Source organism: Etheostoma spectabile, chromosome 11 (genome assembly GCF_008692095.1).
Source record: "Etheostoma spectabile isolate EspeVRDwgs_2016 chromosome 11, UIUC_Espe_1.0, whole genome shotgun sequence".
NCBI classification, from domain to species: domain Eukaryota; kingdom Metazoa; phylum Chordata; class Actinopteri; order Perciformes; family Percidae; genus Etheostoma; species Etheostoma spectabile.
Genome location: NC_045743.1, coordinates 12,284,268 through 12,406,163, shown reverse-complemented (window position 1 = coordinate 12,406,163; position 121,896 = coordinate 12,284,268). Strand labels below are relative to the sequence as shown.

Here is a 121,896-nt window from a genome sequence, read left to right as displayed (position 1 = left end):
AAAAGAAAGGAGAACGTGAACATTTTCTTCAAAAAGGCTATTTGAAGTTTCAAGTCAGCCTTATAATGGTGGCAGTGCTCAAACTGATCACAAAAAACGTTGGCTAAACAAAATATGGTTAACTAACATATACATATACAGTTTGAGAGATTAACATCTGGTACATCAGGAGTTTAACTTTTTTTTTCTAAACTACTATCATGCGTGTTTCGATATTTTAAAACACCATCCCAGGTTAAAAAGGAGGCGTTTTACTGGAGACCAATCTAAACGCTGTGCGGTTCTTGAGTTGAGAAAAACAACCCAACGACGGCCAATCCCGATCAATTTTTCAAGCTCTCATTCGCGTGTAATGCACACGAGGAGCAACAGCCCAAAACTCACCCATTCCACTGTCATTTACACGCAAGACACAATTGTGCAATTTGCAGGACAGTGTAAATATTGAATCTTTTTTTATATCGAGAAACTTTTCATTCACGTCTGTGCTACTTTACCAAAACAGTAATTTAGGCTAATATGACAAAAATCCTGCTAGCTCACAGCGTTGTTAAATCTCTGAGACAAGGATGCGTGGTTGGCAGAAGAGTAGGAAACAGGTCGTCATGGCTGCGATTTCAAACTATGAAACTGTTTAGTTTGAAGGTAAGAGAACGGATGTATGAGTGAATGCTCTTGTTGTCAGTTGTAAATGCACGAAACAAACTTTTTAATCAGAAGTGCTGTCAATGGACCGCTAGGCCGAATCCCGCAGGAAACTCCATAAAGTCTGCGAGCTCGCCTTTACACACATGTACACATATTTTAAAAGTTGTTACCGCCTTTTTTCAAAAACAGCAGGAGCTACTCTCATATTCGGCATAGTTCCAGCACAACAAAAAAGTTCTTATTTTAACATAATTCAAACTTAAGCTAGTTGACCATTTACGACAGAACTCCACGCTCGTTCATTAGAAATTAGCTACGTTACAGCATGGTGGGAGGCAGGCACTAGCACACAGCTGAACAAAGTTGGAACCGAATTGAATTAAGTTCATGTCCGGTGGACTTTCATTACGCCGAATTTACTGGTTGCATATTGTGATTCAGTAAAACAAAGTAATTTACTTGTCTGACGCAAGTGCAAATGCCATTAAGAAATACTGTCGTAAATTCTCTGATTTCGAATGCAGTTTGGGGCGGTCACAGACAATTGAAACCCACTTTGTGTTAACTCACAGAAAAGTAGAAAACAATATAATGTTGCACTGTTGAGAGGTGATGAGATTGCCACACTGCTGTCACAGATGATATGTAGCATGCAGATGCTGGACGCTGTGCATCATGTGTGTTAATAGCATGGAGAATTGCATCATGTTAGGTGCGCTCATGATTGCGACAACTGATTTTCTCTTCACCTCACTTCCACAGAATATAACATTTATAAAACAATATATCAGCATTGTATCTATCTGTGATGTATTGGAGGATATGAATCTTTAGTAAGAGAGAAAAACAGTTCTAACGCTAATTGATCAAGGCTCTTGTGATGGACACGCACACGCACGCACGCACGCACGCACGCACACTCAAAGAACAGATTTGTCTTTCTCAGCATTCATAGCACAATTCACATTGTCCTGCAGTTTCAGCATGAAGTCCGCTGCCATCACTCCTGAACATTAAAAGTCTACAACACATTTGTTTCAAACTTACCTTTGGTCTTTCCAAACTTTCTTCATATAAAGGGAATGCATTATGCTTGGGTGAGATTTGTCTTGTCATCCGCTTGCTCTCTTTCAACTTCCAGGCCCAGACGGCCCACCTGGTCTTGGAGGATGGTACCAGAATGAAAGGATTTTCCTTTGGGCATGATGCCTCTGTAGCCGGAGAACTCGTCTTCAATACCGGCCTGGTGGGGTAAGAAGACATGCTGACATAAGTCAAATCACATTGGATTTAAGACAAAATTGTTGTCTTGAACAAGTACTATCAAATACTGAAATATCAACTTTGCTTTGAGCTTGACAACCTTGCATCTTAAGTGTATTCATTTTACATTTTCACAAATAAATTCCCAAGACAAACCTTGAGTGGATGACATGACTATGTGCTTCATCATTTACACAAGACACTATCCTGCTGTTTCCCTTTTTTAGGTATCCTGAGGCCCTGACTGATCCCAGCTACAGAGGTCAGATCCTTACCCTGACCTACCCTATTGTGGGGAACTACGGGGTACCCAACAGCCAGGAGCTGGACGAGCTGGGCCTTAGAAAACATTTGGAGTCAGAGCGTATCCAGGTTGGAAACTCAGCGATGGTTTGGGGTGTCAGGTTTTGTGGAGGTCTCAGCACTGCAATTTATTTATTAAAAAATTCTACTTTGATCCTGTCTGTCAGACGGTCAGTGCTCAACGTTGGTCCAGATTGAAATATCTCAAGAATTGAAATTTATTGCCATGACGTTTTACAGACAGTCATGATCCCTAGAGGAGGAATCCCACTGTCTTTTGTGATGCCCTTGCTTTTTTATCTAGTGGCTCCATGAGGTTGACATTTGTGGGTTTTAGGTGAAATGTCTCAACAAATATTGATTGGATTGCCATGAAATGTAGACTCTTTGTCTTCTTATGATCGATTTTGTAGGCAAAAACGCTAAAACTTCACTGGTTTCAGCTTTGCAGTTATACACATTTGCTTGTTTTTCATATATATTCCATATTCAGACGTGGACAAGCATTATGTAGTGGAAGCACACGTGGTTCTGTTTATACTTAACTGGGTGTCTTCTTACAATGACGTGTTTACAACTGTTTAATGGTGCAAACTGAATGCTCACCATCACAGACTTGGATGCCGAGAGTATAAATTATATCTTAGTTTCATATACTACTAAACTCAATACCTTTTGGGTTTTTTACAATTTTTGATCTGATTGTAGTTCTAAAATAATTTTAATAATATCAAATAATTTAATTAATCAGTTACAAAAACAATTGTTAATTGTAGTCCTACACATAATAACAGTGCAGTAGAACAACAGTTCAGTATTACCACACATGTATTGACATTTTGTGATGTAAGAACAGGTTTCTCTATGTTTATTCTCCCATGATCGGGATATTCTTGCATTCCCTAATGCCCACACAAATTTTAGGATTTTATATTTATTTATTTATCTATATTTACAGGGCAGCTCTTGACACCATAAACATGTTAGGGATATGAGCTTCAGTAGCCTAACACAAAAGTTTGTTCTGGGCCTGTTCATTTGAAAGACTGACTTGACCTTGTTTTTAAGGTTTGGTGCTTTTGTATTTCTAGGTATCTGGTCTTCTTGTTCAAGACTACAGTCACGAGTACAGCCACTGGAACTCTGTCAAGTCTTTGGGCCAATGGCTACAAGAAGAGAAGGTTTGGATTAAAATGACCACATATATGAGAGTAGGACTCTGCTGCTAGTGAATTTACAAATGTTACTTTTCCCTCTTTTAAAGGTTCCTGCACTGTTTGGAATAGACACCAGAATGCTAACCAAGATCATCAGAGACAAGGTACTGTAAATTCAAAGGTCTGAAGAACTTCTACATCTTTTTTTTTTTTTTTTTAAACAAATGGATTGGTTGATGAACTGTTAGTTTGCTTGTGATTTCTCCTCAGGGCACAGCTTTGGGGAAAATTGAATTTGATGGGCAGCCTGTTGAGATTTCTGACCCTAACCAGAGAAACTTGGTAGCAGAGGTCTCAACCAAGGTAACTGCAGCTAACTATTATATTGAACATCCCAAAGCAGTTGTTCTTCTCATTACACCATGTAGTCCTGGTACAATACACCAAAGTCTCAGATCATAGATATGTCTACAAATGGTGTTGATTAGCGCTAACCTCTCTTCTCTCTCTTTCTGTGTCCTCCCACTCACTAGGAAACCAAAGTTTTTGGAAAAGGAAACCCAATAAAAGTGGTGGCTGTTGATTGTGGTATTAAACATAACATCATTCGCCTGCTGGTTAAGGTGAGAAAGAATATAAGAAAGATTGAAAAAAAAAACATTTGTTGTTGAGTGTGCATCCGCATTAGTTCACACACCTAGAAATAATGCTTTTATGATGTAGCCCCAAATGACCTTTTCTGCACAAATATAGAAAAGATGTCAACACCCGTTAACATTTCTGCATCTGATCAAGAAAATATGAGGTGGTTATGTTAGGTCTAACAAGCTACAGAAAAGAAATCCTGTATCCGTTTGTTTCATCAACCTGTAAGAGATAGTGGGCGTTTTCTTTTTTTATGCATCATTTCATGGTTTGTCATGTATTGTGTTAATATTAGCTTGTAGTTGATTGTAATAGTGAGGCATGAAAACCAGCCTGTAGACTTGGTAATATAAATCATAGCATTAGAAATTGTACGTTTTCACTTTGGTGGTTATGTTGCTTTTTCATGGTGGCTGAAGAGTTAGGAGGACAATATAAGGAAATCATTTTTGTTTCACCCTTATTGTATTATAAATATAATTACTAATATTGTCGTTGTTGGAGAACTTTGGAGTCTTTAGAATGTGGCAAACATTTGTCATATTTAGTGAATGTATGAAGATTTTTGCTAGACAGAAGGAGGTGCTTCTGTACTAATTGGAGCATTCATTAAGACATAGGTTTATTTGGCGGCATTTATAATAAAAACACATCTGCTGAATCTGCTTTTACATACATTAAGGTTTGTGTACTGATGTCACAGTGTTGAAAAATCCTGCAGTTCTTAACAGAAGCAGAATTATCTTTATTTGCCAGGTATGAGGACACATACAAGGAATTTTTCTTTGGAGCATCGTTGCTCACAATGTGCTTACACATACAAAACAACCAAAACAATATATACACATACATTATATATTATATATATATATATATATATATATATATACACATACTCTAAACAGAAACAATATAGAGGCATGAGTGCAATGAAGAGTTCAATAAAAAGTATTTAAATGTGGAGCATAGTGCAAAGGATACTGGGATAAATATTATTATGTTATATTAAAATTTGAACATTATGAACAGTTGTGAAATAGAAAATGACAATGATGAATAATTAACAAATAATAAGTGAGATATGAGAATGGGAACAATGAGTAAATAATAAATAAGTGAGATATGAGAATTATGAATAATACTAAATAAGTGGATTAATAAGTGGAACCAGTAAACAGGTGCTGTAGAGACAGTGTTACTGGGTTATTGTCCAGAATTGAACCTGCTGCGGCTGCAATGGCTCACGGCAAAAATACAGACAAAAGTGTTAAAAACAACGACCAAGATCCAACTGCTGAACAGCAAAGCGAGAGGAGGTGTATGACCGGCGTGATCTACTGTTACTGCTCACAGTCGGTAAAGTAGGAATTATTGATCATAACGCTGCAGACTCACTCAAGACGCTTGGACGGCTATGTTCTCCGTGAGAGGCCTGCACAACACCGACTCTTTGCTCCAGCGCTACCCGCCATCAGAGGAAGCGGAGGTGGTAGCAGAAGAGAGGCAAGCGCGGAGGAGCTAGTGCTCAGAGCTAACCCATGCAGAACGCCTTTACCATCGATCCTGCTGGCTAACATCCGCACATTGGAGAACAAATTGGACAATATCAGACTTGACTTAACAACAAAATGGGATTTGAGCGATTGTTGTGCTCTGAGTTTCACTGAGACCTGGTTAAATGACAAAGTCACAGAGAACGCCATTAGCATGGGGGGGCTAACTACTTTCCGTGCAGATAGAAGTGGAGCCCTCAGTGGCAAATCTAAAGGCGGGGTGGTGTGCATCTATATCAACAACAGATGGTGCACGAACACAGATGAGATTCACACTCTTTGCTCCCTGGACATTGAGCTTCTAACAGTTAAATGTTGCCCCTTCTATTTGCAAATTATACACCCAGAGGGTGTACTCATAGTTGCTTGGGACTTCAATCAGGCAAACTTGAAAAAAGTCCTCCCTCACTTTTATCAACATGTGGACTTTGCAACAAGTGGAACCAACACACTGGATCAAATTTACACAAACATCAAGGAAGCATTCAAAGAATCACCCCACCCCCACCTTGGCTCTTCTGACCACATCTTTGTCATGCTAATTCCAGCATACAGACCCCTGCTCATCAGAACAAAGCCCTCCTTAAAGCAGTGAGTTCTGTTTGCATTCACTGGTCTTTCTTCAAAGATGCTGCCACCAAAGGCCATACCAAAGACATCGAGGAGTGTGCTGATGTTGTATCAGGATACGTACTCAAGTGCATGGATGATGTCTGTGTCACAAAAAACATCAGCCCGGGCGAACCAGAAACCATGGATGACAACAGAGGTCCGAGCCCTGCTCAAAGCCCAGAACTCTGCCTTCAAATCTGGGGATGTCACTGCTCTCAGGTCTGCAAGAGCCAATCTGAACAAAGCAATCAGATTGGAAAAGAGGGCACATGGATAAAAAGACTGTGGCAGGGAATCCAGGCTGTCACGCACTATAGGACTGCTCCCTAGTCCTGTGACAACAATACGGATTTCCTCAACAATCACTTTGGTTGTTTGAAGCACAGAACACACACCAGTGAAGAAAACCACCCCACAGGAAGGAGACCAGGTGCTCAAACTGGATTCAGCAGATTCAGCAAAATTGACCCGCGGAAAGCTGCTGGTCCAGACACGATACCTGGCTGCTTGCTTGGGGAGTGTGCAGCCCAACTCCCTCAACAACATCTCCCTGAGTCAGGCTGCTGTGCCTTCATGCTACAAAACCTCAGCCGTCATCCCTGTTCCAAAAAAAACCACCATCACTAGTCTGAATGACTACCGGCCCGTAGCACTCACTTCCATAATAATGAAGTGCTTTGAGAGACTAGTGAAAGACCACATCTCACCTGCCCTCCCCCCTTTACTGGACTCATTTCAGTTCGCCTACCGCCCACACCGCTCTACTGGGGATGCCATATCCCCTACACTGCACTTTAGCCTGGAATACCTGGAGAAGAAGAACTCTCTTGTGCGGATGCTGTTCGTTGAGTTCAGCTCGGCATTCAACACCATAATGCCTCAGCATCTGGTCAACAAGATGAGCTCAGACGCTCTGGGCATAAGTTCTCCTCTGTGTAACTGGATACTGGATTTCTTCACAGACAGGCCTCAGTTTGTGTCACCACCATCTCACTGAGCACTGGCTCCCCACAGGGATGTGTTCTCAGCCCTCTTCTCTTCACACTGATGACTCATGACCGTCCAGCACCAATCACATCATAAAGTACGCGGACGACATGACAGAGATGGGTCTTATCCAGGACGGAGATGAGAGGGCATACAGGGAGGAGGTGAGACTTTTTGCAAACAAACAACTCAGCCCTGAATGTTGAGAAAACCAAGGAGATGGTGGTTGACTTCAGGAGAAATCGGCCCATGCACGCCCGGATCCACATCAATGGGACCGCTGTGGAGATTGTAAAACACACAAAGTTCCTGGGGGTTCAGGTGGTTGACAACTTGTCCTGGGACCTGCACACCTCCTCCCTCTGCACTTCTCTCTGGTTTGGGAACTGTAACGCTATAGAGAGAAAGGTGCTGAGCAGAGTGGTGAGGATGGCTGAGTGGATTATTAGGACTACTCTGTCCACCATTCAGGAGCTGGCCCGGAAAAGATGCCTGTCAAATTCAAAGAGCTTCATCAAGGACCCCACTCACCTTCACTTTAAATATGGAAATTTATACTTTATACTCTTTCCAACTGTATATATCTAGTATCTAGATATTTATATTTTTCAGTTTTTTTAGACGCTATATATTTATCACTTTACATCCTCTGCAAACCCATATAGGCATTTAAGCATTTATTTATTTTAATTCATATAAATAATAACTCAACTTTTCCACTGTGTTTTCAATTGTTTCTGTGCTGTATTCTTTTTTTAAGCTGTGAACTTTGCTCGTAATTTTGTACTACAGAGTACTGTGGTATGACAATCAAGAAATCTTGAATCTTGAAAGGCAAAACTTTCCAGAGGGTGAAACGTGGCCATCTTTTGATGAAGGAATGCGTTCGTCAAATGCTTCTGACACCATGTAAAGAATTCAGATGTCCACACGGGTCTTAGACGTCAATGAATCCTTTGTATTGTTAAGCAAACGAGCAGGAAACATACAGGGAGGTGCTCAAACTTAACTCTCCACAATTGTGTGTGTGTGTGTGTGTGTGTGTGTGTAATAGTATATTTAGTTTATATATGCAAAGTTAAATCAGTACATGTTTATGTTTACCTTGTTCAGCTTTGTTGTCCTTGTTTGTGTATTTCTGTGTATGTACAGCTTTCAGTTTCTAGCTCCTCATATCTGAATAAACTCCCAGAAACCTGTAGATCCGCTGCTACTCTCAGTTCTTTAAATCAAGGCTGAAGACCTTTCTATTTGATGCTGCCTTTCTTTAAATGACTAATCATTTCTTTAAATTCTTATGCTGCACTGTAAATTTTATTCTTGTGTTTTATGTTTCTCTTTGTTTTTTACTGTCTATTCATGTGTTTTACCGGTTTTTAATGCTTGTGATTTTTAACTGTTTTTACTGTGTTTTACTGTTTAACTGATTTTGTGTAAAGCACTTTGAATTGCCTTGTTGCTGAAATTGCTATACAAATAAAGCTGCCTTGCCTTGCCTTGCCTTACTTTGAGAGCAACAAAAAGTCAAAGTCAAATTACCTATATGTGTTCACACTTACTTGGCCATTAAAGCTGGTTCTGATTCTGACATTTAACATCTATGTTTACAACTAGATGGATGAATTCTGGACTGGTGTCAAATTTGTTTAGAACTATTAAGTTATTGACTTCACATTAAGATGTTCAATAAGCAAGAGGAATACCATAACATTACACAATGGCTTGACGTGCTCTAAATGTCTCTATGTGCAGAAGGGTGCAGAGGTCCACCTCGTACCGTGGGATCAGGACTTGCAGAGTCTAGATTACGACGGGCTTTTCATCTCCAATGGACCAGGAGATCCGTCTTTGGCCAAGACACTCATCAACAACGTTGCCAAGGTAAGACATGATGCTGTTGAAATATTTTGATTGCTTGTGACGTTTAACCATGAAGAGTAGTAGTTATTTAAAGTGCAATTGCAGTTTTTAATGGCCGATTATGTTTATATCATGCACTACAGTGGTACCTTTCATTAAATATTATTTGTGTTTCGTCCTGTAAAGGTGCTGGAGAGTGATCATCCCAAGCCAGTGTTTGGGATCTGTATGGGCAACCAGATCACTGCTCTGGCTGCAGGAGCTCAGTCATATAAGCTACCTATGGGCAACAGGTGAACTCTTTCATAGTTCAACATAAGTAAGGTATAATATGCACACTCCTAAGATTCAAATGTGCCCTGTGGAGCTTTCTTGTAAACAAACAAAGGTATGTTTACATTTAGTGTTACTCATGAAAATGCATTGTGTTTGTAATGATTTAAGAATGGAGAGGAGACTTTTAAAGTGCAAACATACTCAAACAGAATACAAAAAGTAATTAAAACTACACAACAACACAAAACAGAACTCATTTTGGGACAGGGCCTGGTGGGAAAAAAACCAACACTAAATATATACCTAAACACTATGAACAGTATTCATCTTGGCAAGATGGCCTAGTGAAAAGGGAGAAAAGCAGCATTTTCACAGTGTATCCTTGATGTCTAAAAAACCCCAAATGTATCCAGTACATTTCTTTGCTTATAAAATATCTGTTAATCTCTGCATTGTTTACAGCTGTTTACTAGCTTGCAGTTTTTATTTTTCTCCCAGTCTTTGTTTGCGTATTGCACCATATTTTGTTACCGTCGCCAGTTCATCATAGAAATAGTGTGACAGCATATGTATCCTCCTGTCACCCTCCTGTATCCGCATACGTGTGCAGGGGATAAATAAAATAACAACAACTTTATTTTCTGCATATGTGCTGCTCCCCAGAGGCCAGAACCAGCCGGTACTGAATGTGATGACGGGCCAGGCCTTCATTACGGCACAGAACCACGGCTACGGCATAGACAGCCAGTCCTTGCCCCCAGGGTGGAGCCCACTTTTCATCAACGCCAATGATGGCACAAATGAGGTTGATTTCACCCATGGAATTTTTTTTTTCTACTTTTTTTTTCCTAATGGGTTTTGGATAAAAGCACCAGCTTCTCTTACAGACTAAATGTACTCAAGCAAATAAGTAACTCTTCATATTTTCCAGGGCATCATGCACAACACAAAGCCTGTGTTTACGGCCCAGTTTCACCCGGAAGCTAAAGGCGGTCCCACTGACACAGAGGTAATTAATTAAAGGCTTAGATAGCAGCAATGAAGTGGCTAGGGAAAGTCATTGTTTATATGTATATTGTATGGAATGTAAACCAGACAAAGTGGTTAAAACAATAGAATATATATAAGCAGTTACAACATCACTGGCAATGAAGGTGTGATCATCTGAGGTGCCTGATGTTTGACAGCATCAGAGCCCAAGGTGCCTGTCACTTTCCCTACAATAAAGCGTTGATGATTCTGTGCTTCAGTTCTTGTCCCCCACATGACAGGTAAGGACTGTAGTTCAAGGGTCAAACAATGTTGTAACCTCCTGTCATATTAAGGAATAATAATAAGACCTGTCTCCTCTATCAGAACATGCAGTTGACAGCTCTGCTGGAGAATTCTTGCCTTTCTCTTGGGTGTGACTTTCAGGGGCATAAGAATCAAAAAATCTTGCACTGTGCCCATGATAAATATTGCGTGTCTTGGGAGGGAGGGAATCACTTCTTTTACTTTAACCTATGCATGTTAGGGCAGCACAATACTTTGTTTATTGTAGTCGCAATATCAACTGACGAAAGAAACTTAGAGATTTTTTGTGTTAGTTAAAAGAAACTATCAGTAAATAAGCAGCAAAAGGTAACAATACTCTTTTTAGTGGTGCCTTTTACATTCAATTCAATGTTCCATTTGTTCAATAGAAGAATGTTAGAAATTATTTTGTTTTATTTGCTTTAAATTTAATTAGCTGCAAATACTGAAAGCAGCCGAAATGCAGAACTAAGTACAGTTTAATATCTGTTTATTTATTGCAAGTCATATCTTTATTGTAATATGCAACAATGTTATCGCATATTGCACTTTTGTTTCATATTGGGCAGTTCTGCAGAATCTGCTGTAGCCACTCTCCCAGTTTGGGGGTCACAACCCCCAGTGCTCCGATTACCACTGGCACCACTGTTGCTCTTACTTCCCACATCTTTTCTAGCTCCTCTTTCAGCCCTTGGTATTTCTCAAGCTTCTCATGTTCCTTCTTCTTGATGTTGCTGTCGCTTGGGATTGCCACATCTATCACTACTGCCTTCTTCTGCTGTTTGTCGATGAACACGATATCTGGTTGGTTAGCCATCACCAGTTTGTCAGTCTGGATCTTGAAGTACTACAGGATCTTAGCTCGGTCATTCTTGACTACCTTAGGAGGTGTCTTCCATTTTGACCTTGGGACTTCCAGCCCATACTCGTGGTAGATGTTCCTGTACACTATGACAGCTACCTGGTGATGGCGTTCCATGTACGCACTTCCTGCCTGCATCTTACACCCATCTTACACATCCTTGCACAGTCTGCACCTGGGGTCCTGCCTGGTGTGGTAGACCCCAGCCTCTATTGATCTTGTACTGAGTGCCTGTTCTTGTGCTGCCATGAGTAGTGCCTCTGTGCTGTCCTTCAGTCCAACCTTTTCCAGCCACTGGTAGGATTTCTTGATATCAGCCACTTCTTCTATTTGTCTGCGGTACACGCCGTGCAGCGACCTGTCCCTCCATGACGGTTCTTCATCTTCCTTGTCCTCACCTTCGGGTTTCTGCTGCCTGAGGTATTCACTAAGCCCTTCTTTCTGATGCACTCCTGGATCTTCGTCCTTTCATCTTTTCATCCTGGACAGTGGTTTTGACACTCACTAGCCCTCGGCCTCCATCGCTACGCTTGATGTACAGTCTCAGGGTGCTGGATTTGGGGTGAAACCCTCCATGCATTGTGAGGAGCTTTCTCGTCTTGATGTCAGTAGCCTCTATCTCATCCTTTGGCCAGTTTATTATCCCAGCGGGGTATCTGATGACTGGCAGGGCGTATGTGTTGATGGCTCGGATCTTGTTTTTCCCATTCAGCTGACTTTTCAGGACCTGCCTCACTCTTTGTAGGTATTTGGCTGTGGCGGTCTTCCTTGCTGCCTCCTCATGGTTTCCGTTAGCCTGTGGCACCCCAAGGTATTTGTAGCTATCCTGAACATCTGCAATGTGGCCTTCTGGTAGTTCAATCCCCTCAGTTCTGATCATCTTCCCTTTTTTTGATACCATGCAACCACACTTGTTCAGTCTGAACGACATTCCAATGTCGTTGCTGTAGATCCTGGTATTGTGGATCAGTGAGTCGATATCTCGCTCATTTCTGGCATACAGCTTGATGTCATCCATGTAGAGGAGGTAACTGATGATTGTTACGCTTCAGAATCTGTATCCGTAGCCAGTGTTTGTGATGATCTGGCTGAGGGGGTTCAGGCCTATGCAGAACAGCAGCGGGGATAGTGCATTGCCTTGGTATATGCCACACTTGATGGTGACTTGTGCAATTGGCTTTGAGTTTGCTTCCAGACTTGTTTTCCACAGCCTCATTGAGTTCTTGATGAAGGCTAATAGTGTTCTGTTGACCTTGTACATCTCCAAGCATTCCAGTATCCATGTATGTGGCATTGAGTCGTAGGCTTTCTTGTAGTCAATCCAGGCAGTGCACAGAGTGGTCTGCCTGGTCTTGCAGTCTCGAGTGACTGCTCTATCCACCAGTAGCTGGTGCTTGGCTCCTCTGGTGTTACTATACATTTGTTGTTTTTATTATATATATATATATTTAGCTTACTCAGTGGAGTGTGTCAACCCATGTAGACTGAGTCCTTTGCAGCTGCCCAAGTTTGAATAAGACCTGCCGCCCTTTGCTGCATGTCATCCCCGCTTTCTCCCCTTTCCTCTCCGTCTGTTCTATCCAATAAAGAAGCGCCCCCCCCCAAATAAATAAAATTAATCTTGAAATATATTCCTAATTATAACTATTCAAGTGATGTGTACATAACAAAAAAGTACAAACAATATGTATTTTTGTTTCTTAATATTAATTCTAAAGGGTTGTTGAAATTAATAAGATGCCATTATATTGTGTGGTTTTTCTGTACATTTAAATGAACAGATTTCAGAATTCTTGCAGGACAAAAGCAGTCTTATCCAAAAGTTTCCTCAAAGTGTTATGGTTTTTTCTCCGGATTCCGTTGCATACCTAAAAACCTTGTGCCCTTAGGTAGATCTTGGTCTTTATATCAACTAACTGCTTTGGCTACATAAATGACTTGAAAATGTCAGTTCAATAACAGTATTAGGCTAACAACAACTGACACGCTCCTCATAATAATAATATTGTTATTTTTATTTGTGTCTACAGTTTCTCTTCGATGCCTTTATGTCGCTGATCAAGAAAGGAAAAGATGCCAATATAGTTTCAGTAATGCCTAAAAAACCACAGATTCCTCCCAGAGCCCAGGTAAAGTATGTCACAAAGGTTTAGCAGGTTCATGTATGCCTTTATAAAAACAGCCTGTGCTTTCAAGTGTGTTCAGGACTAACTTTTGAGGGTGTAAAAGGTTAACAGAGAATTTATCAAATGGGTTACTTAATAAGAAATACAGTGTATATATATATATAACATATTTTATGATGATCTTATGCAGTCTCTGATTTATAGTGGAAAAATGACATTTGAAAAAACAGGAAGGAATACTTGAACTGAAGTATCTGAAATGCTGCCCATTAGTTACATGTCAAGGAGTTTGACATTAGGGTTACTATGTTTAAGACAATGTATTTGCAAATGGAGGTCAATGCTGTTGCCGTCAGTAACTGTATTACATGCTGTCAATGACTGCATGTGTTTCCTGTCTATTTGTGTAAATGCAGGTGTCAAAGGTGCTCATACTGGGTTCTGGTGGTCTGTCTATAGGTCAGGCTGGAGAGTTTGACTACTCTGGATCACAGGCCATCAAGGCCATGAAGGTAGGAGATGACAAGTATTAATCTGTTGCTAAAAAAGTATCCCAAAAATGTACTTAACTGCTTACTTGTTTGAATAACAAGTGTTAAAATGACAGTACCCGGCTATTTTATTAATGCTGATTTTAAAAATTAATTTATTTTTACCTGTGTTAAACTCAGACACTGAAAATCGTCCCCAATGAAAAGGAAATTCCCTGCTGAGTTCAATGACACATGATTAAATGGGTCACCAGTTATGGAAGGGGGCGTGGCTTGAGGACAGGGGGCGGTTCAAAACATCACCAATGAAGAAGGAACTTTCTGCTGAGTCAATGACACCTCACACAAGACTGTACCTTACACTGTTCAAATGGTATGAAAAGGGGCATGACCTGAGTGAGTGAGGCGGCTCAGTATCACATGTAGACCACACATTATAAGTTTCATGTAAATCAGATGATGTTTGTCATATAAGGCTGATTTCCTGTTGCCAGTTGGTGGCGCTATGGCTAAAAGTCCATATTGGCCTCTATATGTGCTCAGGTCCTTGACTCTCATTGATTGTGGAAATTTTCAAGCAGATATGACAATGTACACTGTAGTTACAGCCACTTTCTTGTTCATCGCTAAACACTCAAAATGGCTGCCAGGGCACGCCCACATCGTTTGACGAAAAGTTTTTCTTTTAATAAGTTTTCATCGTTAAGGTCTTTAGATGACGCAGACAGAATTTGAAGTCCATCTGATGAAATCTCTAGGAGGAGTTTGTTAAAGTATAGCACCTTGACTTTTAGGCCTACTTCCTGTTGCCACTAGGGGCGTTATGACTTTGAGCCAATATCGACGTGTATATGTTGTCAGGTTTGGACACTGATGAATCGTGAAAAGTTTCAAGCCAATTGGACAATGTACACTCAAGTTACACCCACTTTCTGTTTTGATGGCGAATCACAAAAAATGGCCACCCACCCACGGCCATGTCTATGACATCATTTTTTTCTTTTTATAACATTTCATCTTTAATGTCTTAAGCTGTTAAAGTATGACATGTGAAAATAGCCAAAATCGCACTAATGTTGAACTTTCAATACAAAATGGCGGACTTCCTGTTGGGTAAAGGGTATGGGTCCAATGAATTTTTATATATGTCTTGCCATGGTACATAGGTGTACCAAGTTTGTGAGGCTTCATTAAACGTACTGCAGGGGCTCAATTTTCTTAATTTTGTAGGGGGCGCTAGCTCAACAGACAGACAGGGAGAGCTTATGTGCCTCGTCAAATGGAAGAACTCTGACGCTGTGGCCCTGCTGCCAGCGAGCGAAGCCACCGCCAGGTGTCCCCAGGTGGTCATCCACTTCTAAGAGCAGAAGCTGACCTGGCACTGTGGTCGAGGAGCTGTGTGTGTGTGTGTGGTGTGTGTGTGTGTGTGTGTGTGTGTGTGTGTGTGTGTGTGTGTGTGTGGTTGTGTGTGTGTGTGTGTGTGTGTGTGTGTGTGTTGTGGGTGTGTGTGTGTGTGTGTGTGTGTGTGTGTGTGTGTGTGTGTGTGTGTGTGTGTGTGTGTGTGTGTGTGTGTGTGTGTGTGTGTGTGTGTGTGTGTGTGTGGTGTGTGTGTGTGTGTGTGTGTGTTCCTAAAATACGTAAATGAAGAGTTCCTTCTTCATTGGTGATGCTTTGGCCCGCCCCTTTTGTGTAAGCCACGCCCCCTTTCATAGATAATGAAATGTATGATGTAGAGGGTTGTGTGACATATCATTGAACTCAGCAGGAAGTACCCTTTTCATTTGTGACAATTTTCAGTGTCTGAGTGACACACAAATGCACGGTTGCAAGGACCGGCGTCTGCCAGTAATCTCAACGCGCGCAGATTAGTGAGGGCCCGTCCAACGCTGCTGCGTTGGTCTTTTCATAGAATTTTTAGACTATAACAAATATACAGTTTATACAGTGCCTTACGAAAGTATTTGGCCCACTTGAACTTTTCAACCTTTTGACACATTTCAGGCTTCAAACGTAAAGATATAAAAATTTTATTTTTTGTAAAGAATCACTAACAAGTGGGACACAATTGTGAAGTGGAATGAAATCTATTGGATATTTTAAACTTTTTAGCAAATAAAAAACTGAAAAGTGGTGTGTGCAAAATTATTCGGCCCCTTTACTTTCAGTGCAGCAAACTCACTCCAGAAGTTCAGCGAGGATCTCTGAATGATCCAATGTTGTCCTAAATGACTGATGGTGATAAATACAATCCACCTGTGGGTGATCAAGTCTCTGTATAAATGCACCTGCTCTGTGATAGTCTCAGGGTTCTGTTGAAAGCGCAGAGAGCATCATGAAGACCAAGGAACACACCAGGCAGGTCCGTAATATTGTTGTGGAGAAGTTTAAAGTCGGATTTGGATACAAAAAGATTTCCCAAGCTTTAAACATCCCAAGGAGCACTGTGCAAGCGATCATTTTGAAATGGAAGGAGTATCAGACCACTGCAAATCTACCAAGACCTGGCCGTCCCTGTACACTTTCAGCTCAGACAAGGAGAAGACTGATCAGAGATGCAGCAGAGCCCTGTCACTCTGGATGACTCAGAGATCTACAGCGAGTGAGATCTGTCCATAGGACAACAATCAGTCGTACACTGCACAAATCTGGCCTTCATGGAAGAGTGGCAAGAAGAAAGTCCTTTCTCAAAGATATCCATAAAAAGTCTCGTCTAAAGTTTGCCACAAGCCACCTGGGAGACACACCAAACATGTGGAAGAAGGTGCTCTGGTCAGATGAAACCAAAATCGAACTTTTTGGCCACAATGCAAAACGATGCTTGGCGTAAAAGCAACACAGCTCATCACCCTCAACACACCATCCCCACTGTCAAACATGGTGGTGGCAGCATCATGGTTTGGGCCTGCTTTTCTTCAGCAGGGACAGGGAAGATGGTTAAAATTGAGGGGAAGATGGATGCAGCCAAATACAGGACCATTCTGGATGAAAACCTGTTGGAGTCTGCAAAAGACCTAAACTGGGACGGAGATTTATCTTCCAATAATCCATCCAACCTCACTGAGCTCGAGCTGTTTTGCAGGAAGAATGGGCAAGAATTTCAGTCTCTCGATGTGCAAAACTGATAGAGACATACCTCAAGCGACTTGCAGCTGGAATCGCAGCAAAAGGTGGCTCTACAAAGTATTAACGCAAGGGGGCCGAATAATTTTGCACGCACCACTTTTCAGTTTTTTATTTGCTAAAAAAGTTTAAAATATCCAATAGATTTCGTTCCACTTCACAATTGTGTCCCACTTGTTGGTGATTCTTCACAAAAAATTAAAAATTTATATCTTTAGTTTGAAGCCTGAAATGTGTCAAAAGGTTGAAAAGTTCAAGGGGGCCGAATACTTTCGCAAGGCACTGTAGCAGATCTATTTAAAAACTTACAGAAGACTTTTCACACTTGAAGAAATTTAAATAATTTGGTGTGCATACTGTATGGTACCCATTCTAGTCTCTGTGGAATAGGTCTTTTCACGGAAGGCAATTTGATATGTCACAGTAGGAAAAGCACACGTGTGAACTGTAAAGTTAGGCTGGCTGCATTCTGGCTAGCTGCTTTGTTTCAATAGCCTGATATTGTGCATGTTGGCTCAGTGTCACCGCTTACTGGCACACCTGATTAGATTAGAGCCATTGTTAATGTTATTAATAACACCTGTGCTTTTTCTACTCTGACAAGACAACATTTCTGCTGTAAATGTCTATTGTCTAAAGATGTACCAGACCAACAGAAACCAACAGAAATACTTGTTGGGCTGAAACACCATCGTAGTACATTTAGAATGAAAGACATGAGTCTGACTGATTATCGTATTCTGGTTTTCTTTTAAAAAAATAAATAAATTAACCCTGTGGACATGTTGTTATAGGAGGAAAACCTGAAGACAGTGCTCATGAACCCAAATATAGCCTCAGTTCAGACCAATGAAGTGGGAACCAAGCAGGCCGATTCTGTCTACTTCCTGCCTGTCACGCCACAATTTGTCACTGAAGTCATCAAGACCGAGCGTCCAGATGGCATCCTGCTCTCCATGGGCGGACAGACTGCACTCAACTGCGGTGAGATATGTGCAACTGTTTGCGGCAATGTCCTATGGAGTTCTGTGCAAGGCACTTGCACTGGCAATAGTGGCATTTGCAATGTTCAGTGACACCTTTTCCACTTTTTGACCAACTTGAGTGTCAGGATGAGTTTTAAAAAAAAATAATTTTATTAGATTTTTCTGCATGTTTAAAGGTGAATATAGCATATCCGGTTCATAATTGTATTTTGTGTTTGTATGTTCAAAAAATACATAGTCTCATACTGCCCATTGCTGCTGCACTTATATTTACCCTCAGTGTGAGATGCTCTGCTGGAGCGCCTGTCTCTTTCAGACCCACTCCCGACAAAGCCAAGTCTGCTTTGATTGGCCAGGGTGTTTCCTGGTAGCTCAGCTGCGCCCCAGTTTTGTTTAACTAGTAGCAGCTGGAGCTATTGCTTCGACGTATATGGCAGGAATTTCTACCGTAAAAAAACAGCAGATAAAGGCTTCTGAACGAAATACTACCCAATCAGACATGTTTCAGCAGTAATGCAACTTGAAATTGGGGAGAATTTAATACCCTAATAGAGTATAGCAGACATAGAGGCAGTAAAATTGTAGATAAAGTCTTGCAAACCAATTACTACATAACCAAAATTGTTTCAGGAGTAATGTGACCCGGAATGGGGGAGAATTTAACAAAATTGGCAGCCAAGATGACATATTTTACTGCCGTTAGCATTTAGCTGCATGCGACAATATTACCACCACAGTAGCCCTATGCTGCATGCCATTCTCCCTCTCTGTCCCCTTGCATATCTATAGCATGCATTCTATATAGGCCTAAAATACCACAAAAAAAATTGTCTTGGAGTTGTGTAACACTTAGCCGAGAGTGGGAAAAACTGTTGAAACTGGAGCGTTATGAACATTTAACATAAAAAAAAATCCGACATTATAACATTGTAGATATGACAAAAAAAAAAGAAAAAAATATTAATATGTCCACTTTAACCATGCATCTGTGTGGATTGGTGTGTTGTGTGGTGTTCAGGAGTTGAATTATTCCAGAGTGGTGTCCTTGAGCATACGGGGTGAAGGTCCTGGGAACCCCAGTTGAATCCATCATGGCCACAGAGGACAGACAGCTTTTTGCGGACAAACTGAATGAGATTGATGAGAAGATTGCACCCAGTTTCGCTGTGAAGTCGGTAAGGATCCAATAACAAGTAGAAATAACTTTCTCTTTCTGTACATTATGTAAGACAAATGGTATATACTGCGTAGATAAATTCTGTATTCAAGTTATGAGCAGGGAAAATGCAGTATAATATTTGTGTGTATCTTTGAGGTATCTGATGCCTTGAAAGCGGCAGAGCAGATTGGCTACCCTGTGATGTTGCGATCTGCCTATGCCCTTGGAGGACTGGGGTCTGGTCTGTGTGCCAACAAAGAAATGCTGGAGGAAACTGCACACAAGGTTAGAATAAACTGTGCAATATAGGGATCATGGAGGCATCTGGGCAAATATTTGTTATTGTATTGTAATTTCTTCTCTTTACATATGATTGATCGTGCAGATCAAATCAGCAATTGAAGCATTCTATTCAGGCTGTTAATGACAAACTTTCTTAGTTTTCATATTTTTACCTGTACAACATTAACCTGCACAAAGATAAAAGCTTTAAAATAGTTTAGATATGTTTCTTTGGTGCTCTGCCAAGAAGGGAATAGTTTGCTGTTGCTTAGCAACATTCTTTTTGTGCTAGTCTGGTATCCAGCACTATGTCTGACAGCTGAATTGGTTATAATCTATAATCACAGGCTGCAAAATGAACAGTGTGTGCCCGACTTTATTAGATTGGTGCATACTGTTTTATGCCATTCTGAATGTCCTGCTTTACTCGTTTTGCATTTAGAATTATTTAGTGTTTTGTTTCACTTGGAAGTTTCAATGGCAGATGTTTCTTTGCCAGTTATGCTCAACGGATGTAGCACTTTTGTAACCTAGGTACAGAGCAAATATCTAATTCACAAGGTCTTTGTCTAATCTTTGACAAAGATACAAAATGAAAACCCAAGGTAAACACTTATTCCTTTGACCCTATGTCCTTAGCATAATCAAAAAGAGTAAATTTTTTTCTCACATCTATCATGAAAAATTACACTAACGATAGCTCCAGGAGTTGGTTAAAAACTTTCAAAAGTGTTGGATAAACACTGGATGGCCGCATACGCATCACACTAAAAGGCTTAGGTGTTAGCTAGATGTTGCAGCAAACGATTAGCCTCTATAGCCGTTGATGATCCATTTAGAGTACATGGAAATAAGGGAACTGTGTTCTTGTATTGCAGTGTAGAGCTCATTAGTTGAGTATGAGCATGTGCACCAGTACAAACTTTTAATGCATATCCTTGTAACAGGTTAGCACATTTTGTTCCAAGCACATCAAAATTCAACAAATGAAACCGATGTGTTACATACCTTCATGTTTTTATACCATTTGCACAAGTTTTTCTACATTGTACTGTAGGTAAAATTGTATGAATGGTAACTGCAATCAAGTATATTTTGAACCATAAACCGTAGAGATAACAAAACACAAAGCAAATTTATTTATCTAGAAAGTAACTCTTTACTTTGTGCTTTAGAACTGACAAAATATATAGGGGAGTTGGCACAATAACACCCCTAACACAATAACACCCATGCAATTTAATGCAATCCAATAGAGTAATAAAATAAGTCTGAGAAGTGTTTGTAAAACTTTGTGATAATTATTGAGGCTGTAATTCATGTTGTGTGGGTGTAGTAAACTGCATTTTATATATTAAGTTTGTTAAAGTATTTTTTTCTTAGTTGTCTGTACATTATGTACATAGCCATCTGTTTGACTGTGCAGATATGAAAAAAAAAGTTTCCTTTTAATGACCCTTTGGGTTAACATTAAGGTTCATGAAGGAGTTATGCCACATACGGTATCCTTCACTGGAAAGAATTTTATTTTATTCTTGTTTTATTATGTTAAACCATTGTAGAAAATAATTTATTAATATGCATAAACTCCCAAACTAATTCTTTAAATTTTTCCTATGAATAAGAAAAACCCCTTTCCATTTTTGAGTAAATTTTTGAAATGGTAAGAAAAGCCAAAAAGAGGGGGGTGCGAGTGTGGCAGGCAATGTTTCATTAAACCCCAAAAGTTTTATTTTCGTTTCTTTGGTAAGCAGGGTAAAAAGTAATAGAAAAACATGTGCACAAATTTTTCCCCCATGTAACTTTCCCTTTTCAAGTTACATTTTTAAGATTTTATTTCACAGGATCTTCTGTATTTTGTTCACCCCTGGTAAAAGCTAAAGCTGACATGCGCATCTAAAATGATATTTGTGCATATGCCGCAGGCTTGGGTTTAGCTGTAGATTTGGTGGAAAAGTCTCTGAGGGTGGAAAGGGGGGGGAATATGAGGTGGTGGAAAATGTGGCGACAAGCGTCCCGCTGCAACATGGAAACTTGCCCACTGGCATTCACGGTCAAAACAGCCAAAATATGATGTTTCCTCCAAAATGCCATGCTACATGTAATTATTTTCGTCTTTAAAAAAAAAAATTCTGCAACCAAGGGGAGGGGAACTTTTTTTGCTCTTTTTTGGCAGCAGTTGTTCAAAATCTGAAAATGGCAAAACTGTTGTTTCGACAGCGTTGCGCTTTAGTCCTTTTATTGTATTTTTTTTGTCTTTTTACGTAGTTCTAGAAAAACATTCGAATCAATACTTGGGTTGAAAATTTAGCCGGGGGGCATTTTATTTTCTAGCTAAAAACCAAACAGAATGGACATTGATGTTCTAAATGGCCCCAAGCTAGACGGGGGAAATCCCGCCCCTTTGCGGCCAATTTTATTTTGCCCGGCCGGTCTGAAATGGTCGGATCGTTTCCGTTTTTTGAAGGCTATTGATACAGTCATTGAAAATTCCCTTTTGGTCAGCCCCTTTTTGGAGAGAAAATCAAACATACTCCCCAGACCCCAAAGCTCAAACTCAAATCTATTGAGGGTTGGCTAGGTCTGGTGATAGCCAGACCTCCCAGAGCTTCTCCTGTAACAATAGATGAAAACTTTCCATGCGTTGTTTTTTTACAGATTCAAGTGGCAGTTGTAATACTATTTTGTTATGCAGATATTTGTTGCTAATTTGTTGTTGTTCCTCTTCAGGTGACTCCATAGTGGTGGCACCAAGCCAGACATTGTCCAACGAGGAGTACCACATGCTCCGTGAGACGGCCATCAAAGTGGTTCGCCACCTTGGCATTATAGGCGAATGCAACATCCAGTATGCCCTACACCCGTCGTCCCTGGAGTACTGCATCATTGAGGTTAACGCTCGGCTCTCCAGAAGCTCTGCTCTGGCATCCAAAGCTACCGGGTGAGAGAATACATGTATACAAACAGAAAGTGCCCACCGCTAGGAGGCTGGTACATGTTGGACAATATCAAAACATTAAACTTAGTTAAAAATCTAAAATATTTTAAGCAGGACAAAGGATAGGAGTCAATATCTAAGGATCACTACAGTGTTATTATCATGCTTAATCATGTCTTGCAGGTATCCATTGGCTTTTGTTGCTGCTAAGCTGGCTTTGGGTATCCCCCTACCAGAGATCAAGAACGCTGTATCGGAGAAGACCACTGCCTGCTTTGAACCCAGTTTAGATTACATTGTTACTAAGATCCCCGCTGGGACCTGGACCGTTTTCAGGGCATGTCACATGAAATAGGCAGTGCCATGAAGAGTGTCGGAGAGGTGGGGAAGGATCCACGGATAAACACTTACTAATCAGCTTGTTTATTCACTAAACTCACACATCAATGTTATTATGTCACGCATCTCCCTCTTCTGGATTCAGGTGATGGCAGTTGGTCGGACCTTTGAAGAGAGTGTGCAGAAGGCCCTGAGGATGTGTCATCCATCAGTGGATGGCTTTGTGCCCCGGCTGCCACTCAAGAAAGCCTGGGCCGACACCCAGGACCTGGAGCAGGAGCTGGCTGTGCCCTCCATTACCCGCATTTTCTCCCTTGCCAAGGTACACTTATCTTTTATTGCGTGAATAATGAATGACACTGACTACAGTTTTCTCATTAAAATCACATTTAAAGTGAAATTATGTAAAAACATGAAATGCAGACCAAAATGTATCCATGGCCTACCTGCATGGAAATATACTTGAAAAAACAGGATTAACAATGATTAATTAAATAGGTGGTTGAAAAGTCCACTCTGTCAGTTTGATAATCCAACATGTGGGGAGGATGATTCCACATTTTAAATCTGAAAGATATTTTTGCTAAATCTGCTTTTGTGCTTGCCCAATACAGTGCTGTTAGCCTTTTATTTCCCTCATAGAATCAGATGAAGGTGAAACAGCGCTTTCACAAGCACATCTAGACACAGGGTCAAGCTCCATCATTCAAACACAGAGATGTTGCATGAACTATTGCAAGGTCAAAAAGATCTACAGGTCCAGTAATTCAACATGCTTTTATCACCAGCTGAAAGAGGAGCAGAATGAGGTCACCTCAGTGTCAAAACCACTAACTGTGTGAGCTTGGTGTCCTGACGGTGGAGATATATTTGTCCCCTTGAATATGGAGTGAGATCATTGAAAATGGGGACAGCATTAGGGATTAATGACCCACATCTTATGTCCAAGCAATCCAACACCCGCTATAATGTCTTAAGTTGGTCAGCACTGTCACTGTTACTCTCAGCTAACCTCTCTGTTGCCCTCCAGTTTGATTTTGAAACTTGCATGTCTTAGGGCCAGACCATTTGTGACAATATTTCATTGTCATGGTGGAAAAAAAATGAAGACAGCCAAGGCTATAAGACCTACCCTCCTAAACAGTTATCTTAAGACATAAACTGTAAGTCGTAAAGATAGAAAACACTGGAGGAAAATAAATTAGAAGTGATTCTCTGTTCTCAGGTTTTGCAGCTCAGGCATCGTCATCACATTTAAAAATACTAAAACATTAGCATGGCCCTTAAACATTTGTTGCGTATTTTCAGCATACAAATCTTTTTGCATCTGAATTTGCTTGTGAAATCACACAAGACACAGTAGTTATCATTTGCAACTTGATTAAAAGCCCCTTATTTACAGAGCAAGGTAGGTTTCACTACAAGTTTAAAGACTGCTGAGCAAAATCCTCCCACGCTAACCTGGAATGATTCCTCTCTGATATCTAATATTAAAATGATAAAACATATTTACAAGCTGTTGTCAGGGCAGAACCTCTGTCATATAACAATGACACAGACTGGCTTGATATCAGATTTTTCATAAAAGGCCAATATTGGCAAAGTAATAAATTTTCCTGCTGCAATAGATTTTACCTGAAGGAGTCCTTGAAAAAGTAATGGTTAAAAACATATTATTTACAGTGACCGTTCTGAATGACCGTTCGTTTCTACTGTGAAACCGATTGGATGTCAGCTCTCAGAATGCTCCCATAAGGGGCATGAATGCTGAAATTGATAATAAATTATAAATGCAATGCTGAGTATGTTTTGTGTCTCAACCTTAAAGGCCCTCCACAGTGGTATGAGTGTTGATCAGATCCACCAGCTCACGTTCATAGACAAGTGGTTCCTCCACAAACTCAACAGGATAACACAGCTGGAGCAGCACCTGGCAAACTACAACGGGTAACTTTTTGTTACTTTAATATTTCTGTTATGTGCTAGTCAATTTATGTGCTGTTGCATTAATTTTTAGCCTGTGGTTTAACAGTAATAATATTAATAGTTTTGAACTTGTGACATCCTCAAGAACTAGAGTAAAACTTGCATTTGATATATGATATCTGTCTGACTCCTTCTCTTTAATGGTTGAAAGGATCTAGTCAAGAGAAAATATATTCTCAAAAATACAGTACATCCATCTGCCTATCCATCCATAAAGTTGCAGTCTTATGCGACACAGCAAGACTCTCACATTATCATATTTTTATGGAATTTTCTTTTCTTTTTTTGCAAGCTGGCTCAGTCACTGTCAGTCTCACCTCTTTTGAACTCATGCTAAACTTGATTAAAAGAGGAATACAAAAATAATCTTTTGGAAATTGATTTTAATGCCTTGATTAAAATAATAAGGAAAAAATCCAACACATTTTCTTTGTAAACATTCATTTGAAATTTACTGAATCTGTGTAATGTATCGCAAATGAATAAATGTTCTTCCTTCAAATACAGGGGGCATAAGTATACACCCCCTTATGTTAACTTTCCATAGAGGCAGGCAGATTTTTATTTTTAAAGGCCGGTTATTTCATGGATCCAGGATACTATGCATCCTGATAAAGTTCCCTTGGCCTTTGGAATTAAAATAGCTCCACATCATCACATACCCTTCACCATACCTACATGTACGTACATGTCCCTGTTCTACAGATATTCCAGAAGTGTGCCCTCATTTAGAAGAAGTCTCCCCGCAAATCCTACCTTGTACTGACCAAAGTTGGAGAAAGAGTTATCTAGCTGATGTGAGCCTTACCTAGCTACTGCACATGTGTGACTCCTAACAAAGATAGTATAGAAGTGAGATATCTCACTCTGTAGCTAAAACAGAGACCTAAACCCACAGGGTGAAAACAGGATCTTCAGCCATGTGCGGCACAACAAAAATATGGTGTTTTTTTAAAGTGAAACCATGTAAACCTATTCTAGTACAACCTCAAAATACAATTATGAACCTGAAAATGAGCATAATATGGGTGCTTTAAAGGTTGGATTTTTCCAAATTTCCAAAAGATTAGTTTTTTCTTCCTCGATTAGTCAACTTTAGCATGGGTTAGTAAACATATGATCACCACTGTAACGATTATTGAAATCAATTAATCTTCTGATTATTTTCTGGATTACTCAATGAATTGTTACAGTGAGGCTAGAAAGTTTGTGCACCCCAGGTAAAAAATTGTATTAATGTGCATAAGGAAGCCAAGAAAAGATGGAAAAATCTCCAAAAGGCATCAAGTGGCAGATTAGACATACGTAAAACATGTAACAAAAAGTTAGATTTTATTTCCATCATTTACACTTTCAAAATAACAGAAAACAAAAAAATGGCGTCTGCAAAAGTTTGGGCACCCTGCAGAGTTAATACCTTGTACTGCCCCCTTTGGCAAGTAACACAGCTTGGAAACGCTTCTTGTAGCCAGCCAAGAGTCTTTTAATTCTTGTTTGAGGTATCTTCGCCCATTTGTCCTTCCAAAAGTCTTCCAGTTGTTTGAGATTTCTGGGCTGTCTGTCATGCACTGCTCTTTTAAGGTCTATCCATAGATTTTCAATTATGTTGAGGTCAGGTGATTGTGAAGGCCATGGCAAAACCTTCAGTTTATGCCTCTTGATGTAAACCACCGTGGATTTTGATGTGTGTTTAGGATCATTATCCATTTGTAAAAGCCATCCTCTCATGAACTTTAGCTTTTTCACAGAGGGCATCAAGTTAGCGTCCAAAATTTGCTGAAATTTTATTGAATCCAATTTTCCTTCTACTTGTGAAATGTTCCCTGTGCCACTGGCTGTAATACAACCCCCAAGCATGATTGATCCACCCCCATGCTTAACAGTTGGACAGAGTTTCTTTTCATTAAATTCTGTGCCCTTTCTTCTTCAAATGTACATTTGCTCATTCTGGCCCAAAAGTTCTATTTTAACCTCATTGGTCCACAGAACTTGTTTTCACAATGCATCAGGCTTGTCTATATGTTAATTTGCAAACAAGTATCTCTTTATAGTGGAATGGTGTACCACAACTCCAGTGTCTGCCATGTCTTTCTGGATGGAGTCAAACCTGGGTTTTGGCTTGCTTTTCTCACAATCCTGCAAGCTGTTCTGTCTGGTATTTTTCTTGGTCTTCCAGATCTTGCTTTAACTTCCACTGTTCCTGATGACTGCCATTTCTTAATTACATTCTGAACAGAGGATATTGGCATCTGAAAATGCTTTGCTATCTTCTTATAGCCTTTTCCTGTTTTGTGAGCATCAACTATTTTCAGTTTCAGTTTTCTAGACAACTGCTTAAAAGAACCCATGATGCTGATTGTTGGGGCAAGGTCTGATGAGTCTGGGCATTTAAAACCTTAAGAATGACATCACCTGGTCTTTCTAGACGGTGATTGAGAACAATCTATGACACTGTCAGGCCTCCGCTTTCCAAAGGGGGCAATGCATGCTATAAACTCTGCAGGGTGCCCAAACTTTTGCTTACGGCATTTTTTTATTTTTTTTTATTTTGAAAGTGTAAATGATGGAAATAAAATCTACCTTTTTGTGACATATTATATAAATGTCTAATCTGTCATTTGATGCCTTTTGGAGATTTTTTCCATCTTTTCTTGGCTTCTTTATGCACATTAATACACATTTTTACCTGTGGTGCCCAAACTTTCGAGCTCCACTGTGGGTGTGTAAAATGTCAGAAAATAGTGACAAAGGTTCATCCCAGTTTCCTAACCTCCAAGATGATGTCTTTACATGTTTTGTCTTTCGGAAACCCAAAGATTGTCAGTTTAATATGATACAAAACAGAGAAAAGCAGGAAATCTCCATATCTGAGAGGTTGAAAACAACATTTTACTTTAATTAATTGTCAATAATCAAAATAATATGCAAGTGTTCTTCTATTTATTGACTAATCGATTACTCAACTAATTGTTAAAGCTCCACATTATTTCTAGTCTTGACCCTTTGCTACAGAAGATTAATTGATATTGTCTGACCACAACTGTAAAACCTGCAATTATATTCTTATTTTTTGTTTCAAATTAGTAAATTCAGGTTATTGTTTTTATTACTCCAGCTTTCAGAGGCAAATATCTGTCCCACAGTTACGTTAGAAAAAATATTTAAAAAATATTTGAGCACGGAATGTGTCTCGGCAGGATCCTGACCAACTAATACAGCACACAATTATCCACTTAATGAATATTTCTACTACTTACAAGTTATGCCTACCATAATTTCTAGTTCCTTCTAGAAATTATAATATTTTCTTCAAAAAGAAAATGTTGCTCCTCAAAAATGAGATGGACCCCAGTCTCTCCACGTCTCTATTTCTCTCTTGTGGTTCCCCTCCTCTCAGCTGCATCGCTCTCTTTCTCTCTCTGCCCTCGGGCTCTTACCTGGACAGCCGCTGTGAGTTTTCATGGCTCAGCTACAGGTTACCTGCTGCTTCCCTCTGACTCTGCTGTTTAATAATTAATGGCTGTCTGTCTGGTGGGCTCCTAGTGCAACACACTGACACATGGAAGGCTGTTGTAGTCTCCACTGCCTCTGGAGCAGGGGACACTGGGATGGGCACACAACAATAGGCTGCTGCCAGACTGATGGAGCATAGAGCTGAATACAGGTGGGCTTCAGGCTCTACTGGTCAGCAGACTCATCGTTTGTGTGCATAAGAGTGTTGGATCTTCTATCGCTGTAGTTAGGACTGAAGGATATTATTGATTTATTGATAGAGAAAAATATAAGTGACGACATCTTTTTTTCTTCATATGTATGTGTAAGAGTCATGTGCACTGTTAGGATTTATTTGTAGAGCTAAGATTAGAAGTGAATAGGAACCAGTCCTTTAAAATAAGATGCTCACACTGACATTGAATATTTTCATTTAATTAACTCTCTTTTCACCAAGTTGTCAAGTACCGGTAGTTGTTTTTTATCCCCCTGAAGAGTGTTTACAGAGGTTGTCTGTGGAATGTGCGTACCTCTAAATTTCACTTATTTCAGATGCGTTTTCAATGATAATTTGTTTTTTCATTGAAATAAGTTAAGAAAAAACACTGAGGTTTCTGTCAATGCTAAACATGCTGTTTATACACCAACGGGGCATGGCTAGGCTGAATTTTGGGAAAGAGATTTCAGATAGAGTAGTAGAGGACCACTAAGATCTATATAAAAGCACCCAAAGAGCACCATGTCATAGGATCTTTAAGCAGTTTAAAGATTCTCTTCTCATTCTCACTCTCACATCTCAGAATATACTTCTGAATGGGGCGCCCTGGTAGTTCACCTGGTTGAGTGTGCACCCCATGTACAAAAGCTCAGTCCTTACCGCAGCGGTGGTAAGTTGGCCCTTTGCTGCATGTCATTGCTGCTTTCCTGTCTTCAGCTGTTCTGTCAATTAAAGGCCTAAAATGACCCCCACCCCCCCAAAAAAAGAAATAGAATATACTTCTGTAAACTACACTATACAGTTAGATTAAAGGGAACCAACAAGATGTATGTGTAAGTATATATATTAAGTATATATTATGTACATACACTGATACATATATAACCAGTAAAGTACATGAAAATACATCAGGTCTTGAAGTTAAGTTGGAAGCAAATCCATGTTTTTAATAAATTGGTCGAGTTCAATATCGCCTCTTGATACCTAACTGTATTCCGCCAACATTTTTCTGCTCAATCTTACGGCTGGCATTGAAGTTGTATTGATTGAAGTAGGGTTTTAAATGGCTGCACTTGCCAACCGAGTGCTTTGGCACCTTTGTGTCTTGCTTGTTGATGCGTTATTGATCACGTTAAGGTGGGCAGTTCCCTGCTCTCCACTTCGCTGGGTAGGGGAGCCAGTCATGATCCACATGCTGGAATGACCCTCTTAGTTCAGTGAACTTGAAGGTAAACCGATAGGACAGGGTCCACAGACAGAAAGCATTCAACAATAAACTCACCTATCTGTCTTTTGATCTAACACTGCTTCCTTTTCCTTACTATAACATTCATGTCAGGGATATTTTGCATTAAACCTTTAAGGTTAAGAGATGATTGACAGGCTCGGTTAACATCTACTGTGCAGATGACATTGTGTGGTACCAGAATGAATCAAACCGTATCTTGCAGTATTCATAAAGGGAGATTTTGTCATGACAAGAGCAATGTTGTTCCAAAGCAAATTGAGTGTAATGTTTTTGGCAAACAACCTGATGCTTAAATTTTGTCCTTTTTAGAAAAGTCATTAAAAAAAAAAAACCCACTGAAAAACCTACATTTTCACTTAATACATTAAAAATCAATTCAATCAATTTGAAACTGTGGTTAAAGTATGGAGTTCTGAAGGGTTTAGCGAAACAGCTGTATAATAATCATGAATTACTGTCATTTTCTGCAGTGGCACAGTACCTAAGGAGCTGCTGCTGAAGGCTAAGCAGGACGGCTTCTCAGACCGGCAGGTTGGTCAGATACTGGGCTCCAGTGAGCGAGCAGCCAGAGAGCTGAGGCTCACTCATGGCATCAAACCCTGGGTCAAGCAGGTGAGCATCACTTCTTGGCGCTTGTAGCGTAGGTCAGATAGACAGAGATAATTCTCTGCCTGATCAACACACACACACACACACACACACACACACACACACACACACACACACACACTCACTGCTGTCCTTTGGCCGCAAATGTAAATGAGTGAAAAATTAAAATATGTAAGGGGCGCATAAAGGTTAAAGCTATCATCGAGTTTCTTTCCACTTCACACAATATTGACATGTGTTTTGTCCAGAGTTTAATTCCTGAATCACAGGTCAAAATGTACAAAACGCAGAGGAAATAATATTAACAACAACCTAGCATTACTGACTGCTGTATATTATACAGTATATAGACATGTTTTATCCCCAATTCATTAAATGACTTCATGCTTCAAAACTATTTTTAATAGTTCTTGGATGTGTTTGTGCTTTAGTTGAAGGTAGTAAGACCACAACGGAATAATGTGCATCACAAGTAATAGTCTCGCATTTTAAACATTCACTTAAACTAAATGTAAAGAGTTTATGGCAAAGTGTACCAAAGGTTTTGAAAGTAAATGCCCCATAATGTAAAGCGTTATACTGCGATATTGATGTATAAACCATTACAAATGAACATTGTCCTGGGTCTGGGATGACTGGGATCTTTCTGTGTAGAGTTTGTATGTGATCAAAATATTTTCATAAACATGTTCATTACTGTGACTTTGTAGGGGTGTGACGAGTACTTTTTTTTTCTTTTTTTACATCTGACCCATTTTCATCTCCATTTTCTCTGATCCCTCATCTCAGATTGACACCTTGGCAGCAGAGTATCCAGCCATGACCAACTACCTGTATTGTACCTATCATGGCCAGGTATGTTGGATCTGCTAACTTACAAAATAAAATGTATTATTGTACCATTATGTATGTAGCCAATCCAATGATTGACAATTATAACAACAATTATGATATTTTAATTTGCTATGATCTTTAAAAAAAAAAAGAATAATAATATTAATTGTAAGATGGGTGTTTTTGCTGTGCTATGGAATTATTGATATACACAAGTGCATCATCAACAATGGTTTTGTCTATTGATCCATCAGGAGAATGATCTGGACTTTAAAGACCAGGGAATTATGGTTCTTGGTTGTGGGCCCTACCACATTGGTGAGCTCAACAATAAACTTTAATATTATTTTTATGCTGTTCAAATACAGGTTTTGCTAATTATGTCAATATGTAGTTGTCAATTTGTTAATGCTGAATTTGTGAACTCATGTTTATGGCCTGCATGTTTACCAACTGATCCACCAGGGAGCAGTGTTGAGTTTGACTGGTGTGCGGTGTCCAGCATCAGAGCTTTGAGACAGATGGGCAAGAAGACCGTAGTGGTCAACCACAATCCTGAGACGGTCAGCACTGACTTTGACGAGTGTGACCGCCTTTACTTTGAGGAGTTGACCCTGGAGCGCATCTTGGACATCACCCAACAGGAGGTTAGGACACACATGCAAAATATACCAATGACCTAAATAACTCTTCATTTTTATCAAAGCAAGTTATGTATTGGTAGCTGATAGAATTCCTCAACTCTCTACTGAAAACCTCAAACACTATATCTACCCTTGATGTACCACTGATATTATTAATGTTCTACATCCATTTACAGTATCCTGTTCTGGATTGCTTGGCCTATCCCAGCATGCACTGGTAGAGAGACAGGGCACTTGGACAGGTTGGCAATCCATCAAAGGGTTATATCAGTGCCAATAACTACTTATATATTCATGTGTATTGAGTTGAATCTGGTTAAAATATTGCATTGCAATCAATTCAAGGCTTCCCCTAGGCAGAGTAGTATTGATTAATTACACAGTACATATATAATAAATAAAATCAATCATGTCAACGTGTTCAGAAGTAGGAAACACTACCAGAATTTAAACAAAAACAATATTTGCACAATATTACTGGCAAATAGATTACTGGTCTAAGATTGGCACACATCATGCACATAATTTCTCTAACTGACGCTTCCTCACTTGTTTTGACATAACTGTACTGCTCAAGAATAACTATCAATAACTATACAATAGGAAAAGTAGAAATAATACATTAGCAGTGTGCCCACAGAGCAGCTGTCCACAGTGCTGGGGAAAAAACACCCAAAAAACATTCCCTGCTCAGAGTAGCATGGATTAAACATTACCAATAGTTTTCCACAACCTCTATATTGATTCATATTTAAATATAAACTCATAGCGTGCAGCTTTTTCTGCCTTATCATCTAGAATGGTCTTGCCTTTGAAAGCAGACAAACACAACCCCTCTCTCTCTCTCTGTCTAACAGAAACTGGAAACGGAAACCTTACTTAACTTATTATGCTGCTCAGTTGGACTAATATTTAAGAGCTTAGGTTTCTTTAGTTACAGATGTGTTTTTTTTTTTTTTAATGGTTTTTCAAGGTTTGCTGACCTCTCTGTAACACTCATAGTAAACATGGCTGTGCTTACTAAATATTTTTTTGCTGAATATATTCTCAGGTGGTGATTTTCTATCAGTTAGTATCCATGATTCTGAAGTATATTATCTAAGTCTGCTAGTAGCATACAAAAACAGTATAATACAGCATCACAATACACAAGTATCCCATCTGAAATTAATGATAATGCCAGTGCAAGCTCAAATTTAACAGAATTACTAATTGTAGTGATTTAAGTTATATGAAACTTGACATTTGGCTACCATTATGTATATTGAACCTAATACCTAACAAAATTTGTGTTTAGTATATATATACTTAATATACTGTATATTATGTATATATAATGATACATAATTCCTACCTTATTGCCCAGTGTCACTCTGTGGTGTGCATGGAGCCCAGCTGACCCTTAAGATTGCAAAACATGCTCAAGGGCATGAACAGTGGCTGTTTCTTTGATTTCTGTGTAAATGTTTTTTGATATTTGTGTTTATGTTTTTTTGTGTTTGCGTACTAAAGTCCATTGACTGTCTCTTGCAGAGGAATTGTAATACAGTTAAAGTTGTGGTGGGATCAGAGTGTGATCAAGTGTTTGTTCAGGGCAATACTATTACCATCAATCCCTCTCTCTGTGTGTGTGTGTGTGTGTGTGTGTCTGTGTGTGTGTCTGTCTGTCTGTGTCTCTGTCTGTTTGTGGGTCTGTCTGTGATAAATACGGCATTAGAGCATCGAGATAAGCCCCTGACAAAAGCAAGAGAGCAGGCCCATGAATAATGAAGAGATACATCCTGGCATTGCCATGGAAACTGCACCCCCCCCCCTCGAATCAGCTAGAAAGGAAAAGGGGCTGCATGCTGTTATTAAAAGAAAACACACACACACACACACACACACTGCCCCTTGTGATAACTTGCCATAACTCATGGCACGACCAAGATCAACTGTTTTTGTTTGTCTCGTATTTTCACTATGTGATCAGTGGCCAGAATAATTGGAAGCAGCCACAGGTTTCAGACAGTTAATCTTGGTTGATAGACCTGTGGCAGGAGGTCTCCCCCTCTACTGTCCTTTTCTCCTTCTCCTTCTTCTTGTTTTCTACCTGCTGTTCTATTTATCTCACACGTTATTTTTGTTTTCATCCTCTTCTCTCCAGGGTTGCTTTGGCAGCATTGTGTCAGTCGGAGGCCAGATCCCCAACAACCTGGCTGTCCCGTTGCACCTCAGTGGGGTGAAGATTCTGGGAACGAGCCCCCTGCAGATTGACCGTGCTGAGGAGCGCTCCATCTTCTCCAGTATACTAGATGACCTCAAGGTGGCCCAAGCCCCATGGAGGGCCCTCAGCTCCCTGGTGAGAGGAAACAAATAATTATTGGATAGTAGGGGTGTTTATGATATATTCTAGCATATTTTTTGATTGAAGAAGACCTTTTCAAATTGCTTCCGAACAAGGTATGTAAAAGTTGTGGAGTTTTTGTGACAGTGTCATATTATTACTTTTGCTCAAAGGTAATGCTCTAGTTAGCTAAGTCTAATTGCTTTGACTGTTCATTTGTTTTTGCAGGCTGTCTTTTGTCAACAATTTTTGAAAGGAGATTTTCCTTGAGTAAAGGTATCAGGGTTTCCACCAGACAATGAGTTAGGCGGTGAGCGCAGGGCGTATGGAGAATGTTAGTTCAGGCAAATGGTGTTTGCTTTTAAAAGACAATCCCTTGTAGGTCATTTTATTTTGTTTGAGCAGACTTTGGTTGCATGCACAGTTTAAACAGTTTGTTTGTGTCTGGAAAAGAGGACAGAAGTGCTTGACAAACAATCACAACCCATCCCGGTTGTTAGGATGAAGCTTCTTCGTTTTAAAATTGCTTGGCTAAAATTCTTCCTGCATTCCCTTAAAAGCACATATTGTTTTGATAGAAATTACTGAAATGTCATCGGACCACAACCGCCTACCCAAAAATTTGACTCTCAACTGTTCATAATGCACTTTCAACTAAAGGAATTTCCTCAACTAGATCTTTAATTTTACTTTTATAACTGTTACTGAATGGGTTTCTGTGACCAAATTCCGTAAAAGTCTCTTATTGGCAAACATGGCGACACGGCGATTGCATTTCTTTTTGTTTAACTAGTCGGAGAAATCACAATAAAGCACTGGCTTTACTTGTGGGGAAGACAACAGACTGAATATGTCGTGCAATCGGAAACCATTTGTCTGTGATGATTACTTTTTTGTCATTGTAACTATTACCCTGATGGCATTGCACACCAGGTTTACCTACAATTCTAAAATTTCCCTGGCCTAAAACTAAAAAAAAGTGTTGTTTCAATAGTGGCCCGGGAATTACTAGAGGCCGTGGGGAGAGATGTTCTTCGTCTCTGGGGAACATTTTGTTTTTTTTTTTATGTTGCCCCAACTGGCGCGGACATAGAATAAACCTGCAGGATTGTGGAAGGAGAGTAAAACGATATTTCACACAGCCTTTCTCTTTTTACCGATGCTCATGTACTCAGTTCCACTGAGGAGCGATTAGACACAGAGTCACCTAATAAATTCTATTTCCCGGCCCATTGAAGAAACAGTTTGTTTTAAGGGGGATTAAGAGCCGTGGGGAGTTCTGGTTTGGGAAACCCATTTTGTTTTTTAATTGTATCCCACCTGGCGAGAAAGAGACTAAACCTGCAGATAGATGGAGAGGAGAGAAAGAGCGATGATGACACACAGCCTTTCTCTTTCTGCTAGACTCCTTCCATGACTCATTCTCTTTCTTCTCTCTTTCCACATGTAAACTGAATGCAAGAAAAGAAAATCAAAAGGGAGATAAATTGAAGCTCCACTTTAGGGCTGTTGGAGCACTTATACTCTCCCTTTTACTCTTCTGATTAGTCATTTTCTTGGCAGACATGGGTGAATACCTTTCATTCTTGAAGCCTGTAAATTGTGTAAAATTATGCTTGCTGTATGAGAGGGTTTGTTACAAAGACAAGAGCAAACACACCCTTGGTTTGATATTGATTCTGTTTTCTGTATCAAATGGCTCTAATCATACAGCGTTCAAACATTATATGAAACCCTTAATGAATAATACATAGAGAGTTGCATAAAGATAAATACAAAACAAGCTCATGTTAAAGACTGATGAGTGAGATGTGATGGAGCTTTCCAGGTCAGGGATCAACCAAATTGGTGTTTTTTAAAGCTATTCTTTACTATTACTTTTACTGTTATTTTTTTATTTTTTTTAATACTTTTTTGTTGAACTATTGGCTGTTTTCTGTTGATTTTGCGTGAGTTAAAATTGTCTGCCTCAAAATAATAATAATTGTACCTCAGTAAACGTGAGTCATGGTGTTTACATTTCAAACCTCCACATTTCAACAGTCAAAACCTTTTCATTTTTTGTCCTTATTTATTAAGTAGCCATATAATAAGCTTCAGGGTGATTCAAGACTTCCCCACTATCACCCTGTCGTGGCTTTATCTGCAATAATGACGTCTATACATTGTCATTCTTAGTCAACCAAAATGCTATAGAAAACTTACAACATGTGCTGTGCCTTTATTTTACTTAACAGGAAGACGCCTTTGCCTTCGCCAACCAAGTCGGCTATCCCTGTCTGTTGCGCCCCTCCTATGTTCTCAGGTAAGCGTTAACATACGTCAGACAACATTCTCAAAAGTTGAAGTGGATATGATTATCATATCAGCAAGCCCTTTATCAGGAATTTAGTGGCCAATTCATCATCACCTTCATCAATAACAAGCCCAATGTTTTGTCTAAAATTTGTTTTTTTCATGTGTTTAATTTCTAGCCAATAAAGTATATTAAGAAATAACAGGGAAGACAATGGTTCAGTCCTGATTGGCTGAGGCATGAAGTAAAAAACAACAACATTGACTTTCTTAATTACTAATTTACTTCTGATGATTAATGAGCTTCACTCAAATGACATCTCTAATCTTGCAGTGAAATTTGTGTCCAGCAGATGTTGTGATGAGAGCCTGTATTCATCGGGGGTCTCATTTAGAAACATGGTACACGCACAAAACGAGAAAATGTGCGTACTCCACTTCCCACGCAGAGGTTTTGATTTATAAAAAACAAACTTGACGGGATAATGTGCGGTCCTCCCAGCAAACTCTGACCCATGCTTATCCTTTTTTTGGAGACAATGGGAATTGGCGACGCAGATGGTGAGGAGGTAAATTGATGTCAGACTGCAGACATTAAATGTTGGAATAATGATTACTCTTAATATTTTCAAGTATTGGTGCCTCACACACATTATTTCAATCTATATCATCCACGTTATCATGAAGATAAATCCAGCAGTGGTATTTGTGCTTGTACTGAGTGATAATGGTTCCACAAACACCTTGTAAAATCCAACTCAAATCTTCAATCAAAAGTCACTCTTAATATTTTATCGGTGCTGTGTCACCGCCACATTGGATGTAATTGCCTGACTCCATGGAATACATGATAGCATACCCTACCTAGACAACGGCAGAACACAGTGTAAATAACTAAATGTGTGTCTTTAATACTGTGCATACATAATCAAATTGCAAAGTCTGAAAATACAGTTGTTAAGCTCTCGCACAATCGTTACACTCAATGTCCTCGTTATCGGGCCAAACTTTAATATTGTTTGTGACAAAACCTGCAAGAAAAATTGTGTTTGCCTTTTACACTTTCGTCTTCAAATTGTATTTCTGGGTGGAGGATATAATTGATGCTTTGCTTTTGGCAATCACAAATTGTTGTACACAAAAACACTGCGGTGACCCCCCCGTGCGTAATGCTGCATGATGGCACTGCTGGCACTGCTCCAGTGCTACTCCAAATACAGGTATGTCGCACTCTGGAGGTAACCGCCTTTTTACAGCTAAGTGTTTAAAAAAAATATTGTAATCTTAAACTTTATCACTGAGACTTGTTTTGGATATAATATAGCTCAGGTTAAATCTCATCATATACCTGTAGGTCTGGTATATCTCACAGCTGTCCCCGAGTGCCGTAATGCCTGTGTAGTCAGGTTTACCTAAACTTCACAGGTTCGATTTGCAGCAGTTCCCGAGCATCTGGGAGATTTGGTATGATTCGGCATCACGAAAGAACCGCCAGGGTCATTAACATACTTCTCAACATTCACAAGGTGCTTTGCATTGACTTTTTACGGTTAAAAATGGGCGTGTACAGGGCGGAATAAGAGGCTGATTCACGTATGCACACTTGTAGGTAAGGATCCTATGCACAGTTTTATAAATGAGACCCCAGGGCTTTTGTCACTGAGCGGAAACTTGTGTATAAGTGAGCTTTGGACTGTTTATGGTTTTACATGCAAGCGTGTATGTATGAATGACGTATCCTTTGCCGATACTGTTAATGAGGCAGATGAACCTCTCCTCTTCAGCCTAGAGGGAACTCCCTCTGATCTTTTCTCATCCCTAAAGCATTTTCACTCTTCCCTTTTGACGTACTTGTAAAGGGTTTTAATGTTCTCAGTAGCCTCAGTACGTATGCACAAACTCGCACATTTCCACTCCAAACAGTCTCTCGTCAGATTCATACGTCATATTTATAGTGTGTGTGTGTGTGTCAGTGTGTGTACAGTGATTGATTGCACACAACACTCGTTGGCAGGTACAGATCTCTACTTTCATTCATTTTGGGGGGTCTTTTTTAATTTTATACCAATAAAAAAAAAAAAAAAAAAGAAATTGATGCGGTTGTGAAACAGTATGACATATAAACAGTTGACATATTCCAGTCTGTGATTATCCATCAGCATACATTCTTTTAATTTTAGATTAAATAATTCCTAATTTCTGCTTTTCTAACTAAAACATTAGCTATCATTTTCTATAAATGAGGTTTATTAACCATACATTTCAAAAATAACTGTAAAACAAGTTAATAAGTTAGTATTACGTAGTGTTAAAAACGTCAAAAAAGTGACGTGTTGAAAAAAGGGACAAAAACGTAAGAAAACGTTAAAACATAAATAAAAAAGCATCAACAGTCACACAAACTGTTGATTTTCAATTTTGACGGGAAGACAACACAAGGGTTAATAGTAAACTTTCCATTCAGAATCATATTGGCATTCATTTTGGCGTCACACGCTCGCCATCCACTCAAGACGTAATGTTAGCCTACTACTCTTTGGCCGGCTCGCAAGCCCAAAGTGTGTGCGGTGTGCGAGTTGTTTTGTTTCCGGTGTAGCTAGATCCGGTGTGGTGTTGCAGTTTTTCTAACGTTACTATGCATGTAAAAAAAAACTACAAATTTTGCTAGGCCAAAAAGATTGTTAATCTTGCGATACAAAAATCGACGCCGTTGAAATGGGTTTGCGTTAACGCCGTTAATAACGCGTTTAACTGAAAGCACTAGGATGCCCGATCCGACCCCCCCCCCCAGCTGAGACAGGAGGTGCTTCCTGCCAAAGAGGGGCCAGGGCGCCAAGTAGCAGAGTCTGTGAAGCAGGGAGAACCAAGTCCTGGCTAGCCAGAAGGGGGCCACCTAAAGAAGCCTGTGGCCCTGATGAAGCGCTCTGAGAAGCATTTGCAAGATCAGAGGAAACTGTGGAAAGGCATAGAGAAGGCCCTCCGGCCACACAAGAGCCAGAGCATCCTGGCCAAGAGGGCTCCATCAAAGAAAATCATAGGAGGCAAAGGGTCATCATCTCGGAGGCAAAAAGATCTATCTTTGCCCTGCTGAAGAGACCTCAGATTCTGTGTACAACATCTGGATGAAGCCACCACCCCTCGGTCTAGGCTCTTGATGAGAGAGGAAGTCCGCGACCTGGTTCCGCCCTGCTGGTAAAAACGTTGCCCGTAGGCTGATCAGGCAGGGGGCTGCCCATATTAAAAGAGCCTGGGACACCTGCAGTAACTGTGCGGATCTGGTGACCCCCTGGTGGTTTATTTGACAGACTGTTGAGGTTTCCGACCTGACAAACACGTGCCTTCCCCTCAGGTAAGGGCAGGAAATGCTGCAGAGCCAGGTGCACAGCCCGTAGCTCCAGAACATTAATGTGCTCGAGGGTCACATGAGCAGACCACAGGCCCTGAGCTGTTTGTCAAACTGCACCCCATCCTGAGAAGCAGGCGCCAATGTGACACAATATGTTACACTGGTGATTATAGTTACAGTAATTATTAACACAGAGCGAACATGCTCACGTTAGTGTTTGAAGTTACATGTTACCAGTTAAGGTCGTTACCGTTACTCTGCACAGCGAAAGCGCTCAGCAAAAGCGAAACAGACAATCGCAGGTGAGGGAAGCGAGCACACAAAATCAATCAACATCAATCTTACTGAGTGCAGAAGTTGCCAGTGGGTCCGGAGCGTCTGTCATACCTGGGCTTCGTTTGAAGCCGAAAAGCAAATACACCATCTCTTCCCTGAAGAGGGAAAAGGTGCCACTCCCATGCTTCACTCAGGTGATAGCTAAAGTCCTGACTTTTTGTCACCCGCTGGTATAAAAATATAAATTTGACCATTTTTAGGCAAGAAAATAGACATTAATAATAAACAACATTTTTTTACTCTTCATAACATCATATGTAGAATAGTATTAAAGACATTTCTTTTAAATCATTTGAACAGTTCAACAATTCACAGAACAGGCATGCAGAAACTAAGTGGCATCCAAGTCAAGGATATATGCCTAAATGTAAATGCATATGAATCACAAATGAAGGGTCAGTATTTATTTTGGGGTTGGACATATGTCTGCCTCTGAGCAACAGATAGCTAAGCAATAAAAATCTGACCCAAGCATTTGGCTTTTCTCTGTCCTGTTTCTCTCAACCCCTCCTTTTGAAGTCTAGAATCAAAAATAACAACCACCACATCAAAACCAGCCTAAATCTGTTGTTTTTTAATGACTAAGCTCTGAACTCGTTTTCAAGAGCCTGGAGTGCTTTTCGACCTAAATAGCTGTTCTTCTCTCTCTCGCTCCTTATTTTGACTGTTTCTAGACCTTATTCCCGATGGTAATAGTGATGCAATGGAGAGATAATGAGTGTTTTTAACGATCATTTGAAGCTTGTATGTTCTAGTCTTTGCTTGCTTCTCTTCCTCTCCTGTGGCCTTGTGCGTTCTCTCCCTCACTCTCTTTTCTCTCTCTCCCTCTTCTGTTTGCATCTCACCAGTGGCTCTGCAATGAACGTTGTGTATGGAGAAGAGGAGATGAAACGCTTCTTGGGGGAGGCAACTCAGGTGTCCCAGGTGAGATCAGTGTTAACTCTGTGTGTGTATGCCTGCACATGTGAGAGAGAAATATTGCCTCAATACTGTAAGTCACACCTTTCCTTTTCATTTTTCACTTGCCTTGAATTGTATTGCATTATCATGTTAGAACAAGTGCCCATTCTCTCTCTCTCTCTCACTCACTCACTCACTCACTCACTCACTCACTCACTCACTCACACACTCACTCACTCACTCACTCACACACACACACTTCCGCATTGCATTCTCTTCACTGGTGCTACCAGCTGTCATGACTGATGGCTAGTATTGCTTGTGCATCTCTATTTTGACTAAATCCCTTGGTAGCTTTGAGGCACCTAGGCCTACCAGGGACTAAAGTCATACACGCATATGTGTGTCCATGTTACACCTTCAGAACAACAAAGCAAGCCATTCAATAGTGGTTAAATAGTTTCACAGGTATAAGAGCAATAATGCAATACTCTTCTATTATATTAAACTCCTACACCTTGTGCACACAGCAAAGTCTTTAAGGTATTTGAATAGTGACACATTATTTTTGTTTTTGATGGCTTTGTACTCCAGCACATTGGATTCAAAGTGAACCATTGACCACCAGGTAAAGTGATGACCTTTGGCTTTAATCTAAGGGGTGAGCAGTTGAGCAGTGTAGGAATTGTAGACATTTTAACACAAAGTCCTAATTTTAAGACATCAAATGTAAATTGACCAATTGAAAAAAAAGAAATTATAGTTAATATTTGGTTTCAAATCATTTTCCATAAATGGAGTTTATTGTTGTAAGTCTACGACCCATACACATCAGCAGGCACTTCCCTGGAGATGCTTTGCCAGGCCTGTACTGCAAACATCTTCACTTTTGTTTGTTTTGCCTACAGTCTAGTTTTGAGAAAAGGGCTGAGCAATGTAACGATATTATATAGATATCATGATATGACAGTAGATATCGTCTTAGATATTGGATATCGTAAAATCGTAATATCTTAAGGGTTGTCTTTTCCTGGTTTTGAAGGCTGCATTAGAGTAAAGTGATGTCGTTTTCTGAACTTAGCAGACTGTTCTAACTGTTCTATTATTTGCCTTTGTTTTGTTATTAAATCAACATTTCTAGTGATTGTCAAAAATCTAATTGTGTAAATAATATTTTGTTAAAGCACCAATTGTCGTCCTACAATATTGTTGCGACATCAAGGTATTTAGTCAAGAATGTCGTGATAATTATTTATTTTCTCCATATTGCCCAGCCTTACTTGAGAAAGTGAGTCACAGGCAGAGTTGGACTGGGGCCTGGTAACAAACATGACTATTCAAGAACATTAAACTATACAGTCCCTGACAAAAGTCTTGTCGCTTGTGTACAAATTGACCTGAAGTGCCGCTGAAATATATTTCTAAGCAAGATTTATTTACAAGAAATGGCTCATTTTTAATCCCAACAGCTTTTGTAATGTTTCAGTGCAAAAAGAAACTGTCAAAAAGTATTCTAATATTCACAGCTTGGTAAAGCCCATTGAGTCAATTTTTGCAAAGACATAAGTGTTGTCCCCTTGTCATATGAGCTTCACCTGTGACTAATAATGATCAATTAGGTCTCAGGTGTGTATAAAAACAAACCCAGTACACTAGACCTTCACATCAACTGCAACTAGACATCTGCAAACATGCCTAAGATTCACCCTGAGACTAAAGGTTTGATTATCAAGAGGCTGAAGACCAGATCCACTGCTGATGTGGCAGACACCTTCAATGTGTCTCAGTGTCAAGTACAGAGGATTAGGGGGCGGCTGTGGCTCAGTGGTAGAGCGTGTTGCCTGCCAATTGGAAGGTTGGTGGTTCGATCCCCGCCTCTGCAGTCATTGTCGAAGTGTCCTTGGGCAAGACCACTGAACCCCGGTTGCCCCCGGTGCTGCGCATCGGAGTGGAATGTGTGTGAATGTTTATCTGATGAGCAGGTGGCACCTTGTACGGCAGCCCCGGCCACAGTGTATGAATGTGTGTGAATGGTGAATGTTTCCTGTAGATGTAAAAGCGCTTTGAGCAGTTGTAAGACTGGAAAAGCGCTATATAAATACAGCACATTTACATTTACATTAAAAAAACATTTGAAGACACTGGAGATGTTTTTGACAAGCCCAGGTCAGGCAGACCCCGCAAGACAACTGCTCGAGAGGACCGTTTGTTGGCTCGAAAATCCAAGCCCAGCCCATTTTTCACTGCAGCAGAGCTCCACCAGACCTGGTCCCCTGAAGTCCCTGTGTCAACCAGAACGGTTTGTCGGATTCTGTCTCGAAATGGCCTCCATGGTCGAATCAGTGCCCAGAAGCCAGCACTAAACAAAAGACAATTGAAAAACCGTGTGGCATTTGCCAAGGCCCACAGCCTGCTAAAAGGATGGACGCTGGATAAGTGGATTTTTCAGATGAATCTTCTGTTGAATTACACCACAGTTGCCGCAAATATTGCAGGAGACCTACTGGAGCTCGCATGGATCCAAGATTCACCCAGAAAAACAGTGACTTTGGTGGCGGAAAAATCATGGGCTGGGGTACCATCCAGTATGGGGGTGTGCGAGAGATCTGCAGGGTGGAAGGCACATCAATAGTCCAAATACCAAGAAATCTTAGCTACCTCTTATATTCCCAACCATAAAAGAAGCCAAATTCTCCAGCAGGATGGTGCTCCATCGCATACTTCCATCTCCACTTCAAAGTTCCTCAAGGCGAAGAAGATCAAGATGCTCCAGGATTGGCCGGCCCAGTCACCAGACATGAACATCATTGAGCATATGTGGGGTAGGATGAAAGAGGAAGCATGGAAGACCAAACCAAAGATATTGATTGAACTCTGGGAGGCATGCAAGACTGCTTTCCTAGCTATTCCTGATGATTTCATCAATACATTGTATGAATCCTTGCCAACCGCATGGATGCAGTCCTTCAAGCTCACGGAAGTCATACAAGATATTAAATTGAATCTCACAGCACCACTATTTAATTTGCTGACATATTTAGTATTGTAGTAAATTTGTTCAATTTATGTATAGGCAACAAAACTTTGTCTTGCCAAAATTGACCTTTCTGTCTTGTTTAAATAATAAATCTTTTTTTAGTGAAACTAATTTATTTCAGAGCATTGAACATCATTTGGGAGGGTTTTAGCTTTCATATGAGCTATTCTGACACCAATTGATTAATTAAAAGTCAGGTTAATAGCAGGGTGTTTCTACAAAATAGATGAGCGACAAGACTTTTGTCAGGGACTGTATGATGCAAACAAAAACTCATTGGTTGCTTTAGCTGAGCAGAAATATTTTCTGTATTCATGTGAGCACACTCAAAAGTTACCTTTGAGTCTTTGCTAAATTTCAAATCCGTTGTGTTGGAGCACAGAGCCAAGATAACAATCTTCATTAAATAAAATTTTAAAAACTGCAATACACACAAAAGGCAACAACCTCGTTCAGGCGGGGTGTTTTCCCTTGTAAATAATTGATGGAATAACCATCCTGCCGTTTTTTCTTCCAGGAGCATCCAGTGGTTATCACCAAGTTCATCAGAGGTGCCAGGGAGGTAGAGGTGGATGCTGTGGCAAAAGGTGGCAAGGTGAGATATTACTGACATGTTCTGTCTAGTTTTATCTAGTTTTATGAGCTTTTATCTTACTCTTCTTAATACTACTGTGTTGCCATCCTGTGTATGTGAAGAAGCATTGCCATTGCAGGTTATATATGCAACATGCACCAGGCGTATTATTATTTTCTGCTTGCAATAATTACTCGAAGCGCCAGAAGATATAAAGGGAGTGTGATATTATTTAGAATATGACTTGTTAGTAATTATCTTCTACATAATATAACATAATGTTGCACAGTGTAACAGCCTGGAAAACATTATTTGTATCTGTTTTTTATTCATATTGACAACCTGTTGGACCATATTTTTATTTATTTATAACAGTATCATTGTTATCTCTGTAGCCTGGCATTATTTAGTCAGTTTAAATGGAGGTATTGAACCCAGTAGATGAATAAAGTGGAAGTAATCTCATTCATCTTTGGCCAAAAGTCATTACAGCCCAGACTGATCAGATTGGGAGAATGGAATACATTAAAACCAAAATGCAGAAAAGTGGTGATACTAAATTAATTTTTCCTTTTAGATTAGATCAGTTTAGGCCATATTGAAATGATTCTTGTTCAACAAACTGTCCATATCTGATTGACGCGCACCACAGATTTGTCATTTTCTTTGGCTTTGAAGTTTTTTCTGCTCTTTGTTGCTCTATTATAAAATATACAACACTATTGTTCAACTTCATTTGTTCCACAGAATTATTAGAAAATTCCAAAATAAAACTGAGTACAGTTTTTGTAACGTTGTAAAATTCAGAAAGTATTCTGCATAATATATTGTATGAATATATAATATGTGCAGAGTGTGACACTAGATGGCGGTTTTCAATTCATCTGTTGAAGGGGTAAAGTTCCCCCATGCTCACCTTCAATCTCAAGCCTTTACCAATTCCCATTTAGTGCATCCCCAATTCCTCTCCTCGATTCCTCTCCTTGTTCTCCTTCCGTCTTAGTCCCGCCAACAAGAGATTTGAGCCGATGAGTCAAGGAAGAGCAGCGAGGAGAGAGGAGTTGAAGCAACAGACATTTAACAAACACGAGACATCTCTGCCTCGCAGCCGTCATTAAAAGCGACGTCAATTAAATATGACGTGCAGCACGACTGCATCAGCTGTTCATTGTTTTGTCATACAATATATTTTATGTTGTCTGTTGGTGGAGCAGAAGTGTCCGTGACAACTTGTGATAAGAATGTATGGTGGTTGTACATTTTTATTTAACACACACATACACACACATATATATATATATTCTGTAGCCTACATACACAGCATATGGCTATAGGCTATTTTAGTTCACTATAAATGTTTGTATGAAAGAACTATACAAATGTACAATATAGCGTATGCTACAGTATATTATATGGGCTGCACACAAACACACTATTATTGTGTGGATCAGCTCTAAACATGAATCTGCCTGTAAGCTTCCACCTTCCACCCACTTGAATGCATTATTTTCTCTGATTAAGAGACCCGTCTGGACAGGCCCTGAGTCTTTTCTATAACAATTTACTTTAATGATTAGGAGAGGCTGCTTGTAAATGTTTCCATATGCGCAGTAATGTCTCTGCACCCTATTTTGTTGGACATTTAAGCAGTCAAACTGTAGTTATAAACTTTAAACCGAACTAGAACTTTTACCTCTGAAATGGGCTAATCCTAATGAAGTTAAGTTGCTGTTTCTTGAACGTCTATCTAGACGCACTTAGAAATGAAGCCGTTTGTCCGAGAGCAGCCGTCGTTCCCATTTTAGACAGCGTAAATAATATTTCTTTGTTGATTGTGTATAATTTCACCCACCCACTATTGATCATGTTCATTTATATGATCCAACCGTTTCGATCCGTAATGTTAGATTAATCATGAGGCCACGGATATTCCTCTATTATCAATCTCTCCCCCTTTATCTCTCTTTCCTCCTCTTGCTCTGTCATGCCTCTTTGTTTACATGCCACGGGTTAAAAGACTTCTGCAGAGGATACATCAGTGTATCATTGATTATAACTCCTCAGAGTCCCTCGCTCCTCGATGTGCATTTTGGGAATTGCAACATGGCACACTGAGACTGATTTCCAGGTCACAAGCCTCAATTGAGGAGGTTCATATTTGGGAAATGACAAAGGCCTTCAGTTTAACAAGTGAATGTCGAGCATGATTTTGTGACATCAAACTAGTGCGGCAGCCAATCATGTCCAGTATGAAACTTACACAATCACTAGTACAGCAGCCAATCATGGTCTAGTATGCGACTTACACATGCCACGTGTGACGTTGAAACGTGAAACCTCCAGTGGACATACATTTTTCAGTGAAGGCAACATCTTGTGTCCAGTAGTGAAATTAACAATATTTGAATATTCATAGATTCTTGATATTTCTATGACTTTGTTATTTTAACAAGGTTATTGATTTTTTGTGTGAAGAAACTATGTTATACAGCAATAATTATGCAAAACAAAGTAATCTTATTTTACTTCTTTTCAAACATTTATTTTATTATTCCTCAATTTAACACAATTTGCACACATTCTGGTTCTCTTTTTCTGTGGGGTGTTGAAAGACATTCCGGGAAAATGTAGGAAAATTGCCTGAAGAAATGGATAAGGCACATGTAGGGAGCATACAGAAAAAGTAAATTGCTAAATTTAATTTTAACATGACTCCTGAGGCAATATGGAACCTCTCAGAGGGATCATTCCTGTACATTAACAACAGTCACTTAACCATGAGCTTGTTTTGAAAACTTATATAACTGTGTAATTGTTCGCATAATAAGTTGCATTAGGCAAAAGAGCCACCTAAGTACTTGTCCTCAACGCCCGGACTGTTTTCTATTCTTTGGGGGGGGGAGTCATTTCAAGGGTGTTAGTTAGAATGTGGGCAATCCAGTTGTATAGTAGATTTTCTCTCTCTACTTTCCCTGAAGACAGTCCCTTCTTTATCTTCAGTATCACATTAACAAGCTGTCCATTCATTGAATACCAAACCGGCCTCATTATTTGTGTGTGTGTGTTGTATGTGTGTGTGTGTCCGTGTGTTTCCGTGTGTGTGTCCGTGTGTGAGTCAGAGATAATATGTATTAATTACAGGCTCTATCTGAAGAGTGCTAATGAATGCTGTGGTTAGCAGCAGTTTAAATGAGCTAATGACTCGGGCAGCTCATTTACAGACACACACACTCGCTCAGAGTTGCTTGGTGATACAAATCTCCTTTCCTGTGGGTGAAGAGTTGGAAGTTATTCTTTTGACAATGCACATTGGTATACATTGTTTCCTACATAGTCCGTCAACAAATATAGTCCTGGGCAGACTTTTAATCTGACTCAACATTAACTATTTTTGAACTGGCTCACTATATGTTGACACTGTATTTTCATATATATATATTTTGCACTGTGACGTACTGTAGTTATAAACCCAAAGCCTGAATGCCTTCTGCCTCTAAGTCTGAAAAATGTTCATCAGAGACTGGATGATGTGAAAGTTGAGTTGCCTTGAGTATGGATTTCTGTCATTCATTTCAGTTCAAACAACTTTATTTGTCCCTAAAAGGGCAATTCAATTTTGCAGTCAACCAGTCACATAAAAAAACAGAAAAGAATAAATTAATAAATAAAACCATTGCACTTATTCAATCAACCAACATATCAGAAGCGAGTGAGACATAGTCACTGTGTGTCTGTGTCCAGGTGCTGGTCCATGCCATAACGGAGCATGTGGAAGATGCGGGGGTACACTCAGGAGATGCCACTCTAATGCTACCAACCCAGACTATTAGCCAGGGGGCGCTAGAAAGAGTAAGTTAACTCACCCTCAGCATTCACACTCAAACCATATCAATTATACTATCATGTTTTTAATGACTTGATTGATGTTACATGGGAAACCAATAGTTTCTCTCATATGTTGTGTGCATTTAAACCACAAAGTACATTATGCAAAACAAATGCTCTTCATTTATCTGTTTAGAGATATTATGGGACAAAACTGGACAAGAAAGCCTTACAAATATTGTATCTGTGTGTTCTTTTTTCATTGCTCTCAGGTTAAGATTTCCACCCGGAAAATTGCGCAAGCATTTGAAATTTCGGGGCCCTTTAACACTCAATTTCTGGTTAAAGGCAATGATGTTATGGTAGGTAAATAACTCTTGAGGTATGAGTAAATGATAGATCGACATTTTCCCACCTGGATACAGCAAATGCAATTTACACCCAAATTGAAATCACCTTGTGTTCACAGTAATTTGCTAAGGTGAATGGATTTTATGATCAATGTTGCTGCCTTCAGTTTTGAAGTTCCAGCTTCAACACACAAACAGGAAATGTGCATGTACTTACTCTGGCCGTTTGTACAATACAAGGCTATTGTCAAGACCACCTTAGTCGAGTCCAAGTCAAGACCGAGTCTAAAAAGGTTCCAGTCCGAGTCAAGACTGAGTCCAGGACAGCAAAAAAGATCTTATGCATGACAGTATCAAGACAATCATTTTGGGTTTTACTTTCCCTCCAATATTATTATCAACATAATAAAGACACCTGGACTCGGTCATTATTTGGCAAGACCAGTGGCAGAGACAAGTCCGAGTCCATAGAAAAACGGTCTTGAGTCCGGACTCGAGTACTACAGCCCTGGTACAATATGTTTGTGCTTTGGAAATTTACAAATCTGCACAGGGTGGGTTTAATTTTTTTGGTTAGCCAAAAAATGGGTGTCTTTTTGCTTTTTGAAAATTGCTGTTTGTGTTGTGTACACTTTTAGGTGATAGAGTGTAATCTGCGGGCATCACGCTCCTTTCCTTTTGTATCAAAAACAATCGGTGTGGACTTTATCAATGTGGCAACAAAAGTAATGGTTGGAGAGCCTTTGGATGAGGCCAGCCTGCCCTCACTGGAGAGCCCCATCATCCCTGTAAACTACGTAGGCATCAAGGTAAGTAGAGAAACTGAAATAACTGTTTAAAGAACTGCAGAACTGGCTTTCTTAAATCTTTTACTACTTTTATTTCAATGATTGTTTTTTATAGAGCAAAGATTTCTTTCAGGCTTAAAGAAGGGATATGTTTTGATTTTGTTAAAGATGTGTTTACATTGGGAACTGTTTAATCTTTTGCATTTAAGCATGGTATTCATACTGGCAGGTAAAACCTAATGTGAGTACAAAACATACATGGGGCATTTGGCTAACCACCCTTTTTAGGTTGACCCATTACTGCTTTTCTTGACAGCACAAACATAATATTGAAGTCTGGAAAAACAGCCTCACATACAGAAAAAAACCCCAGCTCTTTAATTATAAATGTGTAAATGAACACATTTATACTTTCCAAAATAAATCATTTGGCCTTCTAGTTTATTTACTGATCTTGAACATGGGCATTCTGTCAAGATCAAATACTGCCATAAGGAAAATGCCTCTGTAGTGTTGTCCCAGCCACACACTGTACAAGTAACGTCTAAAATCCGTGCAAACATTTCCCTGTGCTGCATAGCCTGTTGCTGGACAAAAGACAAGGCTTGAATGTAGAAATTAGTGCCGTCAGTTAAACGCGTTAACAAACTCATTTTAACAGCTTCTTTTTTTTATATATATTTAAAACCACAAGATAAACGTTCTTTTTGGCCTAGCAAACTTTGTAGGTTTTACACATGCTGTTACAACACCACAAGACAGGCATGCTGCACACACTTGTTTGGGTTTGCGAGCCAGCCAAAGAGTAGTAACGTTACATTTTGAGTGGATGGCAAGCGCGGGACGCCGAAATGGATGGCAAGAAGATTCTGAATGGAAAGTTAATATTGTGATGTAGCGGAATTAGGACCCAAAAGCAGAGAAGACAAGCAGGCAGGGGAATGAGTAGTCAAAAGGTTTATTAACACAATGACTCCACAGAAGCACAAAAATCCAAAACCTCAAATAGCCCAAAAAAAAGGTTTTAGGAATAAGGAAACCAAAAAACAGGAACACTGACACAGATAAGACTCACAAGGGGAGGACTTATCACAAGGAAGTGCAACGTGGAACACACCATCTGGAATGCACAAACTCACAAAACGATCTGACAAGGGACAATGGGAGCACTGACACTAAATACACTGGGTAATGAGATAACGAGAGGCAGGTGACAAAAGGGCTGGGAAACAGGTGGAAAACATCAGGTAATCACAGGAGTGGGAAAACACAGGAAGTAAAATTAAAGACAAGACAGCACAGAAAACCAGACTACCAAAATAAAACAGGAAACGGAACATACAAACACTCAAGGGAAACACAACACAAGACAGGAACTACAACTCAAGACTGGGGAGGAAACTAGGACACAAGCACAAAGACAAGACAGAACCAAAATACCAAATAAGGAGGAACAAAATACCCAAACCATAACAGTTAACTTTTTAAAGTTGCCAAATGGTTCCATTGACAAGACCAAAGTGATCTGTGTGTTTTGTTGTTGTGAACTGAGCTATCATCGCAGCACGTCCAATCTGAAATATCACTTGATGGCCAAGCACACAGCTAAAGTGAATTCTCCCCCCCCTCGTCAAAGTTTTTTTTTCTCCTTTTTATTGATGGACAGTGTTACATTGTGTGACAGATTATTTGCTCTAAGTGTGAATGACTGCTCCAAGTGAGAATGTTAGTGTGAAATTGAACACTACAGTAGGCTATATGCCAATGTGTTTTTTAACAAAAAAACATTTGCACAAAGCAAGCCAAACCACTATTCCATGTTGATAAGAGCATTACAATGAGAAAAAACAATGGGACAAAAAGAAATCAAGAGACATTTAATTAATTGCAAGTTAGCTATGACATTAATACAATTAATCGTGATTAATATTTTAATTGTTTAACAGCACTAGTAGAACGTAAAACTGGGGCCGTTTATGGCTGGGCTTACGGGTAAAGCAGGTTTTACTTTTCGCCTTATAGGATTAAACATCTTGTGGTGTCAAAGGATTTTTAATAATATACAATGTGTTTTAAAGGGGATTTATATGCCTAATGGATGAAGTAATTTTCTCTCAAAGATTTGAGAGATTTAATGAGCACAAACACAATAGTGAGTTTAAAGGTAATAACTACTTTAAAATGTTTCTTGCAAGTCCTAATAACCATGTCTCCGAACTTCTTACAACCGGATGTATTATGTATGGTCGGATAATGATTTTGTATGTAAAGAGCCTTACATGTACTGTATGATATCTTAATAGATATTGCCAGTTCCGCTAGTACAGCTTCCATTGCCTCACATTACAAAGACAGCAATTACTGCTCTACCTAGGCATGATGGGGAGGGGGTTGGAGTTGTAGGTTCTTTCTGGGAGGCTTACTTCTTAGATTGGGTATGAGAGAGTTTACGTGTCGCCAGCTGTTCCAAAGCTATTTTTTCCAAAGTAATTTCTCCCTCTAATTACAACAGAGCTGCTGTAACAATGGCTGTAGTTTGGAGCCAATCACGCAGGTATAATCCCCCACTCTTCCTCACCACCTAAAGTTTTCAATTTCTAGTCTACACAGTGGTGAGGAATATTAATCAGAGCTCTGAATACTCGAGACGCCAGGCTTAAAAGACTTCCAGAATTTACTTAGTCTATGATACAGACTTTACACCCCCTGACATACAGGCCTTGCTGGAAACCCTGCCGCAATATATGACAATTGTTTAAAAAAAGTAGTGCTAGTTTCTTTCTTCCTGATTAACACATTAGTGCTGCCTCAACATCAAGCCCCACCTGTAAACGCACTGTGATGTTTGAAACCATTATCCAGCCCTAGTAGCCTGAAGTGTGTGCCATCAGCCTGTATCCACACTGTATCGTCATCACAAGGCACAAGTCATTGCCATCCAGAGAGACCAGCTTCATTTATCAGTCTCATTTCCTCTCATCCTGTTGCTCTTGCGGTTTTCTTTCTCTCTCTGATGTTGTTTTCTTTTCACTAACAAGTCCCCATTGTGTAATTTCTGTCTCTATGTACAAACTCATAGGAACAATAAAACATGAAAACTTTTGAGGAGGAGGAAATGGATTTAGTGGTTTGGTGTCCCCAGTACGCACTTATTGCCGAAAGTAGAATAACTTCTAACGTGTTGCATATGTTGTCCCCTCGAGTGTGGCATGCAGGACATTATGGTGACTTCTGAAATAGAAACATTTTAAGCCCAATTACTCTAGAAAAATACATCCTTTTTAAGGTATTGGTTGAAGTTGTATCCTTTTTGTCTGACTTTTAAACAGCTTCTGTACAGTGAGGATGTTAATAGTAAAGTCACCCACTTTAGCAAACCAAAATTATTTAGTATTTTATTATTTTTATTCCGGAATTCAACTGTCATGTTAACCTCAAATACAAATACAAAACCAGCTCAGCAGCAGCTATTTTATTATACATGGAGTCCTCCTCCCTATTAAAGAAGGAGGAGACCAAAGTGTTGGTCTGTACAGTTGTGCTGTTAGTTGTATGTGGTTTGCTGCTAGCACCCAACCTCCTGCGTGAAATACAAAACTCGTTCCTACTACATACATTGCAAAACGCTTTGTTTGCATCACGTAAAACTGTAGTAATCCAGGGGTATTTCCATACCCAGACCTCCCGGTACCTGCAGAGACGTTATGCTTTTTAGCTACGTGTTCATCGGGTTCCGGGACACCAGCCTGAGCCTCCATTTTAACAATGAATGAATAAAAAATAGCAATGCCTATCCAAATTCGCGCCTAGCTGCCTATGTAGCAGCTGATGGGAGCTGGTTGCAGGACGACTCAATCACCATGAACATTTTTTAATGTTCAATCAGAACTCGAGTGTCTGCCCTTGAGACTTTGCTCTAATGGTTGGGACAATTAGGGCAGGATTCGGGGTTCGAGATAGCTGCTTGGATTTTGGGGCTGTCGTGGATTTTTTTGTGATGTCTGGTCCCCCTAACTCCATGTACCCTAGCACCCACTTGCAACACCTTAGCAATGCCAAAAGAACTTACCTGAGGCACCCTAGCAACTACCTAGTAATCACTCGTACCTATCTTCTAGCTTTTTACAGCTCTCCCTGGAATTCACACCAGAAACACTATCAAACACCTAGCATTTACCCTCTAGAAACCTACCAGTAATCACCCAGCAATGTCGCAGTAATGACCTACAAAAGCTCTACCAAACCCCTGCTAATGCCCTATAATATCAACCATTCAGTTCTCCGATTCCAAGAGAGTTTTCAGACGATTTAGCCTTTCTAGTTGTTTTGTTAGAATATCAAAATATCCGATTCAGTAAAAATGTTGAATTGTTTATCACAAATCTGTAAGTACAAATGTAGCTGTTAATTTTCCATTCAGCTGCAAAGATAAAGACATTTACACAAGTGCCATTTCAGCGTCTAACAAGGCCCATAGTGAGCAACAATGGTATTTGAAAATGTCTTACTTTATTCATTTACTTCAGCTGGTACCCAAAGATAATATTGTTCATGTTGTGGAGCTTCACAATTCTGTCTGTGGGTGAGTGGGCGGTTGGTGTGGTATAGAGGGATGGGGAAGCAGTGTTTGTGTGTGTGTGTTGGTAGGATTCTGTGGTTACAGAGCCTTGGTTATTGTGTGACAGTCACATACATTCTGTCCCAGAGACACACCATTATAACTGAGGCCCTGAGGTTTTCATTATTCTGTTCATGAAATCTTGTGTACGGTTTCTCATTTTCAGACAATTTAAATCTGTCTTTCTAACGGCTGTTGTTAGTGGTTAGTTTTTCACTTGCTTAATAGCTTAAAGTGTTGTATTTGATTCTACAGTTGGTATGGTGGGTAAAGGAATAGGAATTATGTACAAATCCACAGTTTTGGCCCACAAGTAAATGTCTTTGTGGAACATTATTTTCTGTATTTCACAAATTCTGCTCTTTTTATTGTAGTTATGTGTCTCTTTTATTATTATAATTAAAAGTTTGCTCTCACTGTTATTTCCTCTCTGTGTGTATGCCTTTCCTCTTCCTCTAGTTAATTTTCTTTCTTGGTCATTTTATCTATTTATACTTCACTCTCTCTGACTCTTTGAACAAAGCCATGATAAGCGATGCTGGTTCCTTGTCTGCATTCACTTCTCTTCGTCCCTTCTTACATTAGTATGCTAACATTACATTCAGCTGATTAGATAGCCTGCTTCAAGGATGACTCTCCCCTAGTGGCCCTTGCCTCTACGTGTGTGTGTGTGTGTGTGTGTGTGTGTGTGTGTGTGTGTGTGTGTGTGTGTGTGTGTGTGTGTGTGTGTGTGTGTGTGTGGTGTGTGTGTGTACATATGTATGAACCACACAACACCACACCACCTCTCTCTCTTCAAGGTAATGAGGGTTGTCTGCTTTTAAATGGAGAAATAAGAATGGCTTCCCACTTGGTGCCCCACTATTCTTAATTTGTCTGTAATACAATAACGAGAAACTGCTGTCTGCAACTTATGTTTCTACACTTCCCTTTCAATCATTCTCTCCTCCCCATCTCCTCTATTAAAAAGTATAATTTTATCATTTTCTTTCCCTCCATTTTATTCTCCTCCCCAATTTCATTCTTTTCATCGTCCTTTAATTATTAAGTTTATCTCTCCTGTCTTTACATTAATTAATTGATTTTGTTCCCTCCTTTTATTCCTTTATTTCTTCTCTGAGGTCTTTTCATTTACCCTCTTCATTTGTCATTTTGTCTTCTCTTCCTCTCCTTTCCTTACTGTCTTTTTTTCCTATTCTCTTTTCTCCCCCACACCCCCTCTCCTCTTCTGGCTCACCCTGCTGTTGCTCTATCACTCAGGCCACCTACTTCTTCTCAGTGTGGAGACAGCATGTCAAACGGGCTGTTAAAGCGACCCGTTGCCTACAGTTTGAGAAGACTCTTTTCTTTCCAGATTTTCCCTTTACTCCAGTTGTAACACTAATTGCTTTAACTGTGTTACCATACCTCTCCCTCTTTTCTATGATGTTCCCCCAGCATTTCATAGTTGAAGCATAATTGATGGTTTGCATGAGACAAAAAATATAAATAGTATTTTAGTTTGTATTCATTATTAAACAGACATTAATTGCCATAAGCATATTATGCAACTGCCACAGGCTCCGTACACCTTTTACTTTTAAATAGACAATTGCAATATATTTGTCAACTTTAGGTGGCAGCAATGTCCTGAAATACCTTAAATTATTCCAATGGGCTGATTCCATTTATGTGGGAAATTATTCCCTATCGACTGCCATCTTCGTAATAGTTATTAGTTGTTATTTTTTTTATCATGCTTAATTAACAGGAGCATGTATTTAAGTAACAGTCATAGCCACTGGTTAACTGTCATTGCCTTTTGGGTATATGGAGTCAACTGACCAAATGACAGTGACTTGTTACAGCTAAAAAAGGAGATTTACAAAGAAAAAAAGAGTATGTTGAAGCAAATCCCTCCCTTCTCCCTCCAGGCACCTATGTTCTCCTGGCCACGGCTGAGGGATGCAGACCCTGTGCTTCGCTGTGAGATGGCCTCCACTGGAGAAGTAAGCCCCTTTTAAGACGCACACAACCCATAGACTGGAAAACATTTTTTTATTTATTTTCAATACATAGTGTTTTTTGTCACATGAGTTACTCACATGTGTTTCAATTGTTGTTTGTGATTGCAGGTAGCTTGTTTTGGACCAAACATTTATTCAGCCTTCCTGAAGGCTATGCTCTCCACAGGCTTTAAGCTACCGCAGAAGGGCATCCTGATTGGGATTCAGGTAAGACGACAGCAGTGTGGAAGTCTTTGCCTTCTGTTTGTGTTTCCTTTTGATGGCTCCTGCCCACAAGACACCAAATACAAAGGGCCTTCTGAACAGGTGGTATAAATCTTTTAGGCTATCAGCTTCTTACAATGCCAACTTGGCACTCCCTAGTTTGTTTCACACTTAATCACACCTTATATCATGCAACGCAACTGTCATGCAACAAAAAAAGAAACAGCCTCAAGGGCTTTAAAAAGAATGACCAGGGGGTGACCCGGGGTGTTAAAAATATCTATCAGTGAGCAGAATGGTGATGCCCTAGATGGGATGTATGGTGTTAGCCCCAATGAATAAGAATATCCCAAACTAAAACCAAATATCCACCTCACGTAAAAGAACCCAAGTATGAAAACCTCAAAAAAAGGACTTAACTACTAAGTGTGAACAAAAGTGTTGTCTCACAACCCGGGCAAAAAAAATTTAGGCCAAACTTGCTACAAAAACCCCTTAAACCCTTTTTTTAAATGTCGCTGCAGACACGGTATTTTTTAATTAACCGCATCACAATACAGGGTGGAGTAATTAAAAATGCTGCCACCTAGATTGCCAAATGGAGTTTGCAAGCAGCGTAAAAAAAACTCTCAAAACACGTTAAATTGGTGCTTTTGGGGAAAACGGTTTTCACTCCGGGGGTCACATGCATCAAAAAGGCTGACAAGCAAACACTTTTCACCAGTGTTTTTTCCCCTCCTTTTTTTGAAAAATTTTGTGGTGTTAAAATTTTTTGCATACATTTTGCAATTTGGAACGCAATCTAAAATTTTTTAAATTAACAAGGTTTAGTTCCAACAAGATGGGAAGGGAAAAAATCAGAGAATTAATTGCTTGACTGCAGCCCCCTTTCGCTCAAAATATTTTTTTTTTTTGTCTTTCAAAAAAATTGTTTGGGTTTTTCTCACCCCCCAAATTATTTCCAGCAGCACAAGAGCTGTCACGGCCCCCACCAAAATGCAGAGGGCAAAGTTACAAATGGTGGTGGAAAATTTTGCAGCAAAGAGAGGAATTTTCCCCAAAAGAGCTTGTAGAAAGTAACAAAAACGGCTAAAAGGAGTGTGAATCATAGACTTGCATTTGTTAGGTAACCAGAAATACAACTCCAAACAATTGCTACAGTTGTAGATTTGCAGCTGTTTGCCAACAAAAAGTTATTCAAAGTAAAAACACTCCATATCGTTCATTCTCTGTTAGGGAACCTGTTGATAAAATTCACTAGAAATAAGTACTGCAAGTAAAGGGGTCTGACCATTGCACAAAATGACTACTGGTTTGAAAAGGGGACCAAGAGATGAGGGGACATTTAAAACTAAAAACATGAACTGTAAGTGATGGACTTTTTCTCCTATATTCCTACTACCATTTTAGATAAACAGAGAAAACAACATGAAAAACACTTCTTTCCTCTGAATTTCTAATCCTGCTTTTTGTTTCTTTCTGCTTCCCTCCTATCCAGCATTCGTTCCGACCCAATTTCCTGGCTACAGCCCATCAGCTGAAAGAGGAAGGATTCAAGGTGAGTGTGGAAAGCTTGTATGATGTCACATTGAAAATCAGATTTTTAACTTTTGTTTATGGAGCTTCCAGCTTCTTTTGCTTCTCCTCTTATTAAAAGATTTAAAAATAATTTACATTAATCCCCTCAATATTGTTTATGACATTCTGTATATGATGTATTGTTGCTTTATTTCTGTCCTCTAGCTCTATGCTACTGAAGCCACTTCTGCCTGGCTGTGGGCCAATGATGTGCCTGCCACTCCAGTTGCCTGGCCCTCTGATAAGGGAGGAGACACCAGTTTGCCCAGTATAAAGAGGTTGGGAAATACTTTTGAACAATAAATGGATATTTTGATGTGTGACACATTCAAGGAAACATGGAAAACAAAGCCAGCTAATGTGAAACTCTAAGGCTAAGTAATGCTTATGGTGTCCTGAGGCAGTGCTTACAGTTTAGTGCAATTGCTAGACAACAGTGGGCACAACTGGAGTCACATGTGCAAAACTCTAACTACAGTCTGCACAGTTCATGTGGACCAAACTCTAGTTCCTTTTTCATTGTTTGAAAACAGTTTTCAAAACTCTACGCACTAATGCCATGGCTTAACCACAACCTGCACAACACTGTGGACTTACAGCACTTTGTTCAAATGCTAACACACGGCTGTCAAAACTGTTATGCACACATTCAAAACAGAATAGATTTCAGCCTGGTGCCTCTCAAACATTGCTGATTGCAATTTTAGCTGAAAGCCTAAGCAAGTGTCTTGTTTTATACTTGTTACTGAACATTTACGGTATTTACAGTGGTGTGAAAAAGTGTTTGCCCCCTTCCTCATTTCCTGTTCCTTTGCATGTTTGTCACACTTAAGTGTTTCAGAACATCAAACCAATTTAAACAATAGTCAAGGACAACACAAGTCAACACAAAATGCAATTTGTAAATGAAGGTGTTTATTATTAAAGGTGAAAAAAATCCAAACCATCATGGCCCTGTGTGAAAAAGTGATTGCCCCCCTTGTTAAAACATACTATAACTGTGGTTGTCCACACCTGAGTTCAATTCTCTAGCCACACCCAGGCCTGATTATTGCCACACCTGTTCACATCAAGGCATCACTTAAATAGGAGCTGCTTGACACAGTAAGGTCCACCAGAAGATCCTTAAAAGCTACACATCATGCCGAGCCCCAAAGAAATTCAGGAACAATTGAGAAAGAAAGTAATTGAGATCTATCAGTCTGGAAACGGTCATAAAGACATTTCCAAAGCTTTGGGAATCCAGCAAACCACAGTGAGAGCCATTATCCACAAATGGCAAAGACATGGAACAGTGGTGAACCTTCCCAGGAGTGGCCGGCCGCCCAAAATTACCCTAAGAGCGCAGCGACGACTCATCCAGAGGTCACAAAAGACCCCACAACAACGTCCAAAGAACTGCAGGCCTCACTTGCCTCAGTTAAGGTCAGTGTTCATGCCTCCACCATCAGGAAAAGACTGGGCAAAAATGGCCTGCTTGGCAGAGTTCCAAGGAGAAACCACGGCTGAGCAAAAAGAACATCAAAGCTCGTCTCAATTTCTCCACAACACATCTTGATGATCCCCAAGACTTTTGGGGTAACATTCTGTGGACCGATGAGACAAAAGTGGAACTCTTTGGAAGGTGGTGTGTCCAAGTATATCTGGCGTAGAAGGAACACTGCATTTCATAAAAAGAACATTATACCAACAGTAAAATATGGTGGTGGTAGTGTGATGGTCTGGGGCTGTTTTGCTGCTTCAGGACCTGGAAGACTTGCCGTGATAAAAGGAACTATGAATTCTGCTGTCTACCAAGATCCTGAAGGAGAATGTCCGACCATCTGTTTGTGTACTCAAGCTAAAACGAACTTGGGTTCTGCAGCAGGACAATGATCCTAAACACACCAGCAAGTCCACCACCGAATGGCTGAAGAAAAACAAAATGAAGACTTTGGAGTGGCCTAGCCAAAGTCCTGACCTGAATCCTATTGAGATGTTGTGGTATGACCTTAAAAGGCCGTTCATGCTCGAAAACCCTCTAATGTAACTGAATTAGGACAATTCTGCAAAGATGAGTGGGCCAAATTCCTCCAGGACGCTGTAAAAGCTCATTGCACGTTATCGCAAACGCTTGGTTGCAGTTGTTGCTGCTAGGGTTCCTAACCAGTTATTAGATTTAGGGGGCAATCACTTTTTCACACAGGGCCATGATGGTTTGGATTTTGTTTCACCCTTTTAAAAATAAACTCCTTCATTTACAAATTGCATTTTGTGTTTACTTGTGTTGTCCTTGACTTGTTTAAATTGGTTTGATGTTCCGAAACACTTAAGTGTGACAAACATGCAAAGGAACAGGAAATGAGGAAAGGGGCAAACACTTTTTCACACCACTGTATATAGAGAAAGCCTTTTTTTGTATACAAACACCAAATAATAATGAAACAGTTATACGTTTGAGAGAAACAAGTAAACAAGCAAAGATTCCAATATGTCCAGGTAAGATGTCTGTGGTGTGAAAAACACTATCTCTTTACATTAGTTAAAAATGCGTTCTTACTGTTTTTCAGAAAGTAATGGAGGTGAAAGCAATAGAAACACCACATTCATTAGTGTTTAGAGATGATGCAGACATCCAGTGTGATGAAGAAAACTAGCTGCATGATGCTGGAGAGAGGCAAAATTAGTCAAACTATTATGTGTTACTTTAATGTACCTTTTAGTTGTTTTTTTCCAGTAACTTCACAAATTACTAGAGACAAAATACTGTATTGAAGCAAACTGACGATTTTCATTCCTTCTTGTTTACCTTACTAAAAAATTGGTATATTATAAAATCTATATATTTTCTTTAAAGAAACTATTGAGTAGTGTGAAGTCACTCAAAGTGTTCAAACTGTAAAGATGAGAAAGTTAATAATTTCCATATGCTAGTGTTTTTACTCACATTGTCACTCAGAACACACTGTGTAATCTAGATGACGACTGTGCATGTTTTGAGACGGGTGTTAAGACTTGCCTTGCTTTGAATGTGTTTTGCAGCTGATTTGAACTGTTTAGTTCAGGTAACTGACTGGTAGTGCAAACTGTAGTTTGAGTTTTGCACATGTGTCTTCAGTTGTGCCCACTGTTTAACAACTGAAAAAATTGTGATATACTGCCTTAAAATCTAAGGACAAAGCCCCTTCATTATCTCTGTAATATGCTGATGAGAACAAAGAAGATGTAGCGGATGTCCAAAGTGCATTAGCCCGAATTAGGGCTTGAATAGGAATGATGAGGAAAATCTGAGAGAGTCAGAGAAATGTCAAGTCAACTTTGTGGAAATGAGAAAAGTAGTTGAAGCATCTTGGTTTGCGTTTGCAAATAGTCACACTTGGAATTGAACCTGTGTCTGAGTCTGCAGTTCCTACTAGCTGGTGCTATTTGAAGCCACTGTGAGTCCAATCTTAAAACGTTAAAAAAGTGATTGAAGTCATTGCACAGTGTGTCGAAAAAGTCATGGTATAGTATGTAGAAAAAAGTGATTAAAAAAGCAAACCTATACCTTATACTTTTTTTCATCATTTAAACTAGCTTAACTTGACATTTTAGTTGATTGCACTTAACCGCATTTCTTCCAGTCATTGTTCAGGTGTAAAAAGAAGAAAAGGTTTTGTTCAAGCAACATAGAATAATTGTAGCAGGCTGACTGCCATTTTCAGCTAATGATTCCACAAACAAGTTGTGATCATGCTATAATGAAACCGTCTGGACCATATGTTTGGGAATGAGCTTGTGAAGAAGATGATGTAAAGGGAATTTAATAGGTCTAGACCAAAACAACACACGACAGATACACACAGGGCTGGCAGTATCAGCTGTGCAAGGTTGAAAGAGGCCAACTCTTTGTAGAAAGGAACAGCCCTTTTGTTGTTCCATTTTTGTTCCCCCCAAATTTTCTTTAGATTCAGCCTAATTCAGTGTGTTTGTCAAAGGCCTTTAAATGAAAAAGACATCACAGCCAGGGCTTTAGTGTGTGTGTGTGTGTGTGTGTGTGTGTGTGTGTGTGTGTGTGGTGGTGTGTGTGTGTGTGTGTGGTGTGTGTGTGTGTGTGTGTGGTGTGTGTGGTGTGTGTGTGTGTGTGTGTGTGTGTGTGTGTGTGTGTGGTGTGTGTGTGTGTGTGTTGTGAGACAGAGAGAGATGCTATAAATATTTAAGAGGCAATGAAATTATTTCAAACAGTTTTATATAAGGGCATCAGCCAATGGGGCACAACTGTGTGGACAGCAGAAGAAAATAAATGCGTTGAAAGTGGCTAACAGCTGCAAGTGGCACATAGTTAGGGGTTATTTTCAATGGGATCAAAAATACAAACTCTAATAACAGGTTGGATTCAACTGTATTATCACAAATATTGCATAGTGTGCAACATGACATTTGTTTAATTATGTTGTCTCCGGCACTGTTTTATAGACTCATCAGCGAGGGTCATATTGACCTGGTGGTCAACCTGCCTAATAACAACACTCGCCAGCTGAAGGATAACTTCCTCATCCGTAGAATGGCTGTGGACCACGGTGTTCCCTCATCACTAATTATCAGGTCAGTAAATGTCACACTACTAGTGACTGGGAAAAACTTACATTTACATACATATGTCTGTCTCTCTCACTTGATGTGCCTCAGCTTAATGTTTTGTTTTCTGCGTGTATTAGGTGGTGAAGCTGTTTGCAGAGGCTATTCACCATGCAGGTGACCTTGACACTACCAGCCTCTTCCACTACCGGCAGGAGCAACGGGTGGCTGACCAGCAGGGATAATGAACGCTTCCTTCCATTTCCTTTGGTTTCCTTTGTAAAACAGCAGCATTAATTGTGAGGAAATGTACTTAATTCGGTTTCTCAAAAACTTTTCATCTTTACAGTTTGAATAATTTAAGTGACTGCACACTAATCAATAGTTTCTTCAAGGAAAATAGTGATTATAATTTTACTGTGTCTGTTGTAATTTATGTAATTACTGGAAAAAAGGTTACAAACTAAAGGTACTAGTTAACAAAGAGCATTGGATGTCCTGGCTTGCCATGTACCTGCATTTTCTATAAATACAAATGAATGTGGTGTTTGCATTGCTTCCACCACCCATTACGTTCTGAAAAACAGTAAGTGTATACTTTTACAGTAGTAAAAGGTAGTGTTTTTCGTGTTTTTATAGCTGTGTATGTAACCTCAGACATCTTACTTGGACATATTGGTATATTTGCTCTTTTACCTGTTCACAGTACGGTGTTTAACTGTTTCATTCTCATTTGGTGTTTTTTATTTCCCCAAAAAATATCTGAGCTTTCCCTATACACAGTTTGTATTCAATATCAAGTCTAAAACAAGACACCTGCTTCGGCTTTCAGACAAAATTGCAATCAGCAGTGTCTGAAGTGCACCGAGCTTAAATCCATTCTGTTTTGAATGCATGGTCAACAGTTTTGACAACCGTGTGTTAGCATTTGAACAAAGTGCTGTAAATCCACAGTGTTGTGCAGGTTGTGGTTAACGCTATGGGATAAGTGTGGAGAGTTTTGAAAACTGTGTTCAAGCAATGAAAAACAAACTAGAGTTTGGTCCACAGGAACTGTTGCTGTGCCGACTGTAGTTAAAAGTTTTGCACATGTAGCTCCAGTTGTTCCCACTGTTGTCTTGCAATCACGAAAAAACTGTAGACAAAAGACAAAACAAGTCATATTGGAGGAGGATTTACACCCGCCAAAGAACATTTTCATAACCTGCCAATCCAAATGTTCCTATTAATGGATTCTGAGTAAGCCATAAAGCATTGAATGAAATATTATTAATAAATCATTACAACCTCTAACCCCCTTAATCGTGACTTATTACAATGCAGTACCATTTCACTGATTTAAATCCATAAGAGCAGTGTTGATAGTGTGTTGGTGCGTTCTCTTTCTTTTTATGAACATTTTAGTTTGAGTTTTGGGGGCTCTGTGAATGTGATTTAATGAAATGTTTCTTCTTGCTGTGCTCATTCTATTGCCAATGGTTTGGCCAGATTCCATTTTTATTCATTTGTTCTCATTGATTTTCATTTTAGACTTCAAATGATGTGGAAATGTATTTTATAGTAGACATGTACTATGTGTGTGACTTTTAAAGAGCTGTACATATGTAGCTGTAACAGGTCATTCTCGATAAGAAACAGCTTTTAGTTTTCAACCCCAAGCTGTAAAGTGTGAAGTTAATCTGTTTATATATTTGGAGTGTATATACTGTATGTTTCAAACTGAGTCTATGTGGGGATCTGCTAAGTGCATTTAACTATACACTGTATAACACTAATCCCCCTCTCTTACATGTTTCTGTTCATGGTTGTTATTTCTGTTCGTGTATAAGAATCCACTGAAACACAACGATGTCTTATTTCACATGTCTGCTTGCGTGTCATTGTGTGAATGTTTGTGTTTGTACTGGACATGCATTTAAATCGGCATGTTTTCCCTCTGACACCTATACCAAAGTCCATTCGCACGACACAGTACAACTGCATTGGAACAACAGATGGTGTACTTTTATGCACAAAGTTGAGGAATAGTTACAATATATAAGTAATAGGTACAAGCGGTTAATTAAAAATTAGAAAATGCATTTCATATATGTATATACTGTATACAGTATAAGAGCTGAAATACATTGCTAGAAAAGCTAAACTATTACTATCAAAAGTGGAAATGAATTGACTGAAAAGGCTTAAAGAAGAAATAGTTTTAAATAGTTTTTTATTATTATCAGACACATCCACTGCATAGAACCAAAAAGCATCACCCTAAGAGCTGAGAGGTAAAATACATTGCTTAAAAAAAGGTGGCTGAACAAAATTGCAAGAAAAAATGCATTAATCACAAGCATGTTAAAAAAACAATTAGTAAGGCATGGAAAACGCAGATTTTTTTTTTATTTACGAACTGAAGTTTACTGAAAAGTACTATCAATTAAAGTAAAGGGAAGGTCCTGGAAGTTTTTTTGTCAGACATAGATACTGTCATACTTAAGTCCTGACATTGTATACATAAAAACAATCTCAATAAACAATCTCAGTTGAACTTTATTTGAAAAAGTAAGAACAATCCCTAGTTTTTGTTAACATACAGTGGCTGTTGGGAGAAAACAAGCATCATCCTGAGCTTTCTGCAAGGATACAGGTACTTTCTAGGGCTCTTATGCTGGAAGACTTGGGCCATGTGTGTGTGTCTCAAACTGCACTATTAGCTCATCTAAATAAGCTCTGTGTTACTAACGGCAATGAATGGCCATTAAAGGCATTACTTACAAGCATGTTCAAAAAAAGAATTTTAGATAAGGCATAAAAAATGCAGATGGATTGTAAGTATATGACCTCAGGTCTACTGAAATGTACTTTGAATGAAAGTAAGGTCTTTGAAGTAACTTTTATTTTGAGTTTTAAGGTGTTGCTATTACAACATTTCAAACGTGTGATGTGTCCTGAGCCACATTAAGGACCACCTACTGAACTGTGAGCGGAACTATTTCCGTTTTGTTTTGGCTGTATTGTCAGACACGTATGACTATGTGCTGGGACAACATAACAAGGTGTTTTTTTTTTTTAAAGTTCATTAGAAGAAAATGATGTGACATCCAGCTTGTGACATCAGAAAGGCAGCCCATAAGTGAACTCAACTTTCCAGGGTTTGTGGGTCTAATGGGCAGGCCATCTGCGTATCACATATACATTGCCGGACCTATCTCCAAAGCACCACTGTGTACACAGCTCGCAGTGTGAGCCTGACTGGTCGAGGCAGCGAGTGTAAAACGGTTTAATTTACTACAAATTCTTTACAATAAAAGTCCAATTATTTTTTTATTTAAAAGCTTTTAGTAGGAAATGTTGTTAAGCTGTAACTTAACACGACTCCTATAAGCGAACATGAAACGTCAGGTTTTGCCTTGGACCAACTCTTAGTTATGCTGTTAGATGTAGAATGCCGGGGGACACACTGAGCTCCTCTCTCCTCTCGCTTTCCATCTGTGTGCATCCATGTCCCAGACATGCTTGTTACTTACTGTAGCTCTGGGGAGCTTATTCCTCGGAGTTCTTGTTTTTTCTTTGGATTACAGTGGCACTCAATCATGGTTGCAGCTGTCGACGTGGTCCAGCTTTGCGCCCTGCTGTGCCCTGCTACACCCTGCTACGCTCTGGAGTGCCCCGCTACGCCAGGAACTACTATTTCTAGTCATAGTTCCATTATCTTTATTGTGGCTATAGCCGCTTTCCGACCTGAGGGATTTTTGCAGTTCCTAGAACATAACATTCCTAGAACCCTTTTTTTCTCGTATTTCAACTGGACCTATTTAGGGATTTTTAAGTTCCTTGTGGCCACTCTTAACTCTTTCAGCTCCTACTTCATGGCAGGGTCTTGTTTGCTGTTCCCTTTTCCGCATAGGAACCTAAGTCAAGGAGAGTTGGGTTTGTGGTACAGACAGACCAGTAATGGGACAATTTTAACAGTTTTTGCCATCTTATTAATCACTAAATTCACTTCTGAGAACCTTTTTAGCGAGAAATTTAGATTTAGATTTAGATTTCAAATATAGGCAGTATTGCAAAAATTAATGCTGAATTTACAATTTGCTTCAAAGTTTTCAGAGTTGAGAAGCTCCGCTTTTCCGCGATTTTGGGCCACTGGCTCGTCGCTTGGCCAGTCATTCTCGGAGACCCCGCTCCTTTGGTGAAATATCACTATACAGGTCCATCATAAGATCATCACTTGTGGTTAACTGTCTTTTCGGAGTTAAACTCCACAAGCTGGCCAGCCGTCACACACACACACACACACACAAGTATTTGTTTTCTGATTTGAATGCTATAAAAACCGTTGCTGTGCTTGCGTCACTCCCTTACCCCTCCTACCAGTTTGGCCACTTGGCCAGTGCGAATGCAACTGGAAAAAACAGTTGTGGGGGAGAGTAGTTAGTAGAACTGGACTATTCTTGTAACTACGTTCCGGTAACTACCTGGTCGAAAAGCAGCTTATGATTGCCACTCTTCCAACCCCCAATCGGCATCGTCAGACACCGCATAACAAAAGCCTGGATCTGTCTGAGGTTTATCTCTATTCCCTAAGAGGAGGTTTTCCTCATCACTTGAGGTTTCTGCCTAAAATGGAGTTTCACTCACCACTGTCACTTTAAATGCTTGATCTTGGGGTAATTAAAATTATAGAGTGTGGTCTAGACCTACTCTATCTGTAATATGTCTTGAGATAACTCGTTGACTTGTTCATGATTTGATACTATGAATAACATTGAATTCAATTGAATTGAATTTGGTGTTATTGTTCATGTTACTGTCTATCATTGTAATTTTCTATCTGGGGAAAAGTGCAGTGTCATGGTGTTGGGAAACAACAGCTAGTCCTTCCAGCTGTAATCAAGCCATTTGTTGTTGTTGATAAACATCTTTACACTACTGAGCACTTTAAATGAGGAGGACTGTTGAGTCTCCCTTCAAAGAAACCTATGAAAATCCAAAACAATACATGGGATCAATATAATGACCTCACCATGAGCCCCATAAGACATTTCAAGTGTATCAATATATAACTTGTGTGGATAAAACTACAAAATGTGGGCATATCAGTGATTCAAAAAACTGGTATGCTATGCTTTCTTCTGGAAAAGTGGAAGAGGACCTATCATGTCTTAAAGAGCCAAAATATTTGACATTTGAATGGTTTTGAAGCTAAAACATATGCAGAAGATAGGGACAATCAAAAAAAAGTAAAAATAACAACAACTAGAAACTGCTTGCTAAATTGCCAAAGTTAAACTGGATTGTTGCCATAATTGCATTAGAACAAGGTGAAGTAATGAGAATAGTTGGAAAAATGGGAATGGTTTTAATTAGTATGAATTTCACTGAAATGTTGAATAATACCAATAATGTATTAAACAAAAGTGGAAGGTTTATCCACTTTTTTTCTTTTAAACAAAAAGTCATATAAAAGTCAAAGTAAAGTATATCGGAAAAGTAATGAAATAAAAAAGTCCCAGTATAGTTGTTGGGGAAAATTCATGAAAAAGACATATGTTGAAAAAAGTGATAAAAAAGTCATAGTTTGTTTTGCAAGATCTCGAGTTTTATTTGGAAGATCTTGTCTTTGACATGCAAGAAGAAAAAACAAACAAAAAAAGTGATACAATTATCATAGTACATCAAAAAAGATCACAGTATAGTATGTTAAAAAAACATTTAAAAAGTCATAGTATAGTATGTAGAAAAAGGTCATAGTATTTCGAAAAAAGTGATGAAAAAAGTCATAGTATAGTATATCGAAATAAGTGAAAATAGTCAAACTCAAAATCGAGTAAAAAAAGCGCAATGTAGACACATACTCTTTAGGTATGTTTAAACAAAACATAATGGGGAAATTTAAGTAAAGTTTACAGATTTGGATTTTTGCATGGCGTCATAAATAGTCATTATAGTATGGTATGTCAAAAACATGATGAAAAACTCAAGGTGTAGTACGTAAAAAATAATCACACTCAGAATCAAACCTGTGTCGGAGTCTGCAGTTCCTAATTACTGGTGCAATTTGGAGCAGTGTTAACAACTGAGCTACTCTGACTTAAGTCATGGTATAGCATGTCAAAAAAAGTGATTCAAGTCATTAAATAGTACGTCGAAAAAAGTAAAAAGAAAGTTATACTATAGCATATAAAAAAGTCATAGTATATCTAGTATGTCGAAAAAGTGATAGTATAGTATGTCAAAAAAAGTGATAAAAACATCATAGTGTAACATGTCATAAATAGTCATAGTATAGAATGCTATGCACACTAAGAATTGAACCTGGGTCTAGAATCTGCAGTTTCTACTTACTGTTGCTATTTGGAGCAGTGTTTATCACTGAGCCACTGTGACTCAGAACAGCAAACCTTAATATTGTCATGGTATTGTATGTCAAAAAGTAATAGTATAGTATGTCAAAAAAAGTTATAAAAAAAGTCATAGTATAGTATGTCATAAACAGTTATAATATATAGTATGTCAAAAAAGTCATTACAGTATGTCAAAAAAGTGATGAAAAAGTATTAGTATAGTATGTCAAAAAAAAGTAATAGTATAGTAGGTCAAAAATACTGATGAAAAACTCATGGTGTATTATGTAGAAAACAGTTAAACTCAGAATTGAACCTCTGTCTTAGTCTGCAGTTCCTACTTGTTAGAGCAGTGTTAACCACTGAGCCACTGGGAGTCCAAACAGAAATTGTTAAAATAGTAATAGTATAATATGTCGAAAAAAATTATAAAAAAGTAATAGTATAGTATGTCGAAAAAGTCATGGTGTAGTACGTAAAAACAAATGATAAAAAGCCATAGTATAGTAATGTCAAAAATATGTCATATTATATAGTATGTAAAAAAAAATCAATAAAATGTCATAGTATCAGTATGTCCTGGTATAGTATGTTGAAAAAATTGATAAAAGTCATTTCATAGTATCTCAAAAAAGTCATAGTGTAGTGTGTTGAAAAAAGTTATAAAAGAGTCATACTATTGTATGTTGAAAAAAGTGATAAGAAATTCATAGTACAGTATGTCAAAAAGTTGTGAAAAACGCATGGTGTAGTATGTAGAAAACTTTCATACTCAGAATCCAACCTGTGTCTGAAGTTCCTACTTGTTGGTACTAGTTGGACCTCTGAGCCACTGGGAATCCAAAACGAAATTGTTAAAAATGTCATAGTATAGTATGTAAAAAAAAGCCATGGTGTAGTATGTCAAAAAAATGATATAAAAAGTCATAGTATAGTATGTCGAAAAAAGTGATAAAAAAGTCATATTATGGTATGTCAAAAATATGTCATATTGTATAGCTTGCAAAAAAAAGTCAATAAAACGTCCTAGTATAAGTATGTCATGGTACAGTATCTTGAAAAAAAGTGATAAAAAAGTCATACTATAGTATGTTGAAAAAAGTGATAATAAATTCATAGTATAGTATGGTATAAATGATCATAGTATGGTATAGTATGTCAAAAAGTTGGGAAAAACTCATGGTGGAGTATGTAGAAAACAGTCATACTCAGAAACAAAACCTGTGTCTGAGTCTGCAGTTCCTACTTGGTGGTACTAGTTGGAGCAGTGTTAACCACTGAGCCTCTGGGAATCCAAACAGAAAATGTTAAAAAGTCATGGTATAGTATGTTGATAAAAGTGATTCAAGTCATTGCATAGTGTGGCAATAACTCATAAAAAGCATAGTATGTCAACAAAAGTGACAAAAATGTGCTCAAAAATTGATTAAAAAGTCTATATATATTACGTTGAAAAGTGATAAAAAGGTTTGAGGATAGTACACTGAAAAAAAGTGATAAAAAGTCATATTATAGTATGTCAAAAAAAGTCATTCAAATTTCATTGCATATAGAAAAAAGTGATATTATACTATAGAATATTGTAAAAAAAATAATAGAATAGTTTGTCGGAAAAAGTGACCAAAATGCCACAGTAGAGTATGTTGTAAAAAGTGATAAAATAGTCATAGTACAGTACATCAAAAAAGTCATACGTTGAAAAAAGTGATTCAAGTCATTGCATAGTATGTTGAAAAAAGTCATTGTACAGCATGTCGACAAAAAAGTCATAATATGTCAGAAAAATAGTCCTAGTGTAGTCCGTTGAAAAAAGTTAAAGTGAAAAAGTCGTGGTATAGTAAGAAGTCATTCTGGTAATCAAACCTCAGCCAGAGTCCACAGATTTGGCACCTCTAATGTAGGAGTCACCTTACCTCCTGCAATGTCACTCCCCAGTAAAAGTACGATACCCTGAATTGGCAGAGTGGTACACACAGCAACAAGAAAGAACCCCGTAACTACATCAAACTGAATGTGAACGTGGTGCACTGGACAAGGAATGTAGCTCATCTCAAAGCCACGGAGCATCGAGCCAAACCTGCAAGCTGATTGCTCAGAAAGAGGCGATGATGACTCCAAAATAACCGACTGGGAACATGCACTTAGGCGGAGCGCTGATCTACAGGCATGCCGGTGAGGGAAATGCGTGCGTCAAAAACAAATGGTTTGAAGCACGCATTCTCTTCTTATTTGCCAATGTCAGTTTTTGTACCGTGGTCAGTTTTAATCAGGCCAATGCCATAGGCTGAGAAAACTGTGAAGACTGTTCTTTACGTTTTAAAACTGGACAGGCCGCAATACCTAGCTCTGGGGAGTTATTCCCCAGAGTTTTTATGCTCTTTTTCACCCAGCATGTTTCCTTGAATTAGGGAGGCACCAAAATCATGGTTCCAGCTGTTGCCGTGGTCCGGCTACATGTCCTGCGATGCCCTGTTACATCCTGCCACACTCTGTGTTGCCCTGCAAAGTCCTACTACGTCCTGCTGTCCCCTGCAATGACTTACAGTGCCCTGCTATGCCACGACACTAGTATTTCTAGTCACTGTTCCATTATCTTTTATTGTGAGTGTCATTGCCACTATTCATTAAACCCCCAACCGGCCCCATCAGACACCGCCTGTGGGAATCACTAGAATTGCTGGGTACTTGTAAATTACAGAGTGTGTTCTAGACCTACTCTACCTGTAAAGTGTCTTGAGATAACTCTTTATGAATTGATGCTATAAATTGAATGGAATTGAATAACATGACAGCCAAGATGACAGTAGAAACATTTCCACTCCTCTTTTTCTGCACCCTGCGTTTTGTGGACAGAGGGAGGCGAAACAGGGGATCGAGGTGGTCTGTTAGGAAAAGGAGCAAAAGTAGTTTTGGGAATCAATCAATCAGCTAACGTTGCAGCAGCAGTTAAAGTTGTTAACTTCTGCGCTCTGGCAGACATTTTTAAAAATCTTCAACCAGAAGTAATTCTCTCAGAGAATTGAAGGTAGAACAGAACAGGCAGAAGACCACTTATCTAATAACACACCCTTCTCTCTGGCAATCTCCGTATAAGTCTGATTCTGTGACTTCCTATGAATCCTTAATTTCCGCTGATATGCCTCAGGGACTAGTTCATAGATGCACAGAATAGCAGACTTAACAGACTCATAGTTTAAACTCTTTTATAAAGAGAGGGCTGCCATGGCTTCCTGAGCTTTGCAATGTAGGTTACACTGGAGCAACAGAGATCAAACCTCAGAGGGCCACTTCAGAGCAAATTCAATGCGCTCAAATACCCCAGATTCACGGAAAAACAGCACTAGAGCAATGTGCTTGGTAGCCATGGTAATAGGACTGGCAGAATTTTGGGTGGAGGAGGTTGTGAGTGACATACCTGGAGCAGCAGCAGACAGGTTTTCCGCCCCCTGAGAGCTTTCCATCTTGGGCTTCTATAGCTTTACAGCCGTATCAGCCTCTACTTCCAGCTTCCTCGTTTCAAGCTGATGTTGCATGTGCTGTTTACTTGCGCTTCAAGCTGGAGATGGGTCAGGCAAACCTTTACACTGGCTTCATCTCTGGAACGAGCACTACTTTCTGGGGTGTATCATAACGTGGCAGCGTGCACCCTCTGTCTCTGCTAAGACGGCCACAGGAAGCGTTTTGAATTCTGCCATCACAGGTAACTCAATCAACCCTCTTTCCGCCAAGTTAGCAACAACTAACGGTTTAAGATCTCTTTTTAATGTAGTTTTGATTACTGGAATCTGGAGGTGACTCGCTGAATCATCTTTTCTACACACATTAATTTGGTCATGAGTTGAATTGGCTAGGAATTCCTCCAATAGTATATATAAAAAAAGTCACAGTAATAGTGATGAAAAAAGGGATCAAGCCATAGTGTGATATGTTGAAAAAAAGTCATGAAAAAGTCTTAGCATATTATATCAAAAAAAAAATGATAGTATGTCGAAAAAGATTCAAAATATCTTTGTAGAAAGGAACATGACCTTTGTTGTTACCATTGTCTGTCCATTTTCTTTTAGAATTCAGCCCTCGTTCAATGCTGTCTGTCAATGGCCTTCAAATGAAAAAGGCAACACAGCCAGGGCTTTACTGTGTTTGAGTGAGTGAGTGAGTGAGTGAGTGAGTGAGTGAGTGAGTGAGTGAGAGACAGAAATAGAGAGATGCCTGAAGAATTACATTTAAGAGGTGAACTAAATTATAACTTTGCTACAATAGGGGGTGATATTAGGTTATTTTATTTCCCACAAAGTTATGTGAAATATCTGCGTCACTTTGGCTTGCTATATATTTCGATGACTTTCTTCATCAGTCCCTAGTTGGTCGCTGTCATTTTTTGCTGGGCAGGTTGCATACAATCAGCTTGTCTAAGCTATTTTGACAGAACCAGTTAACAGTTTTATTTAAGGGCATCAGTGCGAGCCATTGGGGCACAATTCTGTGGACAGCCGAAGCAAATAAATGTGCTGAAAGTGGCTGCAAAGGGCTGCAGAGTTAGGGGTTAATTTTCAAGAGGACAACAATACAAACAACTCTAATTACAGGAAACCGTTTGATTCAACTGTGTTATTACAAATATATTGATAGCTATAAAAAAACATTCAAAAATCAAAAAAGGAAGGAAGCAAATGTTGTGCATGCTGGACTGAAATGTCTAACATGCACAACATTTGCTTCCTTCCTTTTTTGATTTGATCAGCAACATGGCTTGTTCCAGACATTGCTCTGAGGAACAGTGGACTTTGATTAAAAAGTTGATTGGAGAGGGACGTGCAGAAATTATAGGCTGCTCAGACAAAGTGATTTAAAATGTCTTGAAATGGCATCCAAAGCCTGTCGAAGAATAGCCAAAATGGCAAAGGCTCAACCAATGATCAGCTTCAGGAAAATCAAAGAAGACTTAAAGTTACCTGAGAGTACTCTTACGACCAGAAGAAGGCTATGTGAAGCAAAGCTGTCAGCTAGAAGCCCCGCAAAGTCCCGCTGCTGAAAACAAAAAGACATGTACTGAATAGGTTGAAATTTGCCAAAGCACACATTGACTGGCCAAAGGAGAAATGACGCAACATTCTGTGGACTGATGAGAGCAAAATTGTTCTTTTTGGGTCCAGGGGCTGCAGACAGTTTGTTTGACAAACGCTATGCACTGAATTCAAGCCACAGTAGACTGAAGACTGCAAAGCATGGTGGTGCAAAAATCATGTTATGGAGATGTTACTCAAACTGTGGTGTTGGGCCTATTTATCGCATACCAGGGATCATGGTTCAGTTTCAATACATCAAAATACTTGAAGAGGTCATGTTGTCTTCAGAGGAAAATGCCTTTGAAATGGGTTCAACATGACAGTGACCTAAAACACACCAGTAAATGAGCAAAGTATTGGTTCTAGATGAACAAGATTGATGTTATGGAGTGGCCAGCCCAATCCACAGACCACATTGCTCATTTGAGCAATAGCAGTTATACATTTTGCACTGTGAGCTTCCAAATGACAACAGTTCCAAATTGTCCTCCATTTGCTTTCCAACCTTGACATTTCCACACAAAGGCAGAGCGAATCACTTTTTTGAATCGCTGATATACCCACATTTTAAAATTTTTCCACATCAATTTAATACATCAATATGTTCCCTAAGGACTTGCAGTGCTGAAGATGAGGTCATGTCACTAAGGCCACCTTAGTTTTGACTGTTTGAGCCTCTCTTTTTACATATTTCTCTTAGTGTCTGTTAATGGCAGCAGTCTGACACAGGTGATAGGTTGTTGGCTGATTACAGCAATCAAAGTGATCGCCTCTGTTTACAAGCATGGCCACTGATTAGTAAGCCTGATGCAGGATTTTTTGCCAGACAGTTAAATTGCAACTACAGACAGTAATAATGTTGTTCGCTTGCCAATGCTGTGCCACTGTTGTAACACCTACAACTTTCATACAATATGGCTATTATTCAACTTTTAGAAATATATTAATTAAAACAATTTTCACTTTTCAACCTTTCTTACTTCACCTTCTTCTTACACATTTTTAACCAGCAATCCAGTCTAGCTTTGGCATTAGCTTTTCAAAAAGATCCACATAATTATTCCACATACTTTTTACATTAGTGGTGTTATTCAACTTGTCAATGAAATTCATACCAATTAAAACAATTCCAACTTTTCTCACTACTTCAACTTCTTCTTACATATTTAAGATGTTAATCCAGTTTAGCTTTAGTAATTTAACTAGTCAGCATTCACACACATCTTCTGCAGGAAATGTAGTTTCCTCTGAGATTGTTTTTATAGACTCATCAGCGAGGGTCATATTGACCTGGTGGTCAACCTGCCTAATAACAACACTCGCCAGCTGAAGGATAACTTCCTCATCCGTAGAATGGCTGTGGACCACGGTGTTCCCCTCATCACTAATTATCAGGTCAGTAAATGTCCCACTACTAGTGACTGGGGAAAAACTTACATTTACATACATATGTCTGTCTCTCTCACTTGATGTGCTTCAGCTTAATGTTTTGTTTTCTGCGTGTATTAGGTGGTGAAGCTGTTTGCAGAGGTTATTCACCATGCAGGTGACCTTGACACTACCAGCCTCTTCCACTACCGGCAGAAGCAACGGGTGGCTGACCAGCAGGGATAATGAACGCTTCCTTCCATTTCCTTTGGTTTCCTTTGTAAAACAGCAGCATTAATTGTGAGGAAATATTCGTAACACGGTTTCTCAAAAAAGCCTTTTTTTTTAACTATCCCATGGTGTCAAGATGTAGAGTTATTTTGGTGCAAGGAATTTCTAGCCCAAAACACAATAATTAAACAATGTTGATGCATCATAACAATATGGTATTAATGTTTAATAAAGGGTTTATAAGTTGCAACTAATGGTTCTCTGGTAAAAACACTGGTTGGTGTTTATCCTCCAACATGCTTGTAAATGTTAATAATTAATAAAGAGTTCTTAAAGTAATTCAAGTCTGGCATTGTAAATATTAGTTTGCTGTGAAGAAAATAGATTGTGGACCAGATATTCAGCAGATTTTTCCTGCAAGGTAAGAGGACAAACAGACCCTTCCAGGAAACCCTAACGACTTAAAAGACAAAACAAATGTTATGCTGGAGCAGGATTAACACTGGCCAAAGAAAAATGCCATAGCCTGCCAATCCAAGGATTCTTATTAATGGCTTGTAAGTAAGCCATATAGCATTAGATTAAATAATATTAAAAAACTGTTACAACCTTTAACTCCCTTGGAAATCGTGACTTATTACAATGGAGTACCATTTCACTTTAATTTAAATCCACAAGAGCAGTGTTGCTGGTGTCTTAGTGGGTTGTCTTTCTTTTTCTTTGATGAACATTCTTATTTATTTTTATTTTTGGGGGCTCTGTTAATGTGATGCAATTACATGTTTCCAACTTCATCCTGTGCTCATTGTCTTACCAATGGTTTGGCCAGATTCCATTTTTATTCATTTTGTACAATTCCTTTTTCTTTTAGACTTCAAATGATGTGGAAATGTATTATATAGTAGACATGTACTATATGCAGTGGCGCAAAAAGTGGATATGCGCAATATGCGGCGCACCACCATGGGGGCGCCAAAGCGATGGTAAAAAAAACACATTTTCTATATGTAGCTGCTGTTGTGCATTTCTATATCATTTCTTTTCCGGGGCCGGGGCGCTGTGAGCACTGAACGAGCAGGTACGAGCATACGAGTAGTGAGTTGTCGTCTATTGAAAAAGATGGTTAAAGGAAAAAAGCTGTTGGGGGCTAAAAAAAGAAAAAGAGAGAGTAAATGTGCTGTATTTATATAGCGCTTTTCCAGTCTTAACAACTGCTCAAAGCGCTTTTACATCTACAGGAAACATTCACCATTCACACACATTTATACACTGTGGCCGGGGCTGCCGTACAAGGTGCCACCTGCTCATCAGATAAACATTCACACACATTCACACTCCAATGCGCAGCACCGGGGGCAACTTGGGGTTCAGTGTCTTGCCCAAGGACACTTCGACAATGACTGCAGGGGCGGGGAGCGAACCACCAACCCTCCGATTGGCAGGCAACCGTTCTACCACTGAGCCACAGCCGAGAGGGAAAAGGAGTTTCATGTTAACAGACTAGCTAGCGTTTGATAACACTGGGAATGTAGCAGCCAAATGGGGGTGTCTTCCAGGCAGCGTTTCCTGGAAGGCACTAGGATTAGGCAATGGTTAGGGTTAGGTGCCTTGAAGTCGACAGTCGCAGCGCTGCCTTGAAGTTGAAGTTGGGAGCTTAAAATGCCATACAGCTAGCTTAGAATGTGCAAAACCAAGGTTGCTGAGATACAAACTGGAACATATAGCCAAGGTAGCATGTACAATAAATGATAAGAATCTGGAAAACATAACTAATGTAATAACTCTGGTTTACCATGGAATTATGCATAGGTTTGCTAACAAACGTAGAAGCTTTCAAATATTAATGTTAACTAGCTTGCTAGTTAGTGTTTGCTTACACTAGCAGCTAAAGTTGGGTTCACGGCTAGCTTAATGCTAACCAATGTTGCTGATTTACATTTTAGATTTGGTTAAACCCTATGTACCAATCCCATGCATAACGTATCTCAATTTCATTTAGATAAAATACCAACTGGTAAAGATAAGGTAACATGCACAGTAAATGACAATAATCTGAAAAATCTGGTTTACCATGGATCATTAATAGATTTTGTTTTACCATTAGCTATAGTTACGTCTGTTGGGTGACATGGAAGCTGTTACTACAGGGTCACATCTATCTCTCTCTTTAAAGGTCAGTGCTAAGTGTCTCTCCATGTTTTTTTCTCTCTTTTTTCAAAATGTGAATGTAATTTTAAAAGCAGCACAACCTGACCGCATAATAGTTGTCTTATCCGATACCATCACTAGACTGATTTACCAATTGAATTTGGGTTGCTACATTTAACAGTGAGTTAATTTCATTCAGGTGTGAGAATGGTGGATAAGGAGAGACAGGTGAAGGCAACAGGTAAGTCAAACATTAGGTGGAAGTGTAGGGGGAGCCACTTGATTCCAACAGATTAATTTCTTAATATTATTGATATGGAACAACTAAAATGGAAATCTATTACATTATGTTTGTTTAACAATATGTCTTAGTGGAGAAGAACACAGACAAGGAGTGAATGAGACAGACATGGGGTTGGCAATGGCATCAAAATGGTTGCAGCATACCCCTCTGACATTGGGTAGTTGTGCCCCTTATTATATGTATGACTTTTAAAGAGCTGTAGATATGGTAGCTGCAGCGAAGGTCATTTTTGATAAGATAGAACTTTAAATTTAATTTTTAGCCCTAAGCTTTAAAATTTGAAGTTAATGACAACTGATCTGTATATTCAGAGTTGTGAATGCAATGTTTGTTTCAAACTGTGTCTATGTTGGGATCTGCTTTACATTTAAAACATCACTGCATTTACTATGCACTGTATAGCAATAATCCCCTTAAACCCTAATCCCTGTTTTAATAGTTTGGTACAAGAGGTTAATTAAAGAATAAAGCACACTGACACTGCAACATTGCATGGGCATTATGTACATCAGACAACACCGGTGTTAAGGTTTCTATCAGTAAATTATGTAATGCCAACAGCATGTATTTATAGATTCAAAAAAAGAACAACCCTCTTAAAAATTTAAAGATGACAGAAATGTGGAGTAACCTTCATCTTTAACTTTTTAGCTTTCTATTACTGGGTCTTCTGGGTAGATTCATGAAATTGCAAAAGTGTAAATTTTTCAATAGCTACAATCAAATCAGAAGCATTGCCAATATTTGCCATAATAAATAGCTATTAAAACTGACAACTTTGAACCATTGTCTTTATCACTTACTCTTAACCCCCTTTACAGATTCATGAAACCATGATCAAATATTATTAAAGCATATTAAAATAACTCATACATGTCAAGGGTTTGATCATGCCGTTGGGGCAAATGACAGAACAAGCTTTAACACAAGAATAAAAACACATTGATTCCAAAACAATATCTGCCTAATACAAGGCTAATGTGATTATAAGGCTATACCGTTAGTCTTATTTTGTACCCCTGCTAGCATAACTGCTTCAGGTTCCATACAACTCTATAGAGACTGCTAATATTGATCTGCCTGCAAATCCTTGGCAACCTTTATCCAACTATTGGACAAGTTTACCAACCTCACTCCTCTGCCTTAGCTTCTTCAGGATATTTAGCAACATCCACTGAATCTACCTATAGCACTATAGGATCTACAAATTGTACATTCCACTCTAGCCACATAATAAAAGGTCAAATATATTAAAACGCTAGGGGGAGAGTAAGGGAGTGTGGTCTCACTGTTAGTGTAAGCCCACATATCCACAAGAGTACAACACTGCTTCTTTCTCATTTGAGATTCCACACTCATTACCGACACTCTGTGGTATTGATGCTATGTCTAAAACAGGATCCGTAAGGATTGTTTCATAATTCAGAAACAGATGTCTAAATTGTGTGATTAATTAAAGTATTGTATCTTGCCTTGAAACTGCAAAAGGATGGATGTTTGAAACAGCAAACTGCTATGTTCTGTCAGTGATCATGTAAGTGGTTGGAACTAGTCTATTCCCTAGGGGCTTCATCATTGTAAAGTTTACTAAAGCACACACACACACACACACACACACACACACACACCACACACACACACACACACACACACACACACACACACCACACACACACACACACACACACACACACACACACCACACACACACACACACACACACACACACACACACACACACAGTGAGGAATAATGCTTCATAGGTTTACACTACTCTCTGGACGATTGATTTGGAAAACATGGAGAGAATGTGCAGCTGCATAGTCCATTAATAATCAACACAGTTTATCAATCAAGTTTATTTTGCCATTGACTGCTGATGAAAAGGCACAAAATGCCAATTGGGCCAAAATGCTTTGGCTCTTTACACTATATTTAATATTTTAATAGTAATTTGTAGGGTATAATTGCAGTTTTCTCTGTGTTTCGTTTTGGCCAAGGAAGTGAGAGCAGGAGTGAGAGAGAAAAATAAATAATTAGTGAGAAATCTAAATATAGTCATGATTCTTTATATCAGACAGAATTGTAATATTACACTTTTGATTTCCTTTGACTGGCTGTCACCCACGAAATATCCAATTCTGTACATGCAAAGTCTCAAATCCTGTTCAGTTGAGCTAATTCTACCCCAGCAGACCAAGGCCATCAGAGTCATAATTCACTGCAGGCACAGTAACCAAGCAACAGGGCCGCTTGTGGTGTTCATTGCTGACAATAACTACCAGGTAGACCCCTTTGTCTTGAGCAAATCCCACTTTGATTAAAGTGCAGTGTTGTTAAATCCAACTCTACTATGTTATGAAAAACTAAATTTCTGCAAGGTCTTTCTATATGAGCCTTCCTTGGGTAAGCAAAATGAAAGAAATCCCTGCAAACACCAAAAAAACATTTATATTTCTGGTAAGGTTAAGCTAAAACATTTTAAGTTTTACATTTCATCAAAGCTGTATCACTCCAGTCCATCACCTTGCATAGAGATGAACAAATAGATGCCAATCTAGGATAAAATAGGAATTTCTGGTAAGATATTAAATTAATGTATTGTATACAGATCTAAACTGTACCACACACACACACACACACACACACACACACACACACACACACACACACACACACACACACACAAAAGCACACTCTGGTCAAACTTTCATAAAAAAGTGGTAAAAGTGTCTAATTAGGCTAGAACAATCTGGGCTTTTGTGTTTGTAAGTCAAGGAAGCTACCACTATGGTTTATCCAGTGTTGTTTGGATGGACAATGCTGTGAAAACCAAATCTCTGTACAACTGTATGTGTGTTGATATTAAGAGATATTACATCAGGTACATACGTAATATTTTTTTTGAATAAAATAGAGATAGTTCTTATGAAAGTACCCACTTTTTCACTAGTGCTTCATTTAATTGTCAGTGGCTGTGCCACTTCTCAAATAAGTATAAGTGGGAGGTCTTGGTGGTCTAGTCTCTCAAAGTAATGTGTGTGTCAGAGGTTTTTATGTCCAGTTTGGTTTCCTTTTTGATAAAGTTCTAAATTCCCATGTTAATTGAAGTAAACAAGTTGCCTTTTGGGGTTATTGTAAGTGTCATTACAGACAGACAGGGAAAGCCAGCTCCTGAAGCGCTTCAGTAATTCAGCATTCAGCAGCCAATGTTGAAATAACATGAGGGCTTGTAAAGGAGTAATGAAAACTAAAGCCAATCACAGCAGCAACACAGCAGGCAAATTTAGAATCTATCCTCACCAATTAAAAAAGGATATGCCTGCTCCAATCAAACAGAATAATTGACAGTGTCAGACTGTGTTCCAGTTTAAAATATAGAAAAAGGAATGAGGCCAAATGCTAAATAATACACTGTTTCACTACATTCCTCAAGCTGGCATGAAAAGAGACCCGCTGTTTTTCATTGGAGGAAAAAATAGACCTGGCTAATTGACATACATTCTTCATGCTGTGCTAAACAAATGGTTTGTGACGGTGAGGAGCAAGCAGGGCTTAGAAGATGAGTCACGTAGTTGTTGGTGGCCGATTGACATGTGTGGACAATGGGTCCCAATCAGTTTTTGACCATGTAAATAATATTTAAAGAGTTTTTTGTGAAAATTGTTACAGATTATTATTCATTTTCAATTAAACAGCAGTATAGATGTACATTAAATGGTTTGAAAAGTGTCTGTCAGACTATGTACTAAGTACTACAAGCATGTGTTGCTTTGATGATACCTTGCCAGCGAGAGAGTGCACACGCACACACACATGCAAGCACGCATGCACACACGCACAAAATCAAATATGACATCATCTGATTGGTCAACACAGCTGTTAGTCAAAAAAGTCACTGAAGTTTTAGGACGGGTTATTAGGCTTCTGGAAGGGCTTCAAAAGCACCAAATACCTTGTTGTAAAGCTCCAGCTGTTAGTTACAAAGCTAAAAACACGGGGAGAGGCTGGGTTGAAAGTTCACAAAGCTGAATTGAAATTACTTGAGTTGACTTTTATATTCATAATTGTTTTTAATTTTTTTACAAAGAATTCCATGATGGATTAACAAGCTTGTTGTTGTCCTACAATTTTAAAGCAGCCTCCTTTAAACGGTGCATTTCTCTGTTGTGAACCAAAAAAAAAGTAAGTCTATAGTGTATTGATCTGGAGAAATTAAATATTACATTAAAACATGTGGTTTTCTCATCGCCAGTGATGCCTTCACCTGGTGTATGGTAAGATCAATGTTTACGGTGGTTTATTGTTTCAAACATAAAGAACAATTTATTTTATGTAGATTTCTTTGAATTCTGCACCTGCTGCAACTAAGTTGTTTAAGCTTTTTTTCTCATGCAGCTCCCCACCTCGTCTTCCTTTTTGATTTGGACAGGGTTAGTGGATGATTGTTGATCAATGTGAGTAAAGTCAAACTCTGAACAGAGACAAACAACAAAAGCACATTTTACAAAGCAGAACCACTTAAGCCACATTTCCTAAGGAACCACAGGGCTTTATTAGGCTCAAAGCAACTCATCTTCTGCCACTTTGCTTTAAGTGACACAGACACATGGCACAGGCAGAAGAACATCCTTTAAAAACAGAATCTAAAAAGCCTTTCATGAAAATGATGGATTTTGTTGGATAATTAGGCTCATCAAAAACTCTTCAACCAAGCTGGGTCACTGTTTTATCCTTGGTTTCTTCCTCTGGCCCTGGGGTTCAGATATGCATACGAGTGCTAAGTGAGTTCCTTAAAATGTAGGATTTTAAGACAAGCTACATGAATAGAGCTGACATTCTCGCAGCTAGTTAGAGACTTGTAGGAACAATGGCTCATTGCTGCTCATATCACCACACAGCTCCCACTGAGGCAGTCCTGGCAGACATATGGAGGAAAACTTCTACCTTATTAGGCAGCTGTAAAAATTCTGACTCACTGCATAATTAATAATAGCAACAATATTGTGAAACAGAGGTCTCTAATGTTTTTTAAGCCTAGGGCCCCTTAACTAGGAGAGAGATGGAGCAGGGACCCGCTTCTACATATATTGTATAAAATTAAACAGGACCTACAATCATTTGTGGGCAGCCTAAATCCTAAAAATGATAGTTACGTATTGTAAGTCCAGATTCTATGAGTATAGGCATAGCCCTCTAAGGCTATTGCCTTAGAGGGCAATAGCTGTTGCTATTAGGTTTAATCCTTCATGCCTCCGCAGTCGTGACGATTTGTTTCCCGCCCTTGCACCTCAATTACGTCTGCAGATACTGTATATTATAGGTGCGGAACCGTAGATCTGCTCCCAACATCAGGATTTTTCTTCAGCTACTGTAAGTGGAGCAGGTAGCCTGTATCTTAGAGGGCTATGTCTACAGCATAGAGTCTGGAGTTACAATACGTGACTATCATTCTAATTTGTATAGGCTTCACCCTTTGAGAGCTGTTGCTATTGGGTTAAGGGTAAAGTTGATGTAGTCAGTTACATTGGTACAGGGTGGAGGATTACCTGCAAGGTATGGTCGAGGAAGCCTCCCAGAGTGACGAAGCACAGCCTCTTTAAGAATCCTGCGCAGAGCAGCAGAGGTTGAGGTCACGGAGGAAAACCGCCAAACTGATTTTCCACTGGGTTTGTCGGCATTTTCCGCTACCAGCGGAGGGTGGCCTAAGGGTTTGACGGATGCAACCTGTTCCGGTTATAAAGGAGGCGCAGATGCACCCACCAGGTGGACCGGATTTTCACCAGCTAAAGCAGCGTAGTGAATGAAGAGTGCCAAGAGAGGCTGAGAGACGGTCAAGGTTGGTTATTTGTTTATAGCAGTATACTGTCGTCGTTAAAATCGACACAGCTCTCACAGGCCAGGGTGGATAGAGTGGTAGTGGTTGCAGTAGCCATTGTAGCAGGCTGATGCTGGATCCCAGGCCTTGTGCTGAAGGCAGCTGGGCTTGGTGGCAGCTGGCTATTCTTTGGCCTGTTGTGCTCTGCTGCCACTGAGTCTTCTGCTGCTGCAGAGAGTACTGCTGCCGCCTTGAGAGGGAGGGATGGCCAACAGCCGCCTCTTGTGCCATCTTGGGTTGAGACGCAGATGACTGCACAATCTTTGAATTTTTCTCATATGTAGGAGGCCCAGAGGAACCATCACATGAGTTGCAGACATTGGGCCCAGCGGACACATCACAGACAATGCCGACACTGTTATGTGAGGCATGATGCGGGACAGCAGAGTTTAAAGCGTCCAGCCTTGGCACTGACAGTTAGGCTCTCATAGCTGCTGAGTTTATGCCCACGTCCAGATAAAATATTGACTGTTGTGGGACCAGCAAGCTCTTTTGCTTGTTTATGGTGAACCACAATGTCTGGAGGTGTTGTACGACCTCCATCGTGGGGAATGCAGTCCGCTCCTGGGAAGGAGCCATGATAATTAAATTGTCCAAATAAAAAAGGACTTTGATCCCTTTTCTGCATAACGGCTCTACCGCTGACTCCATGCATTTGGAGAACATGCAGGGGGTTAATTAGTAGCCAAATGGCAGCCGGTTGTACTGAAACTTAGCTCCCTGAAAGGTGAAATGCAGGAATTTCTTGTGTTTGGGAACAATAGGGATGAGGGAACACGCATCTTTCAGGTCTAGGAGGTGAACTATTCTTGTTGACGCACACATTCCAACACATGTCTGATTATCGGCATGTGGAACCCACAATGGGGCGCATTCTACCCATCTTTTTCAGTGTGAGAAAATAAGGGGAATAGAAGCCATTTTTCTCCTCCCCTGGATGGAGGGGGGAAAAGGCATTCTTTGCCAACAGATCCAATATCTCTGACGTTAGAGCAGCTGTCTCCACCTGAGACAACATGGTTGTCTCCAACATGCTGGCAAAGTAAGGTGGGGTCTGGCAAACTGAAGCATATAGCCTTTTGCAGTCAGCTTTGACATCCATGAGTTCATGTGTTTCAAGCTTTTCCAAACCGCGCTGAGCGTGTCTGTATGCTGCTTGTTAACATAGCTGACAGGGAGAGCTGCGGATCCATTTGTGCTTGTGTGATGCTCAATGGGAGCAAAGACTTCTTGGTTGAAAGGAAACTGCTCTTTAGATAAAGTGGAATGGCCCTTAAAACCAATATGAGACAATCATTCCATGCGCCCGACATTGCCACTATTGCCTCTGTTTGTGGAGGGGTGTTGTCACCTTTCCCCAGCTCCAGTTCTCTCAGGAGGGGGAGCCGGCGAGGGAACCGTCTTCGGCGGGATATTGAGTCAGCGGACTTATGCTGGTCAAGGAGGTCAATCTCCTCAGTTCAAGGTTCAGTTCATCCACCCCGCTGCTGGTATATTTCATCTTTTGAATGCATGTAATATTAGGCTATTAAAATAATAATTGTCATGATTTTAGGAATCATGTTTTAATGGCTATCTTTGTGACTACCTTACTTACAGGCTAGCAAGTATCAAATCATCAAATGAAAAAAAAGTTTGGATTCTTGTTAAAACAGTGTAATTTTTGAAAAAACTTTCTGAAGATTCCCTTTGGTCCCAGACCCCTGTTGAAGATGTCTGTTGTAAAACATTCAAAGTCAATCAGCAAATGACAAATTAAAGGATAAGCCTGAGCCGAGTATAATGTGACTCTGAAATTGATTTATTCTGTTTGTTTTTATATTCAGAGGAAAACAAGGAGTGGGTTTCATAAGAAGAACGCTTATTCTAATCTCTGCAAAGGCCTTGTGTGAGGATGGCAAGATGAACTCATTTAAAGATGAGTGTAGGTCTCTCCAGTGTGTTCACAACAACACAACATTAAACATTAAACAATGGCTCTGTTGCATAACTTATCTTTAAGCTCATTAGAAATGAATCTAGGACGAGTAAATATTTCACCATAGGTTACTGTTAAGTCTGATCCCTAGCCTCTCCTTTGTGTTTTAGCCACATTGAAACTATCCCTCTACATCTGTTGTTAAGGCTTGCACTGCTCTAAAAGCAGAAAAATGCTTTGTCATTTTCTAAGCAGCCCATGCTAAGCATATTTATTGTTTATTAGTTAAATGTACAATATGTAATTTTCTGCTGCTAGTGGTCTCTCAATCAAAACAATGGATGCTAAACACAGACTTTGATGGCGTTGGGATGTTGTGTGAAATTGTGGGAGTTGTAGTTTTTATTGTTGAACACCGACCCCAATTAGCATGCATCTGTTCACGCTCATGGACAAGTTTACCCATTCAAGGTTATTCACGGTACGTTTATTCATGTCATTCTAATAAAATAGCTGCAGTTTCCCCAACAAATTATTTTTCTTGATTCAATTTGTATTGGTAGCTGACCAGTTAGCTAGTCAACCATCAAGCTAACATTAGCCGGCAGCTAATACCACACTATCATAATATACTTCACATATCAATGTCACCTTTTGGATGTTTTCAACACCGGGACGGACGGGGTTTGTTGTAACGTCATTCAAGGCTGAGAGATGGGTGTTGGTGAGGATTTCCAGGTGGAGCTCAGGGATGGCCTTTGCTCAGAATTATCTCCCCCTTCACTTGGCTGTAATCTTAATTAGTCGTTTTGGCAGTAACATTACCTAATTGTCAACCAACACATTGTAGTAATGTTAAGCTGGAATGTTAAGGTGCATTACTGTGTTGCAAAGTGGCATGTAATTAAACAAAAAATGATGCTGTGTGGCAAAAAACAGTATTACGGTTTTGAGTATTTCTTTCAGTGACGACTGTGAAGATACGAGTAACTAGAGGGTGAAAGGTCATGGACGCCACTGAAAGGCGACTAAAGGAAACGTCCCGTGTCAAAAAATAAAATAATAGATATCTCTGGGATTGAAATTTGGTGGAAACATTTGGGATAGTATAAAAACACAACTTATTAAAAAATACATAACATAGGTATGGTTGTTTTTAAGCAAGGCAAGGCAGCTTTATTTGTATAGCACATTTCAACAACAGGGCAATTTAAAGTGCTTTACATAAAATCAGTGAAAAAACAGTTAAAAAATAAAAACAGATAAAACACGTGAATTAAAAATAAGAACATTAAGACATTTAAAACAAGAATAAAAGTTACAGTGCAGCATAAGAAAGTAAACATTAAAGAAAAGAAATGTCAGTTACAGAAAGGCAACATCAAAAAGAAAGGTCTTCAACCATGATTTAAAAGAACTGAGAGTAGCAGCGGATCTGCAGGTTTCTGGGAGTTTATTCCAGATGTGAGGATAGATTAGGTTAGATATTGTACCTTTAATTTATGATATTGCCCAATTTATTTGACGCTTTCTTAGTTCCAATAATCACGTGCACATGACAGAAACACCAATGCCATCTTCTCTTTGCTGTCCACAAAAAGGAAATGCCATTATCTCTACTTGAAATACTGTATTGCTTCTTGCAACAGATTATAAAAAAAACAAAATATACCTGCTTTCACATTGTTCCAAACTGTTTCGAACACTCAATATAATCAATACAGGTTAAAAGATGCCAGTTCATTAGGGTCATTCAGCTTTACAGTATGTGTAATTAAATTACACATTACCAGTATATTTGTATATTTCAGAGCTCAGTAGGAGGAAAAAGAATAGGACCCAGGATTGAACCTTGGGCCACACCAAAGCTGATATATGTGAAAGCAGATACGATTAATAATATTAAAGTAGAGTGGTTGATGGTGTCAAAAGCCACGCTACAATAAAACCAACAATGAGCAGTTCCCTGCGTCTTTTATAATACAGTTTGACTTTTACAAGTGCCGTAATTGTAGAACTGCAGACCTTTCTATGCCGATATACGACTTAGAAAGGTATCAACATGTAGTTTCTAGCAAAATAGTACATGTATATATATATATAGATATATATATCTATATATATAGAAATATGTCTATATCTATATATATATATATATATATATATATATATATAGTTTAGGATAATTAGTGCATGGTGAAAACATGGACAATTTTATTTAATTAATTTTGTGGTGGAGTTCATTGTGGAACTCTTTACATCTTACAGTTTTGTGTGATATTTAAAAGAGCTTCACTTTGGCATTTCTGAAGTTTACATTTCTTCACAAGATCAGTTAGCCTTTCACAGAATTATTTAGTTTTGTAAAGTTTCCACTTCTGCTTAGCTTGCCTATATTCTCTCTTCAGGTTCCTTTGTCTCAACAGCTCTTTTAAACTGCACTAGCAACCCATTTTTTCAGATTTAGAGGTGTTAGTCCTCATCCTGGCCGCTTCACATTGCCAACCAATCCAGTGAGTGCTGAAGGTCAGGATCCAATGATGCCATGAGGCACACATCACTGGCAAAAAGCAGCAATGAGATCCCCAAGCTCACCGAACCGGAACCCCTCCCCACTACAACTACACCTCAGTATCCTGTCTGTAAATACTACAAATAAGATTGGTGACAAAGCCACATGCAGCAAAGGGCAGCAGAAAGGACTGGGGCATTACATGGGGTGCAGCTCAACCAGGGGTCTTTTTCATAAAAGCAGAATTTATAAATCCAGGATACCCGACTGTATATGTATATTTTTTGACTATAATTCAATCGGTCGCTATTATATGCCATGTTTATTCTCATATTGTTTTTTTGTTACAGCGGCCAAGTTTCCTTCTTTACATATTATATACTTTGCTTCCTTGTATACATGGAAATGAAAAGAAAAACACTGAAGAAATTGGATGAAATCAAAAAACTATGAAGAGAATTTAGGTGATAAATTCAATGCACACTGTGAACATAACTAACCCAGTTATAAGTTATTTTTCCAAAGGAAAATATAAGGTCCAAAAACATTGAGGTGTCCACTCCCTGTTTTATAAATTAATAAGTCTCAGTTCACTGGACAAAACACAAACTGCGAGCTAAGAATGCTAAATTAAATGTAAATGAGTAACATACGTGATCCTTATTTGTTAAAGAATACATACATAAAAAAATAATTAATGACGTATTGGTCTCTGACCAGTCATTGTTGCCAATTATAGAAGCACATTTGTATATTGCCCTCATCACTGACTTAGATTTGCAACTTCATCAGCCATTTATAAATAATAATAATAATAATAATAATACATTTTATTTAACAGCGCCTTTCTAACACTCAAGGACGCTTTACAGAGAATAAAAGACAGATATAGGGAACATAAATCACCTTAACTGCCATGATAAATTCATTAAACTACTAACAATTAGTCAGAAGTCTTCATAAACGCTGTTTAAGAGTGTCAATAACTTAATAGTCAAAAAAATAAAAGGTCTTCCGAGGCCATAACCTATCTTGAAGAGTTAACAAAATTGAAAAATGCAACTGATAATTTTTAGTATTGTTCAGTAAAAGCTTAGTGTAATGCAGTGGGAGGAAAAAAATATGTAGTTTTGCATTTAATATCTTGCTGGGAGTAAATTGTGATGTTGATAACATAGTAACACACACTATAGATTACCTGCCCTATGGGCAATTAGCCAGCACCGCTAACTAACTGCTACCCATGCAGTAGTATGCTGAGTAAAGATTCATTCGTTGGCTGGAAAATTGGAATTGTTCCACCAGTGGAACAAAAACAAAGAGTACTAACTAGTAAGAACCTGATGTAAAGCTCTTTCTTCATTGTTTTGAGGTCATGTTTTAAATTTCTCCTCAGGAACAACATTATGACAAGCTCCAGTACAGGCTGCTTCTCTGCTGAGTTTTCAAATTTACAATTCATCCAAGAGACAAAAGAATTCCATCATGAGCTATGTAACAGAAAGGGTGAGCAATGAGCATGCTAGCTACACTTAAAACAGAAATCTTTGGATATGAACTAAGTTTATTCTAGAGAAGATTGGCCAACTCCCTGAGTGCAGAACATTGTAAACACAATAGAACTTTGTGGTGGAAAGTATCCTTGTTGAAATCTCAATAAAAGTGGAAATTGCTTCAAAGTTGTGCAGAGAGATATGCTGCACTTTCAGGTCATTCTGAAAGGCTGCAGGTTTCAAACATGAAGTTTCCTCAATTGTTTTTAACTTGCTTTGATGTTACACCTAAATAAGAGAGGTGAGGACAGCAGAACACACATTTTGACAATGTATGGAGACGCATCAAAGACAGCGCTGCCACTGTGGCGTGTGGCAGGATGCTGGACAACAGAGGGGTCAGTGCGTCATTCCTTGGCACAGATAGCCTGGCTCTCATGACAAATGAGTTTATGTCCACGCCCGGATAAACTATTGATTGCATGGGGATCAGAGAGCTTTTTCGGCAGTTTATGGCGAAACCCAGTGCTTGCAGGTGCTGCTAAACTTCCAAAGTTTGCAGCGCTGCCTGCTCCCAAGAAGGGACCACGATTAACAGATCGTCCAGATAAAAGAGGACTCTGATCCCTTTCCTCCACAGCGGCTGAAGCGCCATTTCCATGCATTTGGAAAAGATGTGGGGGTGCAGGCCTGCAGGGGGCTAGTGAGGACAGGCACTCGTACCTGCTGTCTGCATAGCGAGAGAGCAGTGAAGCTCTGTGTGCAGCGGCATGCCGGTGTGTTCTTGTGTAGGGAACGACTCATGTTGTCAGCGCAATGTTCAGTGGGAACAAGGGCTGTTGAGGGGAAACTGCTCTGTAGATGGGTGGAAGGGCTGTTAAGTTCCCAGAGCTCAACCATGGAGTGATAGGCGTTCCCTGCGTCCCGTCATTGCCACCGTCATCGTTGCTTGTTGGGTGGCTCGGGAGGCGGGTTAGAACGGGCAGGGGCCAACTTCACGGTCCTCCGGCCTCGCAAAGTCTGAAGACCGAAAGTCAAAGCCTGGGAAGACGCCACTGCTGCAAAGGCTGTGGAGCGTTTCCTATTATGACGGTTGTCATGGCTAGCTACATCCAAGAGCCAAGCCTTCGAAGCGGTTCAGCATCTTTGGCTGCTTGGTGAAGGTGGGCCGTGGCTGTCTGTGAGCGGGGTCCAAATAGTCCATTGGAAGCTATGGGGCTGAATAGAAGCATAGCTTTGCCAATCTCCGTAGCTAGCTCCGAGGAAGCGCTATCAGAGTGGTGGCCATGGCAGAGACGGCGGAGGCTAGCAAAGCTATATTGTTCTTTGCCGCAAGGCCCCGGGTTGCACACTGATGTGACCAGTCAGTGAGCTGAGCAATTACCTGATCCTGGGGAAAGAGAGGCTTGGGCTTAAGGTGGCCAAAAAAAGTAGCCTTCAGAAGGGGGGATGGGTAGAGGGGTAGAGGGAGGGCATCGATCCCCGTCTCGGGGTCATGTCCTCCCAGGGGGAGGAGGGACAGCCGGTTACAGAGGCGTTATCCAAGGAAGTTGAGTCATCGGACTCGTACCCATCGAAAAAACACTTCTTCAGCGGGTCTAGGGTGTTGACGGATTCCTATCTGTCTGCCCAGCTGCCCTCCCCTTCCCCACTAGCCTGACAAACCAGAAAAGCGTCTGCCCAGCAGGTTAAGCTCTTTAGATGGCAGGCGGGCGCAGAACTGGCAGGAGGCGTCGGGGGTGAGAGCCAGTCCGCCGTGAGTGGCAATGTGGCAGGTCTTGCAGCAGGGATGGAGGTCCGGCAGTAGGATGTAGCTGGTCCGGCAGGAGGGAGAGATGCGAGCATTGCTGGAAGTCAAGATTGTCTTCATACTGCTAGCTTGAAGAAAAAATGGGAGCTGAGCAACAGGACCGCTTTGTTTACATACAGTATCGGCGGACATTGTTGAAGCCCGTGCTGGACGCAAGGGCAGGAAAGAAAATCTTCAAAATTGTGTATGCGCAAAGGGATAAACCCAATAGCGTAGCCCTTAGAGGGCAAAGCAGAACAGACTAGTCTACTACAAAATAAAACAGGAAACACTAAACAGTCATTTAAAAATGTGATAGCCTGAGCATCGATCTCAACTGGCATGATGTATGATCTAACATTCCAGAAGTATCACACAATCCAGATCATAAGTAGATTCACTATAATTTCATTCATAGAACATATCTCAACCCTTTGAAAATGCATCACATGAAAATAATAAAAAACCCTTTGTGCATTTTCTGCCCACTAAAAGCCCAAGGTACATATCTTCGCATGATCTGGGATTGCTCTCCTGTTGGAACAATATTGCATCCAAAATATCTGCCCTGATTAGTGTTATTGTACCTGTTCCTGTCAATGTTTTGATTCTAAATAATTGGTCAGCCGTTTAACTCTCTAAAACTCAAAAACGTACAGTTTTGCCAAGAGAATGATTGCAACCGGTTGGAAACCACCTCAAAACTTGTTTATTCGTACATGGTTCCTTTCCTTTTTGGATGTCATATAAATAGAGCTCTCCACGGCTCACATAAATGGAGCACCAGGGAAGACTTTGAACACTTAGTTCAGCATTGCTGAATCCTTGAAATCCATGCTGTAGACCTGTGCTACAGCCTTCTTGCTTCTATCTGTGCATGTGTTTTGTCCCTTTTGTCTCATGCCAGTCTCCTTGTCAATGCCTCTTGTGTATAGGTTTGTGTGTGTCTGTTTCTGTGTGTCCTGTTTGTGAGCTGCAGTGTATTGTTCTTGTTGTTGTGTTTTTCTTGTGTCTCCCTCCTTCCCATATTTCTTCTTTGTTTTGGCGTGAAACGTTTGATCGCAAGGAAGGATTGTGGAAAAGGTATGTTTTGTGTACTTTTCTGGATATTGTCATCTAGACCAATGTTTTGCACTTTTGCTTATCTGTTTGTCTAAATGAATAAATAAAAATGTGATCGCAAAAAAAAAACTCCTGTTGGCACACTGACAGCTGTTCACTCTGTGAAACACTTTGTAACTTGTTATTGTGAGGTCTAATTTTCATTCCAAAATGCTCAAAGTCAGTGATGGAGAAAGCATTCAGATATTCCTTAGGTAAAAGTTGCAGACCTGAACTATACTTAATTAATTTAATGAAAGTCCTATATTGAAAATGTCACTTAAGTGAAGAGAAAGTGGGCTAATACAAATCTGGGAAGACCATACACACCTCTCTGTCTCCGATGAAGTGTTATGGTTTCGTTTTTTTCTTCCTGTTTCTTTATCCAGTTTTCTGTTATTTTTCCGGGTTTCCTCCCTGGTCTTGTGTTGTTGTTCCTGTCTTGTGTTACCCTTGAGTATCTGTATGTTCTGTTTCCTGTTTTATTTTGAAGTCTGGTCTCTGTCTCGTCTTTAGTTTTACTTCCTGTGTCTTCCCACTCCTGTGATTACCTGATGTTTTCCACCTGTTTCCCAGCCCTTTTGTCATCTGCCTCTCGTTATCTCGTTACCCTGTGTATTTAGTGTCTGTGCGCCCCTCATCTCTTGCCAGATAGTTTGGTTTGTCTGCCTGTTCTGGCCTTTGTCTGTATGTGTGATCCTGACAAAACATGAGTTTTCATGTTTTGTTCCCGTTCGTGTGTCCGCTTTATTCCTGTGAGTTTTTCCCCTGCCTTTCTCTGTTTTTGCCTTTCCTTTTTCCCCTGGACATTTTGTTTTTTGGGACTTTGTTTTGCATTCAGTGGATCCTGTGTTTGTGTTACTTTTGTTTTTTTTGTGGAAAATAAAGCCTTGGAAGCTCTTTCCTGCCTGCCTGCCCTTCTCTGCTTTTGGGTCCTTATTCCGCTTTCCTAACAAGAAGAGGACTTAACGGTTTACCTGGAAATGGAACCACCAATCACTCGGTTGAACAATGAGCAATACAAACTGCTGAGCAAGTCTTACATGGCGGTTCTGTCACCATTGGTGTATAAATGTGGTTGTGGTTAAATGAAAAGGTAAAGGGCTCATGATTAAGGTGCTATATAAATGGAGTTTTCTTTCAAATGTAAGTCATTTGAAGTATCTCTTACCAAGTGCTTCTCAGAACATCAAATAAACACAAAATCAAGCCAAAATAAATATGTTCAATTGTAAATACACTAACAGGGAATGAGATTACTTTTGCCATTTTATACCTAACACACACTGTATTATCAGCATAATGTGGTTCTAAGTTTCTTTAACTTATCATAAATCCTCTATTAGGGGTGTCTAGATTTTGAATGAAAGAACAATTCATTGTGTTCCTCATTAAAGTGTTAAAATTACAGCTTAATGTGTTTATGTGCATGCCACACACTCCAGCTATCATTAAAAGGAGTGCTCAGGCAAAGGCTTGTTATTTATGGTTTTGTATATCCCTCTAAAAGCTAGTCAAGCACAGCTAAAGGTGGGCCCATACTCCATATTTATGAAATTGGCTCTGTGTGAAATTGGTTTTTGCCTAATGGATCCCTGCATGGGTGCTCCGCCTGATACCTCTGCCTCAGCTTATCGGCACTAGAGTCACACTAAGGACAGAGAGACAGAGCAGCAAAAGGGACAAATAAAAAGAAACAGAGCTACAAAAAAAAAATATAGGTATGTATGACTTATCCAGGAGCTTCTTACACCTTCAGTGCATTACATCTATAGAGCAGTCTGTTCTCATGAACCATACATTTGGCTACAAAAAAGATAGGCACTGTTATTTGTATGATTTCCATATTATTTTTTGCCGCACGCACCACATTGACTGCTGCTGTTTAAGAATGCGGCTGACCATGTAGGGTGATGGTTGGGGTGAAACGGGACACAGGACACAGGACTTTAAAGCCAGGCAGCAAAGTTTATTCCATGGGGAAAACAAAAGACTATCATCCAGGAAATGCCTGTTGCTTGGGAGTGTTTTAATACAAACCTTCTTTTTCCTAAACTAAACTAGTTGTTTTGGTGCACAAAATAACATTTTCTTGCCTAGACTTAACTGTTGCGGAAATGACCGGCATACCGCAGTGCTCTGTACCCGGCTCACAGTCACCTATTCTCAGGGAACTGAACCACCAACTATTGCTGACGTGACAGAGCACCATGCCGGTGTTGCAGTGCTCTGTAGCGGCTAAACACATCTACTAACTGATACGAGCTGTGACACAGATGTGTAGCCACGTCACGAAGCTCTGTAGCGGCTCAAACAGCTAGCCACTGCTGCTCTTTAGCCGATGTCAAGTTGCAGCCGGCGTAACTTTTTGTACGATATCCTCCGTTTATGAGAATGTGTTGTTATAGAGCATTAAAGTTGTACTTTTATGACTACTTCAGCTTCCAATGCAAGCAAGGCAACAGCTTTATTATGCAGTGCAAGCTGTGTTTGCCTAGAGAGACCAAACTAGCAGCTTATAAAAACTGCCATTAAACTGCGCAAGCATGGAGAGGTAACGTTAGGTTTAATGATACTTGTACCATTGCATTGGTAGTTATAAAAAGTTTTAACATTAATAATTTCACTTGTACTTAAGTAAAAGTTCATCAATAATACTTTTACTTAAGTAGAATATTGTTGCATTTTTTCCACCTCTGGTTATAACTTGTATTACTAACCATTACTAACGCTAGCGTATAAGGGGCATTGTACAAAAGAAATAATTACGGAGCCGGGGGAGGGGGGGAATTACTCCAAGATTAAAGTGGTAAATTTACAAGAAAAAAATACTTATACATTGATATATATTGTCTGAGATTAAAGTTGTAGATTTATCAGAAAAAACCTGGATATTCTTTGAGATTAAGGTGGTAAATGTACAAGAGAGAAACTCACAAATTTATGAGAAAAAAGTAATAAAAAATTTTTTTTTCCCAAGGAACCACATTGATTCAAGATCACCACAGACTCTGCGGCATGCCGCGTATTATGCCTGCAGTTGGGGACCTAATCAAATTATTCATTGCAATTGGATTTAGCAATAAGGAAATTATAGTGTTGTTAGCTCAGAATCACCATATTATCACAAGCATTTGGACTTTGAAGAGACATTGGCGTTGTTGCACCAAAATCTGTGATCCCCACCCAGATAGGTTTCCCTCCCTCCTGTGTAGCCTGTCCCCCACCCCATTTGTAGTTAGAGTTAAGGTTTGGTTCAGGTTTAGATAGGGGGACACGAGGAACAGGTAGAGTATGGGGAAATGAGGCTCTTGTATGTGTTGGTACATGTTTTGTTTTTTGTTTTTGCACCGTTTGCTTCAATTCTATTTTTCTTAAACAACTATTTGCATATAGTATTAATAATTGCAATTTTACTTTTATCTTTGTGTGTCCTGCATGAACTAACCCTATGCTTATTAATAATATAAATAATCGTTAATTACCAGGACAGATTGATATTCATCAGAAGCAAAGCAAACACCGGTAATAAGCAGTATGATCATTTTGTGGAAAGCGCCAACAAGTTAGATTGCACCTTTTAGTTACAGTTACAGTAAGAGTTGAGCATTGAGCCCAATGTGTAATTGACTATTCCACATTTTTAAGTTACCTTGAGATTTCCTATAATTAGCCAGTTGCTTTCAGAGGAGGTAGGTATGGGTTTTAGGTAGAATCTGATGTTTCCCCATGTGTAATGATAGCCTTTCTATTCTATTTTTTAAGCCAGAAAAATGGAAGAAAACATTCTTATGTGCCCATGCTAAGAAAAAAAGACCAAGGATTTTAGGGGAGGCACAGAGGGAGGAGGGTGTGTGTGAATGGATGGATGGATGGATGGATGAAGGTTGGCTGGAGCTGTCAGTCTCATCTCTATCCTGTCTCTCCTCATCCATCCTCACCATGCTGACAGCAAGCTTCCAAGCAAAACACCGCCTGCCTGCCAGGTAATTCATATTCCCTACCTGCACAGCCACCACCACCATCCACACAAGTAGACAGACATGCAGGGTGGAACTACTGGAAGAATAGAAAATCCAATGAGGACGATACAAAATTATTTAAAGAGAAGAGAAAGAGCCATTTGGATGGTTGGTTTAGATATGATACAAAACAGCCTGCATATAGTCTTCTATTTTATAGAGTAATGCCATCCATGTTGAGGTACAATTCCCATTAATGGGTTATCCTGATAGATTGTTATTAATAAACAAATGGAGGATAGCAGTATTTCACTTTTGGTGCTATCGTCTTGCATTGCCGATTGCATATACAGTATATCCACAGTGTTTTCGCTGTTCCAGGCAGGATTAACAGTGTCAACAATCATCCACAGCTCCATCCTTCACATCCTTGGAATCACAAAAAAAACACGTAATAAAAAAGCCAAATATCTTACATTCCAATTTTGTCCTCTGGGATGCGCCATATGTCTCTGTCACCAAAAACATCCTGTTTTCAAGAGGAAGAAGAAAAATCTCCTGCAAGATTACCCTTCCCCCCCAATATCAGGATATATCCCTTCATTTATGCAACATGTTCTGTACATGCAGCACAAGCTTGTGTGGTGTTTAAAGTTCAACAGCACCATGGTGAAGCTGTAGTGTACAGTAACAAAGTCTTAATCAGCAAGTACCTGCAACAGAATCTGAAGTTCATTTCTTTTTGTACAACGTGTAACTTACTGACTGATCAAATAGAATTGATGATTTAATTCTGTACTAGAAAATACTATTTTACTACTACATTTTAATACATTATGAATAAAGAGCTGGCTTAGAAAAGTGTCTGCTGTGTTTCTTATTTTTATATTTTCAAGTTGTTTTGGACCAATTGTCTGTATGTTTGTAATGTAAGGGCTTCTGCAACATCTTTAACTCCTTCAGTGCAGCACATTCCTAATGTCAAATAGGTAAGGATTTGTTAAAAGCATGCAAAACTAAAGACTTTTTATATAGATAGAAAATATGATATTTACTCTTGGTACACAAGTCTAATGGTAGTTTAAACTGAGGCCTTAATTTGTTGACCATGTGTTTTAAGAGAAGATAGGACTTTTTGAAAACAATTTTATGCAATTTAAAATTTTCTGAAGTCATCTAGTATTTGCTGATAGCAGGTACTATTTCTTAAAAGCTAACCTAGGTTTTGACATCAACAATCCAGCCAAAGATGTCACACTATTCTACTTTTCAGTACAAAAAGGACTTCTTGCTAGCAAACATTCATATTAATAATGCACATAATTCTGGTAAGTATTATTGAATGTAAACATAACTTTTGATTGTTTACAATGAGTGTTATGGAATAGACTTGAAAATAACATTGACATTTCTCTTCACAGCATGACTGGACGGATTGACACCTGTGCTTAAATCTGACTAGCTAGCATCCTCCTGTGCATCCCTCTCTCATTCTTTTTCTCTCTGCTCTTCCTGTTCCTCTCCTTGTCTCACTATACGTCCTTTGCAATTCAGGAGATATCACAAAGAAATCTCAGCCGTCGGATGAGGACAGATTGCGGGCCTCTGTAGCGTAGCGTAACCGATAGGTGATTGGATTGAGAATGATTCTCTCTAATGACGAGGCAGGCTCAAGGCTGTTAGTGGTAATGAGAACACGGTACGTGCAAAGAACCAGACACCGCTTTGCCTCCCAATGCACCAATGGAGGTCAGGTAACACGCATACACACACATTGACACGCAAATGGAGTAAAGAACAGACCCTGATACAAGGACGAGCACACACTGGCATAACACTGGTGTGTCGTACCTCGCTAAAAACGTAGTACTCAACTGAGGCAATGAAACACACACACACACACACACACACACACACACACACACACACACACACACACACACACACACACACACACACACACACACACACACACACACCACACACACACACAGCAAAAGAGTTCAAGTATTGTAAATATAAACATGTTTGGTTAGAATACTTCAGAACAAAATTGTTTGGAATAGTGAAGGACATTTTCTTCTACCTACCATTGGCAGTTTCTGTGCCCCGAATGAGCCCCATGGTGCTGGCAGCAGATTGGCATGGTTCCATTCTGTTACCTGGTGCGTCTAACTGGCACATATCATTGGTGTGTTGCAAGCCACCTACAAGGCACACATGTTACATGTATGTTGCCAAGAATGGCATTTCCGCACCCCTGCCGCACATGGTGTGAAAGCAGCAGAGCGTCCCTCTGTCTACCTGTGTCTCCATGCACACTTACTCACACACAAGAAAAACCCATCCAAACCCAAGGCCAGACACATGCAGGTAGCAGGCCACTTAAAACCAAACTGACAGATGCTGGTGTGCAGGCACACACACATGCACAAAAGACGACATGCAAATAAACATTTACTCACCCACACACACACATATATGCTTTTACAATCACACACATAACAGAAGACAGATTGTGTACCGTAGTATTGGGAGCCTAACCAAATGATGCATGGCTGTGGTTCTGTAATCATAAAATCCATCCGCTGTCCCTTGTGTGGGAGTCACAGCAGTGTATGTGAAATAGTACCACTTCAGATGCAGTGCGTAATGACAGACCACCAGATGCTCAATGGAATGCTCAATGGAGCTGATCACTTCTGAGTGTGATCATGAAGCTCCCTGTGTACCTTCTATTCCCATTTCCACAGGCAGGGACACAGCCACTGGTAACAGGTCCTTCCAGCCTCCAGAGCCGATCCAGAGGACAGATGCTGATGTCTTCATAACCACTTGGACGTTCTATAGCTTTGTTTTTAGGAAACAGGATGTCATGAAGACTCTTGTTCGGCATTATATTTCCTTAGACATACATTATTCACTTGAAGAGTCGCATGGTAAAGTAGTCACATCTTGACGTAAACACCTAGCTGTTGATTCTGATTCACGTTTAGTTCTTCTGACTTTCAACATTTACAAACTACAAGAAATGAATTGAATGGGCATGGTATGGACTTAACATATTATGTTGTGTATGTTGGGATCATCACCATTTCACATTTCCTGATCATTAGTTGGTGTTGTCCGATCAGCGGCAGGTCATTTTTTCTTTTCTTTAAATAATTTCTTACTTTTCTTTCTGTTTATGTAAGTGGCATCAGATTTCATCTACTTTTTTGTATGTATGTGCTTTTTTATGTACTGCATGCGCCAAAATCTAACCTCACCATGACCATCATTGGAGAGGAACTTGAATGTGCCCTAAATCCAGCAGGGGGAGGTATTGCAGCTAATCCTGAGTAAAAAAGAGCCCATTGGCCCAGGAGTTGAGGAACAGTTGTGTAAAAGACTCACTACACACCTTAGTAAAAAATAAATAATGAATTGTACTTTTCCTTCCATTGTGAATAAGTGAACTTGAAAAGGCATGCAAATGCAGATGCTGTGGATTGAATTGAACTTAGTTTCAAGTCTTTAAATTGTCCTGTTAGGAACGTAATTATACCTGTCTTGCTTTAAATTACCTTTTGAAGTATGCGCATTGTACATCACTCGATTATCTAAAGCATTCTGTTATGCTGTATAGGGTGTCTCCTTAACGTTTATTAGCCTGGAATATTCAGGAGCATACATGTACAGAAGATGTAGGTGACACCAATTATTTCTGAAGCATTGAAGATTGAAGGATTTCTAAAAATGCAGATTTGTATATAAAAACCAAGTGAGCAACAACCAGTGTCTCCACACTGACATATATACAAGCATGTGCACAGAAAGGCAAAGGCATTTGAATAATTCATTATGTATAAATGGCATCAAAAAACAGTGATTCAAAGAAAAAAGAAAGATAAACAGTCACACATCATCAGTCTCTGTTGTGCCTTGTTCCGCAACTCAGCTCCAGGTGTCCGCCACAGATGATTGAATTAATTCACAATTATGAGCGCTGCTCATCATCCATCTACCTGCTGTGACAGTGATGAGCAGGGGATAATGCTACTACCTTTAGTCATATTTAGTAAACGTATGATGAATGCATAATTGGGACGCAAACTGTTACAATAAAACTATTATCTCATCGTGTCCCCTTCCTCAGCCTGACACCTGTAATACAACAATTAGTGCACCTAATAATATTATGTTGTCTCAAGTCAACCACTTCCCCATTGTCTTCTTCAGTAAACAACTGAAACAATAAGAACATTCTCGGAGCAGTATTTTTCAGGGAGCGTCTATTATTCACTTCAGTGAGGTTAAATAGAAAGCTCATAATTTAATATCTTTGACAAGTCACAAGCACACAACGGTTATAATTGCCCATCATTGCCTCAACTGCAAAATATAATATGCTAAACTGCCACAGGCTGTGACACTACTTGCTGATTCCCTCGCTGGCCTGGACTGAGCGCTTGTGTTGCTTGGTGGACATCACTATCACATCAAAGACAGATGCAGATACTTTAGGGAAATGAAGTTAAAGTAATGAAGCAGTGTTTAAAGTAATTTTGAAATTAATGACAAAATACTCATGTCTGGTGTAACCCAGCAGGCTGCATGTCAAATCTCTGACAACTCTGAATCCAACCAGTCTGGTGGCAATACACACCGCCTTCTATTACTGCTAGTTTACAGTATATGTGCAACGGCCTCTTCCAAAAGCACCCCAGCTCTGACCAGAATCAAAAGCTGCTTATGTACAGCCATTAGCCTTGACTTAGCTTTAGTGTTTTTACTCAGTTTAAAAGGTATAACCATTACGATTTTTATTATTTACAAACTTGCAATAGACTTTCAGTGTAATTACATTCTGTAATGGCCACTCTTTATAGTCCTTACTGTTACTGGAAAATTACACCTTTCCCTGTACCAGGGACTCACCGGAAACAATAGGTAGAAGTACTCCAACTGTTACTGTTCCTGATTTAATCTACAACTCATATCATCCCCCCTGTTGATCTATTTCCTTTAGTAGTTCGGAGGACTTGGCATAGTAATACTGTGCAATCATTGCTAATTTTGTAGACCCACTAAAGCCCAAAAAACCCACAGACCAGCAAAGGCCTATAGTCCATTTTTTCCTCAGATCATTTAGCTTTAATCAGCCACTGATGAATGTGGTTTGAACTTTGTTTTACTCCTATAAGACTGTAAAAAAAAAAGGAGCAGAAATTAATTTACCATTTGAAGCACCCACACTTGGAATGGAATTGAACAAATATAAGCTCCGGGCAAAAGAGGAGATAAGGGCACCTCACAGCCAATAATTAATGACAAAAAATCTCAACTTGATGGGATAAAAAGAGCTATATTAAAAGATGCTTGTCAATCAGGCTCCATAGTATGCCTGTTCTCCTGTTCCTGTTCTCTTCTATAGAACTGTCAATGACTGTAGATGTACACAAATATTTTTGTTTGCTTTTGTTTGTACTGTACTTAAAACATTAAAACTTTGAATTGAATCTATACAGACATAGATAGATGAAATCCTGTTTACATTTGGATCTATGTTTGTATTTGTTATGCTCATTCATTCGTATATCTATATACTCATACTAATAATCTTCAACCCACCTATTCTTGGGAATTTGTCATAGCTGAGGCTTTCATAAATTGGCACCCTGCTGTAGCTCATATTTTCTGATCAGACATGCTTGAGTTTTATGACAGATGTCAAGTGCAAGCAAGGTCTTTATCCATTTCCAGAGGCACTGCATTAAAAAACAAAATGTGACAAAATATGTATGAATGAATGAGCTGGGAACTTATTTCTGCCTTATTGTTTAATTTAAAAAAGTTTGTATTCATCTGGGGTAAGACGGTAAAAATGCAAAAAGTAGTAGCTACATAATCAGGTTTAGGTGATAACCACACACAAACAACTTTTGTGTCGGTGGTGCGCAACAGGTCTTCTGACATGCAAACATGGCTAATGGAAGAATCTTTTACAAGGTGATCATGCACCAGATGTCTGAATGAAGTTCCTTAGTGGGTTTATTAAACAATGAGCAATTATCTATTATTAATTTGGAGTAAATATTGTTTAATGATGTCCACACAAAATAGAAATGGCAAACACCAGCACACCATTAATTGTTTGGTGGGATTGTGTAAAAACCTAAAGACTCATCAATGGTTTACTTAAATTTTATATGCAAATTACACGCTACTTTTATTCTCGGGAATTATACACTTTCAAAGTTAATTTTATAAAAGAAGTTGTGTGATGAACAGCTTTCTTCTTTCTTAAAAGCTTTTTGGAGATGCAAAGTTTTCTCTGCCCTACGGATGTGCTTTTTTGTGTAAAACTGAGATAAGGTTTTTGTAAGGACCTAGATGAGGAACAATCTGCAGATGTGTGTCCTCATCACTGGAACAAGAGAAATAATGAACATTTGTTGGCACAAACACACACACACAAACAATACAAAACAAACCCACACACACACACACCTCAACTTCACTTAATTTTGCAGCTTAGTCTCTTTTTGTAGGCTTGGCTGAGGAGGGTATTTTTTCATGATAATAGCCCAATTGCTGCACTAGTTATTCTCTGAATGCTCCGTTAGAATCACTTGTTTCTCTCTCAATCACCTGTCACACAGACAAAGATTAAAATGTGAGCAGGGGGACAATGGGAAAAAGTGAAAACAGGGCAGCTGTAACTCTTTTTGAAGAGAAATTTGGGAGTTACCTCAGCTGTCTCTTCCATCTTGCCACAAAGGCCTGCCTGTCCACGCTTATCACATTAACCAAGCAGAGAAAATTATTAGCAATGACCTGCAATTGGCCTTCGATCCAATCTCTTAAGATCCCTTTTGCTGCTCCACGCAAGAGCACAAATAGGAAAGGGATGAATTGCAAGAGCTGTTGCAAGAAAAGCAAAAACGACCTCATCTTCTATTTGAAACAAACCCTTATTAATATTTCAAAATGTTGGATATGCAAGGGGCTTTGAAGAAATGAGCACCCTTTTCCAGTCATTTGCTAGAGGAAAAGAGGAACCATGTTTGGGAGCTATGGCAAAAAAGGGAATCAAACAAGTGTGAAAAAATGGCTCAGAATGGAGTTCTTTCACACTCAGGAGCAGCCCAGCAGCATTTTTGCTTGAACTGAGGACAGGCAGGAGAGCATAGATGTGAAGTGGTTAAAAGACCGGGTACAGGAAGAAAGGTAGAGAAAGGTACTACTGCTAGGTTCTCTGTCATTACCCCTTCACTTTGCACACTGTCAAGCCCATTACTTAATTTCCCTTGCCGCCCTTCTCTATGACAGAAGTTTAAGTGAGTTAAAAGCAAACTTGCAGAGGCACACTGACTCAGAACTGTGATGAAAAAGTAAAATCAAACAATATCAATTTTGAAATGTAGATAGCAAAATTGCTGCGTGGTTGATGGATCCGGAAAAAGCCCAAAAGATTCTACTTACAATACATCAGACAGATCATTAGTCACATTTTACATCTCGACACCTGTGGAGACCCACACTGTATATGCATACAGCACATTCATACACCCACAAACAGACATATTCACATATTATAGGAACCGTTTTTCTGCTATCTCTCAGATGCAGTACTGTGGCCTAAGAGATTTGTGAGCTCATTTGCAGGCACATTAAAGCAGCAGCCATATCAACTTGAAAAAATGTATTCGCCATTTGACATTTTTTTATTGTGGAAGTGCAAAACTCATTTCGGCAGTTGACACTTGGGTACAGATATCAAAGATACATGTATTTTTTGGAGAGGAGCTAGTGCGTGGAAACAAGGTATGTATGTAAATTAGATGTGCAAGCAGTTTTGGTGCAGGATGTCTAGGGTAGAAAATAAGCATACCATTTTGCTGTAATGATGTAAACCAAAGTGATGCCATCTGTAACTGCAAGTGAGAAAATCTCCTGGAGGAGATTTATCTGATACATGTCTAAGTAGATGCTTAGATAATGACCAAGCCAACATACTGATACAAATTCACGTATTAAACTTCCCACTTTTATCTTCTTTTTAAAAAATGGGGTAAAAACATAAAAAAGTGGTGTTTTACTGGCTACAAACGAAGTGTGCAGTAAGAATGTGTTCAACACATGTACAGAAACAGTATGGGAGCTTTCGATTAAGTCTTTTTGCTCCCTTGCTTTGTTCAACCTACGGCAGCAGCATTCTGAATTAATATGCTTTAAAAGCCTTCTTTTGCCAAGCAGCCAACAAATGATTAGCAGGGACAATTACCCAGGAAAGGCTTGCCAACCAAATAGGGTAAACAAAAAAGGCCCATTAGCTTGTGGAGTGCACCTCAGTTTCACTGGGGACCTGTTAGACTGGGCTGCTGGCAGACGTATACAGACGTAATGGGATGTTTTCATGTAGGCCCACATGTAAATGGAGTACCTTGACATGTAACAGCCAAACAAGCCGACGTGCTTGCTAATTAGTTAAAATCAAACAACCCTGCAAAGATACACATTCTTATGAGCATGATGTCAAAAGAAGAAGCAAAGAATTGTTAAGAGGTTCCATCTGAAGTTTAGTGGAAAGTAAATGGAAAATCTGTTTGGCCAGAGCGCTGCTTGTTATGTGGCAACAAATGTGGAAGGTATGGTGTTACATCTCATACCTTTTCCTTTTCTTTTTTATATTGATTACAATGCCAGTAGTGCTCATGGTTTTTTGTGAACTCAACGCACAAGCCGTCGATTCAAGACAGCACGAGCGGCACGTGCTGCGGTGTGAGCCATGTTGACCTGGAGTGGTACGAAAGGCACCATGTTTTCTTGTTTTCCATATATGACTCCAGTGGGCTATCTTACAGAGAGTTACCTAACTGAACAGCCACACACTCCTGTCTGCACCCCTACAACCCCATTCCCACTTGAACCTCATAGGCTTCGGGACCCTAGGAGACCTGCGTGTGTAATGTCACACAGCCATATTTTATTCATGTAGATGTAGTGTTTGGGTGGTCCTGCTTGAGACTGGGACACAATCTCTGCTGCTGGTAAACACCAATTTGATGGGCCCGACTGGCTGAGAAGAGTTGCAGCAGCTGTGGGAAAATGGCATGTATAAGAAATGAACAAGAAGGATGTGTCAGACACAAGCAAAAAGCAGCGACAGAGAAAAAGTGGCAGTGTAGCAAATGTCTCTGACTAGAAAAAGGCTAGGGGGGATGACAATGTGCTGGCGTGAGCTCTCCCCCCTGGGTGTAGGTACTGTATGCTGAAATGCTCTGAAATGTGAGTGCTGGCACACTTTGCCTGTCTAGAGTTAAGCATCCAACACGATGCTCTGTCTGTATTACTGTGCTAAAGTGACATACAGGTCCATGATAGAGAATGTCCTAAGAGGAGATAAACAAATATACACATACAGGAGATGAAGACAACTGATCACCTTGGGCATCACAAAGCAGAGATTGATTTATTAATAATTAATTTAAAAGTGATAATATGTCATGATTATGTGTGGGCAGAATATGAATCATTCACAAGTTTTAGCTGGCAAGGATCAAGTTTTTCTCATGATTAAAATTGTGAGAATATCTACGAATATCTAAGATTATCTACAAAAGAATAAACCTCCAATGAAGTGTGAGGGTGACACAAGCGAGCACAGAATGCATTAGAGCATGTTTACATTACCCTTCTAATGCCAATCTGCCACAGAACATTGTTTCCTTTCCTGCTCATCTGCCTCAGTGATGCTTCTCCTCCTTCATGACTGTAGATAACCTTCTAGTGACAAAGCTGGTCACAAAAGCAAAGGCTTCCACCTGCTCTTTGGATCCAATGCTTTCAGCCCAGGTCAAAGAATGTCTGCCTGTCTTGTGTCCCATCATGGTGGATGTCATCAACTGCTCCTTGGAATCTGGCGTAGTATCCACCTACTTTAAAACTGCCTCAGGTACTCCTATCCTTAAGAAGCAAGGTTCAGATTTGGAGGATGCAAAGAACTACCGGCCTATCTCCAACCTGCCATTCCTAAGTAAAGTCCTGGACAAAGCAGTTGCCGCACAAGTGCATCAGCATATGTCCAACTATGAACTCTATTCAGTCAGGATTCAGACTGTATTGTAGTACAGAGACCGCCCCCATCAAAATCACAAATGATCTACTCACCTCTGCTGATTCTGGTCACATAAGTATACTCATTATCCTCAACCTCTCTACAGCCTTTGACACAATCTCCCATACCATTCTCCTCAACCGTCTATCTTATCACCTTGGTATCACAGGCACAGCTCTCTCCTGGTTTCGGTCTTACTTCTCACACAGGAAATAATTTGTCACCATTTGCAACTCCTGCTTGGACCCAGCTCTGGTCAACCAACTCCTGCCTGAAGGCTGTTTGCATGGACACATCCTCTTCACCATCTACATGCTCCCCCTTGGTTAAATTATCGGGCAACATGGTCTCAGTTTCCAGTCATAATGCAGATGATACACAGCTCTAAATCAGCACTAAACCATCCACTCAGCTTCCCCCACTCACCCTGGTCAACTGTCTGCATGACATCAAAGCCTGGATGTCAACCAACCTACTCAAACTGAACAACAATAAAACAGAGCTCTTGGTTGTGGCACCCAAAAGGTTTCTTCAGAAGGTTGGAGAGCTCATCCTGAATTTTGATGGATGCGCCATCTGCCCATCCTCTGAGGTCCGCAATCTTGGTGTCATCCTGGAGTCCTCCCTGTCATCACCAAATCAGCCTTTTTATCTTAAAAACATCTCCAGACTCTGGCCATCACTATCTGACTCAGTGGGAGAAACCCTAATTCATGCCATTATCACTTCCCGTTTGGACTACTGCAATGGAGTCCCGTCTGAAATCCCCAGCAAAACACTTGACAAACTCCAGTATGTCCAAAACTCTGCCGCCGGGGTCCTCACCAACACTAAAACCTGGCAGCACATCACCCCAACCCCCATCAACCTTCACTGCCTCCCAATCAAGTCCTGCATCAAATATAAAATCCTCCTCACCTACAAATCCCTCCATGTCCTAGCCCCACAGAACCTCTCTGACAGCCTCCATCCACACACCACCACCCTGAAACCTATGGTCCTCAGACGTTGGCCTGCTCTCCATTCCCAATACCAGATTCTTTACTAAGGGAGCCAAAGCCTTTACTGTTGCAGTCCAATCCCATGGAACACCCTACCCGCAGAAATCTAAAAGTCTGCATCCCTGGACATATTTTAAAAACTACTTAAACACCACCTGTTTACCACAACCCACAACATCACTTACCTAAACTTATTCACAGTAATTTCTGTAAAGTGTCATTGTGTTTCAGGAAAGGCGCTATATAAATACAAAGTATTATTATTATTATTACTATTATTATAATATGGACAAACTCAAGTAGGTGGCTAGCTCAGAGAGTGCATTAAAAAAGGTGTCTAAAATATCAAGTCTGTGTTTAGTGTCTATTCATTGATTAGTGCAAACCTATCATGGTTAGAGATAGAGGAATGGATTTGGGGAACGAGTACCAGACAGCAGCTTGAGCTGAGAAGCTGAGCTAAGTCAGCAGAGCAAAGCAGACGGTAACTCCCTACACGAATCAGCAGACAAGAGTTGTCCATGAATAGAAAAGGCTTTGACACATGCAGTTTTACAGTTACTAAAAAAAGGAAAAAAGCTTCCTTTCCTCTTTTTGTTATGTCATATTTTTAAGATTTAAAGAAACATGCACAAGCATGGTGCACCATTCTTTGGCAAGGCTTTACAAACAGTGGGATAGCATTTGTTAGCTTATGTCTCATTGTGGCATGTGACATATTACATATTACTATAGCAGGAGCTAGCAGTGTACCAATACGCTTCTTGTCTCTTCCACTTTGCCTGTTGATTGTTGCACAAAAATGCTGTTAACCTGTAGACCTTATCCTGAACCTAACAGTCCTAAAAAATAAATCTGAGGATGTTTTGAGAGGGCAATGGAAATTGAATTAAAGTGAACAAAGACAGATAAATTAGCTCGGTGGCATTTGTTATTTAGAGAGTGTTAATCCAGAGCTATGCTGTCCAAATAAAAGAGAGGGCAGAATAAGCTGTTGCCTTTAAGCTAATGAGATATTAGCCAAATCCTCTTAGCCAAACTATTTTGTGAGGGTTCAGTGAGCAGTTGCCTTGCTGGCATTAATATGAATGAAAAACTGTGGTTTTGTTAAGTGCCAGGTTAAAAGTAACTCAAGATGAGGGACAAATCAAACATGCATAAATGGAGAAGCCGAGTTTAAAGTTTACAGCCTGGAGGGAGAGCACAATTGTCTTTTAAAGAATCTCCAACAGCTGCTGCCTGACAAATATTCTGACTGCATTCGATTGTGCACGCAAAGACTATTATATCAAATGATTAGACTGAGATCTATTAATAATTAGTAAACATAGAGAAATGTGAATGTTTTACTATATAGGATTCAAAATAGATACAATGAGGGGCATGCAGAGAGAGAAGATACACATAAAGAAAGCAATTGATCTAATTGCATTCAGGTACTAGCAGTTTTTAAAGGAATATTTTCTATCTTCTAAACTTCCTTATGAAAATGATTTTGATGTTAATAATAAAGTACCGCTGTAAGCTTATTCCAATGAAGTTGTGTTTCCTGACGACATTTCTATTAATACTTACTTTGGCAGTAAGATTCAGTTGGACAACTGGGATATTTTCACACAGATATTGGACCAAGGCGTGCATACTGTACTACTGTTGATACTTGTAATAGTTGTTAATACTTGCTTTTTGAAATATTTTGCATGTTTTCTTGGCTGCTGATTGTAAACTGGAATGCCAGATTTTAGACATGTTGGTTAATAACACATTGAAATATAAACCAAATTATCTATTTGAACCATCCAATGGGGTTTTGTAACAGAAGTCAACAGAAGCTTCACAATACAGTCAGTGGGAGTGTAAACGAGTGGGGTACCAGCCAATTCTTGATCAAAGATGCAAAGCTTAGAATAGACACATTTCTCACACATGACTCTCTTCCTTTGCGAAATTGCTTTCTTTTCTACACACAAGTAGGCTTGTCATTGCAAAAGGGATTTGATTATACAAAAGATTATGCTAATTAAATGATGTAAACAATCTACGTAGCACTGTGTTATAAACACCATTACAGTTTTCCTACATTTAGTAAAATAAGCATTGATGACCTAAACTGTAAATAATGTCCTCTGTGTACAAATGGTGACAAGGAAATCTCATAATGATACAAACAGCTAAAGTCAAAGCTAAATGTTAAACTTGCTGCTGAATTTGTGGTCACTTAAGGCCAACAGAAACATGCCTTCCTATCAGCTGGTATAGCAGACAAAAAGTATGTTAGAATTGCTTTGAGGTTAAATTTCTTACCGTCTTGACCATCCAAATGTTAAGTTTAATATCCACTCTCCTTTTAATGTTGGTTTGAAACATCTGGCTTTTTAGCTGCTACATGCTCATGGAAGGTATTCATAGTGTCACACTTGGATGTTCACAGTAAAACTTACAGAAATAGTTGAGTAATAAACAAAAAAAAAAGAGAGCTAGAGTAAGAAATTAAATGTAGTCACCTCGGCAATGCTGACCAATTGGGTGTAAGTGTTGGTTTTGGAAAGTTACAAAAATGGTTGAATACTGTACCCCCAATCTTATGTTGGAAAGGTGTGGGGGCAGGGGGATCCTGAAGCTATTAAACCCTCCGACAAGCACTTAGCTGGCAGCTTTATTCAAGTGGTTTAGCTCGCTGAAACACATTGAATTCCTGCTAATTTCATAAGTTTATGAGACTGTACAAAATGGGGGTCACACTCTCAGTTACATCCACTTTCACATTAGATTTTCAGCTCTAAGGATTTACCTTTTTATACCTCCATGATACAAATGTTTTTCATAGAGCGATCATCCGGGTTAGTAACGGCATGTGGAGATTTACACACTAACAGTTCAGGAAGCAGTCTATTATCTGAAGGGAACAGGCTTATGTTTCTCTGCTCCGTATGCTAATTAATTCTAAGGGGGGAAAAAAAACGGTTGATTTACAAGTTGACCCTTACCATCTCAAACGACATCACAAACAGTTCTGATTTCCTTTGACCTGCACATTGGGGAAGATAGAGAGGGCAATCATATTTATCTGTAGCTGCCCTCACTCTACATTTTCCAGGTCTGACAGAGAAAGCGTGGGGGTTGTGTGCTCACTGAATGAAACGTGAATAACAGGCAGAGCGAGAGAGAGAGGCAATAGCATTTGTTTTCCTCCTTCATTCATATTCTCAGGGTGGGGACATCTCAGCTGTGTGATCTAAAGCAGATTTCTTGGCATTCACCCCCATCAGCGTATTTTCTCTGTCATGTATCAAAGCCGTCGCATGTATATGAATAAACCCCCATAACCCAACGTCACATCCTTCCTGAGCTAAAGCTATATTCAGGACATAATCTGGAGTGTGTGTATTTGTGTGTGTGTGTGTGGGAGGGGGCAGCAGGGACCCCGGGATCGTGGCAGGAGAAGACACTATACATCAGTGGGGACATAGGCTGTCAGAGCGTGAATGGGTTATGTCATGAATGAATAACTACCAGAAATGTGCGGTGAGGGGAAGAAGAGAGCTTTACTTCCCTAAGCGTTTTCATCTCCTGGGATCCACACTTCAGGGTTCGAGGGCAGGAGGGGGGACTTGTTGAAAAAGATTCCGCAATGGGAGAAGATGGGGAAGGAGAGCCTCTTCTCCACACTGAAAGACGGAGAGTACAAGGAAACCGATAAAAACTCTAACAGAAGGTGTAACCAAGTCAACCCAACAATGTACATACAGCGTGTGCTTTCTGTACGAACATTGTGTTGTCTCCTCAGGCTTGTGTCATCTGAACACTATTGTTTCAGAGTATATGACTAATTTCCCACCCAGGGTACAGTGTCACAAAGAATTTGCAATGAGGAAATGGCTGCCCGTCACTGTCTCGCTCTCCTCATTTTAATTCCTGATAGGGATTTTCTCCACCCTGCTCTAACTGTTAGGACATGCACGATGGCACCGCTGTGTATGCATTTTAAGCACACAAGAACAAAAACTGCCATGAAAACAGTAATAGAAATGGCATTCTATCCTGTGAGTGATAAAGGAGATAGATGGAGACGGATGAATGGGGATGGACAAAAAAGATGGAGCGCTTCCTATGGGATGTAACAGTCCATACTGTGAGGAGGTGGGTGAGACTGGGAAGGTGAGGGAGCTGGGCTGAAGTGGGAGGGGATACCAAGTATTGCCCGCCACACTGTTTGTACTTTATGGGCACTATCCTAGAATGCCGCCTGCTGATTTCCCGTCTGCCCTGGCATCGCCTCTCACGGCAGCTGGCGTCCCTTCTCCCCATCCCTCCCTTCCAAGAATGGTAGCAATGGATTGGAGGGCTGAGAAGCTGCCAGCGTCGGAGATGAGCTTCACCTCTCACTTCCATGGCTCCGCACCCTATCACCTTTTGAACTTTTGCCATTTTCACCCAAGAATATGTGTTGATGCATGTACACGCACATATACTGTATGCATATCCGCAAACATATATACCGCCTAGGGTTCGGTACTGAATTCAACACTTTTCACGCACTGACCGAATATCCCCCGAATATATAGGATCGAGTATCAAAAAATGCCTCGTCATTCAATACCAAATTCCAATACCTAAGGAGTAAATCTCAACGTTAGTGAACCATTGAGCATGCAGCATGCTTCTACCAAGATCTACTAATGTGTGTGCGACGGATTGCCTGTCTAACATTACACGTCATTGGAAAAACCTCTACATTACGCAGAGAGACAGGGCTCACATAGTAGGAGCTGAAAAATAAATTAAAAGATTTATGCCGTGATGTGTAATGTTTTGATTTATTTTTTTGTTCAAATGATATTTATAAAATTGGTATTGAAAAAGGTATCGTTCAGGAACCGCTATCAAAGTCACGGTATTGGTATCGGTGCCAGTTTAATTTTTTTTTGAACAATACCCAGCCATAATGCCATCTCATTAACACTCCACGCAGGGAGGCAAAGGAGGGAAAAACCTTGTAAGCCTGGAATTTTCCATAAACATATTGGGCTGATATAAATTGCACAATATCAAACCGAAAACATTCTTGTTATACATGGTTTTGCTGGTGTGGTATTAGATAGTTTATTTACTTTTATCTTGTGTCATTGATCATTAGGTATGTTGATACCAGCTGGAGTCTAGCAGTAAGTCTGTGTCTATTATGTAGTGATACATCAGTGGGTTCTCACACACACACACACACACACACACACACACACACACACACACACACACACACACACACACACACACACACACACACCACACACACACACACACACACCACACACACACACACACACACACACACACACACCACACACTCCCGTACTTTCCACTGTACCCTTGACTGTACAAGCTTGGGGTGATTTATGCATTTACGGGGACAGTGAACAATGAAAAACACTTATTAGGTGTCATGTTCTTCATCGTTCATGATCAAGGTTAAAAGAGGCTTTTAAACATGTGCTGCAGAATAGTGTGAGTGTGTCTGTGTGTTTGCCGGTTCCCAAAGGCCCAGTGGTTCCCCCTGACTGACTGTGTAATCGATCATAAAAAATGCTGAATAGGGCAGTCTGGACAAGAGACAGGAAGGCACAATGTCCAAGGGACATTGATTTAAGGGTGGTTAATGTGATGGCCTGTGTGTCAATGTCTTTATGGTCAGTTATATGAACTCAGATGCACAGGGATCTTTTACAGGTTTGATATAAATGTCATTTGTATTTGTCCCAAAAAATTATAGTTAATATATAATTATTATAATTATATTAATTATCGTTTGATGAGTGTTCCAAAATCTAAGAATCTTTGGTCAAATTTAAATACTTGATTTTGAATTGGGCCATGTCTGCTTTATCAGACTGGAATGGAGTCTCTCACCCACCTACATACACTGCTAGGAGCTTGAAGGAACACACTTTCATTTTAGGAAACATTTTACTGGCATCTCTCTGGAGGACAGAAATCTGGTGCTGGATGTGGTAAAACTAGTTTAAAGACTGGAAACACGGTAAAACGGTCTCCAAGTCTCAATAAACAACGAGTGGATGTATCTCATTAGCCAGCAAGCTGACTTCAAAATAAAGACAAAGCATTATGAGGTGCTGCATGCAGACACTCTGCCCAGCTGTTGGTCAGTAAACGGGATGGCTAACTGACTGGTCTCCCTGGTTTGGATAGCAGATCAGCAAACAGGTCAGGTGTTCCTTTCCCATGTTGCTGAAACCTTTGGAAAATAAGCTTGTAAACATGCTCTATACATGCAATGTACACTACAGCATTTAGTTTGTCTGAGCAGCCCAATTTATGTAAACCTAGATCACAGGGAGAACAACATATACTGTTACGTGTAACGTAATGTGTACCAATCAAATGTGTCTTTAACCATGGGTTATTGCTGCATATTCACAAATTAATTTTGCATTGTGTTTAGGGTTAATGCTGGACCCACATATTACATTAAGATAGGTAGGCAGCTAACATCATAAGTTTTCAAAGGTAAAAATATTAATGGGTAAGATTCATGTCATAGAACATCAATATAAAAACCTTACACATAATAACCACTGACTTTCTTTTCTACATAAATGAAAGTCCTTTAGGAAATAAGCTGCGCAAATCCTCTGAAGGAATCTACTTCATAGAATTACAACCTGTAACATCAGACACAAAACTCTTGACAGCAATCACATCAAATGTGTAATTTTTATTGCGAGCTGTAGATTCAAGATAATGTGCTGAAGCAACACTATTATTGAATGCCAGAAATTAAGCCAGAAAGCCAAATTTGACATTGAGAACAACAACAGCATCTGCTTGATACCAGCACACATTTGGACATTGACCATTTGTCAATGTATTGACCTGAACCATTGTTGAAAGTGTGAAATAAAATGTAAAAGTTAAGACCTCTGTAGTCATTCATACCTGCTTTATTTTATGACACAACACCTGAATAACATTATGATAACAGGACAAAACTGCTTTTAGTTCGTCCAATTGATGTCTTTGGGTTGATTTTGAAGATTCACATGATGCACAGTACGTAAATTTAAGGTGGCCATGTGCAACTTTCAGTTTGCGTGGATTCTAGTGGCCGCTTTGGACAAAAGCAGTATAATTTTTACCACACATGCTGTTAAAAAGGTATTTTCTCAGTGGTGCTGTATTGCCCACTGTATAGTACTGAGTTAGCATTACCCGGAGGTCATATACAGTAGTTACGATGAATGTTTTGCTCAGACAAAAAACAAATCTATAATTTACAATAAAAGAATATGTTACATATGCATCGTTGCTTTACAAGTGTTGCACAAGGTAACTTACCCTACTTTGGATGTATCGTTAGCCAAACCTGGTATCGTTATCACTGTCACTGTGTCACAAGCCAAAGCATTAAGAGATTGTTGTAGCAACAGACGTAGAATTATCTTAGATTAACATATGGCATTTCATGAAACCACTTTAGACAAGTACAGGGGGACACGGTAAAAGAAAATAGTAGGTCAACACGTATTGAAAACATCACACATTGTAAAGTTATTTTATGAATGAAAGCAAGTTATGGGTGGGTTTAGAATTATTTAATTTGTGTAATTTCCTTCTTGCCTGTGATGGGCCTCCCACAGTACCGGCCATAACTACAAGAGGTTGAAATACAATTAGAACTATATAAACAAATATCCTGCTACCTTTTACCTGTACACTAACACAGGCTTTTCCAGTGTAACAAAGAAATTTGTAAACCATCAGAATGTGTGACTGTATTGTGTCAACCTGCAGTAAATCATTCTGTGACTGTGCGGGAAAAAAAAAAATTGGACCCGAGCAACGGCACTAATAAAAACTATTTAAAACTATTATTCGTTTCGCGGTTGTGGCTCAGTGGTAGAGCGGTTGCCTGCCAATCAGAAGGGTGGTGGTTTGATCCTTGGCCCAACAGTCCCATGTTGAAGTGTCCTTGGGCAAGACACTGAACCCTGAATTGCCCCCCATGCTGCGCCATTGGTTTGCAAATGTGAGAGTGTTTATCTGATGAGCAGGTGGCACCTTGTACGGCAGCTGGGGCAACAGTGTATGAATGAGTGTGTATGGTGGATGGTTCCTGTACTATGTAAAAGCGCTTTGAGTAGTTGTTGAGACTAGAAAAACGCTATATAAGAACAGTCCATTTACATTTTCACTGTTACTCTTGTTTGCTGTTGCAGGTCAGTTAAGATCATTATTTGAAAAAAGGCAGAGTTTCAAAAACACTGAAAAGTCTCTCTCACACACACACACACTCACACACGCACATGCGCACGCATACACACACACCTAATTAGGCCATACATCACCCTAATGGGAACATCCCCCTGCACTAAATAACTTCTCTTTTCTCTGAGCAGGCTTACAATCTTGCCACAGTGTCTTGGGAGAGAGGTGGCACTCCTCCTAGGCATGGTGCCAAGGGGGGCAGGATGTCCAATCTGTCAACATTTCTTATCAGAAGGCCTTTCATGGCTCACAGTACACGGGGGAAGTGAGATCTGATATAAAAAAAAAACAACAACAACCCTGCAATGAGTAATTCTCAATATGGTATTTTCCAAAGGTATTTTTGTGATTGATTAGAAGCTGCTCGGGTGATGTGCTGTGGGTGAACTGCAGGCTTTTGGAGACAAACTAGATGGGATGCTTGATGTGTAGAGATGCAGTTGCCCTTGAAACTTGACATGTGTGGATGATAACAGCTGATAACACCTGATAACACCAGATATACCAGAACAACACATAACACCTTACAGCTGTACTAAGGGGGGATCTTTAACATGGATTTGGGGAGCTAACCCATTACATCATATACATGACCGTTCAGCTCATTGTTCTTAATGTCTAGCAAAATTATATCATGGGTTGGCGGTGTGTGTTCCAATTCCAAAAAGGTCGGAGAGACCCAATTACTGTTTGTCTGTCCTTCACCTCCTGATCTAACAGTGCAAACAGTCGTCTACAGACCTGTATAGCTCCGTATTCTCTAGAGACTCAGGCTCGCTAATAAGTCACAAGTACTCTTTAGCAATCCAATTATTCTGTTTAGGGGGCTTTTTTTCCTTTATTTCAGAGCGACAGTGTAGATAGACAGGAAAGGTGGGAGAGAGATGGGGTGATGACGTGCAGCAAAGGGCCAAAGGTCAGATTCAAAAACTGGCCGCTGCAAAGACCTCAGCCTATGTTGGGCGCACGCTACTCCCGGGTGAGCTAGAGGTAGCTAGCCTCCAATTTCAACCTCGCTCACAATTTACAGACCCATATAACGGATGATAACCTTCAAATCCATCACCTAATAGACCATACATCTCTCATTGTCTGTACGACAAAGCATCATCTCTCTCTCATCAGGGCCGCCCTCTCCTTCACTTGCTGTTTGTCAGCTGCTCATATTGTTCGCTTTCTTCTAAAATATAACAAACACTGAATCAAAACCAGAAAACCCAAGACGTTATAAATTTTGTGTTGCTCTGTTATTTCTGAGACCAGAAGTGTCGCCGAGTTTTACTCGTGTATTCTATTCAATAGACCTGCAAACGTTTTGACCGTGTGACATTTGTTTAATGCGTTTGGTGCATTTGACAAATAACAAGTATAGCAAGTATATAACCAAAGGGCTTAACATGTTTAATAATAAGTATTATCTCATTGACAGGCGTGTTGTCAGTAAGAACAACTTGGGGAAACCTCATTTTGAGTGGAGGTCAGTAAAACCACATAATTACTCATTATTTTCCCCTTCAAGTAGCTCTAACTCTCTACTTCAGAGTGAACAATAGGTATTGTGGCATGGACAGACATCCCAGACAAAGCCATGGGAAGAGAAGGAGAGTATATTAATGAAACACCGGTGGGAGCAGTCCTGATGAGAGATTGGTGAGATGATGGCTCCGGCAGTACTGCCTTTCCATTCATTACCCTGTCCTGCTGTATCGGCACAGGCTGAAGTCCAAAGCCTTGTCTCGTCCACTGGGTAATGAGCGGACAAGCTGGGCTCTCCATCTACCTCTTTGATCACTACTCACCTCTAGGAGGGGTGCCATTGTGTCCTGTCCCTCTTCATTAAGATAGGCCTTAATAGACTTTTTCCCAGGCCTCTGTGCTTGCAGAGAAAGATAGAGACTAGAGAGATGTAAAAGGGCACATGAGGCTGTGGATGAATGTCTTTCCATTCTCTTGTCACCTACACAACAGGTTTGATCGGTTAGAAAGAGTGTCCCTTTCAATTTAGAAAGGGCGCTCTTTCAATATTTGGTCTCGCAGAGAGAGAACTTAAAAAAGGGGGGAAAATGGAGGCAGGACGTTCTGCTCCTTAAGCGGTCTTTCTACAAAGGGTTGTCATTAAGGCCAGAAGCACTATTTTTTTTGTATTGTGAAATTATTCCTATCCAAGAACTGAGCCAAGATAAAATCATCACCAACCATATTGAACACATTTATACTGTCTGATCTGTTATATATTATATAGGTATATATTAGTGGAATTCAAAAGCCTGTTTTTTCCGTGGACTTTTTGTGGAATTCTAGAATTGTCAGGCACAATTCTGAACACATCCATTTAACTCTCATCTCCTATTTAACAATTTTTCCCCTGACAGTCTGTCAGTTTGGTTCATGGCTCCTACTGGTGCTTCATCTAGAAGTCTCTGATCCAAAAACTCACAGTTTACCAGAAACCATGTTATTACACCTAAGAAGTAGGTCTCTCAGCGTTGTTGAGTAACATTACAACAAACCCCTTTCCTTCAGTGCTAAAATCATCCAAAAAGCTGACACTGACATGTGAAATATGTTGTGATATTGTGGTTTAAGCTGCAGGCTAATGTTAGCTTGCTCGCTCGCAAACAGGTCAGTTGCCAATACAAATCAAATCAAGAACAACTTAATTATGTGGGGGAAACTGCAGCTATTTAATTAGAATGACATGACTAAACGGAACGTGAATCAAACTTTAATGCATAAAGTTGTCCTTGAACAGATGAATTTTAATTGACAATGGTGTTCAACAATGAAAACTACAACTCCCACAATCTGATGCCACTTCAGGTCGTCATCAAAAGTCTGTGTTAATTTCCATTTTTTTGATTGAGAGACACCTAGCGGCACAAAAATTACATATTGAATGTTTTGACAGAACATACATCTAAATAAAAGATATGTAACTAATTATTTTCAAACTTGGGTAACTAGTAATCAAATTATTTTTGCAATGAGTAATATTTCATGAGTAACTAATGACAATTTTTATCTAACTTGCCCAACAATGGTCACAAGTAGACATTGCTTCATTTTAAGGGGTAACAAGTAAAATAATCTGGGAACCACTGCTTGTTTATTCATTATTTATATATTAAACTACTACTATCACTATAATATCATTTCATTTATTACTTTTTACAAGTTTATCCTGTTATTAAGTGCAATTAAATATTAGTTATGTCTTTGTTTTTTATTATGATTTCATTCATTATTTGAGTGTTGTCATTCGATATTGGTAAGACTGAAGATGATGTTGTTTGATACTATTCTGTCATTTATACAAGTGTCTAATAGTCTGCACCTACCGTTTATCTGACTGACTTAAAGAATACAGCCCAGTCAAAAAAAGCCTGATTTTATGTCTCACAATCAGAGCGCTATCTCACTCACCTCATCCTCACAGCTACTATCAGATGCAGGTTTTGTATTCAGCAAAGGGTCACTCTCATTAGTCAAACCCTTGTATTGCACGGTAATGAATTAAATTAGGTTGCTCATTAGCCAGTGATAGGCGAACTCATTTGAAGTGCATGTGCTTTCTCTGGTTTCAACACTGACAAGGATGTTATTGGAATAGGAAGGCACAGGAAGGTTGTTTTGCGGCTCACCTTTCAGCACAAGGCAGGGGAATGAAACCAATTTTGATGCACCTGATCCTGATTTCTGGAAAAACTTGTTGCACTGTTAACAATGTTGAAAATAGAAAAATCTAAAATTAAAAAAAAGACTCCCCACTTAGTTATTATAGCCATTAATATTCTTATGAATAGAATCAGGTAAATATATTGTTAAAGGGTTTGACCTATATGACCTGTAAGTATAGTACGTATAGTAGTTTAGAATAGTATAGTAGTATGACATAATCCCAGGTCAAGGTAACAAGTTCTTTTTTCCTTTAAGCAATATCACTTCACTCTTCATTAGCAGTTGGACTTTGTTGCATGGATATGGATCAGTTACACCCTTGCTTAGTAGCTGTTATGGTTGAATCCATTGCCCTTTTGACAGACTCCTTGTCCATTTTGCAGAAAAAGTTACAAATACAATGTAATTCTTGACTTGAAAACAATTCATACTCGGAAGACAATGTGATTGTTGAAAGCTATAGATTTTGAAAAAAACATGTGAACCATGAATTGGCATTGTTTTGTCGAAGTGCAACAACGTGTTTTAATGACAGAACACCAACAAATGTGTTGAGGAAGTGCTGCTCTTCCTCATTCTATGCAGTTGTTATGGCACAGTTACCAAAAGCATTATTTATTTGATTTTCTTTAACCTTTTATTTAACCAGGTAGGCCGTTGAGAACAAGTTCTCATTTGCAACAACAAACTGGCCAAGAATAAAGCATAAGCGTGCAAGAAAACACAGTTTCACATACAATATAATACAAGAAATAGAATGCAATAGGCTACATAAAGTGCAGATTAGTTAGGCAAAACAAATCCAATGCGAAGGGAGGTGTGAGTGAGTCAGAGGATGTGCGAGAGTGAATAAGGTAATAACAGCACAATACACATGAATAGAATAGACAGTCTGTAACATTGCTGAGATGTAGTGAAGAGTTAATATACAGTTAGTGCAAATAGTGGCTGAGATGCTGATGATGTAGTACAGGAATAACACAATATGCATGAATACACCGACTGTATAAATGTTGATATACAGTTAGAGTAGAGTTTTGGTCTAGGTAGAGTTGTAGATCAGTAGAGTGCACTAAAATTGTGTGATACAAAGGTGGGGAGAAAAGAAAAACAGTTGAGCGTGTCAGGGTAGATGAAATGTGCGAAAAAGAGTAATGAAGATGTGCATCTGTGCAAATATGCAATTGGGCGCAACAAGGATAATGGGGTTTAGGGTGTGCTAAACAGTGGGTGAGAGATGGAAGAAAGAATAACAGAACGTGCAGTGATCGGAAATGAGCTCAGACAGACGGGGTTTGAAGGCAGTTAGTGGGATAAGGGTTTTGTAGTGCGTTCCAGTCATTTGCAACTGAGATATTGAAAGAGTGGTGGCCAAAGGAGGTGCAGGCTTTTGGGGTGACCAAGGAGATATAACTGCTTGAATGAAGGTCGGGAGGTGAGGCTATTGTAATCAGTGAGCTTACCGGATAGTGCTACAAAATAAACAGCGTCAAACAGCCTGCCAGAGGAACAACTTTTCCCTGTTGTCCCTGAGAGAGAGAGAGACAGAGAGAGAGAGAGACACACACACACACACACACACACACTTGATTTCATGAGGAGGGAGATTTGCACACCCCTTGTTTACTATTTCTGGTGACAAATCCCTGTTTTTTCACACACACCCACACACATGTATATACCTTACAAGGACAAACCACACCATAACCAGAGCTGTGAGTATCCATTATGTTATAAAAAAATAGTGGGAAAATGATTGATGCACATATAAATTACAGTTCAATTTAAGGACGCAGCTCCCAGTTATGGCTGCTATTCATCAATTAGATCCTGAAACACCCCCTTCTGAAGAGAAAAAAGGAAGTAGCACAGAGTGTCCTTCTTACTTTTGTATTTTCCTCTGGATGGATACAGCAGAACTTTGGTTAGTTCTAATTTGAGGGGGAAAGGGCAACCCCCTTCCAATAATTTTCACTCAGTGGAAGGCTTGTAAACAATATAGTGTGAGAGGAAAGAAGCTGGTAGAAAACTAATTTGGTAACCTCTGCAATCAACACATCTTCCAATCAATTCATCT

General features: G+C 39.6%; 1 protein-coding gene and 1 long non-coding RNA gene across 2 annotated transcripts; both read left to right on the top strand.

The window, feature by feature from the left end:
• Positions 1-331: 331 nt before the first annotated feature.
• cps1 (carbamoyl-phosphate synthase 1, mitochondrial) lies at positions 332-75,815 on the top strand. The gene is given in 46 exon segments (XM_032530336.1): positions 332-645; positions 1,790-1,899; positions 2,139-2,283; positions 3,306-3,395; positions 3,479-3,535; positions 3,642-3,734; positions 3,905-3,994; positions 8,921-9,049; positions 9,215-9,321; positions 9,968-10,109; positions 10,236-10,313; positions 13,493-13,591; positions 14,005-14,100; positions 17,994-18,183; positions 19,204-19,233; positions 19,236-19,360; positions 19,501-19,629; positions 20,212-20,231; positions 21,552-21,678; positions 22,353-22,567; positions 22,748-22,869; positions 22,872-22,945; positions 23,049-23,225; positions 24,732-24,850; positions 30,318-30,459; positions 31,246-31,311; positions 31,545-31,608; positions 31,756-31,937; positions 34,081-34,275; positions 36,498-36,565; positions 41,086-41,161; positions 44,692-44,769; positions 48,490-48,597; positions 48,846-48,935; positions 49,562-49,732; positions 56,243-56,317; positions 56,444-56,542; positions 58,038-58,097; positions 58,283-58,395; positions 62,552-62,661; positions 62,664-62,680; positions 62,794-62,895; positions 70,703-70,716; positions 70,827-70,832; positions 75,320-75,449; positions 75,564-75,815. Coding segments are annotated over 46 exon segments (4,761 nt in total). The 5' UTR covers positions 332-519; the 3' UTR covers positions 75,669-75,815.
• Positions 75,816-80,897: 5,082 nt separating this feature from the next.
• LOC116698170 (uncharacterized) lies at positions 80,898-86,602 on the top strand. Its single transcript, XR_004334140.1, has 3 exons — positions 80,898-80,909; positions 81,463-81,467; positions 86,373-86,602. It is a non-coding gene; the product is annotated as an uncharacterized LOC116698170 (long non-coding RNA).
• Positions 86,603-121,896: the final 35,294 nt, after the last annotated feature.